This window comes from Candoia aspera, chromosome 5 (assembly GCF_035149785.1).
Source record: "Candoia aspera isolate rCanAsp1 chromosome 5, rCanAsp1.hap2, whole genome shotgun sequence".
Classification (NCBI taxonomy): Eukaryota; Metazoa; Chordata; class Lepidosauria; order Squamata; family Boidae; genus Candoia; species Candoia aspera.
Window position 1 is genome coordinate 111489925 of NC_086157.1, and position 123688 is coordinate 111613612.

The window sequence follows — 123688 nt, forward strand, 5'->3', positions numbered from 1 at the left end:
CAGAGGTTCTATTTAGCTTCTGTTCACTTAAGGATACACTGAAACTCATGGACTGTGCTTCTTCTAATGGTCTCTTTCGAGAGCAGACGAAGAGCAGAAGTGGTCTAGTTCTAGACCACAAAATAATTAAGAAGGACTCACAAGGGCCTAGCTCTGCAAAGTTCTAAGGTTCTTCCTCCGGCTGTTCCTTGATTGGTGACTGACTGCTGTCCCACACTTTTGCATGGTAGCCTTTGAGACACTTCTGTTCGTTTCTATACCAGCAGGTCAGCTTAATCCTTTAAGCAAGAAGTCCAGGGGGTCGGCCTTTTGGAGCAAGGGGAAGCTGCGTCTCTATTGGAAGGAAAACAGAGCAACTTCTCTCTTGTCTACAAGACTCTTGACTCACTGGGACCGTGAAGGCTTCCATGAAAGCAGCAATTTGTGGCTTATCTCTTTAAGCTTATAATGCCTCTTGAGTTTCTTTGGAAGGATTGGGGTGGGGGGAGAACTTTCAGGCTGTGGGACATTCACTTTCGATTGGTTAAGATGTAGAATTGCCCCAAATGGAGTAGTGGGGTTAATTAGCAGTTGCTCTTCTTGAAAGACAGCAGTTGCAGAACTAGAAGCAAAAGAAACAAAGGCCAGAAACACATTTTGATTGGATTTAAACCCCCAGCCACCCACCCAAAGAAATATCTTAATGGGATGATGTCATGGGGCAAAGCAGAAGAAGGAAGGTGGTGGTGGTTTTTCAAAATGTATTTTGACTTTCAAGTCAAAGAAAGCTGAAAACTATCCCAGAATAAGGCAGTTCTGTGCGGTTGCCAAGAAAACTACACCGACGTCTCCATGGAGACCAGGAGCTGAGCTCGACTCAAAGGAGACGTCATCTGTACCTGTACCTGGCTTTAACCTAATTGGCCGGTTAAATGGGAAATCTTCACCTGATTGGCTCGTGACCAAGAATATGGATGAGGCTGACATCCCAGATGTTCCTCTATAGGTATGCTCATCATACCCAGGTATATGCAGCAACATGGACAGATTTAATTGAAGTTCAGGCTCCTTCTTTCCCAGGAAGAACATTTTAATTTAGGAATAAGATGAACCACATGAGATTCCTTACGCAACAGACATCTGGATGCCTAGGATTCTGAAGGAACTAGATTGCTTGGTTTTTCTTATTTCTTTTCTTTATTTCTGTGTGTGTGTGTGTGTGCACGCACGCGCGCACGCACACACACAACTGGAGTGAGCCAACTCAGAGCAAGTGAGGGATTTTTGCTCTTCCTCGGGGTTTCTGAGTCAACAGAAGTGAAAACCACGAGTTGTTTTCCAGCTGATTCTGAGGGAATGGGAAGAGAAACCAGGCAGTACGCAGGCACCCTTAGTTGTGCATGCACATCAAAACAGACACTTTGCTCCTCTATGCATAGGTCTTTGCAGTCTTTCCAACGTAGTGTCCTCTAGATGTTTTGGAATTCAAGTCATGCTTCCTCTCTGTTCTGCTTTGGTTAGACCCCATCTAGAATATCGTGTCCAATTCTGGGCACTGCATTTTAAGAAGGACATTGACCAACTGGAGCAGGTCCAGAGCAGGGCAAACAAGATGATGCAGCCTGGAAGGAAAATCTTGAACTGTGGAAGACACTGGAGAATTGAAGACTATGGGAAGACACAAATGTTGTCTTCACGAATCTGACAGAGTAGGGCAGAACCGTCTGAACCAAGTTGTTCCAGAAGACAGGACAAGAAACATTGGGTTTAAAGTCCTTGGTTAACAATGGTGATTGGAACTGGAATTTCCATCTCTTAGCGATGCAGTTGTAAAGCCTAATGTCCCATGACCACATCGCTTAGTGACAGCAAGCCTGGCACTCCCCATTGCCGTCATTAAGTGAGGATCGCAGGTCATTAAGCGAGTCCCGGGCAGCTCACAAGCAGGCCAGCAGGGTTAGGATAAGGCATGCGGTAGGGCCAGAGTGACTGCTGCCAGTGGGGAGGGTGCAAGTGACTAACCAGAATGACTTGCGACCTTCCGTGCTGGCTTCCTCATTGATTTTTCTTGTGGGAAGCCAGCAGGGAAGGTTGCAAATGGTGATCGTGTGGCTGCAGGATGCTGCAACTGTTGTAAGTGTGAGACAGTTGCCAAGTGACCACAGGGGTGCTGAAACAGCTGGAACTTCAAGGAATGGTTGTGAATACCACTCGTTCAGAACTGTCGTAACTTCAAACAGTCACTGAAGGAATGGTCATTAAACAAGGACTATCTGTATATGGGAATAGATTTTGGTTGGACATCAAGAAAAAATTGCTAACAGAGCTGTTCGACCATGGAAGGTAGTGGACTCTCCTTTGCTGGTGTTATTTAAAAACAGGCTAGATGGCCATCTGTTTGGGATGCTATAGCAATGGAGACTTGCACTGGGTTGGGATGTTGGTTAGATGATCTCCAAGATCTTTCCAGCAATCCCATTTTGTGGTTCTGTGAACAACTCAAAACCTGAGTCGGCAAAGGCCAGGTATAGAGAGCCACAGAGATGACCTTGGAGAAACTATGCAACAGTGGTCACCAAAACATAGACAGAAACATGCTTTAAGCCTGGGAAACAGACAACATGAGGATGAAACTCAGACTAGCTCTACCTAGCTCCCTGGGGTATAAGGAGGAGGGAGGAAGAACACTCTCAGGCTTTCAAGATTTTGTTACCATAGCCTAGGTCAGTAAAGCAGCGTTCCAGTCAAATTTTTGGAGTCAGTTTGACCTATTTCACAGGGCTGACACTGGTTGACTAGGAATTGTGAAAATTGAAGTCCAACCCACCCACAGGACAACTGATTGCATTTTCAGATACATTAATTGGAAGGCAATCAATTATTGGAAGAACCGCTGGGAAAAAACCAACCTGCCACTGTCAGTTGTTACCCTCTAATTTGTTAAAAGGTAGAGAGTTTTTTCATGAAAAACATTTTATTTATGTTAATATCTAATGGGTTTTAAATTCTTTACATGATTCAGTAAAGAAATATTCTACAAATGTGTTGATTTTAATTTTCAATACAGTAAATATCAGTAAGTATAACCCATACAGACAAAAGCTCTTTTGGGGTCCTCCCTAATTTTTAAAAGTGAGAAGGGATCCTGAGAACAAAATGCTTAAGAAAGTTGCTATAGCATATCTAGAACATGTTCTCTGGCCAGACTCCTTCAGGCAGTGAGGACTAGAAGCCATAAAATATTTAGCCACTGTTGTTGACAAGAGAAAGGTGTGAAGAAGTGGAGGAGAAACACACACCCCAATCCTTGTTGTTTTTGAGTAAACTTACATTCTTGATGCTAACTCAAGGTGGCTAACGTAGTAACAGTCACCCAACAGGAAGACAGAGGAACATATTTTATTAAACAGGAAAACCACAGGTTGTCATGTTTTACCCCAGGCAGAGTTAAAAAAGGGCTAGAAGCCAAAAACAAATGCAAAATGAGAGACCAGATACAACTTAGCTTGCTCTCTGTCTGTGTCCTAATTCTCTCTGATGGGATAAATCTTAGAGTTGAAAGGTGCCCTTGAAGTCTTCAAGGCCACCCCCTTGCTCAGTGCTGGAATCCAAATTCAAGCATCCCAGACAGAGGGCTGTCCGGTCTCTGCTTGAACACATCCAGCTATTCCACTGTTGAACTGTTTGTCCTGCTGGGAAGATTTTTATGTTCTATCATAAAACTTGTAACTTCTGTCCATTATTCTATGTCCTGCACTGAACGGTGGTAGAGAACAGGACATTTCTATGTGATGGAACAGCTGGACAGGGCTACTTTAGAGCAGTGGTTCTTAAACTGTTTGACCCAATTACCCCTTTTCCTGGTCTTGAATAATGTCCTTATTCCCACAAAAACAAAAAAAGACTCGTTTTACACAAGCATCTTGGCGGCAGCAATCCCAAACTGGATCTTCAATTCAAAACAGGCAATTACAAATTGCTCCATTACCCCCAGGATATGCCCAAGCTACCCCCAGTTTAAGAACCACTGCTTTAGAGTGTTGATGCCAGCAATAGAAAGCTCCTCCATGCCAAAAGAATAAAAGAAAAGAAAAGAAAAATGCACATCGACAGGAAACGTACAAACTGAAAGATGTTCTCCCCAAAGGGCCAGTTGGTTTTGCCTTTGCTACAGAAACCTATTTAGTACTTCCAGAAGAACCTCACACTAAAAGAAAGGTTTTGGCTAAGAAAGGACAGATGTAGCATGTTCTCTCAGCTTTCAGCATCTTTTGAGGTGCAACTTTTAAAAATGATTTTTGTCTTAAGTGAAGTTAGGGTTCTTCATCATGATCCAGTGCTAGGTGAAAGGAAATCTTTGTTAATATATTGTTTTCTACTACAGATTAAGGTTACTACGGTAACTAATGATTTTGGCCGGGTGAAGAGGTTGAATTTAATTGTCCCCTTTTCAGTTGTTAATTGTTGCACTGGGGGGGGAAGAACCTGCCTGGACTTGTTTTAGTTTCAGTTTCCCTTCTGTGTAGGCTTGCAGAGAATATGCAGCTGAGAGAAAACTCTCCTCTCAGCAAATAGCCTTTAAATATGTTTGTTTTCTGTAAATAAATTTATTTTTATAGAAATACCTGGTGTGTGACTTTTCTGATCTCTCCTGGGCCAAATGCTTTCCTAGCACTCTGCCAACAGGTTATGGGCCCAGTAAGCAGCCCAGTAAACCCAGTAAGAAGCCCAGTAAAACCCCAGAGAGAATAGAGAGATCAGCTCCACACCTCATGCACAATTTAAAGGCAGGTAGCAAAGACCTGTGAAGATTTTCTTTGGAGCCACCTGGAGATTTTCCAGCAACTGCCGGTCTACAGGACAAAGAAGCCAGCTGAGGTGACTTGCAAAAGAAGGAAGAAGCCATGGCTACCTCCCAGCCCTCAGCAATGCCTCTGGAGCGCCTATCAGAGACCAACTATTTGAATTGGGCCCTGAAGATGGAGATGTATCTTCGCAGAGAGAATCTTTGGCTGCCAATTGGTGAGCAAACCTCCCAAAATCCCAGTGCTGAATGGCTTAGACAGGATGAGCGGGCTAGAGCCACCATTATCCTGGGAGTTGAGGACAATCAGCTAGTCCACGTGCGAGGCATGCAGTCTGCAAAGCAACTTTGGGACGCTTTGAGAGACTTGTATGTAAAGGCAACAGCAGGGAGTAAAGTTACCCTGACAAAAAAGCTGTACAAAGCCTACCTTGCAGAAGGAGATAGCCTTCCTGAGCACCTGCATTATATTCAGCAGCTGTTTGTTGACTTTCAGGAGAGAGGAATGGAATTTACACCTCTCACAAAATCCTATATCCTCCTGTCCTCACTGAATGAAACGTGGGACATGCTGATTTGTACCCTGGAGGCTATGCCTGAAGCAGACCTCACCCCATCGTATGTTACACAGCACTTACTCATTGAATGGGAGAAGAGAGAGGAAAGATCCCCCCCATCTCTTCTGGAAAGCTGCAGTTACCAGAAAACAAGGGAAAAGAAGGGAAAGGAAGCTGAGGCCACAGGACTAGCCAGCCAGCGATGCTTCACTTGTGGTTCAGCTGGACATTTGCAGAAAGACTGTGCCTTGAGACCCAAGAGTAGAAAGACAGAGAAGAAGAACACAAGGGCAACACAGAAGAAGGCTCTTCAGACAACACAAATTGCACAGGTTGCTGAGAAGGGTAATTCTGATGTATGGGTGTTAGATTCTGGGGCCAGTTGTCATTTATGTAATTGTAAAAGCTCTTTTGTGTCACTGTCTAAAACTGAAAGACGAAGTGTATCTTTGGCTGATGGGTCTGTGACCAAAATTATGGGACAAGGTGACTTGTATTTATCCTGCTTAGGAGAAACTGTAAAAGGTGTGTTGTATGTGCCAAATTTACAATCAAACCTTTTATCTGTGGCACAATTGGTTGCAACAGGGTATGTCATAACATTTAAGAAAAATGGTTGTGAGATACGTAAAAATGGAAAATTGTGTGCTACTGGTATATTAAAAGACTCCTTGTACATTGTGCAAAATGCAAGGAAGCCAAGCTGCAAGGCTGCAGTTGGCAACACGCCATATCATGACCAATGTGTACACCTGATGCACAGGAGATTTGGTCATGCTAATTTCAAATATATAGCACAAATGCCACAGCTGTGTGCTGACCTAAAGATAAAACCCTGTGACAAATACTTAGATTGTGTAGTTTGCAAAGAATGCAAAACACTAAAAGCTCCTGTGAGTAAGCACAGTGACAGAGTTACAACTAGACCTTTGGAAATTGTACACTCTGACATTATTGGTCCTTTTGCTCCAAGTCTTGGACAAGCAAGATATGCAATGACCATCATTGATGGTTTCTCAAGATACACATTTATCTACATCTTAAAACATAAAGATGAGGCATTTGAGAAATTTAAAGGTTTTGTGACATGGGCAAATGGAAAATTCCCTAGGCCTGTATCTGCACTCCAATGTGACAGAGGAGGAGAGTACCTTTCTCACAAATTCAAAAGGTTCCTAGTGGAAAAGGGGATAGAACAAATTCTTTCTAACCCTTACACCCCTCAGCAAAATGGTGTTGCTGAAAGAAAGGGCGGAACCTTGCAAAACACGGTGGAATGCATGCTTAAAGATTCACATTTATCTTTTAAGTATTGGGGAGAGGCAATATCTACTGCCTGTTATGTACAAAACAGATTGTATAACTCTGTGATTCAGGACACTCCATTCCATTTGTTTTATGGTGTGAAACCAAAGGTAAACCATCTTAGAGTGTTTGGTAGCACTGCTTGGGTTCACATTCCAAAACAGCAGAGAAGGAGAGGAGGCCCCACAACAAAGAAAGCCATCTTTGTTGGCTATGAACAAAGCCAGAGGAGCTACAGGTTCATAATGGGAGAGAAATTAATAATTAGCAAAAGCGCTTCTTTTGCTGAACAAAACTGGAGGAGATTAAACTCTAGCTCTCCATTTGATCTGACCACCACAAGAGAACAGCAAGGACTTGCTGATGGTGATCTTTTGCCTGATGAGGACATTAAACCAGAAAAGCAAACTGAAGATCTGTCTGATGAGACAGATGCTTCTCAGAAAAGTGATAGGAGTCAAAATTTAAGCCCTGTATTACCTCGCAGATCTCAGAGGAGTAATAAAGGCGTTCCTCCATCACGTTTTCAGGCTGAAACAGTAAAGGCTTTTCACATATTCACAGAACCTGAGTCTTTAGAACAAGTGAATGCTTTACCACCTGAGATTGCACAAAATTGGCATTCTGCCATGCAGCAGGAGTTAGCATCCTTGAAAGAAAATAAAACATGGAAACTGGTAAATCTACCTCCCAATGAACGCTGTCTAGGTTGTCGGTGGGTTTTCAAACTGAAAAGTGATGCTGATGGCAAAATCCAAAAATATAAAGCAAGGTTGGTTGCAAAAGGGTTCACTCAAAGGAAAGATTTAGACTTTGACAAGACTTTTGCACCAGTTACTAAAGGTGAATCAATTAGATTACTGTTAAAAATTGCTGCACTGAAAGGAATGTCAGTTCACCACTATGACATTCAAACTGCATTTCTCTATGGTGATTTAGACCACAAATTATACATGCAGCAACCCCCTGGCTATGAAAAAGGGGAGAATCTAGTCTGTGAACTGCAGAAGTCAATCTATGGGTTAAAACAAGCTGCTAGATCCTGGAACCAAAAAGTAGATGAAAAACTGCAGAATTTTGGTTTTGAAAAAGGAAAAGCAGATCCATGTGTATATATGAAGAAGGACAAACAAGGCTGTATGTATCTGTGCATTTATGTTGATGATTTGCTGCTGTTCACATCAACAGAAAAACAAAGGCTTGATTTTGAAGCCTGCATGAAAAGCCATTTCACGCTAAAAAGCCTTGGAACGGTAACAAATTACCTAGGTTTGGAAATACACAAGAAGAAGGATGGTAGCTTTCTGTTAAACCAAAAGGGAGATAATGTTAAAATATTGTGAATGGAAAGACATACAGAGTTGTCAAAGAAAATTGGTTTGTGTCTTATTCTGTAGTATAAAAAGGGGAGTGTTAATATATTGTTTTCTACTACAGATTAAGGTTACTATGGTAACTAATCATTTTGGCCTGGTGAAGAGGTTGAATTTAATTGTCCCCTTTTCAGTTGTTAATTGTTGCACTGGGGGGGAAGAACCTGCCTGGACTTGTTTTAGTTTCAGTTTCCCTTCTGTGTAGGCTTGCAGAGAATATGCAGCTGAGAGAAAACTCTCCTCTCAGCAAATAGCCTTTAAATATGTTTGTTTTCTGTAAATAAATTTATTCTTATAGAAATGCCTGGTGTGTGACTTTTCTGATCTCTCCTGGGCCAAATGCTTTCCTAGCACTCTGCCAACAATCTTCATTCATGAAGTAAGCATTCTTAGTAAAAACCTTCCCCAGTGATGTGGGAGAGACTTCATAGATTTCAAATTTAAGAGTCGCTTAGTCCTGTAGCATTGATTGATTGAGTGTTGTCAAGTCGGTGTCGACTCTAAGTGACCACGGAGGTAGTCTTTCTCCAAGATCTGGTGTAAAACTGTTTAAATCAGACCTGCTTTATGTTCTATAAGAACTCTCATGGAGAGAGCATTTTGTCTTGTCCAAATAATGAATTGACCTTGAGCAAAAATTCCACAGTGGCAACATGCATTATCTTTAAATCCCAGTAAAATCTCTCCTTTTCCTTCAGGGTTTCCCCCTGCAGCAGGTGACTGGTTTTCAAGGGCTGTCAGCAAGACCTCTTGGAAACTTAACATAGATTTATTATATTATATACTATCCTGTTTTCATCTATTCCATGGGACTGATGCTTCCATTCACAGAATTTTACAGGGATTAAGAGAGCTTTGTCATCTCCCTTGATACACTTCTCATCATTGCTTTTTTTTTTCATAACCATCACATAAAATCCATTAGGGAGGAAAAGGTAGAACAACAACAAACCATCCTTGATCAGTAGCAACAAGAACTCTAGAAACACTCAAGACATTATTGCTGAATAAAGGTTAATAAGGAATAATGGAAAAATAGTGAATGATCTCACCCACAGCATTTCTTCCTTCTGTTTTACAAGGTTCATTTGGAGTGGCCAACAGACTTAGCTGTCAACCCAATGGACAATTCCCTGTATGTTCTGGACAATAACGTTGTACTGCAGATCTCCGAAAACCACCAGGTGCGCATAGTGGCGGGTCGGCCAATGCACTGCCAAGTCCCAGGCATTGATCACTTCCTTCTGAGTAAGGTAGCTATTCATGCTACTTTGGAATCCGCCACAGCTGTGGCTGTCTCTCACAGTGGCGTCCTGTACATCGCTGAGACCGATGAGAAGAAGATCAATCGTATCCGACAAGTCACCACTAATGGAGAAATTTCACTGGTGGCAGGGGCACCAAGTGGCTGCGATTGTAAGAATGATGCCAACTGTGATTGCTTCTCCGGGGATGATGGATATGCAAAGGATGCCAAGCTCAATGCCCCTGCATCCCTTGCGGTATGTGCAGATGGTGAGTTGTACGTGGCTGATCTTGGGAACATCCGAATCCGCTTCATTCGGAGAAACAAGCCATTCCTTAACACGCAGAATCTGTATGAGTTATCGTCACCCATCGATCAGGAACTCTACTTGTTTGACACCAGTGGCAAACACGTTTTCACACAGAGCCTTCCTACTGGAGATTATCTGTACAATTTTACCTACACAGGAGATGGAGACATCACCCTCATTACTGACAACAATGGAAACTTAGTCAACATCCGAAGGGATTCCACTGGGATGCCACTGTGGCTGGTGGTGCCAGATGGCCAGGTCTACTGGCTCACGATTGGCACCAACAGCGCCCTCAAGAGTGTGACAGCACAGGGCCAAGAGGTAGCTATGATGACTTATCATGGCAATTCTGGCCTCCTTGCTACCAGGAGCAATGAAAATGGGTGGACAACATTTTATGAGTGAGTATTTGTTGGAATAATCCTTTCAAACTTAAATTACCCCTCCTTCCCATTCATGCATTGGCCAAAAGTCCATCTAGCGTGGTATCCTGTTTCTCACAGCAGTCAGCAAGAAGCCCATAGAGCGAGCTGAGACAAGAGGCCTCCTCCATTGTGGCCCTCTGCCCCATGAATTAAAAAATCAGTGGTGGGCTTTGTTGTCTGAACCTGAAGCTTCTATTTGACCTTAAGGGAAATGATAGAATACCATATCCCATTATAGCCTTGTCTTCCCTTTCTTCAAGGCATTTAGTTTTGTGGCTATCACCACTCTTATGGACCTGTATTTCATGAAAATATTCAGAAAAGCAGTTAACTACCTAGAATGGCCTTCCCAGGCAGTACTTGCTGAAACTGTAGAGTATATGAACCTCTTTAGTTCCTTAGCCCTGCAGGAGAGGCCCTTCTGAAGATGCCCCACTGCCAGAAGCTCAACTAAGTGGTATGTGGGAGGGGGCCTTCTCCCAGGCTATGGAATGCATTCCCAAACAGTACATTGGGTCCTAATTCTCCCAGTCTATAGGTAAAATATGAAAACCCATCTCCTTCTCCAAGTTTTTAACTCTTAATTGATGTTAATGATTTTGATGTTACTGTCATGTTTTATATTTTGTAATTTTTTAATTGTAAGCTTTCTTGAGTGCTTATATAAACAGAAAGGTCAGGACAGATGATGATGGTGGTGATGATGATGATACAGGATACAGGCACCCCACCTTAGGCCCAACACCATTACCTGACTTCGTCACCTGTTTGAGAAGGGATGGTCCACCCCATTATCAGAGGTGTTTAGGCCAAAGAAAAGGGCAGTAAACATTCAACATCAGCCCTGCTCAAACTCCATCTAGAAGTCTAAGCAAAATGCAACACAGTGGCAGGAAATCTGGACTGGTGGACCTCTGGATTTAGATGTGGTTCAGATTGTTTGGTCTCAGGAGACTTGGTTTTCATGTCAGATCCTTCTTCATGACGTGCAGCATTTCTAGTTATGGAAGCCAAATAGAAGGTTCAGCCTAGTCATTATTTCTCCCCTCCTTGTGATAGGATATGGCTGGATCATGGCCTAAACCCATCTGGTCCATCCTCTCCAGCACCTACCAGCTTGGTGCCTTTGGGAAGCTGACATTCCTGGACTGGAGGGTGATGGCCCTGTGACTTCCCAGCAGCTAGTTTTTCACTCCTGCCACCTTTGGTTTAGGAGATGAGTTGCTTGTGCAGCATCTCAGCCACTCATGGTAACAGTACAAGAAGTTGAATTGTTTGCAGTTGCCAAAGTTACTGAAAGTAGAGTGCTTGGAGAAATGGAAGGCGCCTCCATCTCAGTAGGCTTCACTGAGCCACTGACTTTCTCCCATGCCAAAAATGTGATCAGTTACGGTGTTGGATGTTCATGAGTTAACAATTTAGCCCTCCTAAGTATCAAATACTGTTTTAATTTGGAGCAGTGAAACTGGACTAAATACATTTCCATTTGGGGATGAATCATGTGGTTTTCTGTGTCACTCTGAACTGCTGCTGTGATTGTGAAGGTTTGAGTAGGTTTATCAGACGGCAGTAATGGTTTTATTTTTCACACACTGCAACAAGGCACAGTGCAAAATAGTAAAATGCAACTTCCAAAATTAATACATTAACTCAGCACCAATCCAGTTGTCAGTTAAAACCAGTAAAATCCAGTTGTCAGTTAAAATTAAAATCTGTATCTGAAGAACAATGCATTTCTGCCCCCCAAAAAAATACTTCAATGGTGTGCCCTGTTAGAGCAATATTTTGCTGACAAATTTGCTCATATAATCTTGACTCTCCATGGGCAGAATTTAATGCTCCAGGAACAGCGTGTTGCAATGTTATCTGAGACATTTTCAGTCTGTGGCCTGACTGGATTTTGTTAGAAATGGGTTAAATTAGCACTGATGACTTTTCTGCTTGCAGTGGCTACGGCGTGCTTCCTCTTTTAACTATATTTATCCTTAATTCAATTGCAAGTCATAGTATTAAAAGAACATACGATGAAGGTCAACCTGCTGCCAGATCTTTTGTCTATGAAGAGGAGGCCTAGCTGGATTAATTGTGAAAAGATGAGTTGGGAAGGATTTGTCTCTCTACAGATAGTAGGATACACCTGAAATGGCACGAGAGGCATTCTCCAGCTTACCTTTCCAAACTGAATTATGAAATACTTCAGTGCATTCATGGTGGCAGAGTTAAGTTTAGATGATGAGAGCTAAAGAAGTAATTATTACGGTGGGATCTGAATTCAAACTGGGCACTGGAGGGTTTGGTCTGAATTCTAGCAACCTGGTTAGGTTGGCAAACCACCCATTTTGGGTGCTATTTGTTGTTAGCTACCTAAAGTCACTGTAGCAAGATGGGTGGCCGTATAAATTGAATAAATACGTTCTTACGCCAAGTCAATTAGAGATTCAGAACTGGCTGGTTAATACAAAAACTCCCACTGGTTTCGAAGTAGGACAAGTTTGTGTGAATTGGATTCTTGGCTGTTCTTTTGCAAACAGAGAGAGCCCATTTGACGTAGTGGTGAAGGTGTTGGATTAGGAAGAGAAGGATCCAGGTTCTAATCCCGTCTCGCCCCTGGAAACTCCCTCTCTCTCTCTCTCTCTCTCTCTCTCTCTCCAGCCTACCTCACAGGGTTGTTAGGAATTAGACTAGGGAGATCCAGGTTCAAGTTCACCCTCAGCCATGGAGGTTCATGAGATGACTTCGGGCCTGTCACTGTCTCTTAATCCAGCCTACCTCCGTGTAGCATGGAGCACTGTGTACATGGCCTTGACCTCCTGCATGAAAGGCAAGATATAAATCAGATTTAATAAATAAGGTGAGATGCAGAAAGAGAACTACATAAGCATAATCAGGAAGGATGGGTCAAACAAAGTAGGTGTAGAAGAGGGAGGGGAGAGTCAGTTTGGCCCATGGATTAAAGGCACCAGGATAGAAATGGGGAGAGTTCTAGTCCTGCCTTGGGCATGAAGCCAGAGGGGTGACTTTGGGCCAATCACTCTCTCTGAGCCCAGAAAGAAGGCAAGGGCCAACCACTTCCAAAAACACTGCCCCAAAACTGCAGCGACTTGTCCACGTAGTTGCCAAGGGTCATGGCTGACTTGAAGGCACCCAATATATATGAGGACCAGTTAGGTCTAGTGGAGAAGGTGCTGGACTAGAAACTGGGCAACTGTGAGTTCTAGTCCTGCCTTGGGTATGAATCCAGCTGGGTGACTTTGGGCCAGTCCTTCTCTCTCAACCCAAGAAGAAGGCAAGGGCCAACCACTTCGGAAAATGCTGCCAAGAAAACTGCAGGGACTTGTTTAGGCATCACCAGGAGTCAAAACAGACTCAAAGGGAGGGAGGGGAAAGAGAGGGAGGAAGGGAGAGAGGGAGGAAGGGAGGAAGGGTGGGTTTCCTGTGTGCCCAAGAGGAATGTCTGGAGCCCACCCAACACTCAGGACTTCATTCTGAGCTGCCTTTTCAATGGCAGAGAAGTGTTTCTGTTTGAGCATACATATTTTACACTTTGTCTGCTTCTAATTAAAAATAACTGTTAAAAGGAATATTAATCACTCTCACTGTGCAACCTCCTCCACCAAGTGCAACCTTTTAGGAACAGGCACGCAAATATAGGTGAAATGTCACCCCTAAATTGCACAGAGGTCCCCTACAGACCCACACGCCAGGAAACTCAAATTGTTCTTAGCAACAGTGAACCCATCTTTAAATTGGTTAGCTGTCCCACTGCCTTGGTTGAAGATCTGATGCTTTGGCATAGATGTTTTCCTTTTGTTTTTCTCTCCCTTCTTACTTCTTGATTTGTATTCATACAGCTCTTTTCTTTTCCAGGTATGACAGCTTTGGACACCTCACCAACATCACTTTCCCAACTGGTCAGGTCACCACCTTCCGGAGCGATACAGACAGCTCTGTACATGTCCAGATTGAGACCTCCAGCAAGGATGATGTGACCATCACAACCAACCTCTCAGCATCAGGTGCCTACTATACGCTCCTGCAAGGTAAACCAAGCATGTTTTCTGGCTTCCTCTTCTATGACCTTTGAGTTTTTTCTTAAATTGAACTGGGGTAGGACAGCCCTAGAGAAAAGTTGGACAAAGTATCTCTTGCATAGAAGAGCCTAGCGTTGGACGTTATTTCCAGGTTTGTTAAATCTGATTGTTGTCTGAAGATTCTGAAATGTAAGGTTTTCAGTCATCTGAAAGAAAAGGTCAAAAGCTGCTGAAGTTGTAATCTGGAATTCACAGGATCGAGCCATCCGTTGGAGCAGCCATTTATAATTTGGTGCCCTTGTTGAAAGCTAATGTGATGGAATAGACCACCCAAAATTCTAAGCTAGATAAAAGGAGTTGCTGTTTATCACACTTGAGGACACAGGATTGGGAAAGGTGGCAGTAGAGCTTGTCTTGGACATAAACGATGTAGTGTGATAGACCGTTGGCTGGGCCAACATTTGATTGTCCCTGAATTAGGAGTTTGGCCATCTTCCTACCAGTGATTTACAGCATCTTCTGGTGTCATCCAGCCATCACTGAGATCCTCATTACTGCTGTATCAACCCAGTGATGATTGAAGGACTCAAGGAGACACCTTTGATTTGGCAGAAAACTATACAGGCAAGTTATCTGCTGGCCCCACTGCAATCTTAATTCTTCCCCTATTGCCTCTGTTTCAAGTCATACCCAGTCTTAGTTATGTAGCAAAACCTAACAGATTTTACAGTCATTGAGGCTGTTCTTGGATGCTGGAGCACAGGAGAGCAAGGAAGACAAGATGGGGTCATCTTAGAGAGCAAGAGAGGGGCTGGTGCTAATGTGCTTTCAAAGGCAGATTGCACTGTGAAGGACAGGAAAGAACGAAGAACCAGGAAACAAAGGAATGGAAGAGTAAGGAAGATGACCTTGATGGAAATATGCAGGAACTGGTATACGTAGATTAGTCTTTCCTAACTTAGTGTCTTCCAGGTGTATAAGACTTCAGAGTACCAGTTGGAAAAGACTGTGGTAGCTTCTGTACCCAAACAAAGACTATTTCTAACTGGTGTAACCACTTTAGAAAAATTAAGATGGCTGGGAAATGCTGGCAGTAAAATTCAGCTCCACCTCAGGAGTCTAATTAAGCAATAGAAAATGCTTTCAGGACTCTCTGGGGAATGAATTGACTATGCTGAGATTTAAATGTCCAGGGATAAAAGTCAGTAATTATGGTCTCCTGATCGAGCATCTCAGCATTCAGCTGCTCCACACTGCTGCTTGGAGCCATCGTTTTAGATCAGAGCCAGCTCCAGGACCAGACAGGAGATCACTCAGCCGCTGGATAATTCCATCTGAGTTGTACGTCTCTTTATCCTGGAAAAGGAAATTGTGTAAACTGAGCATCCTCCTTCATGGCCTTCCAGCCAATTCGTGCAAATGTAGAGTGGGTAGCGTTTGTCAAACAGAGGGTTCTTTTTTGCAGAAGCCCAGTGTCGACAGCTTTCTTTCTACTCTGCTTTCTTTCCAAACATTTGGCCCGTGCACAGTTTCCTCTTTTCCTTTGAATGAATGCTTAAACAGGACAGTTGTTAATGGTCACATTGGTCCAGCTAGAAGATTGGGTAATATCCTGTTTTTCTTCAGTAATGGAGCTCAGGGCGTTATGAATGAAGCTTTGCAATGTATTCATTCATGCAAACCTGGGACAGAGGAAGATAAGCTTAACTCAGCAAAGATTCCAAATGATGTGTGATTAGCCCAGGCGCTGGGACCTGGTGGAAGTTCAGTGGCGAGAAATGCAAGGTCCTACACTTAGGCAGGAAAAACCAGATGCACAAGTACTAGATAGGCAGTACCTGGATCAACAGTAGTGCCTATGAGAGGGATCTGGGTGCCCTGGTGGACCACTGCTTAAGAATGAGCCAGCAGTGTGCTGCAGCAGCCAAAAGAGCCAATGCAGTCCTGGGTTGCGTCAACAGAGGGATGGTATCAAGGTCACAGGAAGTGAAAGTACCGCTCTATACCGCACTGGTGAGGCCACACTTGGAATGCTGCGTCCAGTTCTGGTCACCACAATGCAGAAAAGATGCTGAGGCCCTAGAAAGAGTGCAGAGAAGAGCAGCAAAGATGATCAGGGGTCTGGAGGCTAAATCCTATGGAGAATGGCTAAAGGAACTGGGTAGGTTTAGCTTAATGGAGAGAAGACGGAGGGGAGGCATGATGGCATCTTCCCATACTCGAAGGGCTGCCACAGGGAAGAGGGCATCAACTCTATTATTTCCATAGCACCCAAGGGTAAGTCAAGGAGCAACGGGTGGAAGTGTAATGAATGCCTATTCTAAAACACCATCAGACTCATGAGCAGGATCACAAAGATATCTGATTTATTAAAGAATAGTATGCAGGATCACAAAGAAAGCTGAGAATGATAAGAGCAAACTAAAAACCCTCGGTGCAAACGAGATCCCTCCCACCGTAGAATCTTCTCAGGCTCACAATCCCAGGTGCTCCTAACGGCTTCTGATGGTCCGCGGGAAACGTCCTTGAGCAGAGCACATAACCCAAACACATTCCATTGAAATGAACACAGATACAGAGCTAGGCGCAAGGTTCCGCAGCAGTTCCCTCCCAAACAGAAACGCGCGTCAGCGCCATGGCATGTGAAACGTTACGATGTACAGTGCACATTGAAACAGTGAATGTGACAGGAAGCTCATCAGAGGGAGATCCAATGTAGAAACAAGGAGGAATTTCCTGACAGTGAGAACTATTAGGCAGTGAACAGCTGGCCACCCAGAGTGGTGGGTGCTCCATCGCTGAAGGTTTTCAAGAAAAGATTGGACACCCATTTTTCCAAGATGGTATGGGGATCCCTGCCTTGGACAGGGGTTGGACTAGAAGACCTCCAAGTGCCTTCTAACCCTATGATTCTGTGAAATCCTTCTGCAGTTCCCAAAAGAGCCCTACGTTCACACCCATTTTGATTGTACAAGTGGATTCTAAAAATGCCCAAGCAATTGCTCTCTTGGTGACAGGCAACATAAGGTCAACCTGCTTAGAATCTCATATTGTGCCAGTAGCCTCTTTTACTGGACAGTAGAACAAAGTTTAGTCCCAGGAGGCTTTTAATAGGAAAGAAGTCATTTTTTAAGAGTCGTGGAAGTAAACATCAGTGGAGGACCACTGGCATATGAATATCACATTTCTATAAACGTAAATGTAAAATTACAGTTAATTCCACAAAATTATTTCATGCCAATCAATGATTCTGGCTCTTTTTAGCAAGCAGTTGGTGTGTTTCATGAATTGGTGGCAGTAAGGTACTCAAAATGGAGTAATTCATAAGATGCGGTGTTTGGAAATGGCAGCTCCCTTTCATGTATTAATTTGGTTATTCAGAAGTAATAATTTGACATTTTTATGTCATGTCGTAATTTAATTTCAGAAGACAAGTTCGTTTTCTAGATAGGAATATTCTTTTTCATGATGTACCAAAATAACATGAATATCTGCAACAGAAATGGATGCTGTCTGCTTTTACAGTCATTAGAAGTGAATACCAGAAAGCTGGAAGATGCCAGTTCTCTCAGCTACACAAAAATTTGAAGAATCCACCTCTCCTTCACTATGCAGACAAGCATTTACTGCTGAGAGTCTTGATGAGAAGATTGTTTAGATCAGTGTTTCTCAAACCTGGCAACTTTAAGACATGTGGACTAGAACTCCCAGAATTCCCCAGCCAGCTCGGTGTTCATTGATCATTGACAGAATCAGCATTCCTGCACTGGGAAAGCAGCTTTAAATGTTACCCTCACACCATCCATTGTTCCAGGGATAATCTGGTAGTTTTCAAAAGCAGTCCTTTGATACAAGAGTGCTTCAGATGCATTCCAGCCCCATCCCATCTAGACCCCCACATCTGGAGTACCACGAACCACTTCCATTTTGTAGGATTAACTTCCAGAAAAACCAGCGGACCAAACCCAGATCTGCTTGGTCTGAAGGAAGAATGGAACAAATCAGAAGTCTCAGGATATTTCACTCCCAGAAAAGTTGGCCTTTGCCTGTATCTATTTTTGGTACACTTGATTTTCTTTTCTACTAAAAGATTTGTTAAAATTTAATCAAGCATCATGGAAGGCATGTGATAGTATCTTTTGTGGCCTCCAAAACATCAACACATTTTCAGTCCTAGAGTTATATGAAAAATAAGAGTTTTGCATACGGTTGCATTTTGCCCTGGGGGAAGGTCTTTTCTCATCGGATATCGATTGTGTCCAAGTGAAGGCTGCTGATTGAATAGTACCAACAAAATCATTAACACACCTTTCCTGATCCGTCCCTGGGGTGGAAGCAGGGCAAGGAGTTAAACTTGGGGAGTAGGGGGGAGATTGTTGTTGTTGTTGTTTATTCATTCAGTTGCTTCCACCTCTTCATGACTTCATGGACCAGCCCACGCCAGAGCTGCCTGTTGGTCATCAACACCCCCAGCTCCCCCAGGGACGAGTCTGTCACCTCTAGAATGTCATCCATCCACCTTGCCCTTGGTCGGCCCCTCTTCCTTTTGCCCTCCACTCTCCCCAGCATCAGCACCTTCTCCAGGGTGTCCTGTCTTCTCATTATGTGGCCAAAGTATTTCAGTTTTGCCTTTAATATCATTCCCTCAAGTGAACAGTCTGGCTTTATTTCCTGGAGGATGGACTGGTTTGATCTTCTTGCAGTCCAAGGCACTCTCAGAATTTTCCTCCAAGGGGGGGAGATGGGTGGTGATAAAATTCGATAAACAAACAAACAAACAAACTTAGTTGACTAAAAGAAGCTATCACAATTTGCCTGTGTAAATCCAGACTATTAAAGAGCACTCCTGATTTACAAAGTAGCGTAAGAGTCGCTTGAGGAATGACCTGTTCATTTATTCAACATTTATTAACGTGCTAGATATGCAGCTTTCAGAGGTGGATCTAAAGCCCCCATGGTTGGCCTTTGGAAAAAGTGTTGTATGGCTGTATTCCCACAACACACTAAACCCAGGTTAACAAAATGCAGTTGCTGTGTTAAACTATGGCTTAGCATGGTGGCTCACACACATTAAGACAATGGGTGGCTTTCATAAAACTTCGAAGCATAGACCACCCAATTCCATTTGAGCCTTCTTGAGCATAAACTCAGCCTTCATACCAAGAAACGCACAAGAAATACAGCAAGCTGCCCTACACCAAGTTGAGAGTAGCCCAGTGATTGGAGTAGCCCAAGGAGTTTTTGCTTTCCAATTCTACCTTGTTCTTCTGGAGACTGAATCTGAAACCATCTCTAACAAAGCATTTGCTCTGCTTTTGACCTATCCTCCAGGTGTCATGTTCTCGTTCCGATGTTTATGGTTCCTCGTAACGTTTCACATGTCATATCTGCAGTTGTGTGCCTGCCTGGCCACGCTGGTAAATTTCCTTTGTGCTGACTTGTGATCTTCTGGAATGTATGTTTGGGTTATCTCTGCTGTTCAAGGTTACTTTCCCAGGCCGATTCTAACGGTTGCTAGCGTCTGGGGTGGGTGGTTGCTATGCTAGCCTGAGGGGAGGGTTCGCAACGGGAGCAAGGCTTTTTAAGTTTGTATTTGGCGCGCTTTTGCTCATTCTCAGCTTTCTTCGTACTTTGCATGCTATTCATTCAATAAATCAGTTTTCTCTAGTAATTACTGATGAGACTCCTTTTATTGGAATAGGCAATCATTACACCAGGCTTCAGCTAGTTTCAACTCAAACATCTGATCCATTCCAGCTAAGGACATGTTTCCATGCCCTTTTACAATATAGACCAGTGTTTCTCAACCTTGGCAACTTGAAGAGGCGTGGACTTCAACTCCCAGAATTCCCCAGCCAGCCATGCTGGCTGGGGGATTCTGGGAGTTGAAGTCCACGCCTCTTCAAGTTGCCACGGCTGAGAAACACTTATATAGACATAAGAGGGGGTTTCTGCAGATAGGCTTTGCCACATGTCTGTATTACTTTGTGGTGAGAAACTGTTGTTTCTTTGTCCTTGGAAGCTGGTGGCCTTGGATCTACAGAAGGCCAAGTAGTGGACTAGACTTTGTGGATCAGGGTCTGCGGTTTTTACCAGCAACTTTCCAGACCAAATTGAACTGGTGAAATTTGGAGCCACTGAAATGGCCTCTCCCCATGAGGTCCTGAGGGCTGCGCAACTCATGAAAGGAAGCTGCATGAAAAAAAAAAACCCAGCACGACTTTTGTCATTAGAGAAGAAGTTTGGAAATTGCGGTACTGTTGAACTAGTTAGCTACTCTGAATCCTGATAATTAAGGCCCTCGAATTCTCTGACCTGCTCCACTTTATGTTTCATTTGCATAACTAATGTTAGCTGCAGAGTGTTGGCTCCTGTCAGTTGTCGGGGTTTTTTTTCTCCCTTCCACAGATCAAGTGCGCAACAGTTATTACATTGGGGCAGATGGTTCTCTCCGCCTGATGCTTGCTAATGGCATGGAGGTGGCTCTGCAGACTGAGCCTCATCTCCTGGCTGGCACCGTTAACCCAACAGTGGGGAAGAGGAACGTCACCCTCCCCATTGACAACGGTCTCAACCTGGTCGAGTGGAGGCAACGGAAAGAGCAGTCAAGGGGCCAGATCACCGTGTTTGGACGCAGGCTGAGGGTGAGTGGGCCATTCGAGGTGAAAACTGGTCTTCAAACGGAGGGAGGTGGTGGGTCACCAAAGTGGAAAAGGTAAAAGCACTCTGAGGGATTATTACGTCGTCGGAAAGGAGCGTGCAAGCTGGGGTGGGTTTTGCAGTGATCTTCCTTTGCAGCAGGGATGGGCAACTTTTAAACATTGTAATAAAGGCCATGGCAGATGGAGCGACCTGGGAATAGGCCCAGCCAAGGTTTATGACCCTCCGGGGTATGTCAACAGGAATTAAAGAATGAAATAGTTTGCTAAACCTGTCTAGTTGCATCCAGCCAAACATGCATTCACACAACCAATGGGGAGGTCAGTGATGCCAAGAAAGCAGCAAAGAGAAGCCACAAAAGTGGGATGGGGTATTTCTGCATGCGGGGGCATCCAGGGGAGGGAGTCAAAAAAAGTCAAGATGGGAGCTGCACATTAAAAGGGGGCGGGGCTGTGTGTGGTCACAGCCACCCTTTTGACAGCATTGATCGGGGTCCGACCTCTTCCCCTGATCAACCCCAAACTATTTGATGATTTTGCAAGATAGAACAGCCATGTCAAAAACTCTTTTCCCCAATCTTTATTGCTTCTGTGGTCTCCCGGAGCTTCAGTACTTTGATGATTGGATGCTAATACGCACCAGATAATACAGATAACCCAAAGAGGACATAGATGTCTTACCTGGACAGCCCCGGGAGTCTCCAGAAAAATAGACTGCAAAGAAGTTTGCTTTCTGTACTTAGCTAAACAATATATTTCATTCTCTGAAACGCTCATTCTCTCAGCCTCCTCAACCTTTTATTTTTGCTTGCATTTGCTTTCCATACCTTGCAGATTAAAACTTTTAAATCACCCTTCTGCTTTCATAACATTCAGAATGCCTAATTGGTTCCCCATCTGTAAGAGATTGAGTGCTTGCTCTCCAGCTAGGTTATGCATCCATAATGAGCAGTTACAGACTGGACCAGCTCGTAGTCACCTAAACACAATTCGGGATATTGATATCTCCTTCAGACAAAGGCAGAATCTAAGCTGGCTCTGAGTTAATAGCATGGGTGAATGGTCCATAGCTTTGGAACAACCCGTTTTTCATTTATTTTTGTGGGATTTGCTCTGGATGGGCAAGGGGAAGCTTGCTTTGAGATTTCATTACAGTTCCAGGGCACAGCCTGTCATACTCAGCTTTATGGTAGAGATTCATTGGCAGCCCTTGGTCACAAGTTGGTTATACATGACATATGAAAAAGTCAAGCAGGTGACTGCTTCCTATATGGTTTTTTTGACAGCATTATAAAAATGTTGGGTCCTTGGTGTTCTCTGAGCTTGATTGTTTATCTAATGCTCTTTCCTGCTTCAGTTAAACAGCTAGGGAAAAAGCAAGGAACCATCCAGGAACCCTAGATGGAACCATCCTAATCAAGGAACCATCCAGGAACCCTAGATAGAACCATCCTAATCAAGGAACCATCCAGTAACCCTAGATAGAACCATCCTAATCAAGGAACCATCCAGGAACCCTAGATAGAACCATCCTAATCAAGGAACCATCCAGGAACCCTAGATTTGTTGTTGTTTATTCGTTTAGTCGCTTCCGACTCTTCGTGACTTCATGGACCAGCCCACGCCAGAGCTTCCTGTCGGTCGTCAACACCCCCAGCTCCCTCAGGGACGATTCCATCACCTCTAGAATATCATCCATCCACCTTGCCCTTGGTCGGCCCCTCTTCCTTTTGCCTTCCACTCTCCCTAGCATCAGCATCTTCTCCAGGGTGTCCTGTCTTCTCATTATGTGGCCAAAGTATTTCAGTTTGGCCTTTAATATCATTCCCTCAAGTGAGCAGGAACCCTAGATGGAACCATCCTAATCAAGGAACCATCCAGGAAGAAGCCACTCCCCAGCCAAGACTGGCAGGGCAAGCTAACTACAGGTAGTCCTCAACTTACAGCCACAATTGGGACCGACATTTTCATTGTAAGTTGGGTCACCACATGACCAGACCCAATTTTACGGCCATTTTTACAGCCGTCATTAAGCAAATCACGGGTCATTAAGTGAATCCAGCTTCCCCAGTGGGCATTTTTTGCCATTTTCATATGACAACGGGACTCTGCAACCAGCTATAAATGCAGGAGGGTTGCCAAGTGCCCAAAATGTGATCATGTGACTGCAGGGGGTGGTGTGACGTTTTGCAACATTTGAAAGTGCTTTACAAGCCGTCAAGCACCCATTATGAAGCCGTCATAACTTCAGACCGTCGTTAAGCAAATGGTCATAAGTTGAGGACTACCTGTATATATAAACTACCAGCAAACTCCACTTCCCCATGTACTAATGAGGTTGTCTAGCCGGGTAACAAAACCTCTGCAGGAAAACAACCAAGCTCAAGAACCCAACAGATCAACTGTGCTTATATTCACTGCCTGATTTTTACATTCATATTAGAAGGGGGTGGGGCTCTGAGCACATGTCACAGCCACCATCTTGACTTTTTTGACCCTCCTTGTGGATGCCCCTGGTTATACATGAAGAACCAAGATGTTATTACTAACAGCTTAAAAAGCTTACTGAATCCCATTCAGGAATTAGTGTATGTATTTTCAAAGCTCTCCTTCCTTCTTTTTCTTACCTCTTACAAGAGTTTTTTACAAATACGCAAAACCCTATTTGTCATTTACCCAGGAAGGAAAAAAGAGATTGTTCCGAACAGCAGTGAATAATTCCTCTTACTAAGGCTTTCGGGATTATTGTCCTGATCCTTATTCTTGCTTGATTCCGTTGCAGGTTCATAACAGAAACTTGTTGTCCCTTGACTTTGACCGTGTGACGCGGACCGAGAAGATTTACGACGACCATCGCAAATTCACTCTGCGCATTCTCTATGACCAGGCGGGGCGGCCTACACTTTGGTCTCCCAGCAGTCGGCTGAACGGGGTGAACGTCACATATTCCTCAGGAGGGCATATCGCGGGGATCCAAAGGGGAACCATGTCCGAAAGAATGGAATATGACCAGTCAGGCAGAATTACATCCAGAATGTTTGCTGATGGCAAATCCTGGAGCTACACGTATTTAGAGAAGGTGAGTGCCATAGGGAAGAGGTATCTCTAAACCAGCCTTTCTCACCCTTTCGACCCTGGAGGAACCCTTGAAATATTTTTCAGCCCTCGGGCAACCCCTGCACATTCAGGCTCAAATATAGGCCAGAAGTTACAAAATTATTATATTCATTTCATAGGTAGGCCTGTCTATATGCATTAAAAGTATCCTTAAACTAAAAACAAAGAATGAAATTTACCTCTTTAATGTGAAGCTGCCCGAATTTGAAATAATTTTTAAATAAATTGTGATCCTCCAGGGAACCCCTAGTGACCTCTCATGGAACCCCAGGGTGCCACAGAACCCTGGTTGAGAAACCCTGGTCCAAACTTTTAGCCAAGTGAAGCTTTGTGGGTCACCCACTCTGTCCCCTTTGAATTATATTTTCTCCTATTTTCCTCCCTTTTTATCTTCCAGCTCTTAAAAATAATCCTCAGATTGCTTTTCAGTGTTACCGGGGTACATATCATGCTATTCCTTTTCAAGATAAGCAACTTTTTGCAGAACTTAGGTGGGAAAGGAAGAAATCAGGGGTAGGAGATCAGAAAAAGGAAACTCTAGTTTATACCAACACTATTCACTATAGACATCTCCATAACTTCCTGTCCTTGCTCATCAACCTCGCTTCCACCACATCCATGGATCACTTCATGCATTGTTTTAAACTTCTTGTTCTGTCTGAGATCTTTTCAACCTTGTTGTTGTTTATTCGTTTAGTCGCTTCCGACTCTTCGTGACTTCATGGACCAGCCCACGCCAGAGCTTCCTGTCGGTCATCAACACCCCCAGCTCCCCCAGGGACGAGTCCGTCACCTCTAGAATATCATCCATCCATCTTGCCCTTGGTCGACCCCTCTTCCTTTTGCCTTCCACTCTCCCTAGCATCAGCATCTTCTCCAGGGTGTCCTGTCTTCTCATTATGTGGCCAAAGTATTTCAGTTTTGCCTTTAATATCATTCCCTCAAGTGAGCAGTCTGGCTTTATTTCCTGGAGGATGGACTGGTTGGATCTTCTTGCAGTCCAAGGCACTCTCAGAATTTTCCTCCAACACCACAGTTCAAAAGCATCGATCTTCCTTCGCTCAGCCTTCCTTATGGTCCAGCTCTCACAGCCATATGTTACTACAGGGAACACCATTGCTTTAACTATGCGGGCCTTTGTTGTCAGTGTGATGTCTCTGCTCTTAACTATTTTATCGAGATTTGTCATTGCTCTTCTTCCAAGAATTAAGCGTCTTCTGATTTCCTGACTGCAGTCAGCATCTGCAGTAATCTTTGCACCTAGGAATACAAAGTCTTTCACTGCTTCTACATTTTCTCCCTCTATTTGCCAGTTATCAATCAAGCTGGTTGCCATAATCTTGGTTTTTTTGAGGTTTAGCTGCAAACCAGCTTTTGCACTTTCTTCTTTCACCTTCATCATAAGGCTCCTCAGTTCCTCTTCACTTTCAGCCATCAAGGTGGTATCATCTGCATATCTGAGATTGTTAATGTTTCTTCCAGAGATTTTAACTCCAGCCTTGGATTCCTCAAGGCCAGCTTGTCGCATGATGTGTTCTGCATACAAGTTGAATAGGTAGGGTGAGAGTATACAGCCCTGCCGTACTCTTTTCCCAATCTTAAACCAGTCCGTTGTTCCGTGGTCTGTTCTTACTGTTGCTACTTGGTCGTTATACAGATTCTTCAGGAGGCATACAAGATGACTTGGTATCCCCATACCACTAAGAACTTGCCACAATTTGTTATGGTCCACACAGTCAAAGGCTTTAGAATAGTCAATAAAACAGAAATAGATGTTTTTCTGAAACTCCCTGGCTTTTTCCATTATCCAGCGGATATTGGCAATTTGGTCTCTAGTTCCTCTGCCTTTTCTAAACCCAGCTTGTACATCTGGCAATTCTCGCTCCATGAACTGCTGAAGTCTACCTTGCAGGATCTTGAGCATTACCTTACTGGCATGTGAAATGAGTGCCACTGTTCAATAGTTTGAACATTCTTTAGTGTTTCCCTTTTTTGGTATGGGGATATAAGTTGATTTTTTCCAGTCTGATGGCCATTCTTGTGTTTTCCAAATTTGCTGGCATATAGCATGCATTACCTTGACAGCATCATCTTGCAAGATTTTGAACAGTTCAGCTGGGATGCCGTCGTCTCCTGTTGCCTTGTTATTAGCAATGCTTCTTAAGGCCCACTCAACCTCACTCTTCAGGATGTCTGGCTCTAGCTCACCGACCACACCGTCAAAGCTATCCCCGATATTGTTATCCTTCCTATACAGGTTTTCTGTATATTCTTGCCACCTTTTCTTGATCTCTTCTTCTTCTGTTAGGTCCTTGCCATCTTTGTTTTTGATCATACCCATTTTTGCCTGGAATTTACCTCCAATGTTTCTAATTTTCTGGAAGAGGTCTCTTGTCCTTCCTATTCTATTGTCTTCTTCCACTTCCGCGCATTGCTTGTTTAAAAATAATTCCTTATCTCTTCTGGCTAACCTCTGGAATTTTGCATTTAATTGGGCATATCTCCCCCTATCACTGTTGCCTTTTGCTTTCCTTCTTTCTTGGGCTACTTCTAGTGTCTCAGCAGACAGCCATTTTGCCAGAGTTCTTCTGGGACCCTATCTACTAAGTCCAGTCCCTTAAATCGATTCTTCACCTCCACTGCATATTCCTTAGGAATATTAGTGAGCTCATATCTAGCTGATCTGTGGGTCTTCCCTAATCTCTTTAGTCTGATCCTAAATTGTGCAAGAAGAAGTTCGTGATCTGAACTACAGTCAGCTCCAGGCCTTGTTTTTACCGACTGTACAGATGTCCGCCACCTTTGGCTGCAAAGGATGTAATCAATCTGATTTCGGTGTTGTCCATCTGGTGAAGTCCATGTATAAAGCCGTCTCTTAGGTTGTTGGAAGAGAGTGTTTGTTATGCAGAGTGAATTGTCTTGGCAAAATTCTATCAGCCTGTGTCCTGCTTCGTTTTGTTCTCCCAGGCCATACTTACCTGTAATTCGAGGTGTCATTTGACTGCCCACCTTAGCATTCCAGTCTCCTGTGATGAAAATAACATCTCTTTTAGGCGTGTTGTCCAGTAGGTGCTGCAGATCCTCATAGAACTGCTCTACTTCAGCTTCTTCAGCATTTGTGGTTGGGGCGTATATTTGGATCACTGTGATGTTAGATGGCTTGCCCTGAATTCGAATTGAGATCATTCTGTCGTTTTTTGGATTGTATCCAAGCACTGCTTTAGCCACTTTACTATTAATTATGAAGGCTACTCCATTTCTTCTGTGGTCCTCTTGTCCGCAGTAGTAGATCTGGTGGTCATTTGATGTGAAGTGGCCCATTCCAGTCCATTTCAGTTCACTGATGCCCAGAATGTCTATCTTTAATCTTGACATCTCACCAATAACCACATCCAATTTGCCCTGGCTCATAGATCTCTTTTCAACCTTAAGAGGTTTTAAATAGTTATTTGGATGAAGCTGGGCATAGCAGAAGCGATCCACTTTCTGTATCCCACTACGAAACCTAGCCATAATAACATTGTCATCAAAATGTTATCATTATAACTTGCTTTGTTCTTCTGATTACAGTCCATGGTCCTGCTTCTTCACAGTCAGCGGCAGTACATTTTTGAATTTGATAAAAACGATCGCTTGTCGTCGGTAACGATGCCCAACGTAGCGCGTCAGACCTTGGAAACGCTTCGCTCGATTGGATATTACAGGAATATCTACAGGGCTCCAGAGGGCAATGCCTCAGTGGTGGAAGACTTCAGTGAGAAATGGGAACTCCTTCACACATATTACTTGGGAACCGGGAGACGAGTCATCTATAAATATGGCAAACTGTCTAAACTGGCTGAGATGCTTTATGACACAACCAAAATCAGCTTCACCTACGACGAAACAGCAGGCATGTTGAAGACAATAAACCTACAAAACGAAGGGTTCACCTGTACTATTAGGTATCGCCAGATCGGACCGCTCATCGACCGCCAGATTTTTCGGTTTACAGAAGAAGGCATGGTGAACGCCCGTTTTGATTACAACTATGACAACAGTTTCCGGGTGACGAGCATGCAAGCAGTGATCAACGAAACACCATTGCCCATCGATCTGTACCGTTACGATGACGTGTCGGGCAAAACAGAGCAATTTGGTAAATTTGGAGTTATCTATTATGACATCAATCAGATCATCACCACGGCGGTCATGACTCACACTAAACATTTTGATGCCTACGGTAGGATGAAAGAAGTTCAGTATGAAATATTCAGGTCCCTCATGTATTGGATGACCGTACAGTATGACAACATGGGGAGAGTAGTGAAAAAGGAATTGAAGGTTGGCCCTTATGCAAATACCACAAGGTATTCATACGAGTACGATGCCGATGGCCAGCTGCAGACTGTATCAATCAATGAGAAACCACTCTGGAGATACAGTTATGACCTCAATGGGAATCTCCATTTGTTGAGTCCGGGCAACAGTGCCCGTCTTACACCACTGAGGTACGATCTCAGGGACAGGATTACAAGACTGGGAGATGTGCAGTATAAGATGGATGAAGATGGTTTCTTGAGGCAAAGGGGGAATGACATTTTTGAGTACAATTCCGCAGGACTTCTCATCAAGGCCTACAGCAAAGCCAGCAAGTGGAGCGTGAAGTATCGTTACGATGGGCTTGGAAGGAGAGTCTCCAGCAAAACCACACATGGTCATCATTTGCAGTTCTTTTATGCGGACCTCACCAACCCCACCAAAGTCACCCATCTGTACAATCACTCCAGCTCTGAGATAACATCTCTCTATTATGACCTTCAGGGACATCTCTTTGCCATGGAAGTGAGCAGTGGAGATGAATTCTACATTGCTTGCGATAACATTGGGACTCCTTTGGCTGTCTTCAGCGGAACAGGCCTAATGATCAAGCAGATCTTGTACACAGCTTACGGAGAGATCTACATGGATACCAACCCAAACTTTCAAATTATCATCGGTTACCACGGGGGTCTGTATGATCCCCTCACCAAACTCATACATATGGGGAAGAGAGACTATGATGTCCTAGCTGGCCGGTGGACCAGCCCAGATCATGGCATTTGGAAACGTCTAAGCCACAGCAACATCATGCCTTTCAATCTTTACATGTTCAAAAACAACAATCCTATTAGTAACTCCCAGGATATAAAATGCTACATGACAGGTAAAAATCATGTTCAGCTCACTAGTTAACTGCCAGAGATTAAACTTGGACTTCTGCAGGTAACACATGGGCTTTACCATGAAGCTTGCTCCTTGTCCACAGGACAGATGCCATTGCTCGCTGGCAAAGCGCACGCAAGTTTCCATGCATGGCATCTTCCATTTAAAAGCTTCAGAAAGTTCTTTGAGATCTTTTTGCCTCTGATACTGGAGAGCAGATGCCAGTGAGAACAGACCCTGCTGGTTGAGAAGACCAAATACTCTGATTTAAGGCAACTATACTAGCAGTGTCATGATTTTCCTCCTTAAACTCTAAAGGTTTTATATTCCCATTCCACTTTCCCCCATATCCTTGCATATCCTTTTTTGTGGATTAAAGGGTGATTAATGTCCTTTTAATTTCCTGCCAGTTGTACAGAGGTATCGTTGTGGGCATCAGCTGGCTTCCAGATTCTAAACTGTCTCTAAATAAACTGTATGAAAGATGCTTGTTCCAGGAGGGAAGCATCTGAATCCTGTCTCATCATGACCTTTCCATCAATCCTTTTAAAAAATAACAATGCAGTGAAGTGTTAATTCATCCATGAGAATTACTATTTAAGGGGCAGTGAAAAACAACTGTTGCATGTAAAGCAGATCAGGCAGAGTGAGGGACAGACCAAGGAAACCAAGCCCCACTGACGTTAGTGGAATTACTTGGGAGTAAATAATTTGAGAGTCGGAAGAGTTATATATTAAGGACAGAGCCCAAACAGACGTAGAGGGTGGAGTGATTCACACCCCACATATCGGCATCACAAGCACATCCAGGAGCACAATGTTGATATTTGCAACATTGCCTTTTTCTCATCCCCAGCCCATGGCAGTGGCACCTTAAAGTCATACTTAGCTGCTCCAACTTTAAATAGCATTTTCCCTCTTATTCAGACATGTTTTCATAGCCCCATCTACAGGTAGCACTTTTCACCAGTGACATGGTTGAAGGTGCACACAAGGGTTTTGCACAGCTTCTGTTGGCCATTTTTGGATGCTCCCTCCCCTCCCTCCAGTTTCTTGGCCTTGCCCTCCATGACTGTTGCGTTTAAGTCAAGATGGCAGTTGACTGTTCCTTGCAGGCACCCCAGAGCAGTGTTTCTCAGCTTGGCAACTTTAAGATTTGTGGACTTCAACTCCCAGAATTTTTTGAAAGAGTGCAGCACCTGTGTTTTAAAAATCAGGCCTAGCACTCTCCTGAGAGAATGCTAGTCCTGTGCTGCCTGGGGGGGGGGGGCATTTTTTTCTGCCTTCCTTCTGTCCAGATGTCATATTGATCACTGCCTTAATGCAGTGAAAAGAGAAGGATTCTGGCGGTAGCTGTGATTCATAGAACACTCACCTGCCTAGCCCAAGCGAGTTGCTTTCAATTGAAGCGAAAATTTGTAGCTCAGGGTTGAATTGTAGAGCACCAAGGACTTTGCTTTCAGTTAAAGCAAATGTTCATAAAATAGTAAAAGGCACCATTACAGGAAAAGCTTCACTTTGCTCAGCATTTGGTTATCAGTGACTTGCATGGAATTCTGCTCAAAAATACTCACTGCCCGCTGACAGATATTTTAAAAAAGCACCTGGCAGGTAATGCTGCTTCTTAAAGAATGCCACTGCCCTCACAATAGATTTGTGGCAGGCTGTATTGTGAGCTTATTTTTCCCAAATCCAATGTCATATCAGCTTCTAAGGCACCTGAGGTTCCTTTCATTTATTTATTTAATTGATTTATATGCCACCTTTTTACTCAGCGGATGTTAATTTTTATTTCTCTTTGACCAGAGCAAGCAATCCCAATACAGCCAAGACTGTGGGTTTGACCTCCCTCCCTTTTGCAAAGTGGCCACTTAATATAAAATGTGAGATCTGCACATTGTTCCATGTATGAACATGCCATGCCTGGAAGGATTTCCAATTTTCCACCTCTGAAATAACAATAAAACTTAATTTAATGGACCATTTGGTAGGAGGTGGTGTCCGTCAAATCCAGAAGTCCATTAAATCCGAAATTACATCATTTGCATCAGTTTATGTTAGTATGCACAATTGTGTAATTGAAATAGCATCATTTGCAATAAAACCCCTATTTAATGATCAACCGCTCTATTTAATGGGCATCCTGTCTAACAACAGATGTTCTGTTAAGGGATGCTCTAACAAATAAGCACTCCATTTAATAGACAAACTCTTCATTAAATGGCCATTAGTCCACAAAATCAGGGTGATGTGTCCTATCAAAAAATGTGTCCATTGTATGAAAAGTTTATTGATTGATTACTTCCTTTTCTGGATGACTTCATGCATCAAAACAATGTCCTCCAGATGTATTGGACCATATCTCACACATCTGTTATGGGAGTTAATCCCCAAGACTTCTGGAGGGCACCCAGATGGAATAACCTGCATTTAAAGGGTGGCTAGCATGTAACCTTTTGGTTTCTCTCTTCCCATTCCAGATGTCAACAGCTGGCTGCTTACCTTTGGTTTTCAATTGCACAATGTTATCCCTGGTTATCCTAAACCCGACATGAATGCTATGGAGCCATCTTATGAGCTCACCCACACCCAGCTGAAAACCCAGGAATGGGACAATAGCAAGGTAATTGGCCCGATTCTGATGCATCTTTAGCTTCTTCAGCTTCCAAAAAGGTCAACTTTTGGATCATTGCTACATTATCCCAGAGGACCCTTTCATTGGGAAGTGGGCAATGTATACTTTGAACTATTCACAGCCACAAAAAGCAACACTCCACTGAGCTGCCTAAAATGCATTGCTACGGCCTTCTTCACATGGGCTGTCTTTCCAGTTGGAGATACTGCAGGGTTTCCTCCCATATATTGTAATGATTGCCCATTAAAAATCACCATCAGGCTCACACAGGGCTTTCATGGATATCTGATTTAATAGTGAATAGTATGCAGGATCACAAGCAAAGCTGAGAATAGTAAAAGCGCGGGATGTCTCCCGATAAATCCCCAAGCAACTCCCAATCCTTCCCCGCACAGTCAGTACAATCCCATGCCCCGGGTGCCCCTAACAGTTCCTGCCGGTCTGCGGGAAACGTCCTTGACAAGGCGAGATAACCCAAACATGCATTCCTCATTCTTCACTCCTGGCATCGCAGCCTGGTACAAGGAACAGGAGCGGCCCCCTCCCGTACAGCGACTCGTGTCAGCCCCACGGCATGGGAACCCGTTACGATATTTTTCAGGAACATTGGAACAGTAACCATGACATATATCTAGAAAGGAGCATCATTGGTTTTGTTCTATACATTCCTTCCTAGTCCTTTAAAGCCAGAGATACGTAAGGCCGAATCTAGACAAGTTTTGTGTGGAATTTTCTGCAGTTTCCAGAAGAAGTCATGAAAGACATTGATTTTTTTAAAAAGTTCACTCATTTCTTGGACCATTGGATCAGAAAGCTCTTGGCCCTTTCCACCTAGCACTCTACAGCCACGTTACCAAAGGACGTTCAGTTTCCCTCACTTGCTCATCAAAATATTGGAGAGCTTTTCTCATAGAATATAAAACTCATCTTTCATGGTCAGATGGTGTAGACATCTTACCTCACAGAAGAAGATGATGTTTGACAGTCTCATTTAACAAGCCATGCACAGATTGCTAACTCACCAAGACTCATATTCAGCTCTCTCGGGTTTAAGTCCAGTACCAGATGAGTTTTTTTCATTACTATCTATAGTACTTCTGATGTTCTACTACTCCTCTGTAACAGTGTTTTTCAAACTTGGCAACTTGAAGACGGGTGGACTTCAACTCCCAGAATTCCCCAGCCAGCTGTGCTGGCTGGGGAATTCTGGGAGTTGAAGTCCACCCGTCTTCAAGTTGCCAAGTTTGAAAAACACTGCTTGATAGCATGACAATTCTCTGAAAGTTTTGGCCTTATCAGATAACCATGATATCCCCTCATACAATACTTTCTGTTTTTTGCCTTCCTTTGGGGAGCAGAAAGATGAAACAGAATGGAGAACAAATTTCAAATGCGAGATAGCTATCTCTCTGAACCCTACATAATCTGTTTGTATCCCTTTTAAAAACAAAAACATTTGCAGCGGCAGAGCCCACACATTCTTTTCCTTTCTGAGGAGAAATCCCTTTTCCCAAATGCATTACTTTATTATTAAAAGGGTGCATTCAAGGTCACTCATTCTTCAAATTAAGCAGCTTTTCAAAGGCGCAGGACTTCTTTCGAGATAACAGAGAGATTTTTTTTTTTTTTAATTACGATTACAGTGGTATTCATGATAACATTCATGGTGGCTTGCAGATATCCTGGGCTGTGGGGCTAAATTGCCTTAAGGACAGCACACTCAGTTTCGGAGAAACTCCCTTCATTTTGGGCGAAACTATTGCATGAAAAGGGAGATCTGCGAATACAATCCCAGGTCTGATCCGAATCTTGTCAAGGGGGAGAGCAGATTTATTTATATTTCAAAGCTAGTTGCTGCCCATATCACTCAGAGAGCGACTCTGGGCGGTTTACAATAAAACAGGGATAAATACTAATTTAAGATACAATAAGTGTTCTCAAAAATAATATATTCCAAGGCATAGATGTTAATTAAGAATTCTTAATCTACAGGAGCATCTTCAGGGTGCTTTCTTCATCATCATGCCCCACGTGAGTTGGCAGAGTCAGGTCTTTACCCCTTTCTGGAAGACTGGGAGAGTGGATTATTATTTTTTTACCTTCCGTGTTCTTTCCTTGATTAAAATTCCTTTCCCACTGCCACCAACCCAAAAGACCAACCCCGCACCTCAATATCTCTTCTGCCTAGCAAAATGTGCCATAACATGCTGCTACATCCTGTTCATAGACCTGTCAACATTATGTCTAATTTAATCTTTCAAAACACAATTACTGTGGTATTCGGTGTTTGGTGCAGGCACCGTTCTGTGTGTGCAAAGAATACAAATGTTGCTTCCCATTAAATGGAAACTCATGCAGCTCTTTATTATGATACATACCTGTCAGAACAAGTTAAAGAAAAATATACTTAATAATTACTGAGCACATTGCCAATCATTGCTATTTAACTGGAAGTTACTGCTTCCAGGTATTTCCCCAGCTTGCTGAAATTTTTCATTCATTATTTCCCAGACATGCAGTGGCTATATTGCGCTCTTGCATGAAAAATGAGAACCACCTTTGTGGCATCTTAAAAATGAACAGAATTAGTCCACAAAAGGCATATGCCCAGAAGGTATTCTTTAACTCACTCTTTTACTTCCATGCATTCAACTTGCATCTATTGGTAACACGAATTCTTCTCTTTTTTTAATCTCTCTTCCTGCCACCGTTCAGTCAATCTTGGGGGTGCAGTGTGAAGTGCAGAAGCAGCTGAAGGCTTTTGTCACGTTGGAGAGCTTTGAACAGATCTACAGTTCAAGCATCGCTGGGTGCCAAGAAGTCAAGGAGAACCGTCACTTCGCCTCGGGAGATTCCATCATTGGCAAAGGGGTCAAGTTTGCAATGAAAGACGGAAGGGTCGCCACCGATATCATCAGCACAGCGAATGAGGACGGGCGGAGAATAGCCGCCATACTGAACAACGCTTACTACCTGGAGAACTTGCATTTCACCATCGACGGCATGGACACCCACTACTTTGTCAAACAAGGGCCGTCGGACAGCGATTTGTCAGTCCTGGGCCTCAGTGGTGGAAGGAGAACCTTGGAGAATGGGATCAACGTCACCGTCTCCCAAATCAATACAGTGCTCAATGGGAGGACTAGACGTTACACTGACATCTGGCTCCAGTTCGGAGCACTGTGCCTGAACACCCGATACGGGACCACCTTGGACGAAGAGAAGACCCGCGTGCTGGAGCTGGCCCGGCAACGGGCTGTGGCCCACGCCTGGGCCCGGGAGCAACAGAGACTGCGGGACGGGGAGGAGGGTAGCCGGTCCTGGACAGAAGGGGAGAAGCAGCAACTGCTGAACGCAGGACTGGTTCAGGGGTACGATGGCTACTTCGTGATCTCAGTGGAACAGTACCCAGAACTGTCGGACAATGCGAACAACATCCACTTCATGAGACAGAGTGAGATGGGCAGAAGGTGACAGAGAGGGGTGATGCGTTGACTTCTTGCCAAAGACAGCTGCTCCTGGGTGGCCGCATACCAGACTGTGTTGTACTTGAGCCTTTTTTTTTTTCCTAAAAAAAAAAAAGGAAACACACAAAGAACTTTACGGAAAACAGGCAAGGTTGGGGTGGAGCAAGAACACAGTTGCACCGTAGCTCAGGCAACATCCTTTATTTTAGATTGTTTTTTTTTTAATGGCTTTCTCACCTTTTTGCTGTTTTCATTCCTCCCCTTCTCTGCTCCTACCACTCTGCCCCTTTGGGACCAGGAAGCTTAATTTCACCATTGGGTGAGCAATTCTGTCCCCTTTGGGGAGGGGGAGGCCTTCGTTGAAATCCATAGTTTCTGTTTGTTTGTTTGTTTGTTTTCTTTCATTTTTTTTTCTTTTTAATGGGGTGAGAAGAGAGTCTCTGTATTAGGTTTGTGTTAACCTTTCGTAGCTGGGTTGGAAAAAAAAATAAGAAGAGGGTTTGTGAGGAACAAAAACAGGAAGGACTGTTTCCAGGAAGAACAGTTCACCATCTCCTGCGGTGTCAATGGAGAACAAACCATGTGAAGAAACTGGAGGCTCCTCAGAGTCTTCTTAAATGGTCCTTCAAACGTTTGTGATGAGCCTCTAAACAAGACCTCGCAGGTCATTTTTATATTTCCCATTCTTTCCGGATAACCTTGGTGCTCTGGGTTATTTGCTGAAGGAGGCAAAACAGCTGCATCTTACAGACTTGTGAGATCCATCCTTCCCTTCCCAAGGTGGAATAATCTTTTTTTATTTTTTTAAATGAGTCTTTTTTACTACAGTAGGCTATTTTGTTCACCAGCTTGTTTTCTGCTTTTGCGTGACAGAGGACACGTTGCTGCAAATCTTTTTTCATTTTGAAACCCCATAGCAGCTATTGGAGCAGGGTGGGGGGAAAAAAATCACACTCTACTTAGAGTAACTTTTGTTGCACATACTGTTAGGTGGGAAGCACCAATGATGTATATTTGTCAACAGTAAACCCTCCTTAAATATATAGTATTTCTGTACACCAAGTGAAGTGTCTTTAACAGTCATCTTTTGAGGATTTAAGCTCTTCTCTTAAAAGCAGACATGGCAATTTATCAAGAGTAGGGTCATCCTTGATGATGAAATCTCAATTCCTCCTAATATTTCAGAGCCAGGTTAGATATTGATGTGAGAGATACATCAAGCATCTCTTGATCATTTTTCTTTTTACTTTAATGCAGCATCGGTAGGTAAAGAGATGCTTAATCTTTCCTCCACAGGCCACGTGTACCAAAATGGTCTTCTCCAGTGCTGGGATGATTTTTAGAGGGCAAGCTTTTGTGGCAGATGGTCCATAGAGAAACAGGCAAATAATAAAGGCAGAATAAAATAAAATAAAATATTGAGTGATCTCCAACCTTCCCGTTACCATACTGAGATCAAACCAAAGCATTGGGAGAACTGGATAGGTCTATCAAGTCTTATGTATGTTGACCTTTAAACTTCACAGACATGTGCCAGACTATGCTAGCTTTCAGGAGCGCACCTACAGTTTGGAGGAAGTCTTTTGTTGACTTAATATCATTTTGTAAAAAGCAAAACCAGGGCTAAACATAGGGCATTGGGAACCAAGAGCGTCTTAGCTAGAGAAGGACAGGATCATACACCATACGCTGCATTCTCTGTAGTTTCAAAACTGGAGTGGCTTTTACTGCTCTTTGCAAAGAAATTCACCGCTGATGCAAATCAGTTCTGTCACCAGAACTGCTGGAAAGAGTGTTACATAGATGTGCCTGCATCGGTTGGTTTTGTGTATAAATTATTCTCCGTCCAACATAGAGATTCCAAAGACTTTGATTTGGTTGAGATAGGTCTAGCAAAATAGAAATATCTGGAAATTAATGGCAGTAGGTGAGCTGAGAGGCAGGCATGGCAGAAATTGTAAGCAGACCCCAGCCAGTGGAAACTTTCTTTTCTTCATCTCAACTTCCTTCATTGCTTTTCACAGCCCTGCACACACACACGCAAACACACATGTATACTCAATGCTTTCTGTGCAGAACTGTGAGTCTTCGTGTCATGAGACAAAAATCTATCCAGAGTTTCTTCTTTAAAAAAAAAGCTGATTTCCTGGTATGAGTATCAAGATGAACTGAATATAAATGAAAATTCCTAAAACAGGAAGAACTATATTTTTCATACACTAAAGGAGGTTCATATCAATCCAGGTTTCAGGGCTGATTCAAAGAGTTTGTGTGTGGGTTGGAAAAGAACAAAATGCTACCCTGAGATGTCTTTTTGATTAGTTTTTCTTGAGGCAGAAGCCATACCCTCACTGTGTGACCCCTTGTTATCCCTTCTGAAAATGACTTTTTGTGAATGGTGGGTTCTTATTACCCAGATACAGGAAACCAGGGTGTTGTCTGATAGTTTCCAGATACACTTAACTTTTCAACCAACATGGCTATAGGTTGGGAATTTGGAGGATTAAAATCCAAAGCATCTGGAGGGCACCAAGGTTGACCCAGAGCAATGGTTGCAAGGGGGGAAGCTTTGTTTTATCAGAGGTAAATGCTGACTGTGGGGTGAATGTGCAACAAAAATAGGAGCATTATCCCTCACACAAAATCAAGCAAATAAGTGGGTGACATACACCTAATGATCCTAAAGGAGATATAGACCAGTATTTCTCAAACTTGGCCACTTGAAGACGTGTGGACTTCAACTCCCAGAATTCCCTAGTCAGCCATGCTGGCTGGAGAATTCTGGGAGTTGAAGTCCACACATCTTCAAGTGGCCAAGGTCGAGAAACGCTGGTATAGACTAAGCTAGAACTTTTCAAGAATCACTGAATTAGGACTCTTTGAGTTTTGAGAGGCCTACTGTTTCTTGGCGCTGTTCCTCATGGCCCCTCAGGACAATTCCTGGCACTTGGCCCATCTTTGCTTGCTTCTGGAAACAAGATGGTGGTGAATGATTCCATCCATGCAACCAGTTTTCCATCCTCTTCCTTCCGGGATGCATCTTATTCTCCTCTGCTACTTGTGCCTCCTTGGGAGAAAACAGCAAAGAAGAGAGGTGTCTGGGTGCTTGAGCAAGTAAGGAAGTCTTTTGATAAGAGGGAATGTGTCTCTGCTAAACTGCTGGTTTTCTGTCCATTGTTTGGAATTGCGAGAAAGTTACTGGAGGATTTCAGCCAGTTCGGCTGAGAGTCCCAGAAGCAATCATGGGCATTTGTAGAAGCCATGATATGATGCACATCTTGATGTCATGGTGCAAAGGATGTATGTTAATGATGGACATAATTAACATAATGACTCAAGTGGTGAAAATTACATCATTTGCATTATTTGTGCCTTGACGTGGAGTGCATGACATTGTGGCTACAACTCGGAGCCAGTGGCAACTTCCCTGGTGTCTTAGAGCCTAGGACATACCTCATAGAAGTTGAAGCCACCTACTGCCAGGTGACTCTTCAAAATGTAGCAACCATTCCAATTCCCATACATTCTTAGCCAGCATGATCCAAGGCTGTACTTGGTGGGGAATTCTGGGAATTGCAGTCCAAACATTTATAGAAGGTGCCAGGTTGAGGAAGGTTGATCTAGGGGGAACCCTGTGGACCAGATATCTGGCCTCTTTGATGGATAAGAGTGTTGTATTATAGGGGTTTTTTTTCTTTTAAGAAGATGTACATTGCCTAGTATTTGAGGACTGCATTATCTTGTGCCCCATGTCTTCACAAAGCTGGATGTAGATAGATCCATAAACTCAAGACAGTGCCCAGGGACATCTGCAGAGGAGATTTTAAAAAGTCAAGATGGTGGCCTCAACCCACCTAAAAAGGGGATAAGGCTTTGATTGCATGATTACAGCTACCATCCTGATGTTTTTTGACCACACCCCCATATGACACCTCTGACAGCAGCCAGGACAGAACATTTTGGCAGAGAATGCTAAATTAATTTTAAAAGAAGCAAGGTAGAAATGCAACAGCAGATTAAATTGAAATTTATAGCTTCATTTCCTTCTCAGATGTTGTTACCATGAATAAAGATCAGAAGTGTCCTATGATAGGTGCTTGAGAAAACTAATGTGGTTAGCGTGGTGCCTATTGCAACTCTTCTGTGGAATATTCATTGTTTTTCCTACATACCAGGAACTCTTTTTCACATGGACGTATATGTTAAGGAACCAAAATAATCCCAGTTGTTACCTGCTTTTGCATCCCAGAGCACACAACACTCTCCACTAGAATTGCCAAAACAGGTCACAGCAGGGACAATTATCCTTGAGTGCCACTTATATGTTGCTTCTCAGCACTTCCTGGCAAATAAATCATTGATTTGATTAAGCTAACACATTTGTTGGAGCGGCCTTCCCCAATCCTAACTCCCCTTGAATTTTGGGATTAACTCCCAGAATCCCCAGCTAGTGTTCAAGGGAATTCTGGGAGTTACAGTTCCATCAATCAGTTTGGGTAAAACTTACTGGTACTACAAGTTTCTCTGCATCAGCAAACCTTCTGATGGATATCATAAACTAAGTTAATACGAAGACTGGCATTTTTCTTCTTCATCAACTAGTCCTGTGCCACATGTTTGATTTGCCATTTTTGTAGTCACAGTTAATCCAGTTTGCTCCAGACTGTGACAAGAACCTTGCTTTTAGGATCAAATTATTTCTGCCATGAGTTGTCTTGATTTTGCTTCCAAGACAAGAACTAAGATATATTTCCCTGTTCACACATTTGCACGCATCCCATCCACACATATGGCCACTTTACAAATCAAGAGGTGTTCTGAACGTGGAGGAAAAGATGTGTAAAACATGAACAAAATTCAAAGAAACTTTTGAATCTCGTTTTCTGTGACTAAAGGCACCAATTTGATGGTACTGTATTGTTGAATATGTTCAGACTGAAGAGCTGTAATGACACGCTACACAATTATGAACACGTGCTGAGCAGTGTGGAATTAAATAGTGTTTTCTAAAGTAGTATCAGCACCTGACAACATTGATGCATAAGGGAGCCAGGGATAAAAACCACTAGGTGATTTTTGAAACACCCATCCAATTAGGCATATATAAATCTGTTATGATAAATTGGCATGCTTTGTGTTCTCTCCGAAAAGTCTCTGATCTAAAAAACAGTTTGAAACAAAATCTAGAGAAAAGGCAAGGATGAAAAGATGGGATTTGTTAAAAAAGGAAATTGGAAAAGAAATCTAGACACAATTAGACGAGCAGTGCATAATTTATAATGAATTTAAGAAGATTGAAATTACAGAAAATATTTCAGTGGAGGTTACCATAGCTGAAAAATGTTTCCCACAACCTTGATGCATCTCTGTAGACTCCACTGAGTTCAAGAAGGTTTTGATAACCTGGTCAGAATTGCAACTGGACTGTCTTTACTCCATAGTGTCCTTGGATGGGCCATCCATCTGCTCACTCTAATGCCCTCTTTGAATCTTTTATAAATGTGCCTCAAGAATAATAAATTAGCTGAGGGGGGTGTATTTTAAGTGTATAAGGATCAATCCAGAATTTATCTTGAAATTTAAGAACAGTGAAAATCCCACAGTGTCATCTGCCCCATTCCAGACCCTGAAAGGTTTGTACCAGTGATCTTCAAAAGCCTATGAATCAACAATTAAAATTGATGTGTGAGAATGTATTTACACACATACACACACACACCAAGGAATGGAGGAAAATTAAAGATACCTGTTAGGACAGTAATTGTTCTATTATATCTGTAATAAACAAAAATACAGTTTACATAAGGGGAAATATCTAAACACAGGCTGGTTTGAGAAGATGACTTTCTGTCAAAATCACACTTGCAATCCCAGCATTGGCAAATTAGTTCTTGTTACTGCGTGTAATTTCCTAGAGGTCTAGAACTGACTTGAGAATTTTTTTTTCCTCTTGACACTTTGTGTTTCTAACACTGTATTCTTGACTGTAAATAAAACAACCCTGTAAATACATGCAGATGTAGATACCTTCTAGAAAACAAAAATCAAAACGACAAAAAAATCTCAGAACAGAAGTGACCACGTGTAGCCTTCGGTGACAAATAAAAAGAATATTTTGTGTTTAAAAAGGAGTGGAAAAAGTTTTTGACTGCATGGAGTTGCTTTGGCCGTTTCTAGATCCAGATACAAGGTTCAAAACAGCAGATAAAAAGTAAAATCTCCTTTGAGTCCAGCTTGATTCCTGATGGTTTCATGAACAAGGCCACATAGTTTTCAGGGCAACAATATGGAAATCTTTTTTCCTTTTTTCTGGGATAGTTTTTCAACTTTTCACTCTAGCCTACACCCTTGGGATTCCAACTTCCCAAGAAAATATGGTCAGTTCTACCCCTTTTCAAAATTAGCCATGGTCAGTTAGATAATACTACCTAACTCAGCATACCATAGGACTAGTAACTGAACAGTTTTGTGTTAAAAAGGCTGGAAGGGGGCAGACAGGAACTACTAAATATAGTTCATAAAAAGGGCTAATAAACACTAGGCCCAAAGCAAGCATTTGTTCAGCATATACAGGATGCGAAGTATTGTACAGAGTTGAAAGAATTGGCTGGGCAGCTTCCAAGAAGACCTTGCTAAGCATTAACCTGTTTTAGAAGTTGAGCTTCATCCAGATGACTTCAGCCTCCACTGAAATTGATTGTTGCTCAGGTCTTAACTACAAGAGCCTTTGGCCTCTAGGCATCAGCTCAGAAAGACAGAAATGTGGTCAGGAATGTAGAAGAAGAAAATGAGCTAAGGCCTGCAAGGGAGGAAGCATTCAGCAAGAAGAGTTTCTTCAGATATTTCTTCAGATATGTAAGCAGCAAAGGAAGCAGTGGGCTCACTGCTTACTCCAAATGGAGAAGTCTTGACAGGTGATCAAGAGAATGCAAAGGAACTCAACTCTATTTTGCTTCTGTCTTTACATCCAAGAAAATGGTGACTTGAGTAGCACGACCTGGGAATGAACAGAGCACGGGAAGCTGTAGGTCGTAAGGCTGTAATAAAGGAACTTCTAGCCAATGGAAATGCTCAAGTCTCCAGACCTTGTTGAAATACACCCCAGAATACTTAGGAAACTGGCAGAAGAGCTGTTGGGAGCTCTGTCAATTATATTTGAGGCATTCTGGAGAACTGGGGAGGTTCTCCAGGAAAGCAAGAGTGGGCCCTCTCTTGAAGAAAGGAAAAAAGAAGGATCTCAGTTGTTAGAGCAAATAAAGCAGGCCATTTGTAAGCATCTTGATGACAAGGGCATGATTGCTAAAAGTCAGCATGGCTTTGTCAAAAACAGGCAACATGAGATAAATCTTGTCTCCTTTGAGAAGGTGGCTACTTTACTGGATGTGGGGAACACTGTGGATATAATCTATCTTGATTTCCAAAAAGCTTTTGTCAGGCTTCCATGTTCTGATTGACAAGCTGTTAATGTGGTTTGGATGTCATTAAGAGTCAGGTGGGTCTACAGTTGGCTGGCTAACCACATTTAGAGATTCGGCATTGATGGCTCTACATTCAGTTGGAGAGAGAGAAGTAGCCAGTGAGGTCCTGCAGGGAACTGTCTTGAGGCCAGTATTAACAGAGTTGATGGACTGCTTGTCAAATTTGCAGATGAAACAAAATTGGGAGGCCTGGCCAACAGCTAAGTTGACAGAATGACATTGCAATCTAATCTGGAAGGGAAGACTAGTCTGAGAAGAACACAACTTCCAACAGGGAGAAATCTGAACTGTTCCATTTAGGGAGGGGAAATGCAAACCTTCAAGATGGGAATTCAAGGCTTGGAGGCACTACTTCGGAGAAGGACTTGGGGTGGGCATTGACAACAAGCTGAATATGAGATGGCAGTGTGAGACAGTGCTAGAAAGACCAACAGGTTCTGGGTGCAGCGGGATCAGTCAAAGATGCATGAAGCCTTGTTCTCCACTACTATGCACCGGTGAGACCACACCTTAAGTGCCGGGTACAATTCTGGGCATCAGGTTTCCAGAAAAATATTGACAAGTTAGAAAGGGTTCAGAGGACAGTGACAAAGATGATACAAGGAATGGGGAACACCCCTGTGAGAACAGGCTGAAAGAACTTGGGTTGTTCAGTCTGAAGAAACAAAGACTGAAGGGAGACTTAATACCAGTGTTCAGGTGCACAAAGAGAAGATACAGGGAAGATGGGCAAGAGCTTTTTTCCATAACCACAAAAATTAGGACCAGAACTAATGGGTATGAGTTGCAGCTACCTAGATTTCATTTAGATAGAAGAAAAATCTTCCTACCCATAAGATCTGTCCAACAGTGGAACATTCTGCAGAAGTTGTGGTTCTCCATCAACGGAGGTTTCTACGAAAAGACTGGGCAGCCACTTCTCAAGGGTGGTTCAACTGATTTTCCTGCACATTGCAGAGGGCTGGACTAGATGATCCTTGTGACCCCTTCTAACTCCACAGTCCTATGATTCTATGTACTCATTCTAACCATTCTCAGTAAGCAGACATTCCCAGGCTTTAAAGGACTGAAACAAGTTTTTATCTATTCTTATTGTAAGCTGCCCAGAGTCACTTATGGGAAATGGGTGGTGATATAAATCAATTAAACAAATAAAAATAAATAAAAGGCACCATGCCATTTTAATTTTTTCACAGCAACACAGCAGCCTCTGTGGGAGAAAGGGGGGGTCAAAAAAGTAAAGATGACACCCATGTCTGTTTAATCAAACTGTACCCCTTTTTTATTGCAGCTGTGAGGCAACCCAGTCTTAACTGGGTCCACTTCAGATCTCTTGTTTGCAATGGAGTTTCAATGTATTTCCAGCCTGGGGTGGTTTCTGGTTACGGGACAACCATGGACATCTACCAGGGTGCAAAGGACAAGATGTTCATGGAAGCAGCATCTCACAAACACCCCAACTTACCTCCTGGCGTCACACGGACATCATGGCAGCAGTTGCTTGACAATGTCACCATGAACGTGGCATGGTTGTTTGTGGCAGATGTTATAGAGGGCAACTGTATTAGGGAAACTGCGGCCAATTGTCCCCTTGGTTGAACTAAATATAGTTGCTCAGCTCAGCATCTTTTTCTCTCCGTTTGGAATTTCCTACTGCCCCTTTAGAATTTAGAATTCCCTTTAGAATTCTTCTGGTTTAAATTCTGAGAAGAGTCTCTGCTATTAGTGGTTCTGCCCCCGTTTTTAGCATCTGTCCTAGTCTCTAATAATGTCTGTCACAGCAGTTCTGCCCGAGGACAGTTCTTGCCTTTTTTTAAACCCCAGAAGTGGGTTATGACACACAAGGAAAACTTGCTCACTCCATGTGCCTTATGGATGGATAACATTATTCTGTATTAAAAATATTCATGCCAAAGGGGGGGTGGGGGAAGGCTGCTAGGGACTGTATTGGAGTTGCGGTCTTTGGCTTGAAAGTCAGAGACACCAATTCTAATATTTTCTAGCCCTTTGGGCTTAAAACTGACTCAAACCCAGGATGCCCAGATTATTGCCCATTCCATACGCAGGTGCAATTCCACTCATGGATTATGTCGAGTCCTCTCTGGATCATAAGTCACCATCACCAGCTGTTTTGGCTTCCAAGCAGTCTGGGATGTTCCCAGCACCAGTCTCAGATTTTCTATTTGACAAGAAATCCTGTTTTCAGAACTGCAAGCTGAAACAACATCATGCCATTGGTTTGGAATACACCGGGTAATCTTTGTAGTCATGGAAAAGAAGATCAAGTATGGCTGTAGTTCCCAGTTTCCCTGAATGGCAGTTAGAGTGTGAGTGTGAGTGTGTGTGTGTGCATGTGTGTGCACCTTTGAGTCAGTTTTGACTTCTGGCAATTGCCTGAGCAAATCCACACAGTTTTCTTGCGAGCAGAGGTGGTTTCCCTTGCCTTCTTCTTGGCTGTGAAAGAGCGACTGGCCCAAAGTTATCCAGGTAGCTTCATGTCTAGGGCAGGGCTACGTCTCAGATTTCCTACTCTTAGACCAGCACCTTAAGCCAGGGTTTCTCAACCAGGGTTCCATGTCACCTTAGGGTTCCCTGGGAGATCACAATTTATTTAAAAAATTATTTCAAATTCGGGCAACTTGATATTAAAAAGGTAAGTTTCATTCTTTATTTTTAGTTTAAAAGCACTGTTAATGCATAAAGACAGGCCTGTACATGAAACAAATATAATTTTGTAATGTCTGGCCTCTATTTGAGGCTGAATGGGCAGGGGTTCCCTGAGGCCTGAAAAATACTTCAAGGGTTCCTCCAGAGTCAAAGGATTGAGAAAGGCTGCCTTAACCACTAGACCAAATTGCATCATCAGAACTTTTAAAAGGGTCAAAGTACAGCACAACATAAGAAGCCTGGGGACCAGCCAGCACAAACATTTGTTGTTGGTACTTGTTTATTTTCCTTTTGCAGATGACAGAAAAATAGTAGTGTGAAATTGAGATGACCTGACCAGGAACGTCTTGTTGGCCAGCAGACGAGCCCTGAATGCAGAGGTGTTCTGTGCTCATCTGTCAGCCAGCAGAGTCGAGTTCTCTTGGCTGTTGATTCTCTTCAAGGACTGCAGACTCACAATTAAATAAACAACTTTGTTCCCTTAGCACTGTGGCGTTCCTACAAATCCTGAAATTCTGAGCAAGCCCTCCTAAGCAGACTTGGCAACAGAAAAATTTAATTCTCCACTAGCTGTCTTTACCCAACACCTGGCAGGATTGTCTCCAAGATGGAAGAAGTTTTTGAGTTGGTTCTTGTTTAGACATAAAGGATCATAGAACCCACTGCCTAAGGTAGCAAAGTCCCAGGAAAAAAACCGTTTTTTTTCCAGAAGATTTTTGCTATAGCTAAACAATCTTCAGAGGTGTCTGGAGGGAATTTTTTTTTAAAAAGTCAAGGTGGAAAATGTGGCTACACAATCAAAGCTCTGCTCCTTTTTTACATGCATTGTATGTGCAACAGGGCGAGGCTTTAATCGTATGGGCGCAACCGCCATCTCAAAACTTTTTTGGCACCCCTCCCCTGTGACACCTCCCCCAACAATATTTGTCACTTTGCAAGGGTACCAAAAGTAAATGATCAGCTGAGTCTGGCAACTGTTTTACATTATAAGCAATAAGCATGTGATAACATGTTGGAACAATTTTGCATACTTCTGTCCCACCAATCAATCAGAAGTATTTTGGAAAAGGGAAAAGGCATCACCGTATTTCATGCATTCCTGTTAAGAGCAAGGCCCGTGTATGTGGCAATGCTGAAAAGATGCACTACTTTGGGGGAAAGGAGGGGGCTGCAAAGAGCTTGCCTGGTGAGAGTTCAAAAGTACACAACAGCTGGGATTCATTTGACGCAAGAGTCCGTTTGAAATAAAGGCAGATGGATAAGTATGCTGGACCTCTAAGGCCAAGGAATAGGAAGGATTTTGAATTTGGTTCTGCAGTATGGCAGGGAGGCCATGGATTTGGCAATTATAGGAATTAGAGAGACAAAAGATCAGGGAATGATCCACATCAAATTCTTCTACTCTGCTTCATTGTCCTTTATTTTCCTGAGGATGATCAGAATTAGGATTTGCTGCATGCTATCAAACAAATCTTTATTATGGTCAAAGACCAGCATAAGGAGGGTAGGATACTGTCAGCTGAAAGCATAGAAAATACATAAGAAAGAAAGAAGAAAGAAAGAAAGAAAGAAAGAAAGAAAGAAAGAAGAAAGAAAGAAAGAAAGAAAGAAAGAAAGAATAAAGAGGGAGGAAAGGAAGAAGGAAGGAAGGAAGGAAGGAAGGAAGGAAGGAAGAAGGAAGGAATGGGACAGGAAGAGGGAGAAAGAAAAGAAAGAAGGAGGAGAGGAGAGAAGGAAGGAAGGAAGGAAGGGAGGGCAGGAGGGAAGGAGGGAGGGAGAGGCGAGAGGAGGAAAGAAAAAGAAAGAAAGAAAAAGAAAGGGAGGGAGGAGAGGAGAGGGAGAGGGAGAGGAGAGGCGGGAGAAAGAAAAAGAAAGAAGAGAGGGAGAGGGCGAAAGGAAGGAAGGAAGGGAGGGAGGAAGGGAGGGAGGGAGGGAGAGGAGGGAGAGGGAGAGGGAGAGGGAGGAAAGAAAGAAAAAGAAGAGGGAGGGAGGGAGGGAGGGGGAGGGGGAAAGGAAGGGAGAGGGAGAGGGAGAAAGAAAAAGAAAGAAGGAGGGAGAGGGAGGAAAGGAAGGAAGGAAGGGAGGGAGGAAGGGAGGGAGGGAGGAAGAGGGAGGGAGAGGAGAGGGAGAGGGAGAGGGAGGGAAAGAAAGAAAGAAAGAAAGAAAGAAGAGACAATAAGAAAGAAAGAAAGAAAGAAAAGTAAGAATGAAGAAGAGGGAGGGAGGGAGGGAGAGGGGGAAAGGAAGGGAGAGGGAGGGAGGGAGGGAGGAAGAAAAAGAAAGAAAGAAATCACATGAGAATCACTGGTGTAGTGGTGGTGAAAGCAACAGGCTAGAAACTGGAAGATTGTGAGTTCTGGTCTGCCTTAGCATGAAAGCCCACTGGGTGACCTTGGGCCAGTCCCTCTCTCTCAGCCCTAGGAAGGAGGCAATGGCAAACCACTTCTGAATAACCTTGCCAAGAAAACTGCATGTACTTGTCCAGGCAGTCTCCGAGAATTGGACACGAGTGAATGGAATATCTATCTATCTATCTATCTATCTATATCTATCTATCTATCTATCTATCTATCTATCAATCAATCACATGCTGCATGCTATGTTCTCAGCCATGGCATGGCTCCACAGAAATAAAAACTCCACCAAGGATACTCAGTTGTCTTTCTTACCAAAATAAAAGATTGCAGGGAGCAAAATTGAAAAATAAAAGGCAATTGTGCCAAAGCTAGATGCCAGGGTGGAAAAACAGCATCTCTTGGCAGCACCCACCTTCACCTCACCAACTTGTAATACCACAAGCAGCTTCCCCCTGGATGATCTCCTATATGCAGGGGTGTCCACAGAGATGGGGTCAAAAAAGTCAAGATGGTGCTCACAACCGCATGATTGAAGTGCTATCCCCTTTTTTACATCCATTGTGACCTTGAACATGGTTAGTATTTGGGCTGAAGATCGCTAGGAAATCACAGATATAGGTTAGACTAGTAAGTAAAAAAAAAATTCCTACAGGAAGCCAATGTCCTTCTGTATTTCTGCTGTAAAAACTACATGGATGTGACCATGAGGTCCCCAGGAATCCAGATGAACAGGAAGGAGACTTTACTTTTCAGGGTCGTGTTGGGAAAACATAGCCACAGTCTCCCTGACCTGGAGCATAAGGCTCACCTCCAAAAAGTCCATGCCATACCAGCAGTTAGAGGTGGCTGATTTCTGATTCCTGAGATTTTTGAACTTCCTTTCGCTGGAGCAACCACAGATCCATCATCTTGTAGAAGCAAAGAGAGCTACGCTACGGTTGAGTAAGATACATCCAATACCTGAAGGGATGTCTTAAGGCAGAGGGTGTGGATTTATCCACCGTAGCACCTGAGCGTAGGACAAGAACCCGTGGGTGGAAGCTTCACAGTGGGAGATCCAAACCTGAAATAAGGAGGAATTTCTGGTGGTGAGAGCTATGAAGCAATGCCTCCTGAAGTCATGGATGCTCCATGACTGGAGGTCATCAAAGGTTGGACAGCCATTTGCCTAGGATGGTCTGATGTTACCTGCCCCGGGCAGAGGGTTGGACTACAAGACCTCCAAGGTCTCTTCCAACCTCATGATTCTATAGCCTATGACTGATCCCTTCCAATCATTAATTCCTTGTCCTCTGGCCACACTGTGATGGCAGACCCTCAACCATTCCTTTTCCACTCTTGAGGAAATGAAGAGGGCTGCCCTTCTTAAGAGGCAATTTAGAGCACAGATAAAATTTGGGCTCCACGTTTCTTTTCGGAGGCCTTTTGATTGTTCTCCTCCTGTTCAAAGTAATTCAAACCAGCCGAGTGTAAGGATTGCCTACCCTAATAGACTCAGACTCACAAGCAGGAACTTAATGATATCTGATTTATTAAAGAATAGTATGCAAATACAGAGAAAGCTGAGAATGAGCAAAAGCGCACCAAATACAAACTAAAAACCCTCGGCACAAACGTAATCCCTCCCCTCGTCCAGCCGTTGCAAACTCCCCCCCCCCCCAGGTGCTGGTAACCGTTTCTGCTGATGTCCTGGGAAAGGAACCTTGAACACACGAGATAACCCAAACACATTCCAATCCAGCTGCTAACATATAACAATCCCACGAGACGGAATCCTCCTCCCCTCCCAGACGAAACACGCATCAGCCAAATGACATGCGAAACGTTACGATGTAACGGTAACATTGGAACGGTGAACATGACATACCGCCCACCCCCAAAAAAGCGAAACACTAAGGAGCAGGTTTCAGAGGATAAGCCAGATGAAAGCGTCTAACTAAAACAGGAGATTGAACATCACGGGCAGACACCCACTCAGGGTGGGGGAAGTGCTTCCAACGAATCAGGTATTGCAGGGAGCCATGATTCCTGCGAGAATCAAGGACCTCCTTCACCTCAAAATGTTGCTGTCCGTCAATCATGATCGGAGCAGGAGGTGGAGGCTGTGGGTGCCAATGATCGGAGTGGCTGACAGGCTTGAGCAAGCTGCAATGAAAAACAGGATGCAAACATTTCAGATTGTGAGGTAAATCCAGTTTAAACGTGACAGGGTTCATGATTCCCACAATGGGGAAAGGACCCACAAACTTAGAAGCCAACTTTTTAGAGGGCTGCGGGGACTTTATGAACTTGGTGGAAAGGTAGACCTGATCCCCAACTTTAAAATCAGGTTGAAGGGCTCGCCGCTTATTGGCGTGCAGCTTATAAGCAGCCTGGGCATCAGCCAAAGCCTGCTGAATTACTGGCCAGGAATCAGCTAGCTGAGCAGCCCAATCAGAAGGAGAGCTGGGCTGCGTGGGGGGTTGGGGCAACTCAGGGATGGGGACAAAATCCCGTCCAAAAATAACATGAAAAGGGGTGTGCCCTGTGCTCTGATGAATGGCATTGTTATAAGCCACCTCAGCAAAAGGCAGCAGATCAACCCAATTATCCTGTTGATAATTGACAAATGCCCTCAAAAACTGCTCCAGGGTCGAATTGAGAACCTCCGTAGATCCGTCAGTCCCCGGATGCGATGCAGTGGACAACGCCTGCTTGGTGCCCACCAGTTTCAAAAATGCCCTCCAAAATTGGGAAGTGAACCGTGTCCCATGGTCCGTGACCAAGCGGGAGGGGCTACCGTGGATCCGGTAGATGTGGATTAGAAAAAGGCAGGCCAATTGCGGAGCAGACGGAATAGAAGCCATGGAATGAAATGGGCTTGCTTGGAAAAGTAGTCCTTTACCACCCAAATCACAGTCTTTCTCTGACTAGGAGGCAAATCCACAATGAAATCCATAGAAATCTCCTCCCAAGGACAGGAGGGGCTGGCCACCGGCTGCAGCAGCCCGTGCGGTTTCCCCCCTTTCCGTTTTGACATGGCACAGACAGGACAAGAAGCAACATAACTTTTTACATCACGTCTTAAGGTGGGCCACCAAAACTGGTGCCATACCAGGTGCAAGGTTTTGACAAACCCAAAATGACCAGCCACCTTATCATCATGAGATCTATTTAAAGTTTCCCTTCGCAAACTGTCAGGGACATAGAGGCGGTTTTGCTTCCAAGCTAAGCCTCTGTCAAATGTAACATTGTCTCTATTCGCCTGCAACCAAATATCAGATTTCACCTCTAGCAGAAACTGTTGTTGCAATTGAGAGGGAACTGGAGTCCTTCCCCCAGCCGGTGAAACTGAAGCTGGGGGCAGCTGCGCACGAGTTTGACTGCATGTGACAGCCTGCAAACCCAATTGGGGTTCTGTCCACACTGCACCCACAACGTCAGGTGCCTGGACCGAATCCTGGGGTAGGCGGGAAAGCGCATCAACCAGGAAGTTTTTCTTGCCTGGAATGAATTTCAATTTAGTCAAAGCAACTAAAAAATTGAGCCCAGCGGATCTGTTTAGGACTAAGCTTCCGGGGTGCGCTGAGCGCTTCCAAATTTTTATGGTCAGTCCAAACCTCAAAAGGACATTTAGCCCCCTCTAAAAGGTGGCGCCATGCCTCCAAAGCCGCCTTGACAGTAAAAGCTTCTTTCTCCCAAACATGCCACCACCTTTCCGTCTCAGAAAATTTCCAGGACAGATATGCACAGGGCTTCAGGCGGTTGTCAGCATCCGCTTGCAGCAAGAGCGCTCCAATTGAGAAATCGGAAGCATCCACTTGAACCACAAAGGGTTTAGTGGGATCAGGGTGTTGAAGAATGGGTTCAGCAGTGAACAGGCTTTTGAGTTTGTTGAAAGCCACCTGGCAGTCAGTTGTCCAATTGAGCAATGTCCCTGGGTTCTTTACCTTGCGCGTGTCCCCCAACCCCTTGGTACGTAACAAGTCAGTAAGAGGCAACACAATTTCTGCAAACCCCTGGATGAATTGGCGGTAACAGTTGGAAAATCCAAGGAAACTTTGGAGCTGCTTACGGGTACGTGGGCATTCCCACCCCAAAATAGCTTGAATCTTCGCAGGATCCATTTCAATGCCCTTGTCAGAGATCCTGTACCCCAGGTAGTCAAGCTGAGTCTTATGAAATTCACACTTAGAAAGCTTGGCATAGAGCTCAGCCTTTCTCAGTTTGCTAAGCACCTGTTTCACCAAGCGCTCATGTTCCTCCTCTGTTTCAGTATAAATCAAAACATCATCCAAATAGACCAGTACACCCTTGAACAAATGTTCATGTAACACTTCATTGATCAATTGCATGAACACCCCTGGTGCCCCCGCCAACCCAAAAGGCAAAACTTTGTACTGAAATGAACCCAGAGGACAATTGAAAGCAGTCTTCCATTCATCCCCCTCCCGTATGCAGATACGGAAATAGGCTTCCCGCAAATCCAGCTTAGAGAAGATTCTCCCCTTAGCCAGATGTGCTAACATGTCTTTTATTAATGGCAGGGGATATTTGTTTAATATCGAGACCGCATTCAATCCGCGATAATCTGTACAAAGTCTCAATGTCCCATCCTTCTTTCCCCGAAACAAGACGGGGGCGCCTACTGGCGAATTCGCTGGTTCAATAAAACCTCTGGCCAAGTTCTTGTCCACAAACTCCCTCAATGCTGCCAGCTCCTTCTGAGTCATGGCATAAATTTTCGGCTTGGGCAGTTGAGCGTCGGGGACCAACTCTATCGCACAGTCAGTTTTTTGATGGGGTGGGAGTTGGTCCGCTTCTTTCTCACCAAACACATCCATGAAGCTTTGGTATTGCTCCTGCAAGCCCTCCAGTGGGGTAACAGCGAAATGCAGGGCTGCTGCCGCCGCCGTCCCCACTGCAGCCTCGGGAGCGTCTTCCTCCCCAGGGGCTTGATAGAAACCATCCCCAAAAGTCAAAGTCCTGTGCACCCAATTTATATATGGGTTTTGTTGGACCAACCAAGGAATCCCCAGAATGACTAGGGGATGACCCACAGGCGCCACCACAAACGGCAGCCCCTCACAGTGGCTGCCCATTTGCAACGCCACCATGCCCGTGTAATGGGTGACCGGTTTCCCTCCAGCCGTAGAACCATCCAGCTGGGTGAAAATCATGGGACGTTGCAGTGGAAAGCTGGGTAACTCCAGAGCAGCCACATCAGGGTGCATCAAGCAACACGAACACCCCGAATCGATCAATGCCCAAACTTCAACGGTCTTTGTGCGGGAGCCTAACTTCACTTTCACATTCAGCGTGGGACAGTTGGCACTCACCGAAACATCTTTGTGCCCGTCCTCCACCACCTGCCCACAGGCGCTCTTTAGAGCAGGTGGCTGGTGTTTCCCGCCGGCTGGTGTAGATCGGGCTCCCCCTTGCACCTGAAGTAAGGAACCTCCTCCACTTCAGTTTCTGCCTTGGCTGCCTTCATTTTCCTGGGTAGGGAGGGAGATTTCCCCGCCGGCTTCCCCGAACGATCATCGGTCTTGCCCTTCGGGCACGCCGCCGCTCGGTGACCCTCCTTTCCACATCGGAGGCACTGCCCTTTCGCATAACGTCGTTCCCTCTCCTCCTCTCAGGCACGTTGACTGGACTTTCCAGTGAGCGCAGCAAGGCGGGAACCCTTGCTGAGCCTGGAATGTCTCATCACCTTCCTGTGAGTGAAGGTCTCATGGGCATGTTCAGCCTTCCCTGCCAACTGTATCCATTCGTACAGGGTATCTGGGTCGTCCCTACCCAGCGACCACCTTAGGACCTCCGTGTTCAGACCGTCGTTAAATAGCTCTATTAAGGTAGATTGGGACCAATCCTCAACCTTCCCAGCCAGAGCCTTAAATTCCAAAGCATAGTCCGCTACAGATCTTGGCCCCTGGCTAAGCTCCCTCAGCGCCCGTTTTGCCCTTTCTTTAGCTAACGGGTCTTCAAAGTGTAGCTTTAATGCCCACAGGAATTCGTCGAACTCCTCCAGCTCAGGAGCATCTGATTGACATAACTGCACAAAGCAATCGGCAGCCCACCCCTTTAGCTTAGTGGCAATGGCATTAATCTTAGCTCTTTCTGAACGAAAATACGGTCCCCATTCATCCATATAACTCCTTGCATTAGTAAGGAAGAACGACAACTTAGTTGGATCTCCGTCAAATTTAACTGCAAAGTCCTTAACCCCCACTCCGGGCAGTCCCTTCACCACATCTGGGCGGTCAGACTTTCTTTTAGCTCCCAGGGATTTCCGCTCTCGAGGAGGGGACTTTGAAATTCGCACCCTAGGCGCCCTTGCCTCCTCTCTGTGCCAGGTCCTACTCCTTTCCTCCGAAGAAGGGGACGAATGCCTATTACTAGACTCCCCTCTCCTCCTCTCCCGAGGACCCCAGTCCATTGATATTTTCTGGAGCATGAATTCTATTGACTCCAATTTGGCCTCCACCAGTCTTATACGGTCAGGGGTTTGGGAATCCTCCTTTCCCTCCTGCCTCACCACGATTGGGGACATCGGGTATCGCTGCTTCCAAGACATTTTGGACGTCCCTGGTAGGGGTCCCCGTGTTTCATCCCAGGTGATCAGCTCGCCTGGCGACTCGCCGGTCAGTTCAGGGGCTCTTTTACCTCCAACCTCTTCTTCTCCCAGGCTGGAGCTCGATATCTCCCGAATCTCCGAGAGCTCCCGAGTAGGGACCCTCTCTGTTCTTATCACCGTGGAGTCGGGTTCCCCCTCGCTCGATTCCTCGCTTTCCGCGGTTTGGGGATTTGGTTCGCTCATCGCTAGCACTTCTCCCTCACAAGATAAATCTGGAAAGGGGCTAACGGAAAATTTTTGGGATTCTCAGCTTTATGTAAGGATTGCCTACCCTAATAGACTCAGACTCACAAGCAGAAACTTAATGATATCTGATTTATTAAAGAATAGTATGCAAATACAGAGAAAGCTGAGAATGAGCAAAAGCGCGCCAAATACAAACTAAAAACCCTCGGCACAAACGTAATCCCTCCCCTCACCCTGCCGTTGCAAACTCCCCCCCCCCCCAGGTGCTGGTAACCGTTTCTGCTGATGTCCTGGGAAAGGAACCTTGAACACACAAGATAACCCAAACACATTCCAAACCAGCAGCCAACAGATACAACCCCACGAGATGGAATCCTCCTCCCCTCCCAGATGAAACACGCATCAGCCAAATGACATGCGAAACGTTACAATGCAGCGGTAACATTGGAATGGTGAACATGACACTGAGTGAACAGGGGCTATATGAGACTTTGGGCAGGAGAGGCAACCGTGAAGTCTCACCTCAGGGCTGAAAGAACCCAGCTTGAGAAACTGTCCCATTACTATTCAAGAATAAGGCCGGATGAATGGTAGTCACCATCACAAATTCCAGGCTATATCAGCATTAAACAGAGTAATGGAAACACAGAGGGCTTTCATTGCCACCATTGCCCTGGGCTCGTGATATAATTGCTGCTTCTGGAAATTATGAAGGCCCCTGAAATTACTTCTCACCACCTTTGCACAGGAGACACTAATGTGAATGTTCGGGGGCACTCCACTTTGAACAGCTGCAAACAGATGGCATGAGTTACATGGGAAATCTAAACCATGGGTGCATTTCTGCCTCTTTCCCTCTGGGTGTAGAGCAGTGTTTCTCAACCTTGGCAACTTGAAGATATGTGGACTTGAAGTCCACACATCTTCAAGTTGCCAAGGTTGAGAAACACTGGTCTAGAAGCTGGCTGGGGAATTCTGGGAGTTGAAGTCCACACATCTTCAAGTTGCCAAGGCTGAGAAACACTGGTCTAGAAGCTGGCTGGGGAATTCTGGGAGTTGAAGTCCACACATCTTCAAGTTGCCAAGGTTGAGAAACACTGGTCTAGAAGCTGGCTGGGGAATTCTGGGAGTTGAAGTCCACACATCTTCAAGTTGCCAAGGCTGAGAAACACTGGTCTAGAAGCTGGCTGGGGAATTCTGGGAGTTGAAGTCCACACATCTTCAAGTTGCCACGGTTGAGAAACACTGGTCTAGAAGCTGGCTGGGGAATTCTGGGAGTTGAAGTCCACACATCTTCAAGTTGCCAAGGCTGAGAAACACTGGTCTAGAAGCTGGCTGGGGAATTCTGGGAATTGAAGTCCACACATCTTCAAGTTGCCAAGGTTGAGAAACACTGGTCTAGAAGCTGGCTGGGGAATTCTGGGAGTTGAAGTCCACACATCTTCAAGTTGCTAAGGCTGAGAAACACTGGTCTAGAAGCTGGCTGGGGAATTCTGGGAGTTGAAGTCCACACATCTTCAAGTTGCCACGGTTGAGAAACACTGGTCTAGAAGCTGGCTGGGGAATTCTGGGAGTTGAAGTCCACACATCTTCAAGTTGCCAAGGCTGAGAAACACTGGTCTAGAAGCTGGCTGGGGAATTCTGGGAGTTGAAGTCCACACATCTTCAAGTTGCCAAGGCTGAGAAACACTGGTCTAGAAGCTGGCTGGGGAATTCTGGGAGTTGAAGTCCACACATCTTCAAGTTGCCAAGGCTGAGAAACACTGGTCTAGAAGCTGGCTGGGGAATTCTGGGAGTTGAAGTCCACACATCTTCAAGTTGCCACGGTTGAGAAACACTGGTCTAGAAGCTGGCTGGGGAATTCTGGGAGTTGAAGTCCACACATCTTCAAGTTGCCAAGGCTGAGAAACACTGGTCTAGAAGCTGGCTGGGGAATTCTGGGAATTGAAGTCCACACATCTTCAAGTTGCCAAGGTTGAGAAACACTGGTCTAGAAGCTGGCTGGGGAATTCTGGGAGTTGAAGTCCACACATCTTCAAGTTGCTAAGGCTGAGAAACACTGGTCTAGAAGCTGGCTGGGGAATTCTGGGAGTTGAAGTCCACACATCTTCAAGTTGCCACGGTTGAGAAACACTGGTCTAGAAGCTGGCTGGGGAATTCTGGGAGTTGAAGTCCACACATCTTCAAGTTGCCAAGGCTGAGAAACACTGGTCTAGAAGCTGGCTGGGGAATTCTGGGAGTTGAAGTCCACACATCTTCAAGTTGCCAAGGCTGAGAAACACTGGTCTAGAAGCTGGCTGGGGAATTCTGGGAGTTGAAGTCCACACATCTTCAAGTTGCCAAGGTTGAGAAACACTGGTGTAGAGATATGAAGCATGAAAGGGTTTGAGAAAGATCAGGTGAGGTTGAACACCAAAGGCCAAGGTGTTCGGACACCCCATTACCCTTTCTCTCACACCGGGGAAGCACTGCAAGGTCTCCCATACGTGCGTTCTCCTGCTCTCTGTCACCTTCCAAAACTGTTTCTGAGCTGCTCTGCCAACACTGATTTTCAGCCTGCTCCCCACAAGTCCAAGTAACTAAAGTAAAAGCAAAACATTAGAAAAAGCACAGCTACAGAAAAGGCTGTTTCTTGCTACCCAAAAGCCAAGGAAAAATGACGGTGTTCAGGGTTTCCACAGGGTGTTGTTGGAAAAGTCAAGATGGTGGCCCCAACAGTGCAATCAAAGCTCTGCCTGGTTTAAAAACTGGTTTGAAAACAGGCAGAACTTCAATGAACTGTTGTGGCCCCCAACGTGACTCTTTTGGCCACACTCTGCAGACACCCCTTGTGAGGTTGGAGGCCTAGATGGCTGTCACTGAAAGCAATCTCTTTCATGCAGTCAAACAAGTAACTATCTTTGAGAGTAGAAGACCCCTCTGTGCTTTTGTTTTGTTTTGTTTTAATCATATGGCATAGCAGTTCGATGTTCATGCTGCTTTTTTTTGCTGGGAAATCCTTGTGAGGTCCAGCAGCCAGATGTGTAGACTATTTAGCTGTGACAAGTCACGTTGCCCTGGGTGCACCACAAGGAGGCTAGTCTACAATGCACCGAGTTGGGCTGAGAGAGAGGGACTGGCCCAAGGGCACCCAGACAGCTTTCATGCCTAAGGCGGGACTAGAACTCTCATACCACGCCTGATTGGCTTTGGGGCTAAGAGAGGGGGACTGGCCTGAGGTCACCCAGCTGGCTTTCAGGTCTGAGACAGGACTAGAACTCACAGACTCCTGGTTTCAAGCCCAAAACCTTAACCGCTAGACCAAACTAGCTCTCTTTTCTAAGGTGGTGGGCTACAACTCTCATCTTCCCCACCCTGCATGAACACTGGGCTGGCTGGTTGGATGTGAGGGGGTTGTAGTTGAACATATTGGCTGAATCCCAGGTTGTGGCAGGCCGTCTGTACATGTAGTCCTCACTTAACAATGATATGAGACAAGCAACATGGTCATAAAGCGAGACATCACATGATCACACCGCTTAGCAGTGTTAGATCTGGCAGTCCCTGGTTACTGTCACTAAGTGAATCACTGCAAGTCATTAAGTAAGGATGTCACCTAGTTGCCATTTGCAACCTCCTGCCGGCTTCCTCATTGACTTTGCTTGCAAGAAGCTGGCAAAGAAGGTCGCAAATGGCGATTACGTGACCACAGGGATGTTGTGACCAATGTAAGTATGAGGACTGGTCATAACTACCATTCATTCAGCACCATTTTAAGTTTGAACAGTCACTGAATTAGTAGTCATTAAGTGAAGACCTCCTGTAATGTCATATACAATGTAGAAGGATTGCCATAAAGCTGTAACAAGAACTGGGTTGACATACTGCACCAAGCCATGATATGCTTAATTAGGGTTTACTGAGGAAAACATAATGGACCAGGTTTGCATAACGCAGTAAACTGTAACATTGGGTTTATAAATCACAGGGGGGAGTGGGGGCATCCACAGAGGGGCAAACGGGGACAAAACGTGGATGACATCATCACACAGATGCCACGGCTTCTATGCTTATGACAAACATCAAGAGTCAAATCCAAAATGGTGGCATCTGCATGATGATGACACTGCCGTGTTTTGGCATCGTCACAGTTTGCTTCAGATGCTGCTGATGAGAGGATTCACCAAATACACCAGTCTTGAATGTAACAAACCATATTATGGCTTAGCATGACCTGTGAATTCAACCAAAGACTCTAGTGATAGCTTAAAAACCAATACAGTGTTTTAAAACAATTCTCTTAGCCTGGTTCAGACATTTTCTGGGCTCATACTAAACCTGAATCATAAACTAATTTAATGAGCTAAGTTCCCACAACACACCAAGCGAGAAATAAACTCATCAAGATTAATACTATCCAAGCTTACGGCACAGTGTGCAACCTTATCACAGGTTTGTTACTGCAAAAACGTTTGTGCCCGAAGTTTCCCTCAAGAGATTCCCTTAACTTGTAAGTGCCTTAATTGGGAATGAGAAACAATTACAAACGTGGCCTCATGAGGTGTAGAAGGACGATCTCTGACCATTTTTTCTAAACCTTAGTCAAGTAAATACAATAAGTCAGTGCTTTCTCCAACCACTCCAGTCTCCATTGCTTTGTGTATTAGTTAATTCCTGTCATGGGCCAAGAGTCTGCAGTCCTCAAAAATAAATTACAATTTTCTGCTCCATTCTGATTCAACAATTTAACCTTGGAGGCCTTGAGGCTCATTTACATTGTGATCTATATGTATTTTAACATTTAATTGGAACTTGTAAATTCAAATTTAAAATGATTTTAAATCAGATGGTTCATATTTTAAAGCTAATGTGTATATCTTTACAAAATTGTATCTTGTACTGGTCAGTGACCGTAATAATAAAATTGAACTGAACTGAACCTTGGAGACCAACGACAAGATTCTGTATCAACCGCAGAGCATCCAAAGGGATAGAAAAACTCACCCAAGAATTTCTGAGCATTGCTTGCTTGATGTTAGAATTATGACCATCTATTATTTTATGTGTGAGTATCTTAAGGCTCAACTGGATATCTTCCTTTCTCCAGCCTCAGGATAGGCTGGTTGCTGTTTGTTGAGGACATGTCTTCACAACATAGCCTCCATTTTGATGCTAACCTGCTGCTGAGGCAAAATGAAGCCAGATCAAGGTGATCCGGCAGGAATGTGGTGTCTTCCATGGGAAGACACACAACAACCATGTGCACAAACTTTCCAGTTCGTGCAGAGAAGGACCAGAGGAAAGTCAGCAACCTGAAAGGCTCCATTAAGCCCATGCAGGACCATCCCTCCCATCTGAACTTGAAGTTCTGTTCTGTGTCTCCATGGACACTTGTGGTTTGGCTGCTGGGCAGAACACAGCCTCATCTAGCAACCAATACATTCCTTGATAGGGAGAATATCAGACTGGCAGAAGACCTTTCACAACACTGATACTATTTGTGCTCCAGATAAATTGTAAGGGACTATCTACCACTGCAACATCACACATGCAGATCCCCCAGTGAGCATGGCACTGATGGCGGCTCTCACTGTGCCTGTCTCCCAAGCATGCCATCCAACCCTGTTAGACCCAACTCATCAGGGATCTTCTCAGCTAGATCTGACCCCTCTCAGTTCTGGGTGTTCAGCAAGCCGAGGTGCCTAGGATTGGGACACCCTCGGGCCATTGGATTTTGGGTGTGTCCTTCTCTGTGCAAAACCAGGTAGGATCCAGGCCTTTGTCCTGGCTCTTGGGAATCTTGAGGAAGGGGAGGCAGGTGTATTCTGATCATGTGTACTCAAGAGTCCAAGAAGCAGATGTTTCCTCCACAGCTCATAGGATTGTCCAACTAGCTTAACCTTGGTTGTTCTGTCACTCAAAGTCGCGCGCACATACATATACCCCCTCCCAAAAAGTCTAGCCCACAGCCCTAAGATGGTCTCCCCTCCAAGTAACAACCTGATCTGAGCCTGCTTGATTTCTGAGCACAAGCATAGTCAAGACCAGCCATTTGTAGCCATCTAAGGCTATCTACTGCTAGGTTTTACAGTCTGGTGCCAAAAGAGAGGTGTTAGGCTCCATCTGAGACAAGGAACAAGGCTCATGTTGCTTGGAGGTGACTGCTGTCTCCCTCAACCTTGTCCAACTGCTGTTCTCCGTGTTGACTGAAGAAGATGGGAACTGTGTTGAATATTTTTTAATCATAGAATTACAGAGGCTTGAGTTTTTAAAAAGAACACCTCACAGGAAAGAAGGCGGGGCTGCTTTTCTGAGTGGACTTTTGTGCCTGGCTGTCCGGGTCTTACTCTCAGGAACCAAAGGTTATATCTTTATAAGGTTAAGAAGCTCCTGACTGGTTGATGTACATAGGACAGAATATATTAATGATGTACACCAGCTTCTTGCTGGCCAGTCTCTGTTGTTAGTTAGCTAGCTGGTTAACCTGTTTATTGTTTTACTTCCAAGTAACGTTTTTTATTTAATACGATCTTTTATAAAGAAATGCCTGGTCTCTCATTCTTATTTACTTCTGCTGCATTAGAGCAATCTGCTAACAAACTGAAATCAAACACCCACTAAGAGAAGTCTGACTTGCAAGCTTGCTTTGTGTCTACCTGCACAAGCTACATATTTGTAAATAAATATTATATTAAGTCTTGTCAGTCTTAATAGTGAAACTGATTCTTAGATCAGTTCTGGAAAGTGAAATAGTGTCTTTCTTTTACTTGTTTAAAACATCTAGGCAGCTTTTCTTAACCTCCATCTTCGATCTCCACTACAAAAGCTTGAGTTATAACAGACCACCTTTTAACCGTCATCCCTCAGACTTAACGCATGTTAGCTTATCCTGCATGACCTATACTACCAACCACAATTACTCCAAGGAGCACAATGGGTTTTAGGGGGCAGGGAGGGACCATCTAAATCAATTGCTTTCTTATAGTTTGGGGATATCTGCTATGGTCATGTCAAAACTCCCATTAATTATTCAGAGAAGGAATGCATCGTTCCCAAGGCTTGGAAAGTACCACTAAAATAGGCTCCTTGTTATATTGGTTAAAAGGTTTCAACATCTCATCAATCCCCCAGTTCTGATTCATAGACTCAGTGGGTTTTACAGTTCTAAAGAGAGGTAAACTAAATCAGTGAGTTCAGGCACTTTCCCAAAAAATATTTCATCAATACTTAAGTTACCTTTCAGCAACTTTGTAGAGGAGACGCCTCTGAAGACAGGAAGATATATAAATCTTTCAGCCAAAGGACTGGTCTTATTTAGCAAGTTTCAAACTCTAGATACATGCTGGCTTCCCTGTGAATAAATATACACACAAAAACCAAGGAATGACACGCAAGGGTAATTATAATCAACTTTACAAGAAATACAGTCCAAAGCACAATACAAAGAATAAAGCCAATAATTTAAGAAAGCTAAAATATTTAAAATATTGTCTGCCTGATGCCTGATGAATAATATTAATGTCTCATATCCACTCCAGGAGGTAAAATCAAGGCCATCCTGAGTACCATTCAGAGCCTCACAAGAAACCTGCTGAGGACCCCTGTCTGCCTGCCATCACGCAAGGTTTGCATATTTCCTTGGCTATTTTGCTGAGGGCAAGATGCAACTTTGCTTGGCTATTTCGTGTTTAGGTCAATCTCACTTAAATAAACCTGTTATAAATCTCAGATTGCCTTCATCAGTGGCATGTGTGACTCTTAATAGCACTGCAAAGAATACCAAAGACTGTATAATTTACAGTGACAAGCAGAATAGAATAGAGAAAAATAATAAGATTTTTTTTGTTGCCGGTGAGCCTCCGGACATGTTATGCTTATTAAATCCTTGCCCTGTCTATCTAGATTAAAGATAGAATCTGTATACCTATCATCTATCTATCATTATCTATCTCTATCTCTATCTAGATTAAAGATAGAAGAAAGGCTGATATAATGAATAAATGAAAAATGGACATAGACATGCTATGAGCCTTTGCTACTCAGCAGTTCACCATGTTCAAAAGTAGTGTATGCAAAACTTTGAAATGTTCTGAGGTCAAAATAGCTTGTTCCAACCTCTCTGGAAGTTTCCCAACACTGTTCCAAACATTCTGGAAGAATTCCAAGCACGAATGCCCCATCTTGAGCTTGAAACACCCCAAAAGACATCTGGAGTGGTAAGAGCAATGCTGAAAGACTTCCCGTAAGATTGGAACAATCCATGTTAAACTTGAAACAAGTGTTCTGAGCTTCAAAGTGGACAATATTTTGAATTGGAAATTGTTTGCCCACCTCTAATTTAAAAGACAACAGCTCCATGGGTTGAATTCATCATGAACCATCCTAATTTGTTTGGAAACCTAATTTGTACAGGACTGAGCTCAATTCCCTCTGCAGCATCATAAGCAAAATGTGAAGGGACACCCATCTTTGTACTCTTCTAAATCCCATTAAGAGGAAAACCTGCTTCATTCTACCATCTGTCCTTACTCTGACAGGAGCAGATGATGGGAAGGCACCAGAGAAAGGTAACATTTTCATAGTTAAGAATCCTACCTTTTCCCCTTCCTTCCTATTACAAAATATTCTCCACTGGGGTTCCAGTTTATCAGCCACAATGTTTAAAAAAAAAACAGACAACTTCAAAATACCTAAAAGTTGCTTGTTCAAGAAAGGAAGGAAAGAAATGCCTGTATTGGTTGAGATGAGCTTACTGGAAGAGCTGTTCCAGAAGCATGGCCATAATCAGAGGACTCTTGACTATTAATCATTCTTTCATGAGAATATATTGAATTTCCAGGCACACATTAATACTGGATGCATGATTTAACTTTTCGGAACCAACTCACAAAGATCGTTATAGACCAGTGTTTCTCAACCTTGGCAACTTTAAGATGGGTGGACTTCAACTTCCAGAATTCTGGGAGTTGAAGTCCAGCCATCTTAAAGTTGCCAAGGTTGACAAACACTGTTATAGACTAACTAAACTAGATGTCATCTCTTGAGTGTGCCAGAGGGTGCACAAGAAATTGAACTGAGGATTGTAGGTGACTCACAATGTCAACCATTTTAGGAATGTTTTCTCCACAAATCCCAACCTGAGCAACATTCAAAAGGGTGGACCTGAACTTTTGGAATTCGACAATGGCTCTGCTGGTTGGAGAATTCTGGGAGTTGAAGTCACACATCTGGATGCTGTCCAGGTTGGAAAACTGTGGCACCAATGAACCAAATGGCCTTTTATTACCCCAGTGTTATCACTGAGGAAAGAACAGAGTGAGGACTTCCTTTAACGTTTTAGCAATGCTTGAACTTTATCCTCGATCCATGCAGGCGTTAGTCTGGTGTGTCTATTCCAGACCTCCCCAACCAGGGACTGCGTAAGCTAGAAATTGTAGTCCAAATTTGGGAAAGAATGAAGTTGGGGAAGGATGTCCTGCTCATTTATAATCCAAGAAGTCAAGGCAATAGCCTGGGTGCAGAATTAGGTATTACCAAAGACTCAGCCTCAAATCCCCATTCACGCCTATCTTACCTGCAGATTCGTTAAAAAGTAAAAATATCAGTTTGGGGAGAACCCAATGTATTTAATTCTTACTTTAATGTTATTAACTCTACACTTTCCAGCTCTTGTGGCCATACTTTTTGGGAATTGTAGGGCTTGAAGTCCAACCCACAGAGAAAGCAAGGTTGGGCCCGGCTGCATTAGAAATCCAGCCTCACCTCTACTTCAGTTCTTTTGGGGGTCTGTAGTTTGTTCCCACAAATTCTTCTTCCAGTTTGAAGGCTGATGAATTGCCTCGGCTGGAGCATGAAATGATCTCCAGGGGAAATTTTAATTCCGTTAGAGTTTTGTTCCTCATGAAAATCAAAATCTGATGCTTCTCTCTTCCTCACTCAGAGAAACCAGAAAATATATCTGGAGGGGCAGCAAGTGGCAAAGCACAGATTTTCCAAAATGTCCATAAAATGTAGTAAGTGCCAGCTTTACTTTAGAAAAATACAAGGGAAGTTAATGAAGTTGTCATGTTGCTGAAGCAATTCTCGAAATAGAAGAGATGGCTGGGAAAATATCATCTTACAAATATGAGGGGAAAGGTTTAGCAAAACACACAAACCGTCTCAGAGATAAAGTTTCTTTTTGGAATAGCTGGGCACAAATATTTGTTCTTTTATTGGGTTATGCTGCCATCTTTTGGAGATTGGTACATTGCCTTTCAAACGTGAAGGGCATTCCTGGAAATCAGAATTTAGTAGACCCCAGTGGTGGGATCTTCCAAGAGGATAAGCTAAACTAGACTGCTGGTGAGTTTTGTAAATAAAAGTACATTTTAGACATCTGGTTCATGCAGCCTGAACTGTATCAAGTTCTTCTAGCGGAAATCCAAAGCTGGTAAAGATTGCTTCGTACATCATCTTAACAGGCTCCTTCATTTGGCTAATATGCTCCGTGAAACCAGTCCTTGTAGTTTATAAGCCATGAATTATGGCTCAGCATGTGGTCCAAGTATAGCCAGTTGCAGTCAATTAAGGAAACCATGCATGCTTAGATAAATCATGATTTAAAGTCTGAACATGAACATTAGCAGGTAAAGCTTACCTGGTACAGACATAAAATTATAGCAGAAAGCTTCCTCTATGGAGAGAATTTGGGTTTGCAAAACAAATCTTGTTGTTGTTATTTGTTTAGTCGCTTACGACTCTTTGTGACTTCATGGACCAGCCCACGCCAGAGCTTCCTGTCGGTCGTCAACACCCCCAGCTCCCCCAGGGACGAGTCCGTCACCTCTAGAATGTCATCCATCCACCTTGCCCTTGGTCGGCCCCTCTTCCTTCTGCCCTCCACTCTCCCTAGCATCAGCATCTTCTCCAGGGTGTCCTGTCTTCTCATTATGTGGCCAAAGTATTTCAGTTTTGCCTTTAATATCATTCCCTCAAGCGAGCAGTCTGGCTTTATTTCCTGGAGGATGGACTGGTTTGATCTTCTTGCAGTCCAAGGCACTCTCAGAATTTTCCTCCAACACCACAGTTCAAAAGCATCGATCTTCCTTCGCTCAGCCTTCCTTATGGTCCAGCTCTTGCAGCCATATGTTACTACAGGGAACACCATTGCTTTAACTATGCGGACCTTTGTTGTCAGTGTGATGTCTCTGCTCTTAACTATTTTATCGAGATTTGTCATTGCTCTTCTCCCAAGGATTAAGCATCTTCTGATTTCCTGACTGCAGTCAGCATCTGCAGTAATCTTCGCACCTAGAAATACAAAGTCTTTCACTGCTTCTACATTTTCTCCCTCTAAAACAAATCTAGGGCTGTTCAAACTGGGCAAGTTGGTTCAGAAGCTGTTTGTAACAAGAACAGAATGTAACTAAAACTTACCAAAATTATCTAGGAGAAATATTGAAGGAATCCTAAGTTTGGATCTAGACGTAGCTACTTAGAATGCCAGATCTCAGTCAGAAGAACATCCACATAACTTTTAAAGTTCTGATACAGCTGGAGGAATCCAGAGGAATGTCTCCAACTATGGCTGCTAAATAATTTTAGACTCTGGACTTTGCTGTGGGTTCACTCCTTGAAAATTTCTTTCTGGAGAAGGATCTAGGGTTCTCTGAGTTTAAATTTATGCATAATTAATTACTTCTTGGAGACCCCAAGATGAAAGGATCGAACTCTCTTGGAATGCAACAAATCCCTCTTCTGATGCAGAATTTCCAGCAAGAAGCATCAGAAGGAACGCCAGCCTTGATAAAAATAGTTGTTTGTGAGGAAGATGCTACTCAGGAGTAGGGTGCTGATCGTGGGTTGATACTCTCCAAACCAGTTTCTGATATCCTACAGATGAACTTCAGACAACTTCGTGTTGAAAGCCCTCCATTTCCAGAAAACAATTGCTGGATGGAAAGAAGCATGAGTTCATTTTGCTAAAGTATGGCTTGCTTGATTGTGGTTTACTGAATAAATCCCAATTGATTGGTTTCATGCTAAATGCTAGACCAAAAACAAACAAACCACATTATAAATTCACACATTATAATTCAGCACATGTGAACAAGGCTAATGGCTGTTGACCAGCCCTCTGATCTTAATTTAGCCTCATCATTTGACTACCTTTATCATATTTGATCTTGGATTTCCTTGGATGGCTTTGTACGTTATACATAAAATAAGAATTTTGCTCAGAAATAACATTTTCTCCCCTTCTGCCACAGTGGCTTCTACATTTTAATTCATTTTAGGGAGGGAGGGAGAAATCCTGTTAGCCAGTCTTAATTTAATTAAAAAAATATTCTGGACGTGTGAAGTTTTGCATTTTAAACTCAGTGAAATCACACAGCAACTACAGAATCAGCTGGAATGTAATGAAGTTTCTTTGTTCAGCTCCGATGCTAAACACAAAAATTTGGGAATAGGCAAATGCTATTCAGTTCTTGCTGTAGGAAAGAATTGTACATACAGTATTTAAGGTAAAAATAAAAAAGGAGAGCACTTACAGTCATGTGCATTCCTGATTGGCCACCTCCCAGCTATAATACATTTAAGAAAACCTTGCAAAGCAGCAGTTCCATTCACACAGCATTCTAACCCATAATGTAATTTGTTGGGTTTCAACTTGGTGCATTGCCTGAATGCAGCCACTCTGGTTTATCACTAAGATTTGTGGGTTAGTATTATGTGATAACCTCAGCCACTGTGGCTTATTCAGAAAATCATAGTTAAAACCAACCATAACATAGTACGTTGTATGAATCCAGTCCATGACAAGACCATAAAAACTGTGTTCTAGTAAATAGGCCTCGGATTCTTTCTTCTTCTTCCTTTTTGGTACACCAACATGGGCAATGGACAATCTGTCCATCAAGGGTTGAGTCTGTTAATTTCAGTTGTGTTGCCTTATCCTTTGCTTTCCAATGCCTATCATATGAATGCTCCCAGTGCTTGAGAATTTACAATCTAATATTGAAGGGAGGGGAAACGACAGATGAAGGAAATTGTAAGCAGGAATAAATGGGGAATCAATACAACTTTTTTCTCTAACTGTACCTTCTTATCCTAATTGACTGCAAGAACAGGAATTTACATCTGCCTTTTTCCTGGGAGAATCCACAGGCTTATCTAACATAGTCAAAGGTAACCACAGATTACAAAATGATGCCAGTCTTAAATTGAACCACCAGATTTGCCTCTTTGGATGGGAATGAGATGAAGATTTGTCCAATTAAGTTGAAGAAGTCCCCTTCATCATCTTCCAGAAAGAGGGGTAGATGAATGGATCTACTCATAATTCTGGATGATCTATCTATAGATAGAAGACACCTCTTGTCCCCAGTTCAGTTGGGTTTATTCAGTTCCAGCCCCACTGTCCTTTCTCCCCTAACCCCTACTTTTTCACCCTCCTCGGTCAACAGTGTGCTGTGTTCTTCATTTTCAGAAAAATTAAAGCACCCTACGGATATTCTGTAAGTAACAGATTAATTTGGGAGATAGCAGAAGAGGCCTTGAAATAGCTGGCAAAAAGGGTGTGACATGTTTCGGATGCATTCAGTGGTGCTGCAGACATTCCAGCTTAAATAACACCCTTGGTGGTGGTTGGTGTCATTTCCACAACAGAGGTGAAGCTGGAGAATGGGGGCCTTTCCAAAAGTGTCTTTGTGTGTTGGCAGTCTAATGCACTCCATCTGGTTTGGCATCAATCAACAGCTTATTTTTGGTATTCACTTTTATCTGTTTCTCATCCCTGCTAGAATAAGTCATTCAAAGTAGCCTTAATACACACACACACACACACTTTGGTGTGTTGAGGTCTTCAAGACCTCTAAAAGTCAAAAAATGTGCTCCTCTATTGGTGGCTGAGTTTGCATTACACTCAGGATAACACATGGTGACCAGTTTGTGGCCTTGAGCAAACCCAACCCATGTGGTTTATGGTTCAGTGTGCTGTGTGTGAACCCAGTTCAACAGCCTGCTAGAACCAATGAAATGGAGCAGAGCTTAACACAGCTTAGAAGCTGGGACAGAAAAAGAAAATTATCTTAGATAGCTTCAATGAGCATGCCAGAGAAACACAGGTTATTGCTCTTTCGCATTCAGCCCTCCCAAGCATAAAGAATCACACGCTTAGACACATTAGGTTAAGAAGTAAAAAGAAGCTTACTGACTTTATTCTTTGTTGCTTCTGCTACATCCATCTTGGTGGAAAAGATGAAGTTCCTTTGCTCCTCTTTTCTTTCTAATTACATAGTTTGCCCTAAACTCTCAGCCCTACAGCTGCCAAGAGGTGTGTGAAAGAAAGGGGCAGAATCCCACATCAAGGCCCAAGCACACGGCCCTGATGAAGAGAGGAGCATCCGTGCCGCCTCTCCCAGGGTGCAGAAGAAGGAAAAGAGAGAAACAGGAAGTGGGAGTGGCAACAAACAGCTTCCTCCGAGTTGCATTTTGGGCAACTTAATTTACATGTTAACGAGGCATGCTGGATTTGCCAAAACTTCCAACAGTGTGAACCCAACAAATTGGATTAATTCAGTAAACAGTAAACCAGACCTAAGTGAATAATGGGTTGTACAAGCACGGCCACTGCAGTTTTGCACCCTTCCCTGCCTCATGTTTTCTGTTTTGCCAGTTGGAGATGCCTTTAACATCTAGAAACTGGGAAAGTCACCAGCAGAAGACTCCTACGCCACTCCTCCTGAGCCAATGCCTGGTTTGCATCTCCAGCAGCAGATCAGTTCCTCAGCACAGCAGTAGACCAAAATGGAGTGAGAAAATACATGGTTTCCATCTTCAGAGGGCAGATACCTGGAGAACAATATAGGTTTGGAGAAAGCTCAAAATATATGCAATCCTTAAAAACAAATGAAGCTAATCTCTGTTTTGGTAGGGTTGAAAAATCTTTTATCCAAAGCTGTATTGTCAGTTGACCAGCATTAAGGAAGCCCTAGAGAGGAGGGGATTAGTAGCCAATTGCAAACAAGTCCTAACTAAGGAGCTTAAGCTTCTAAATGCCTATTTTTCACATCCAATATATACAAACTGTTGGGTCTGATTAGCATGCTAATTCCTGTCTCTTTGCATTTTAACCATCTGTTTCATTTGCAAAAATGCCACTCTAGCTTTCTTCTTTTGACATTCAAAAATTCCACGATTGTTCATCGGGTTATGGGTTATAGGTTAATACTCATGTATATCCAATCCTCCAAGGGCTAAAACTCCACGGTTGCATTACTAAAGGTTTCAAGTTCTGCACATTGAGAGGTAGTGACTGAGTGGGTTTCTGCTGTGATCTATGGCTTCGTTATTTCAGAGATGACCAGTCCATCAAATGGAGGTCATTGGAATAATCCAGTTGTTTTCATTTATTTATTGTTTGGCAACTGCCAGAGCCTCTAACTTCCTCAAGACCGCATGCCACTAAATTTGGTAGCAAGCACAATTTTGTAGCGGCAAAGCTTTGCCCTCATTGGTTTAACACCCCTGTTTTTATTCACGCCACTCCAAACTGGATAAAATGGAGCTGAAAATTCCACCCCAACTCTCTTAGGGTGACATCACTGCTTTGCCCCCAAACCCACCTCCCCTTTGGAGATACAATGAAAAAAACCTCAGGTTTAAGCTACACAATTTTTGCCCATCCTTAATTTTACATTACCCCTCGGCATTATGCACACACACGCAGCTTAGGTAAGGAGCCATGATATCGACTTCTCAACAGATTTCTGCTCCAAAGTCACCCAGGAAGCACCATGACTGAGCCTTCCCAACCATGAACTGGAATGGCTGCAGGTCTCCCTACTCCAAATCCAACATTTTAACCGCTATAATAAATTGGCTCTTCTCTATTAGCTGTCATGAAAAGCCATTGCTTGTAATAATCTACCAGAGATGGCTTTCACCACATTCTTCCCACCCTGTTCTTGCCTTTCCTAGAAAATGCCTTTTTTCTACACCCATTTTGAATTACCTCATTGCCATGACAACTCCAGTGGTATGGAGAAATTGCTGTAGGAAAAGGGAAGGCTCTGGATCCCCAGATAATCCCCCAGTAGTACATCAGTTTCGCATTAGGAAGACTGATAGTTATTTTGATCAAAACAAGGAATAAACTCTCCTTTAGAAATTTGGCTGGGAACTACAAAATCGAGGCTTACGAGGACAGAAAAGCCTTGGCAGGATTTCTCGGAGGAGAAATCCAGAGAACAGTTAGAACAATGTGGGAATATTCAGAAATCCCGTCTTTTCCTAACTGTAAAGGATCAGATATCAGCACAGAAGAAAACATAAGGGAAAGCCCAGTCCCGCATCAGAAATCAATGAGATCTAGAACAAAGCATTAATCAGATTCAGTCAAAGATCACTGGATTCCAAGAACCTTTCAGGACCTGGAATATAGTCAGATGAGCAGAAATTATTTCAGCATTAAATTGTATTCAGGAAGAGGTTTTAACACTGAAAGCTCCAGGCTGTCACTGATTACAGGTAGTCCTCACTTAACAACCATTCGTTTAGTGACAGTTTAGACTTATGACAGTGCTGAAAAAACTGACTTACAACTGGTTCTCACACTTACGACCGTTGCAGCGTCCCCACAGTCACGTGATCCTGATTTGGGCGCTTGGCAACCGGTTCACATTTATGACCGTCGAAGCGTCCCATGGTCACGTGATCGCCATTTTCAACCTTCCCAGCCGGCTTCTGGCAAGCAAAATTAATGGGGAAACTACATGATTTGCTTACTGACCACATGGTTTGCTTAGCGCCTATGATGATTTGCTTAACAACCACTGCAAAAAAGGTCATACAATTGGGTTGGATTTGCTTAGTGACCACTTCGCTTAGCAACCAAAATTCCAGTCTCAATTGTGGTTGTTAAGCGAGGACTGCCTGTAGTGCCAACTGTAGAACTGCTCCCCCTGGGAGTGTCAACTTACTTTCAAGTAGTCCATCTGGGTAACTACTTTCAGATAGTCTGCCCATGCTCAGCATTCTGTCCTTTGGCTCTCGACATGAAGGTGTCAACCTTCAATGTGTTGGCAGATATGGTAGCCGAGACTTGGGTTGGGTTAGATGCTAGGAGTGAAAAATCAGAACAGGGGATGATGGTTCCACTGTAGACTTGTGCTAGGCCCTTGAACCACTTCGTGAGACTCAGTATAACCCAGCCCCTGCTTCTCTCCCGTTTTTTCAAGCAGTCACGACAAAGGCTTGAGAAAAGGGGAATGTAGGGGATGGCTATGACTTTACATCCATTGCCAAAAGCAGTGTTTCTCAACCTCAGCAACTTTAAGATGTGTGGACTTCAACTCCCAGAATTCCCCCACTGCATCCTGGCAGGGGAATTCTGTGAGTTGAAGTCCACACATCTTAAAGTTGCTGAGGTTGAGAAACACTGGTGTCAGCTTTCCCAGGTAGATTAGCCAGGAAACACGACCAGATGAGCTAATTCTATTTTACTGTAAGGCTACATTAGCAGAATCTTGCAAGTCTGAAAGTACAAATCTCCCACCGTCTCTTTTACAGACTGAGAAGTTAGGGAGGATCCTTTTTGAGTCTCTTTCTCTTCCGGTTATGCAGCTGCGGGCTCCTCCCTCTCTTATCTGATCCTTCCCTAGGCATCATCTCTTCCCCGTCTCCCAAGGTCATTCCCACATACCATTACAACTGGTCAAAAGAAGCCTCATAGCACCTTTTTAGATTAACACATTTTATTAAGAGGCACATGCTTTTGATTAGTTTATTGTTTAACATATTACGTGAATCCAGAAAATCCACCAAGTTACTGTTTTGGACTAGGTCACTTATGTTGCCATATTCCAGGAAATCTTTCAAAATACCAGCATCTTTTTTCTGTCCAACCTGGGATATTCTTTGCATTCTTAATCATGAGTACCTTTAAATAGATTAAAAATGTGCAATGTAATCTTTTAGATACTTAAATCATAATACCTGATAAAATAAAAAAGTAATCGAAGCATAACCAATGGCCAAAACATGCAAATTGCCAAATACCAAGTCTTCCTAGCATCTGGTAATAATAGTAATGTATCTGATTTATAGGGCTGCCTCTTTTTCCAGCGTGAGCTTTAGGACAGTGCATACTTGGAAATTTGGATGATGGGCTTCAGATCTCACACTGGCACAGCCTGTTAACTATTCATTAAAGCACATCCTCTTTTTCCAGGTTTCTGTGTAAACCTGAAAAATAATCCAACTGTTAAAATTAAAGCCGTGGCGCTTCAGCTACACAGATTGCTAGCCTGATCCGATGCAATTGAGTTGAAATGCAGGATTATAAATAAAAATAACAGCAGTAATAACAGACTAGCATGCACCGCTTCCTTTTAAAATATTGCCAATAAAACCAAGAATTCTAGAAGGCTAGCCAGTGACTTTTCTGCTGCAGACTGCTAGGATTTCTTTCTATTATTAATATTATTACTGTTATTATTATATTTATTGTTATATCATTTTATTATATTTATTGTAGTTATATTATTTTATTAATAATAAACTATACTGTATATTTTATTATTGATAATATTTATTATTTTATTATATTTACTGTGGTTATATTATTTATTAAGGGTAAAGGTAAAGGTTTCCCTTGATGTAAAGTCCAGTCGTGTCCGACTCTAGGGGGCGGTGCTCATCTCCGTTTCAAAGCCTTGGAGCCGGCGTTGTCCATAGGACACTTCCGGGTCATGTGGCCGGCATGACTCACGGAACGCCGTTACCTTCCCGCCGAAGCGGTACCAATTAATCTACTCACATTTGCATGTTTTCAAACTGCTTGGTGTGCAGGAGCTGGGACGAGCAACAGGAGCTCACTCCGCCGCGCGGTTTCGAACCGCCGACCTTCCGATCGACAGCTCAGCGGTTTAACCCGCAGCGCCACCGTGTCCCATATATTATTTATTATATTTTTGTATATTATTTTATTTTATTATATTATTATTTTTATTATATTATTATTTTTATTAATTATAAACATATTATTAATTTGTTATATTATTATATTTATTGTTATTATATACTTATTCATTTGTTGTGTGTGTGTGTATATATATAGAAAAGCGTATATATCATATATACACATATATATGATTAAGTATATAAATAGTATTAATAACATTTGGTCGTGTCTTTGTTCGTTGCTTGTTGCTTCTCAAAGTGCCTGTTTTTCTAATCAACAGCAAGCGAAGTTTGGCAACTTTTTACTGTGAACCGCCCAAGGTCCCTCCTTGCGGGGGAGATGGGCAGTGATAAAAATATGATAAATAAAATAAAGAAAGTAGCGTTTCTGTTGACTGATTGATTGATTCATTCATTCATTCATTCATTCATTCGTCTCACCCCGACTCTGCGTTGGGGTGGGAAGAGCCACGAACTCCAACTCCCGTGAGGCAGCGCGCCTGCGAGAGACGCCACTTCCGCAAAGAGCTCCTTCTCGCGATTGGCTGAGCTTCACCCGACCCCGCCACTCTCATTGGCTGTGAGGCGACCCGCCCTGGGCTGGAAGGGGAGTAGAGAAGGCTGTGCAGTTCCTGGCTTGCACGCCGTTTTTGCCGCGGAGGAGGCGAATTGCAGCCCGTCGCGGGGCAGAAAGTCAGGTCTGCGGAGGGGCAACGCGGGGCAGGAGCAGGAGCACTTCGTGCGCGGGGGATCGGGCGAGCTGGGACTGATGCTTGGGCTGCCGCCACCCAGGCGGGCGCCAGATGGCAGCAGAGAGTCGGAGTGCCTTGCATCGCGGGGCTGCCCTCTCGTGATCCCCGGGGATTTTGCAGCATTGTGTAGCCCTGGCGATGGGGCGCCAGCTTGGAGAAGGGGGTTGCAGAGGAAAGCGACCCCGGGGTAGAAAAAGGACGTTGGGGTGGACTCTGCTTAAAAATGGGGAGGTTGCACAAGGAAAGGAGTTACTGCTACCTGTTGCAACAGCTAAAGCGGGGAGGAGAGGGTTAGCAAACTACGTTCGCCCTGTGCAAGTTGGTTATTCCTGGGAGTGTTTGCCCGTGCTTTGGACTCCGATGGTCATGTTCCTAAGGCTGACCATTGGCCTGTTGTCTGAGCTCAGTGTTTCTCAACCTTGGGAACTTCAAGATGGGTGGACTTCAACTCCCAGAATTCCCCAGCCAGCTGGGAGTTGAAGTCCACCCATCTTTAAAGTTCCCAAGGTTGAGAAACACTGGTTGGGCTAATGAGAATGGTTATCCAAAACATCTGGAAGGCACTTAACTGGGGAGAAATACCCACTTTTCTCCAGCATTATTTGAAAGGGAAAGCCTGTGGAACGCACTGCTCTGAGGTGCTGTAATCCTGTCTGTTAATTTAGCTTTTAAAGAGGATAAGGCTAATTTGCTGCAGGGATGCCAGACTAAATGGACTTTATTTCATAAGAAAGACTTCTCCAGACTGACATCCTGCAGGTGGTCTGGATCTGAAACTCCGGACTCCCTGCCAGCATCTCCTCTAGAAGAAAACTAAGACTTTTTTTTAAAAAACTCTTAGCTGTGTTTGTTTTGCTGTTTGAAAGAGTTTATTTTATTCCTCTGGGTGGATTTTAGGGTTAGGGTACAAATCTTAGGTATGCAGGTAGTCCTTGCTTAGCAACCATTTATTTAGTGACGATTTGGGCTTACGATGGTGCTGAAAAACAGCTTGTGATCTGTCCTCACACTTATGACCATCACAACATCCCCGTGGTTGCGTGATCCTGATTTGGGCGCTTGGAAGCCAGTTTGCTTTATGACCATCACAGCATCCTGTGGTCACGTGATCGCCATTTTCAACCTTCCCAGCCGGCTTCTGACAAGTGAAATCAGTGGGGACCCACGTGATTCACTTAACAACCATGTAGTTCACTTAATGCCCACAGTGATTCACTTAACGACTGCCGCAAAAAGGTTGTAAAATCGGGTTGGATTTGCTTAATGACCTCTTTGTTTAGCAACTGAAATTCCACCCCCAACTGTAGTCATTAAGCAAGGACTACCTGTGTTTGCATTTATTACTTGATTTGGGCACCCTCTGACTCCAAAATGACTCTGGGCACTTGTCCTTTGTGTACAAAAGATTAAGCTTGCATTTTATTTCATGCTTGTCTCTTAAATTGCTAGATGTTTGGGGCCCGATGTGTGCGATGGGTTCTTCGGAGCTGTTCCTCTGCCCCATCCCCAAAGAATATTGTGGCCCCCAGGCTGCTCCAAATCCAAGAGGCTTTGGCTGTCCAGGATCCAACTGGGCATGACATTAAAATTCAGGTAGGTGGAATGGGTGGGAAGAGCAACATTTGCTACACTTTTATGGGGAGAAATAAATTGATAGTCAATCAGTCAATCACTTGTTTATTTTGACTGCAGGTCATAACAAACAGTACAGGAGTTAAGTAAGACAGTAGCCAACCATAATTAAAATACATTCGAATAGGTAAAGATGGAGTAAAGCATAATTGCTATAGCAATTATCAAAATAAACAGTTAAGAACATTGAATAAAATCATGTCTTTGTTTAGCAGCTGATTGAGCTAAACTTCCCAGCCTCCATTATAAAATCTCCTTGCCTAAATTCACTGAATATTCCATTTACTATGAATCAGGCCAAAATAATTTCCCCTTCAAGAAGGGATCCAAAAATTGTCCACAGGCAGAAGTAGAAATAAGGCAACGCAATAAATAATGTGAAGGTCTTCTGTAGTTTTGTTAGAAATGGGCAGAAATGCATATTATATGGTATTTTAAAGGATTGGTCCTCCCTGGTAACTGAAGACATTTGTTGAAACCAGAGTCTGCTGTGGGCCAGTCTAAGGGGTGGCTCTGTTATGTATCTTTCATATATATACAGTATGTGTGTGTGTGTGTGTATAATTAAAAGTTTTAGGAGCAGTTTTAAGTTTTAAGAGAAGTAATAAGAACTAATACAAATTAAATTAGAGAAAATGAAAAAAAGAAATAACAGAAGAAACTGAAAGTGCAATAAGAAAAGAAAATTAAAAAAAAGAGAAAGATATAAAGAAAAATATAAAGGTGTAAAGAAGTGGCTTTGATAATCTTCACAGCAGTTATAAGTACACTTATATTTTAATTAATTATTTCATTATATTTTAACCTCTGTCTAATGTTACATCATGACTCTGTTTCTATAATCTAGCCTGTCTAATCATCAAAACCATAAATTACAAGTTTTTTTTCATTTTTACACAAAAAGTTCAAAGGAGTAGCTTTCTATGTATCTTAAGGTAAAAGGTAAAGGTTTCCCTTGACGTAAAGTCCAGTCGTGTCCGACTCTAGGGGGCGGTGCTCATCTCCGTTTCTAAGCCTTGGAGCCGGCGTTGTCCGTAGACACTTCCGGGTCATGTGGCCAGCATGACGACTCGGAACGCCGTTACCTTCCCGCCGAAGCGGTACCTATTGATCTACTCACATTTGCATGTTTTCGAACTGCTAGGTGAGCAGGAGCTGGGACTAGCAACGGGAGCTCACCCCGCTGCGCGGTTTCGAACCGCCGACCTTCCGATCGACAGCTCAGCGGTTTAACCCGCAGTGCCACATTCAATTTTAATTTAATTAAGCCCATATCAAGGGGCAATGATATTTAGGAAGCTTCCTTTGAGCAGGAACCTCCCAAGACCCTGTTTTCAAACCCTTTGCATTTGAATTCAGTAAGAATTTTGGGGCAAAGCCAAAAGTTTGCCTGGGATTGGTTAAATAAGTGCATGGTGAAGTGGAAATTTTCATTTGCTCCAAAAGGCATAACTTGGCAAGTTAGGAATCAGGGAGATACAGACTACCTCTTTAAGACAGATGGACTTTAACTCTTTTTGAAGATTGTGATAAACCTGTAGAGGCTTTAGTTTTTTGTGTCTGTACAAAAGGGATGGCGCTTTGATTGGATACTCTACCTGCCAGCTTAAAGATTTGACCCCTGCAACTTCTGGGTCACCATCCTAGACATTGGGTGTGGCACTCAAAAAAGCTACAAGAACATATGTTGATATAGTATATAGAAATTATGTTTACTATAGTTAAATTAGAGTAATGTTAATATATCATATATTTTTATCTGTGCTGGAGAAGGTCAGAAGTCACTCTTTTTTGTATTTCTTTCTATTTCTTTCAACACTTTTTTAGTTTATCTTTAGGGGGTTTTTTTCAGTCTTTTTCATTTCTTTGTGTTTTGTCTTTATCTTGAAACTTCAGTAAAGTTTGTTTAAAAAATCTGCAAGAACATCTAATCTTTCAAAAAATCCTAAATTTAGGAGGACAGAGAAAATTGGTGGGGGGGAGACCTCTCTTAGCTATAGGCATAGTTTGTGATGAGGTTATGGTGGTGCTAGCCTAGCCTCAAAATTGTCTTTTTTTACTACAGAGCTCTGTCTTGATCTATCTCTGGTTGGAGCTCAGTATAATTCCAGATTTTTTTTCCTGTCCAGGGTTGGGTCCGGTCGGTCCGGTCTCAGAAAGAGATTTTGTTTCTCCATGTAAGCGATGGCTCCTCGTTGCAGTATCTCCAGGTGGTGGCTGACCCACGTTTGGAATCCAGGTTGATTCATCTTCTCTGGGTGGCTGAATGGGGCAGAGGGGTGGGCTATACCACTTTAGGCTGCAGCAAACTTTCAAAGGTTTTTCCCAGTGTGTAAAGCAGGTGATGTGGGATTTCCTCTGTCATCTTTCTTTCAGGCTGAACATCTCAAGTCCCTTCAGCCTGTCCTCCCAAGATGTCCTTCAGCCCCTGTGATATTTTTGTCCCCTTTCTCTGGACCGTCTCTAACCCATCACTATCCTTCTGGAAATACCACCCAGAATTGTAGGCAGAATTTCAGATGTGGCCTCACTAGTGCAGAGCAGAGGGGAATAAGGCCTTAATGTGTGTTTGATGCAACCCTTCTTCTGATTATGTTGGCTCTTTCAGCAGCTGTGTCACCCTGCTGTCTCATATTCAGCTTGTTGTCAAGGTCCACCCCAAGGCCTTGTCCAACATAATGCTTCCAATATGAATCCTTCATTTTGTAGTTGTGCGCTATGTTTTTCCTCCCTAGATGCAACCCCATACTTCCCTCCACTTGTGAAGAAGTATGTAAAGGGGAGGGGTGGGGAACAGATGGGGAAGCCACCCATAAGGAAAAAAGTAAAATGATTGGAGAGCCTTCAGACCAGCCTTCCTCAACTATTTGACCCTGGAGGAACCCTTGAAATATTTTTCAGGCCTTGGGGAACCCCTGCACATTCAGGCTCAAATAGAGGCCAGAAGTTACCAAGTTGTTATATTCGTTTCATGGGTGGGCCTGTCTAGATGCATTAACAGTGTTCTTAAACTGAAAATAAAGAATGGAATTTACTTCTTTATGTGAAGTTGCCCGAAGTTGAATTAATTTTTTCAATATATTGTGACCTCCCAGGAACCCCTAGTGACGTCTCGCGGAACCCAAGGGTGCCAGGGAACCCTGGTTGGGAAACCCTTCTTCAGACAATCTGGCTGGCCATTTCTCTCCCTTCATTTCTGCCAATGTGTAAAGCCCAGATCAGGGAAGAGGCGTGTGGCGCATTTCCACTACTGGCCTGTGTGTATCTGTGGAAGCAGAGCGTGAGGGCAAAGAGAGATGGCTTGATTTTGCTTTGTTTCAAGATTCTGGTCCCTCGCAAAAGATTGTGCAGTTGCAGGAGCGTTTAAGGGTGGGAGCTAAGCTTGGAGCCCTCAAATCTAGCCCAACGGAAATTAAAATGGCTTTAATTGCTTGGAATTAAAATAAGATTAAATAGCTGGAAATTACTGAGTTGCTGGAAATTAAAATAAGATTAAAATTGCTGCTTGGATGAGCGAGTGTGTACTTCTAGACTCCCTAGACCAGTGTTTCTCAACCTTGGCAACTTTAAGATAGATGGGCTTCAACTCCCAGAATTCCCCAACCAGTTATGCTGGTTGGGAAATTCTGGGAGTTGAAGTCCATCTATCTTAAAGTTGCCAGGGTTGAGAAACACTGCCCTACACCTACAAACATGTACACACCCACCTCTTTCTGCAGGTGTTTTATATTTCTGGGGCAGCAACAGTGATAGGATAAACTGGCTTTGCCTGAATTTGAACATCATTCCTCTGTCTTCTCTGCAGCTTCCCAAATCTAGGGCCCAAATCATAAAGAGAAGGAGAAATGGTATTTTAAGCCTTTCCTTGCAGTGAATGTAGGAGTGCAACTCCCACTTTGCAGAAAAGAGAAAGGACTTGGGCATGCCACAGAGGTTTGCATGTTCAGCTGAGATTTTCTTGGTGACATCCAACACCTGCTGATTCGAAGTCCGTCCAATCGGGGTTTTGCCGTAAAACTGTTCCTTGTTTCATCCCAGGACACTGACTTTTGGAAGCGCAGTGGAAGTGCAGGGGAAGCTGGTGAAAAGCCCACACAAAGGACAAAGGGTGGAGCTGGCGGCAGAAAATATTCGCGTGGTGGGACCTTGTGACATTTTGGTAAGTGAATTCTCTCCCTCTGGGGCAGTGCTGGGGCTGCTCTTGAGCTGCAGGTTTTTCTGCAAAGAAATTCAGTTGCAAGCTCATCATACACAGCAGGGTTTGCTCTTGAGTAAAGATGTCCTCTCTTTCTTCCTCTTTAGGCCTTCCCTCTGAAATACAAAGTCCATCACTCTCTGGAATATCTCCGGGAGCTGCCTCATTTCCGATGCAGGAGCAATTTGCTCGGCGCCCTGTTGAGGGTACGCAGTGAAGCCACTGCAGCAATCCACTCCTTTTTCAAGGTAATCCCGGTCTTGGGAACTTCCTGCTCCAAGATGTAGTTCTGGCCCTCAATTTGAAAAGCAGCCAGTTCATTGACAGAAGTGGCTGCTAACTGGGAGAGTCATATATTGGAGCAGCAGATTTTTTAGGCATTAGATCAGGGTTTCTCAACCAGGGTTCTGTGGCACCCTCGGGTTCCACGAGAGGTCACTAGGGGTTCCCCAGGAGCTCACAATTTATTTAAAAAATTATTTCAGATTCCAGCAAATTCACATTAAAGAGGTAAGTTTCATTCTTTATTTTTAGTTTAAGAACATGGTTAATGCACATAGACAGGCCTACCCATGAAACGAATAGAATAATTTTGTAACTTCTGGCCTCTATTTGAGCCTGAATACGCAGGGGTTCCCCGAGGCCTGAGAAGTATTTCAAGGGTTCCTCCAGGGTTAAAAAATTGAGAAAGGCTGCATTAGATGATGGATGGATGGATGGATGGATAGATGCATGTTTTCACTCACATATTACTTTATTATATGTACATATTATATATTATATATGAAGACCTGAAGAACCAGATTAGGGACAGATTGTCATGGAGAAGTTCTATTTATGGGGTCGCTAAGAGAAGACAATGATTTGATGATGCATAATCAATCAGTCAAATATTATAAATGTGTAATTTTATCAGTTCATCAGCTAGCTCAAAAATCAGCTGTCTGGTCGCACCTTTCCAGACTAACAAATTTGCTTCTGCATTTTAATCAAATTGGTTAGTCTGAAAAGGTGCAACCAGATGGCTGATTTGGGGCTATGATAGATTAACCTAGCTTTCCTCCTACATTAGCGGCTTCAGTTACTGAAGCAACTCTAGGTACATATATGGTAATAAACAATTAAAACAAGATAAAAATATTCACAGCAGCAATTGTAAATACAGTACCTGACTTTGTTGTTTATTCATCCACTCGCTTCCGACTCTTCGTGACTTCATGGACCAGCCCACGCCAGGGCTTCCTGTCAGTCGTCAACACCCCCAGCTCCCCCAGGGACGAGTCTGTCACTGCTAGAATATCCATCCACCTTGCCCTTGGTTGGCCCCTCTTCCTTTTGCCCTCCACTCTCCCCAGCATCAGCATCTTCTCCAGGGTGTCCTGTCTTCTCATGATGTGGCCAAAGTATTTCAGTTTTGCCTTTCATATCATTCCCCCAAGTGAGCAGTCTGGCTTTATTTCCTGGAGCAGGGACTGGTTTGATCTTCTTGCAGTCCAAGGCACTCTCAGGATTTTCCTCCAACACCACAGTTCAAAAGCATCGATCTTCCTTCTCTCAGCCTTCCTTATGGTCCAGCTCTCGCAGCCATACGTTACTACGGGGAACACCATTGCTTTAACTATGCGGACCTTTGTTGTCAGTGTGATGTCTCTGCTCTTAACTATTTTATCGAGATTTGTCATTGCTCTTCTCCGAAGGATTAAGCATCTTCTGATTTTATTTTTTTTTGAGGCCTAACTGCAACCCAACTTTTGCACTTTCTTCTTTCACCTTCGTCATGAGGCTCCTCAGTTCCTCCTCGCTTTCAGCCATCTTGGCCATATACAAAAATATTTCAGCGACTCAGACCTTGTGAGAGTTCTAAATCTTACGAGATTTTGGCCATCTGAAGCTGTTCCTGGTCCTGCAAGAATTAAGCCATTAAAAATAATGATTTTTTTTTTTTTTGTCCCTTTGAATCACTCTTGACTCCTGGTGACTGCTTGGACAAGTCCCTGCCATTATCTTGGCAAGATTTTCAGAAGTGGTTGCCATTGCCTCCTTCCTGGGGCTAAAAGAGAGTGACTGGCCAAAGGTCACCCAGCTGGCTTCGTGCCCAAGGCTGGACTAGAACTCACGGTCTCCCAGTTTCTAGCCTGGTGCCTTAATCACGACACCAACCTGGCTCTCAAAAATAATGATGCATTATCTTTATTTGGGGCTCCTGCAGACACTACCTGGGGTTCTTGGGTATGTGGACATGCCACGTGGCTGATCCCTGCCGTGTTTCCAAGAGAAACACACTATGGTGCAAATACACACTTCTGGCTATGTTTGTTGACTGCAGGCTGCAGGATGAGTTGGCCTTCTGGATCGGATCAAAGGGATCAGGAGAGCAGAAAACCAAAGTCATGCAGGCCAATACTACTCTTACTTTAAGGCTATAGTAACAGAATCTTGCAAGTCTGAATGTGCTTCCCCTTCCCTCCCTTTATCTTCATGAGAACCAGGGAAGGTCTTGTCTGAGTCGCTTTCTCAGGTTACAGTTCTGCTCTGGACTCAGGTTTCTTTTATCTGACCGTTGTCTTGGTAGGGCTCTTCCTCTTGTTCCTCAGGGTTATTCCTTCTGCCCATTACATCAGTGGTGAATGGCACTGAGCTCAGAAGACGCTCATGAGAATGTGGCACCCCTAATGATCGTGAAGGGTCTGGAAACCAAGCTTTGCGTGGAACGGTTAAAGGATCTGTCCATGCATGGTCTCCAAAAAAGATGACTGAAGGGAGGTAGGAGAGAGACATAAACAAATTCTCTGTTGCCCCAGAGGGCTGGACTGGAACCAGTGAGTTCAAAATACAAGTATGAGCTGGTAGCCAGTGGAACGGGCTGCCACATGAAGTGATGAATTCTCTGTTGCTGGAGGTCTTCAAAGAGAGGCTGAATCGTCATCTGTCAGAAATGCTGGAGTGGATCCTGGACAGGGTGTTGGGCTAGATGACCTCTAAGAACCTTCCAGGTTTTTGATTCCCTTGCTCTTATTTCTGTGCCTGGTGTTGTATCGAAGGCCCCCAAGACACCGGGATGTTGCAACTACTTAAAATTGCCATGAGTGCTCTAAACCCCAGTGTGTCTTTCAGCTTCAGCATGCTGCATTTCCTCCTGTTTTCAAAACAAAGTGTTCATGGACTGGTCTTTTTAGGATGCACAAATATGGCTGTATTCAGAAGAAATGGATACTTGCCTCTTAGGCCAGGCTGACCAACTAGTTTAATTCAGCCCACATCAGGTTTCTTAAAAAGGTTTTCTGTAATGCATTGCACATTCTTAGCAGGAGGCAGCCCCTCTCCCAGCTTACCTGGGCTCAGAAACTAAGCTGGATCTGGCCTGGTGTCTACTTGGATGGGAGACCACCAGGAAATCTTGGGGAAGTAGGGTTGATTAAGAAGTTGGGGAAACTTTCTGGAAAAGAAGGCTGTAAGCAGTGGCAAGTGGCTTCTGTACTCTTGCCCCTCAGATTGCAAGGAAATGTCCACAGTCCCTAGGAGTCAAGCTTGGGGTGGTAGTTAAAGTGCCCCCACCCCAGGAGTGGAGAGGTTTTTGGAGCATGGTTTCTAGCAGTCAGACCCACCCAAATGCACCCCCAAGTCTGACATATTTCCCAGGGAAGGGAAAACCTCAAACTCTTTTTAGCTAAACTTCACTATAGGTGAACTTCACCTGACAGGATCAGGTCTGTGCTATTATATAGACCAGTGTTTCTCGGCCTTGGCCACCAGAAGATGTGTGGACTTCAACTCCCAGAATTCCCCAGCCAGCAGCCATGCTGGCTGGGGAATTCTGGGAGTTGAAGTCCACACATCTTCTGGTGGCCAAGGCCGAGAAACACTGATAGAGACTGTTTCTTCTTCCTTTTTAGTGGGACTGTCTTAATATAAACCCAATTGTGAATTTAAGAATATTCAGACGTTGGACCGCCAGGTGGCAGCATTCGTACACCTTCACGTCCTCCTTGCTTGAGAAATACTTTTATTGGCTTCATGTTAGGGCCTTTAAATTCTGCCCGTCCTCAGAGGAGCTCAAAGCTGCCTACAGGCTTCAAACAGGCCTTGTTTTATCTGTGGACAGCCCTGCGAGGTAGCCCAGGATTGCTAAACCCCATGGATTTAAACCCATCGCTTCTGACTTTAATCAGATTCCACTGCCCAGGGCCGGTTCTGCCATGAGGTTAAAGGGAACGTCAAACTGAAAGGTTTAAATCTATATTTCTGTTTCCACAGAGTCTTGCCTAGGCTGTTCTTCTGCCTAATGGTCCTTTGCACAGTTATTTTATTTTATTTTATTTTATATATATAATTTTATTAGATTGATATCCCCACAGTTATTTCATTTCATTTCATTTCATTTCATTTCATTTCATTTCATTTTTTTTATATATATATATATATATATATATATATATATATATATATAATTTTATTAGATTGATATCCCCACAGTTATTTCATTTCATTTCATTTCATTTCATTTTTTTTATATATATATATATATATATATATATATATATATATATATATATAATTTTATTAGATTGATATCCCCACCGTTTTTTCAAGAACCCAGCATAGCATATGTAGCGATTCCTCCTCCTATTTTCCCCCCAAAACAACAACCCTGTGAGGTAGGCTGGGTGGGGTGAGGGGAACAGGCCCTGAGCTACTGAAGGGGCTTCTGTAGCCGAGGGACAACTGGACCCTGAGTGTCTCCAGAGGAAATCCCACAACAGTCTTGTGAGGTAGGCAAGGCTGAGAGAGAATGACTGGCACCAAATCACCCTCTGAGCATCCATAGCTAAGTATGGTCCAAAACCTTGGTCTTGCCAGTTCTCATCCAACTGCTTAACCACTACACCACACTGCCTCATTTGAGACCACTATCCTTCCACCCCTTTTACTATACAGTCAGCTTTTTAATCTCTTCTTTCTTTAGTAACCATCCCATCTGGTGGCCTTCAAAACTCTGAGTGGGTGTGGTTTTCACAAAGCTTTGCCAAAGATGGTTAAGTCAAGTCAGTTGGAAAGGCTCAGCAGCTGCCTTTGTCTGACTTGTGAAACAGAGTTAGTTCTAAACTTGGTTAGTTTCCTGTTTTCACGGGCAGCATGTTGCTTAGCCCATCCTGTCTGGGTTGTTTAATTTGGAGAATCGGGTAAACTCCCTGAGTGGGCTAACTGAGTAACCATGCTGGGAGAACGTAGGCAGGATGAGCCCAAATTATTGATTGATTATGTGCCATCAAGTCATTGTTGACTCTTAGCAATCACATTGCTAGACTTTCTCCAGGATGATCTGTCCCCAACCTGGCTTGCATGATTCTGATCTTTGTAGGTATGGACACACATCCCGGCATCTGAATCTCTTTTCCAAGGCCTTCAGATCTTCCAACAAAGCATCCATCACCACTGTAACTCAGTCCCTCCACCTTGCTGCTGGTCATCCCCTTCTTGTCTTTCCTTCCACCTTGCCCAGTGTCAGAGCCTTCTCTAGAGAGCTGGGTCTTCACATCATGCATCACAACTAAGATAATTTGAGCCTGGTCATTTGTGCCTCGAGTAAGAACTCTGGGTTGCTTTGTTCGATGATCCATCAATTTGTTTTCTTGGCTGTCCACGATATTCTCAGGAGTCTTCTCCAACCCCAAAGTTCAAAAGTGTCAATACTCTTCGTCTCCTGCTTCTTTAAAGTCCAATTTTTGCTTCCATGGAATGTCACAGAGAATACCACGACTTTCACGATTCTGATCTTTATAGGTTTAGACACATCCTGGCAACTGAATCTCTTTTCCAAGGCTTTCATGGCTGCTCTACCAAGTGCAAGACTGAGGTGTATTTCTTCACTGCTGCCTCCTTCACTGTTGATGGTGGATCCTAAAAGGCAGAAGCTCTCCACCGCTTTGATATCTTCATTGTCGATTCTAAACCCAAAGTATACCCTAAGATTATATCAGCAGAGGAGTTCTAAATAGGAGGTGTAAACTTGGATTTCAAGGGAGGAAGGCTGGAGTGTCATCAGTCCTCAGAATTTGCACTCTGCTGAACTGTGAATGGTTGTCAAGAGATGTTTTCGTTACGATCTCTAGAGATGTTGTGGGAGGCAACTTCAGGAGCTCTGAGACAAGGATGGTGAACCTGTGGCCTGGAGGTGCTGGGGGTGGGCAGGGTGCGCTGGGAGTCATCGTACAGCCGTAGACTTCAGCAGGGAAGTATACGGTTCCTCTGAATTAGGGTTGTGTACTACTTTGGGTCACTTTTCTTTGGAGTGCAGATGTAGCTCCCCTTTAAAGCAGTTTCATCTTTTGCAGGGATGACACAGCTGCTTTAAGGGATAACATCCATGTTCCCAGGCACCCCAAAGCATTGTTTCGAGATTGAACCCAGAGCATTGCCTAGTTCTCCTCTGCATTATTCAGGATTTATATTGCTCTCTTTATTAGGGAACTTTAATGTAGCTCAATGTTTTTCAAGGTTGGCAACTTTAAGATGGGTGGACTTCAACTCCCAGAATTCCCCAGCCAGCATGCTGGCTGGGGAATTCTGGGAGTTGAAGTCCACCCATCTTAAAGTTGCCAACCTTGAAAAACACTGGTGTAGCTGAGCCCTTTGTGTGAGTTTTTGAAGACTGGCTAACAAATAAGGGGTAGAGTGTTCTCACATGCCGGAAAGCTTCCTTTTATTTATTCAGTCATTCTTTCATTCAGATTTGTTATAGCCACCCAACTCCAATGGACTCTAGGCAGTTCTTAGCTCTCAGATCAGCTATGAGCAAAGTAACTCTGTCTCTTTCCCTCCCTTTTCCTGTTTTAGGAAAATGGATACACCCATATACACACCCCTATAATTACTTCAAATGACTGTGAAGGCGCTGGTGAAGTCTTCAAAGTTGAGGTAAGCATCTGGATAATCAAGCAACTACAGTGTCTGGTTTTTATCCAAATCAGTGTCGTTCTCCAAAGTAGCATTCTCTGGATACATTGGGCTACAACCACCCTCGTTTCCCATGTCTGTAGGTCCCTCAGAGGTCATCTAATCTGACCCCCATGTTCAGTGCAGAAATCCTTTAAACTATTCCCAGTGGGTGACAATACCCAAACACATCTAATTTGAAGAGAGATGAGAATGAAAGTGGCCCAGTTGGATTTGGGGGGGGGGAGTATATTTCTTTGCCCTGCATGCCGCATTTAGAGTCACTGCTCTGAGATGGGCAGCCATATAAATTATTTAAGTAAATAAAATAAATTAAATGTAGGCTTTGGGGGCTAAAATGGGCATGGCTGGTGAAAGATGTTAATGGAATGGGCAGGTTTTATTTTTTAGAAGAAGAAATGAGTGTCTTAAGCCTTTCAGACCATCTGTGAAACACAGACAAACAGACCATCCCTCTCAATCAGTGTTTCTCAACCTTGGCAACTTGAGGATGTGTGAACTTCAACTCCCAGAATTCCCCAGCCAGCACAGCTGGCTGGGGAATTCTGGGATTTGAAGTCCACACATCTTCAACTTGCCAAGGTTGAGAAACACTGTTCTAAATGTTCAGTCCAGAGAGGCACCCAATGAAACACATTTGGTGTGTTGGTCTATATCAGGTCTGCATCCTCTTTTCTTCTTCATAAACAGCCAAGATCAAACCACTTCTAGCAGTTTGCACTCTGTAAACGATACAGCATCAATACAAAGGCAAACAAACCACATCATTATATCATCTATAGAAGAGTAACACAGGATGATAGCACCAACCCGTCCTGGGAGCGGTTGCAAGAACATGAGCATTTCTCAGCAGTTGCACCGAGTTGCCAAAAATCCCCCTCCTGTTCAGATCCATCTCAGCATTTCCTGCTACAGTACAAACGTCTTGCTTAGATCAGCTTGTTTGGCTGTAGCATCTCCCCAGCTTGTTTGATCTTGAAAGGCTCAGTTAAAAGGTTAGTGACTTGGGTAAGATCTGCGCATTTACCTTTGCCAATTAGCTTAGCTGATATTTTTCTTCTGGCTTTTTACAGACTTGACTTCATTTCTGATAGATTAGATTTTGAGTTGTATGGTTTATGTTAGTGACCTGCTGTTAATCTTGCAGAAAGGCAAACTCGAAAGGTTAATTTGCGCATCAGCAATCTCATTTAAAGTTATTCCTCTTGTTAAACCAATCTAAAATGACAGTCGTTGCTACATGATACGCTGCAGACTTTTAAATGGTAGCCTCCCCAGTCTGGTGCCCTCTGGATTTATTGGGACTGCAGCTTCCAGAATACACAATTTGGTCTGTGTTTGGGGGATTATAAATGAAATCTGTGTGTGTGTGTAAGTGAGAGAGAGAAAGAGAGAATTAGGCCGGCCTCCAAAGAACCATCTCACCAGTTCAGTCTGCTCTGGGGCGGGGGGAACCGTCCCTGGATGGCTGCCAGTCCCATCTGTATTTTCCACCCATATTTTAACAGCAGCATTCTGTTCCCAGTAATAAAAGTTGGCAAAACTGTTTTGAAACCTGGGGAGAGCTTCACCTTAGCTCGTACAACAGAGCCATGTAACGTTGCCCGTTGAAAACTGCCTCCTGAACCCTGCTAAGATGCAAGACAAATCTTTCATATGCCGCCGTTGTCATATGCAAAAACAAAGTCCCAAATTTTGTTTCAAGTTGTTTAAAGGGTGACTCCTCCTACTTCGATCTGTTGCCAACCCTTCTGCGCACTTTCTGCCGGCTGAACCGGAGTCCTCGACGCACGAAATACAAACGTTTAGGGGTAAATGATATTCTGCTTTGCCCTAGGGCCAGCTGACTTTAAAGTTTGGAGACATCAAAGGGAAGCCTTTTTGCGCACTTGAAAAGGAACAAACTCTTCAAAGAGGTGGAATTTCAACTTCAAGACGTGGGCTGGGGGGGACAAGTGTCCTCAAAAGTCGGATGATGTCGTCATAAGTGTGTTGTTTTGACATCATCCTGGATTCAGAGTTATCTTTGGTTTGTTGGTTAAACTACCACTGGACTCTCCGGTGATGCTAAGCCATCTTTTTTGTCATGGGGGATGCACTCTTTACAGGTAGTCCTCGCTTAACAATCATTTGTTTAGTGACAGTTCGGACTTACGACAGTGCTGGAAAAAACAACTTACAACCAGTCCTCATGCTTAGGACCATTGCAGCATCCCCGCAGTCACATGACCATGATTTGGGCGCTTGGCAACCGGTTCACATGTGCTTGACCGTCACAGCAACCCGTGGTGATATGATCACCATTTTCAACTTTCCTGGTCGGCTTCTGGCAATCAAAATTAATGGGGAACCAGGTGATTCACTTAATGACCATGTGGTTTGCTTTGCACCTGCAGTGATTCGCTTAACCACACTGCAAAAAAGGTCGTAAAATCAGGTCAGATTTGCTTAATAACTGATTCGCTTAGCAACTGAAATTCCGGGCCCAATTGTGGTCATTAAGCGAGGACGACCTGTATGTGCTCTACTGGGAATGGAGCAGCAGTAGGCAGAACAGAGACTTGATGCCCATTTTTGCCCCTTAAAACCCTTCAAAATTGGGAAAAATCAGTCTGAATGTTGAAACTCTGGTGAGTTTTAAGATTTCATAAAACTTAAGGCATTCATGTTGCCCTTTAATGTTTTCCTCTGAGGACTGCAAGCAGAACACCAGGGTGAGGGACCCCAGCAGTTGCCCACCCCTGTACCACGCTGCAAACAAAGCATTGGTGGAGTTGTTCATTGGCTGAGTAAACCTCACTCTGGTTTGAGGCATGTGTGAACAGGCCCCTGAAGCATTGGCAGAGCTGATCGTCCACCTGGCCCTGTTGAAATTGCAGCCGAGGAGCCATAAAGGGCCAATGGGGGAACTTCTATCCATTTTGTCCCAGGAGATAATCCGAAGCGGTGAGGTAACCGCTCTGCTGAAATCTGGACTGGTTTGGTGGCTGCGTGAGAAAAAGTTCCCCTGCTCCTAGATACACCTGTTTGGAAAAGAGCTAGGAGGTGCAATACAGTTCAGTAAAAATGTTGTGACAGGAGGTAAGTTATGGGCAAGGAAGTTGGGCGCCAGTGGCAGAATTAAATTAGGCACAGCGTGGCTGCCAAGGTGGATCCTGATCGTTCCGTCTCTCTGGATGACTGTTTAAAAGACCACTGTTGGATTCATGTGCTGCGTACAGTCCTCGTTATTCACAGTAGTTGCGTTCTGTAAAGTGGCCACAAATCCTGGATTAGCAAATGCTGAAACCTCAGCTGGGAAAGTGTGTGTCGGGCCACTCAATGAATAAGGGCAAAAGTGCCACGAGTATTGGTTTTGCAGTTACAGATAAATTTTAGTAAGTAAGCAAATTCGCAAATACAGAGTCTGTGAATAACAAGAATTGCATGTATAGGTAGTCCTCGCTTAACAACCATTCATTTTGTGACGTTTTGGACTTAGAACAGTGCTGAAAAAACCAACTTACAACCAGTCCTCACGCTTACGAATGTCACAGCATCCCCATAGACACGTGATCACAATTTGGGCACTTGGCAACTGGTTCGCATTTATGACTGTCACAGCATCCCATGGTCTCATGATCGCCATTTTCAATCTTCCCGGCCAGCTTCTGGCAAGTAAAATCAATGGGGAACTGCGTGATTCACTTAACAACCACATGGTTCGCTTAACAGTTGTGATTCACTTAACAGCTGCCGCAAAAAAGTCATACAATTGGGTTGGATTCACTTAGTGACTGAAATTCTGGTCCCAATTTTGGTTGTTAAGTGAGGACTACCTGTAGTTTGCTTCCGTATAGGAATTACTATAACCATTTTCTTCATCATCATGTTTATTAAATCCATATGTCACTGAACCTTTGCAGGTTCACAGTGGCTTACAATAGCAGCCTAAGATTGGTTCTGTTTGATACAGTTTCTTTTCTAGGCACACATTTCTTTGTTCTTTTAACGCATTCTTCTGGCTTTTAATGGTGTGAAACGCCCAGAGTTGCATAGAGTCAAGCGTTTTTTAAATGTGTGTGAATAAAATGTGTAACAGTGAGAAATCTGTGTAAAAAAAGTAATACAAGTTAATGAACAAAACAGCAATTGCAATACAGTAAATCCATATCCATCCAAATACCTCTGGTGATCGGTTATTTCTTGAAGGCCCTCTGGAAAAGTTGGGTCTTTGGTGACTTCCAGAAAATTCACCATGCTGGCTGTGGAATTCTGGGAGTTGAAGTCCACGTGTCTTAAAGTTCCCAAGGTTGCAAAACACTGTTCTAAACCACAGTTTAAAACTATAGTTGGTTGTTGGCTATGGATTGCAACAGCAGCTTAGGGAAATGCAAACGTAGCCCTGGTTTGTTCAAGAAATCGTAGTTAAAATGTACCTTAGCTTAGGGTACTGTGACCACACAGTTCTGTTGCCCGGGGGCTGCCACGCTTACGTCAGTGTTTGGGTAGCTTTTGTGAGCAAAACTTAGCTTTGTTGTGGTTTATTTTGTGCCTTTCTGTAGCTTCTCAAACTGCCTGGCCTCAGCTGAGGGCAAAAAGACGGGATGGACGTAGAAATGGGAATGTTTCAGAAGATCAAGGGATGAGGGGAAGGCTTTGAATCTGCAGAATAGAAAGAAAGCAAACATTTTTATCTTTCTACAGCTGTGTTTCCAGGTGGACTGTTAAAAGAAGTGAAGAATCTCTCTTGTCTTTGTTCCCTTGCTGTGTTTGAAGATGGCAGTTGGGCCTTGAAGTTGAACCAATGACTTTTGCAACAAAAAGAAAGGGTTTTGTTTTTTGTTTTTTTTTTGCAGTTGGAGTTAGAAAAGGTACTTTAACAAGGGGGGTGGAGGGGGTTAGAAGGGATGGGCTTACAGCTGCAGCTTTTTATCACCTCCCAGATGTTTTCCTCCAGCTGTGAAACTTTTAGTCTCTTGCCAAACTGTCTATTAGCTTGAACTGCAACTCTATCCCATGTCTGGTGTCTGTGAACCCGTCGGCTTTCAGATGGTTGTTGTCCGTGTTGTTAGTCGCGTCTAATTTTATGTATGTATGTATGTATGTATGTATGTATTTATTTGATTTACTGTATATAGCAACCCATCTCAATATAGCACTCTGGGCTGCTCACTAGGAGAGTAGTACAGATAGTCCTCGTTTAGTGATGGCCTTGTTCAGCGACCATTCGCAGTTATGATGGCGATGAAAAAGGGACTTCAGTTCTCGCGTTTACGACCTTCACAGGTCTGTAAAGCAAAGGAAAGCTGAAGTAAGATCACAAGCACAGTCACGGTTTCACTTAGTGACAGCTTCACTTAACCAAGTTGCCAGTCCCAATTGTGGTCACTCAGCGAGGATTACCTACAGAGCTGTGAAGGTGTATTAGCAGTGGGAAGGCTTGGGTTCAAGGCCTCACTCATCTTGGGGTGATTCGAAATCAGTAGTTATCCCTCAGCTCTTCCCACCTCACAGAGTTATTGTTGAGAGGTGGAAATTGGGTGAAGGAATGAGATGCATGATACCTTGTGCTTCAGGAAGAAAGGCAGGGTATATATCTAACCAGAATAAATAAGTAAACCGTGTTCTCCAACCTGATACTCTAGGAATGTGTTGAGACTTCAGCTTCCAGAAAGTCCCAGCCAATCCACACCTCCAGAATTCCTGGGATTTGAACTTTTAGGATTGATTGATTGATTGATTATGTGCCATCAAGTCGTTTTCAACTCCTAGTGACCACATAGATAGATTTTCTCCATGATGATCTATCCCTAAGGTGCCCCCATCACCACTATAACTGAGTCTATCTACCTTGCTGCTGGTCATCCTCTTCTTCTCTTTCCTTCCACCTTTCCCAGCATCAGATCTTTCTCCAGAGAGCTAAGTCTTCACATCATGTGTCCGAAGTAGGATAATTTGAGCCTGGTCATTTGTGCCTCAAGTGAGAATTCTGGGTTGATTTGTTCAATGATCCATCAGTTTGTTTTCTTGGTTGTCCACAGAACTCTTCTCCAACACCAGAGTCCAGAAGTGTAAGTTCTTTTCCTATCCTGCTTCTTCAAAGCACCTCCAACTTCAGCTTCCATAGTGTGTCACAGGGAATACCATGGCTTGCACAATTCTGATCTTGGTAGGGTATGTAGCCGGGCCAGCTGTGAAGTTTTGGACTTATAATCTCAATGCTTCTATCAGGTGCCAGGCTGGGTTAAGTCTATCATTAATGAAACCTCCCTTGTCTGTAAAGGAAGTGTTTTCTTTTGGTCTTGTTTGAATTCTCATCTGGTCCATAGATGGGACCAGATTTTACACCAGCTTTTACCTGAGCACTTTCCATCTTCATTCGATGGATATCTGGCTCACTTCCTGAGGTTACAACAAGCCACAGTTTGTGCAAATCACAGATTGAAACAAACTGCACTTGGGACTTGCTCTCTGGAAGGAAATTATGTTTTTGAAAAAAAAATGCCTGGTCTTTTTATGAATCATTTGGAACTACCCAACCTATAATGGTGATTTGGGATTAACAAATACTACTACTACTAATAATAATAATCACAAACTTTCATTAAATACTACTGAAACTTGGCGGCGGGGGGGGTGTCCTTTGAGTCAGAATTGATTCTTGGTGAGTGCCTGGACTAGTTCCTGCAGGTTTGAGGGCAAAGTTTTTGGAAGGAGCTGAGAGAGAAAAAGAGGCTGGTCCAAGATCACCCAGCTGGCTTCATGCCTAAGGTGGGACCAGTCTCCTGGTTTCTAGCCTGGCCCTTTAACCCCTACATCAAACTGGCTCTCACTGAAACTTTTAATAGTACCTTATTTCCTTTATCCTGACATGGGAAACCTGTGTCCTCCAGTGGTTGCTGAATTGCATTTTATGCTATTGGCCAGGTTGCAGTTGATGAACAGTATTTGGATGCCACAAATTCTCCATCTCAATGCTGCATCCACACTGCAGATCTGGGCAGGTCAATTAATAGGTTAATGCCTTGATAAGGCCCATAACAAAGTTTAAACTGGTGGTTAGCTGGCTTCGAGTTTGCATGCTGCCCATTCCATTGGCACTCAGATCTTCTTCACTGGGATGCAAAATTCGGATTCTTGTTTACAGTTTCATGTCTCTGCATGTATCCCGGAATAGTCTTCTTGTTATTTGTTCATCTGTTCTGTAGGTGCTGGTTTGGTTTAGGGGGGCAGTAGAAGAGCAAGGGCAATAAAATACTTGCAGTGCAAAACTTGGTCTGTTTTCCAGTCTTGCATTTTTAACAGATGAAATTGATTTATAAAGACATTAACAGGCTCAGCAGGCTTAATTGCCCTGGGAGCAAAAGCGAACCAATTTTCTCTGCCGTGCCAAAAGTCTTGTGGGTTGGACAGAAGCTTTTTAAAAAGGGCATCTTATCCCTGAAAAGCCCTTTTTCGGGGGCAACTCCACTTTGCAGTCTCTTTTTTCTGACGTGTCATTTCCAACCCTTCCTTGGAAGGGTCATTATCTTTGCATAAGAGATACCGTGTTTGTTTTAGCTTTGGCACTGTTTGCTGGACAAACAAGTTCAGCTGCTTGGAAAAGAGGGAAAAGGGCCTGGCTGAGGTGCTCCAGATTTTTCAGCCTATTCCAGTGTTTCTCAAGCTTGGGAACTTTAAGATGTGTGGACTACAACTCCCAGAATTCCCCAGCCAGGTAGGTCACGTTCAGGGCTCAGATTACCATGGCATATGCAGACCAGTTGAATTTTCTTGCCTGTGGAGGCCCCTTGCAGCTTTCCACTTTTGGGGCAGTCAAGGAGTAAAAACATGTTTGAGGCAAATAGTATTAGGAAGGATGGACTGGAGCGAATGTTGTGTGTTTCCTGAGCTAGGTTAGGGAAAGTGGACCTAAGACATGGAGGAACCCCAAGTATGATTGCATTTTCCTTCCCTCTCTCTCAGTCCCCAAGCTAAAGTTTGTGCCAACTCTCTGGATGATTTCAGGAATGACAGCTGAAACAATTCAGCACGTACAGTTTCTAGTGTGATTGAATAGAAAGTTAGTTAAATCCATGGGAATGATGATACAGTACTTTAAATCAGTGTTTCTCAACCTTGGCCACTTTAAGATGGGTGGACTTCAACTTCTGGGAGTTGAAGTCCACCCATTTTAAAGTCACTAAGATGTGAAACAACGCTTTAAATGAAGTTCATTTTGAATATAAATTCAGTCGAACTTCGCTTTTTCATGCTGCTCCATCCACTCTTGCATGGGCCAGTTCCATTTTGGGGGAGTGTGTCCCCTCTCCGACACCACTCAAAGCCCCCCACCCCCAAAAGTGAACATCCCAATTTATCAAAAGAATACTGTTTGGAAGTCACCCATGAGGTTCCCCTATGAAACCGCCTTCTCCTGGCCAAATACTTTCTCTGGTTATAGGTAACAGGTCAGTAAAGTAAATTCACAAGAAAACCAAGAACTTCAGATGAGAGGAAGGAAGGGAGGGAAGGGAAGGGTCCCAAAGGATTTCAGGCCTCACTGTCACTCAGGAACAAGCCCTGTCTATACCAATAATATTCACCCTCCACTTGAATTCAGTTTTTTCTCTCACCCATCATAACAGACTCCTTGACTCTCTCTTTTAAGTGGGCTGTCCAGTCTTCCTATGTTTTTGTAGTAGATTTGCTGTTGTATTGTTTTTCAATGACTGTAAGTTAAAAATGCCTTTCAGATGGAATTTTCCATCTCAGGACCTGTTTTCTGAAATCTTTTGCTTGGCAGACATAGAAAATTGAATTTAGGACATTCTGTGCACGGACCACATTCTCTCATGCTGTGGTCACAGAAATCTCCTTGGGTTTTACACCTCCCTGAAGGTCCATGGTGCAAATGGGGGAGATTTTGAAGCAATCCCCCTTTCCCTTGAGATTCTGGCCCTCTGCTCTGCAGCATGAAATCTGGCTACCTGGGAAGTGTCATGAGGACCAGAATTGATCTCAAATAGGAGAGAATCCATAGTTTATGTTTCTGGCCTATATGTCCTAGGATGGTTGATTCAGAATAATGGCCATGATTCTTGTCTTGATAATGATGGAAGACTTAAGAAAGGTTCCGATGTAGAGGAATGATGAGAGTTGGGCAGCCTTATAAATCCAGTAATAAATAAATAAATAAATAAATAAATAAATAAATAAAACAAGTGATTGGTGAGATAGGCACAGATGATGGTAGCAACTGGTTATGAGTAAGCTAGCCAGCCCTTTAAAAGTGGTTAACGTCATCCCCTCTTGCTTTATGTCCATTTTTATAGTTATTTTTAATTGTGACTGTTTAATGTATTTACTGTTTTTAATTAAGTGTTGTATGCCACCCAGAATCATTTTTATATGAGATGGGTGGCTATATAAGATAGGCAGACAGACAGACCGGCCTTAACAAAGTGTAGTTAGACTTCAGTTGAGGAAGAAATAAGTTGGACGTATGCGCGCAATAAACTGCTTTCCAGGGCCTTCATATTATGAAATAATTCAATGCGCTTTGCAACTTCTTATCAACATGTCACCAAGGGTCAACGGTACAATATTAGCAATTCTATGTTCGTACATATATTAGAGATCATATTTAACATTGATGCAAAATTTCTATTTTGAAAAGTTTAACTTACTTTCATCATCATAGGGCTAACAGCTTCCAGTTTCCATTGTATAGACACCACTGTACTTAATTTTTATTTGTATTCTATGATGTATTATTTGTATTCTAAAATAATTTGAAAAATCATGCTTGAGTTTTCAGATTGATTGATTGATTGATGAAATTTGTACACTCTCACTTTTCATTCAGCTCACAGTGTCAGAGAACAATGCTATTTCTTCGTGTAAGGCTTACAGATCTTTCTGTAGAGCTGACTTTTTTAAGACAGGAGAAAATGTGACATTTTCACAGCAGTTGCTAGGAGATACTGCTAAATTTATTTATTATTATTTCAATAAATTCCTTTGCAAGCCACATGCTTAGACAGTAAAAATACTCAGAGGGCTGATGTTTGGATGCCTTTGGGGAGAGATTGATCCAATTCCAGAATTTATGGAATGGATAATTCTATTCTTTAATTCTTGCAGCCTGCAAATGAGCAGAAAAAACCAGGAGGAGAACCCCATTTCTTCAGTGTTCCAGCGTTTCTCACCGTCTCAGGACAACTGCATTTGGAAGTGATGAGTGGGTATGGCTCTTGGGAATTTAAGGATGATTCTAGTCTGTTATATATCCCTAAATGAACTGACGAAATATCCTGAGAAAGCTGCCCGCAGGTGTTGCTGGAAGGCAAACAGAATTGTAGCAAATCTCTTAGTTAGCAGGATGCAGAATTAATTGGCAAGGGTTAGCATCAGACAGGAAGATTTCAGGTAGCCACGTAAAGGATTTGACTTATAAAGGAGATGGGGCGCTTCATTGACCCTATTTGTATGACATGTTTAACCAGGTTTTAGGAAGAGGGATTAGCATGCGTGAGTAGGAGAATTAGGTCAGCTGACCCAGATCATTAACCCTGAATGAGTTAGGTTTAGTCAGCGTGGGACTTTCCCAAATGCTTGAACTCAAACCTCCACAGCGGAGGTGATGTCCTAGAGAGGCCTTACAAAAAGCAGCCTCTCTAGGCCCTTCATCTCGATGGCTATTTTGATTTTCTCCCCCTTCCCCCATGGCAGAACTGAAAGGGGTGGGAATGCCCCACTCTGACGCTACCTGTGGTGGGCCCAAGACATATTGCACCACTTCATTTTGGAATTATTATTGTTGGGGTTTTTTTTTTGCAAAAGCAGGAAGAGGGGAAGTTATGACAGATTTGGCTGTTGTTCTCCTACCAAGTTCTAGAAGAAGAGGCCTGGAGGAGAATGAAAGCAGAGTGGCATGAGGCGCACTATCCTGATCTCTTTTCCATGGGGTAGCTGTGGCAGTGCCATCCTTAGGAATGGCTTGAACGGGGCACACGTTGAAATCACACACTAGGGGGAGGTGAGATTCTTTTATTTTTGAATTCAGGAGCTCCAGGTTGCATACATAGTCCTCCCATTCTTCCCCATAACAACACCCCTGTGAGATAGGCTAGCTGAAATCACGCTGTGACTCCTAGCCTCCCAACCTCACTGTTACACCCTGCTGGCTTGCTTATTTCTTATATTTATATCCCACTTTTTCTCCAGGGGCTCAGGCCAGCATGCATAGCATGCCGCCCAGCTAATTCTTGGTAATAATCAGCAAAATAATCCAGCTAAAATGCTGGTCCTCTTCAAAATCCCTATTCTGATGCTGTCTCCCCGTTTACATCATCACCCTGTCAAATAAACAAACAGGCTGTTCAGTGTACAGTACAGGATGTCATGTTAGTGCTTCCCACTTTGTTCTTCAACAGTGTGTTCCTTTTTTATTTAAAAGAAAAACATTAAACACAGGCATTCTAAGTAGATCAAATGCAGACTAAATTTAGAGGAGCTATATATATCTGGAGAGAATTCCTCCTTCTTTGGAGCCAAAATGCCACTCCAGGATCTTCAAAGGAGCTGGACAACCCAATCTTTAATGGTTTATAATGAAGGGACCAGTTGTTGTTGTGGGGGAAATGGGAGGAGGAAGGAGTATGAGGTATGCTCGCTGCCTTGAGTTATTTATAAAAATAATAAAGGCAGGATAGGAAATAAATAAATGAATAAATTAAGCCTATTTACTGACGCTTTCATCTGAAACAATAAATATGTCATGAGTACTGATGGCGAGCAGGAGGGGGCCTCTATCCAGGGGGGAAAATGCATGCGTAGTACTGAGACATTAAGCAGCCATTCAAAGAGACACAGATCAGACCCGCCTTAACTTTTGGGGTTTATCTGTCTGGGTTTTTCCCACGCTTCTTCAGTTTGTTAGGATTTTCTGTCTTATGTAGCAGTAATAAACACTACAGACCTATTCCTCGTCTCAGTGTGATTCCTGACTATTAGGACAAAATATACATTAAACTTTCTCATATTCATAATTTTATTCATTTATTTATTTGTCTATCTAATTTATCTCCACCCATCTCCTCCCGTCGGGGGACTCTGGGCGGTTTACAACAATCGATTAAAACCATGACCATAAATACAGAGAGTAAAATACAGTAATAAATAATATAAATAGAGGTAAAAATAAAGATTTATTTATTTAAAAATTTATACAGGTAGTCCTCGCTTATGACCACAATTGGGACTAGAATTTAAGTTGCTAAGCAATGCGGTCGTTAAGTGAATCCAGACCTGATTTTATAATCATTTTGTAACGGTCGTTAAGCAAATTATGCGGTTCCCTATTGATTTTACCTATTGGAAGGGAAGGTCGAAAATGGTGATCAAATGATTGTGGGGACACTGCAACGGTAAGTCGTTTTTTTCAGTACCGTCGTAATTCTGGATGGTTGCTAAACAATTGTTAAGCAAGGACTACATGTAGTGAACTGTTGAAGGGCAAAATCTGGTCTTCCTACACCCTGCCCAGCAGAAAGCTGCTCTGCCATTCTCAGATTTTATTCACTGGGACTTTTTGTGCACTTTCAGTTAGAATTCTTAAGAAACAAATCTCCTCTCGCTTTGGCATTTTCTGTTGCCACCTTTCCCTTCATATATGGGAACAATAATGGCATTTTTCCATTCATTAGACACAGAAGGAATCTTAACGCACACTTTTTTAAAAGTTGCAGGTCTTTAAGCAAATTATACCCATGTCTCCAGTTACACCATCTGTGTCTGCAGTCTTATCATTTTCAACATTCTCCTAGCATTTATGATTTCCTTTTCATCAGTTTTACCTTATTTATGCAATGTTTATTTATTTATCTCATTTAAAACCCACCGAGAGTCTGTCTGGTTGTGGCAGTGTATAAATGTGACACATATAATACATTTATAGCATTTGCTTCAATTCCATTCTTGGATGTATCACTGTCGTTCCCATACAAATGGGAAATACTTTCAAAACATCTTTTCCAGCCTACTCTCACTTCAGTTTCCCCCCAAATCATTTCAGCATGTTTATTTTTAATTATCATTTTAATTCCATTCACTCTGCTGGAGGCTGTTAAACCATTTCCTAAAATCTGTCCCTCGCTTCCAAAATAATGTTTTATTTCTACCAAAATCGCTCTCATTTTCTTCTTCTCTTTTAATCATAATTATTCCTTTAATTACATTCTTTGCAACCCTTCTTCTTTTTTCCTATACAGTATACGGCATCTTGTTCTCATCATTTTTTGCAGTAATCGTTCCTGTATATTCATTTTTTTCTGATCAGCAGCCTCTTCTACTATATCATTCCACCAGGTGTTCCTTTTCATACCTTCTATTAGCATAAATTCACCCACTTCACATTTTCACTTCTTCCTCCTTTTCTTCCATATCCATTTTTTGCCAGGATCAAGTCTTGGTATTACCAACTAATGCTTTGTCCTACATTCAGAACCTCTCATCACATTGATATCCTTTAGTCCATTTTCTCAACCTTGGCCACTTGAAGATGCATGGACTTCAACTCCCAGAATTGCTGGCTGGGGAATTCTGGGAGATGAAGTCCACACATCTTCAGGTGGCCAAGGTTGAGAAACTCTGCTTTAGTCATTTTCTCATTCTTGTACATAAACAATCAAATCAATGATGCTTTTAGATTCATTCCTTTTTCCAAGTCTGCATTTGAGCAGACTGAAGCTTAATTCACATATTCAGAACAGACCTTGCCATCTCCAGATGGCAAATCGCTTTTTTAAAATTCTCTTGTTTTCATGTCACCTAATTGCAATCATTTTTCCCCCCTTGGATCATATTCATTCAGCATATACCTAGTCCACCTCTTTCTGAAAACAGCTACCTTGGTGTTGGACTTACTGATGTTCAGGTAGTTGAGTGCACAGTGTATACTAAACCTGCACTGCAGTCTTCTCATCCCTACCTGGGCGAATGACATCAATGCCGTGTTGTCTGCGTAAAGCAGAACATTTATATGTTTATTTTTAACTTTAGGCATATGCGTATCGGTTGAATGATGGACTTTGGGATGTCATTGATGTACAGATTAAACAAAATGGGAGCCAGTATACATCCTTATCACTAGTAAGCCTGCACTCTATATCACAGGCCATTTCAAAGACTGTTGGGGTTAGCTGTAGGGGTGACGATTTATCATGAATTTGTCCTACTGTTTTCCTTGTAGGTAAAGGTAAAGGTTTCCCTTGACGTAAAGTCCAGTCGAATCCGACTCTAGGGGGCGGTGCTCATCTCCGTTTCTATACTTGAATCAGTTTTATACTTTCGATAGGGTCAAATGATGAAATCAATAAAGTTTCTATTCTATTCATTCAGAATATTGCACATTTTCGCCTGGAACTCAACCCTGGTTTTTCCTTCATCACCATTCACAGATACATAACATGCAGCTAATAGCAACCTATGGGTTTCACGTCCACAGCAATGAGAAGACACCAGTTTTAACTTCCTGCCATACCTTTTGTCCTTTACATTCATAATTAAACTTGCAGCTATGTTTCCCTGCATGTATTCATCAAGCCCACTCCCCAAGTCAAGCCACCTTCATTCACATCTTTCTCCTTTTTCTTTGTTTCACAGTCCTATAACACATTTCTTTTTTCCCTTTCTCGTACAGGTAGTCCTTGACTTAAAACCATTCATTTAACAACAACTACTGTAAACCGCCCAGAGTTGCTCCTTGAGTGAGATGGGTGGTGAATAGATTTGAAGAATAAATACATAAATAAATAAAACAATGGTTCAAAGTTATGACAGCCTCGGGAAGAGTGCTTTATGACCTGTACTCACACTTACAACTGTCATACCACCCCCTCCATGGTCACGTGATCACGATTTGCAACCTTTTTTGCTGGTTTCCAGCAAAAGTCCATTGGGGAAGCTGGATTTGCTTAACAACCACGGTGATTCGCTTAACAACTCCTGATTCCAAATGATATGGAGCTGTTTTGGCTGTAGTATAAATTCATGGAAATGTCCCCAGTGAATTTAGCATGCATTTTGGCTTTGGAGGGGCAGATTGATTTGAGCAGACTTGAATGGTAATCAGTTGATGCATGCATTGATTGATTAAATTGATTGAAAATTGCATGCTAATATTTTCAGACCTCTTCTTTTTGGATTTGTTTTAATTTCATAACCTCACCTCTCCCTCTCCAAAAATTACTTTTTGGCCAGCCACTTTGAATTATAAAATGCTGAGCTAATTGTGGCTTGGATAAATGAGTAAAAAGTCCTTTGAGTCATCTTCAAATGCAGGTGACTTCATGGACCTGACCATGTAGAATTTTGTTAGCCACAGAAAAGCAATAGCTTGCTGTTGTTTTCTTCTGGGATTGTTTTTTTAACTTCCCAGTTTAAAAACAAACAAACAAACTGGGATCTCCTGGTGGTATCCTATCCTAGTATGAGCTCATTAGCTCTGGGATCCCCTGGTGGTGTCCTATCCAAGTATGAGCCCAAGTATGACCCTAAAGAGTTATTTTGGGATCAGCCAAGATCAGCTTGAGGATGCTCCCTGTTGCTTTAGGGTCAGATAGTTCTCACCTTTATTATTATCCTTGTCTTGGATGCTTCAGACATCACAGGGGCAAGGGGCAGGGAAGCAGAAATGTACCACTTTTTGCAGGACATCCCTTAAAAAAAAAAGAATAGATGGGGAATGGAGGGCATTTTCCTTGGAAATAATCTATTAGTACCTTTGTTGGTCTTCTTTCTTGGTCTGGACACTTTTAAAGATGGAAATGCATTCCTTTTGCTTCCACGGACATTTTATGTGCTCATCCTCACCCTTATTTGAGCACTTTGGGGCAGAAAATTGTACTGACTGAGATTCCAGACTTGGTGTGGTTTGTCTGTCTGTTTTGGGGGGGATGAAAACAGTAGCAAACCCAGCTGTTTCCTCACCATCTTATTGCCGATGGGCTTAATCTCTGTTGGGTCCCTTGCAGTTGTCAGATTGCTCCAAGGGCAGAGAAGCAGGTGATATTTAATTCTCCCTTCCAAGCCGTGCAAAGGCTTTTGAATTTGGTATTGGGGGAGGTTTTCAAGCTTGGATCTGCTCTATTTGGGGTTCAGAATCCTGTGTTTTAAGCTCAAGAGTGCACTAAAGTGATTGAAGCAACTGGTCTGTACTTCAAACAATAATTGAGGCAGGACATGTCAGACTCAAGCCAATTCATGCATAGAACATTTTGTATGGCTTTATAAAGATAGTCCTCACTTAACAACCATTCGTTTATTGATGGTTCAGACTTATGATGGTTCTGCAAAAAAAAACAACTTATTACCGGTCCTCACACTTACAACAGTAGCAGCATCCCTGCAGTCATGTGATCACAGTTAGGGCACTTGGCAACCAGTTTGCATTTATCACTGTTGTAGCATCCTGGGGTCACGTGACTGCCATTTTTGACCTTCATGGCTGGCTTCTGAGAAGCAAAATCAATGGGGAACTGCATGATTTGCTTAACAACCACTTGGTTCGCGGTGATTTGCTTAACGATCACACCAAAAGGTAGTAGAACTGGGTTGGATTCACTTAATGACCGCTTCACTTAGCAACTGAAATTCTGGTCCCAATTGTGGTCGTTAAGCAAGGACTACCTGTATATTTTACCATTAAAATGTGGGGCTGGCTACCTGCTTGACTGGCTTCAAATAAGGGTTGGACAATTCATGGAAGTCCTGGAGATCCGTGGCTCTTGATGGCAGTGGGGCTGCCTCTGAAGGCCATCTACTGGGAGACGGGTGGGCTTCCTTGGGCAGTTGGTGGCCCGCTGGGAGAAGAGGCTGCTGGACAAGAAGGTCCAGGGGTCTCATCCAGCAGGGCACAGCTTATGTTCTTACATTCTTATAAAATGCACCATTACCTAGAACTGTTTTTCAGGACAAACTGAAATTGAGTTTTCACTCACCACATCTAGCAGTGACCCCTGGATCTTGGAAGTGCCCTGTGGGGATCTTGGGATCCAGTGGGATGCTGGCATTTGGGGGATCCTGCTCCGTTTGTTTGGAGCCTTAGGATAGTTTCAAAAGCAATGCAGTCAAAAATTTGGGACTAGAAGGGAAGACAGAAGAGCGGAGCAGATGGGTTCCTATGTGATCATTTCCATGGCCAGGGGTCTCAGCATGAGTGCACACAAGCCAGTGGGCAGCAGCTCAACCTCTGTGTCGTTTTGCACATTGCAGGGCATTTACTAAAGTGTTCACTTTTGGCCCAACGTTCCGCGCAGACAATTCTCAAACCCGCAGACACCTGGCGGAGTTTTATATGGTGGAGGCTGAAATATTTTTTGTTGACAGTCTTCAGGATATAATGCAGGTAAGAGTCCCAGGGAGAACCATAGACAGGGCTGTTTCTATGAGTGTTTTTGAGTGTTACAGGTTTTATGCCTTTAATTCAAAGTTTTTCCTAGTTTTATAGGAAGAGTAAAGGAAGCTTTCTGGAAGCTTAAGACTTTTGAAAGGTTCTGAGGGCCACCTTAAATCACAATCTCAGATCAGAGCTAAGTTTTTCAGATTTTCTTGAGTTTTTGCATAGAATCTTGGGGTGTCTCTTTGTATTTTTTACGCTGCTATCCCTGTTGTGGGGCTTACCCTACAGCACTCAAGTATTTCCCATTTGAGAATTACAGGAAACCGTATCATCGGTTTTACAGTTATACCTAGAGTGGATGCTGGAACCGCAAAAAAAGAGGTTTAGAAGCCAGACATGATCCTACAACTACAGGTTGCCTACCCTGTCTTACACAGTTGACTAGTTATTTGAATGAAAAATCAGATTAAACCATTTTTTATGAACTTGTAAAAGACAATCATATAGGTTGTCACCAAGGGTTTTTTTTTAATGTTGGTAAGTTTCTGTTAAAATGTGAAATAACAAGTTCCCAGCTGTCACACTGGCCTTACATCAGATTTCAGCACTTTGCCCATCAGAAGGGTAGTTACTTTAACTATTATTTATTTATTTGCAAATGTATATTATATTATATTAATATATAACTATATGACTATAACGATAAATAAATAACTAATTATTTATTAATTAACTAGTTATTTTAATAACTGACTTGATTTCTTGGAAGTGAGCAGCAGCCGGACGTTTGCGTAAGTGTGTGTGTCTGAGTGTGTATTTTTACATCACTGCTAATTTGATTTAAGAGATGAGTGCAGCTGTGGGGCTGTGAAACATTGGGAGGAGGGTGAGAAAAAATGGGGGGATCTTTGGGCATCAACAATCCACTAATGGGAGAGGAGTATGTTGGTTTTATCTCATAAATTATTATTATTATTATTCGCACAGCCAGTCAGATGTTTAGACTGGATGTAGCTTTTTTGTCCGCCTATCAACTCCTTCCCGGGGACCTGGGATATTTGATCTCATAAATGGCAGCTCAGTCCAGGTTGCAAAAAGGCCAGGAGGAAGAGCTTCAAGAGAAACTCTACCTTAACTGATAAATAAAGCGCTGCTGGTTCCAAGCACAGTTTCCAAGATTCTGCACTTTACCCCTAAATCCTTGTGTTGAGGCACCTTACTGAAGCCTATCTGGTTTTTTTGCTTCCTTGATTGTGTTTGGGGATGTTGGGCTCAGGCGGTTACTGATATCCAGGTTGCTCGATTATTTGGAGAAAAGAATTGCTGGGCCTGTTCAGGCTGAGATGCTCAGAAGGAGAAAAGTAAACAACAACAAGCTGAAGGGATGAATGGGTTCTGAGTCCTTGTCCCTAAGAGGAGGGAGCACTGTGCTCCTGGAGGAAAGGTGGGCGATAAATGCAGTGACCCTCCGTCCTTTATTATAAAGGACAGTCCTTTATTTCAGAAAGCTGTCCTTTAGATTTATTTAATTTAACTATTTATTTTCTTGGATTGGCTCTTGAATTTTCCTTCATCAAGCAGAGTTAAAAACATAAACAATTTGGTGTTTTTTTAATCATTATGAACCACTTTTAGATTTGCCCCTTTTTCAGGTTAGTCCTTTTTTTTCTCTCCCAAGAAAATATGGTCCCTGTAGCTATAAATCTAAATAAGAGAACCGGTGTAATAAGCCTGTGCATTTGCTACTTTGAAGACTAAAGGCTCAGTTGGGTCCCTCTGCCTGTCCCTAGCAGGGGAAGAAAAATGCAGGATGCAGAAGTGACCTTTGGGCCTTTGACCAAGGCCATCCTTCCCAGCAATTGGGGACCTATCTTGAGCACAGGCACAAAATGGCTGTGGTGGGTGTGATTGGCCTGTTCATCAAAGGGTTGCCCCGACACCAAGGCCCATCCCAAAATACCCTTTTTATGACACAAACGGGCAACTCCTCTTGACCTGAGTGGTGTTCCAGAAGCCGGCCTAGGCGGCAATTGGGCCTCTTAAAGCTGTTCCCATCCCAAATCTTCGGAAGGCCAATGCAATATTTATGGGGTCCAGAAATGTTTTTGCAAAGAAAGAGGATGCTAAAGGGTGGTGCTCTGGTTTGCAATGCAATGCTGTTTCTCATTTCACTATTTTTTAATGGAGGGGGAATATATATTTCTTTTTTATAAATAGCCAAATGGGTTTATCTCCCTTTTTCTCATTCTCTTCTTCAGTGTTTTCATTCTAGCGAGTTTTTGCTACCTCCAGCGCAGTACACCTCTCCTTGCTGAAGTTAAATTAAAAAAAAAGAACCTTGTGCTTTGCTAGGGCTTTACACTTAAAAAAAAAAATTGGTTTGCTAGCAATAGTTCCAGCAAAGAGGAATGGAAATATTTGCCGGCTCTGGTTGACCATGCAGTTTTGCTCTTGGGGAAGTTTGTGAGATGGAAACCTTCCTCTCTTGAGGAAACGGAAGCGTGTTTTTGCCACAAGCTCACCATCACATTCTCACACTGTGCAACAGAAACCACTCCATCTTGCATTTGGGGAAAGAGAAAGAAAAATTAAAAGTGGGGCATGTTTACACCTCCCAGCTCTGTGCTGCAGTAGAAGAAGACTGTATAGCAAACTGAGGGGCATTCCCCCTGTTTTTTTTCTCCTCGTGCCTGAGGTAAAGTGTGTTCTGGGGCCAGAACAAGCTTCAACAGCCTTCCTCCAAATGGGGTTGGTGGGGATTGAGGGAAGAACAGGTAAAGTGACCTCCCTGGAGAAGATGAGCAGACCACCATGGTTTAATGGTGAAAATGCTAGGTGAACACTAGGGAGATCAGTCCCTGCTCAGCCTCAGAAGCTCCGAGGTGCCTTTGGGCTGAGAGGGAGAAAGAAACTGGTCCAGCCTACCTCACAGGGTTGTTGTAGGGCAAGGAGGGAGTGCTGAGTAGGCCTCCCTGTGCTACTGAAGGATAGGTAGGATATAAGAAATAAGACAGGATGGAGTTGTAAAGAAGGGGTTAGACTAGGAGTGGGAACACTGGGCTGTAGTCTTCAGCCATGCAAGCTCTCTGGAAGACTTTTAACTAGTCCGTCTCTCTGTCTATCTAGCCTACTTCACAGGGTTGTTGGCTTTGGCTTAGGGAAACCTAGGTTCAAGTCCCCCTCAGCCATGGACACTCATGGGGTGACTTTGAGCCAGTAACTCTTCAACCAGCCTATTTCACGGGATTATTGCTAAGAGTCTGGACAAGAGAGACCCAGGTTCTAGACCACCTCCACCAAAGAAGCTCATGGGTTGACTTTGGGCCAGCTAGTTTAATCCAGTGTTTCTCAGCCTTGGCAGCTTGAAGATGTGTAGACTTCAATTCCCAGAATTCCCCAGCCAGCCAGCCACATCTTCAAGTTGCCATAGTTGAGAAACACTGGTCTAACCTATCTGATTTTGGGGAAAAATAGGAGGAGGGAGGTATGCTGGCGTAAGCTCATAATAAAATAGAGGAAGAGAGAGGGGGGGATTATAGGTTTTAGGTACCTTTAAGTTCCTTCTTTCCTGCAGAGATCTGCGGAGAACAACAGTAGGAATCTCGTCCCTCTTTCATGAATGAGTTCATTAAGGCAGAATTGCTTTGAACATTTTGGTGTTTTTTTTAAATAATTCTTATTGAAGGCATTTTTCAACAGAATTAAAAACAGTGCAAATTTTGAATTAAAGAATAAAGAAAAGCAGTAAGAAAGTTTTTCAGCAGCATTAAAAACAGTACAAATTTTGAATGAAAGAATAAAGAAAAGCAATAAAGTTTTTCAGCAGCATTAAAAACAGTACAAATTTTGAATGAAAGAATAAAGAAAAGTAATAAGAAAGTGAAAAGGAAATATAGAAAAAGAGAGAGAGAGATTCTAAAGAAGCAGCTTCCGATCTTGACAGTGGTTATAGATACATTTATATTTTACCCTTTCTCTCTAAGGTTACATCATAATTTCCTTCTTTCCATAAGCTATCCTTTCTAATCTTTAAACCGGTAAATCACAAGTTCATTTTTCTTTTTTCAGCAAAAAGTCCATAAGGTGTTTCCAGTCACTGATAAATGTGGTTGTTGATCTTTCTCTACTCAAACAAGTCAGTTTTGCCATCTCTGCTAATTCTGTCATCTTCAACCAATCCTCAGTTGTGGGTATTTCAGAGTCTTTCCATTTTTGCGCATATAGTAGCCTCGCAACAGTAATCATATATAAAAATAATCTTCCATGGCTCTTTTCTAATTGGCTGTCCATTAATCCCAGCAAGAAAGGTTCTGATTTCAGTTGAATGTCGATCTTTAAAATTCTTTCTATGTGTATTTGAACCCAAAAATGTCTTTTTTACAAGCCCACCAGGCATGATAAAATGACCCTTAATGTTGTCCACATTTCCAACTTAAATTTGAAGTACCTTTATACATTCTAGACATTTTTTGTGGAGTCATATACCAACGGTACATCATTTTATAAAAAAACTCTTTTAGGTTATCATGTAAATTTCAATCCTTTTAACCACATATTTTCCCACTGTTCCATCAGTATGGTATGTCCGAAGTTCTTAGTCCATTTTATCATACAGCCTTTCCCTTGTTCTTCTGTTTCAAATTTCACTAAAAGCTTATTAATTTTAGCAATTACACATTCATCATTTGTACATAGTTCAGCTTCAATTTTTGTCTTCTGCTGCTCAATTCCAAATGTCCTATTATCTACCTTAAATCTTTCTCTTAACAGTGCATACGAAAACCACTGAAAACTAAGTCCCTCTGCAGCCAGTTGCCCCCCTGGTTTCATCTTATATTCTCCATGTTCCTGTTCTAACAGCTCTTAATAAGTCAACCATTTTTCTTCACCTACTGTTTGGAATCTCTTTGAGCATCTTGAATCTCCTTCCTGGGTGTCCTGCAACCTGGATGGAGCTGCCATTTATGAGATAAGCCACTAAAAGACGCCTCTCCATTAGGTGGATTGTTTGTGTCCAGAGATCCTTCCGTTCCTTCTCAGCCTCGTCATGGTCTCAAAATGCCTTGGGTCCTCATTATCTTCACCCTCATCTGATCCAGGTAGAATTTCCCCTTCCAACATGGGTTGGCTGAAGGACATACTGGAGATTTCCCTTGAGATGTTAAATGGGTGGGGGCTGCAGGAAAAAATGCAGTGAAACCAACAGCTGAAATTAAAGCTCTTCTCCACAAGGTATTCTCTTTGGAGAGAACACCTTGTAATGGAAGCCTTGTTTGGGGTGATGGGTTAGGTGGTTAGCCAGATGTGGATGACAGTTACATACAATATATGATGCAGTTTTATGTAGGGCTTACTGGGCTGCACTCCTATAATTTTTGTCCATCACAGGCTACAGCTTGGGAATTATTGATGTTGTGGTCTAGCATATCTACAGGGTACCAATTTGGGGAAAATTGCTGGAGAAGAGGATTGATAAACATGCTGCAATTTATTACTTATTTATTTATAAAAGGGAGAACACTTAATTGGAGTTATGGTCTTGTCTGTAACAGGGAACATTCTTACCCTTTCTCTTTTACATGATTTTTTTTTCCTTTCCTTAGGTTATAGAAGATCTTTTCAAGACCGTGACAGACAGAGTGCTGTCAAAATGCCCTCAAGATGTTGCACTTTTTCATAAACATATAGCTCCTGGCCAAGAGGTTATTTTTTTTTCTAAAGTATATATACTTTCCTTCTACCTTTTCCATAGCTTAACTACAGCCAAGCCTAAATCAATTTCTTAATATTGACTCAGACTCCAGCAGATTCTCCCCTAACTTTAGATCATCCACAGCTCTTTCAACTTCAGCTTCTGTACTTTTAGCCAATGAAAGAAATTTATTAGCTGGCTAAGAATTACGAGAGTTGAAGGTTGACGCCTCCAGAGGGCACAAAGTTGGGGGAGTGAACAAGGGACCAAGCAATAGAACCCAGGCTGAGCCCGGCCAGTGAAGGGATGGGGCTGTGCAAATAATATCAGTTGCTGGAATTGCTTGGACCAAGAAGCAGGTTGACCTCAGCATGGTTCCTCAATGCCTCTTTTTAATAAATCTCTTATCAGGCACAAAGAGTTGGAAGCAACTGAGCATCAACACAACGATGGTTGCTTGCTTTTCATCTTTCCCATCCTGCAACCTAAGATCAGAGATCTGGCAAGGAGGAGCATTGTGCTACTCCATGAAATATTTTGCACAGCACGTAACTGTTGCATCCCACTGGCTGTCAAGTGTGTGGAGATTAATGGCGGTATGGATGACTTTGAAAGATGGGTGGTTGTCACATGCGTGGAGAATAATCGGGGAACTAATGGCTATTCTAAGGACCCAAGTTGACACTAAGTTCCATGTCCTGGCAACCAACATGGGACACGGTTATTTTGTTTAGCCCCTGTGGGTGGATTTATTCCCAGGGGCATCTGATTGGTTGCCATGGACGCTGAATTAGACAAGCTTTTCGTGTAAAGCGGTATGGTTTCTGCAAAACTGCAAGAATGTTTTCCCTTGTTTGAGAAAGCATAGGCAGGGTCCAACATGCTTTATTAGTTCGTGCTTGAAATGGTTCAGCTGGGTTTATCCTGATGCAAAATTTGCTTTCCTTCGACTCCTAGAATTTCTCTGTCCTGGAACTGAAATAGTTTGTCTTCAATTTGATCCCTTTGTGCAAAGTTCATTGTTTTCTCAGCTATGGCTGCAAAACGTTTTTGTTTCAGAAACTTAGCAGTTTCTGATAATAATTGTGAATCGGTTTTTCCTTTCCCTTCTGTCCCCCATCCTCATTAGGCGAAATTAGAAAAGATGCTGAAGAACCAATTTATAATGTAAGTATTTTGGAAAAGGTTGTTGCTGCTGCTGCTGCTGCTGCGGTTTAATTTATAACTGTAATTTATGAGTTTGACTTAGGTTTCTTAGCATATAGCAATTTTGACTCATCTTGGAAAAAGTTAATTGGAATTGGTCCTGATTAGGATTTGGATGGGAGACCATCAGGAAAACCTTAGTCTGCAGACTATACTACGAAGTCAAAGAACACCCCAGAAGATTGGAGCAGGAACCACTTATTTGGAAAATTATAAAGATATGTTCACGTAGTTACCAGATACCAAGCTCAATTCAAAGGAGGATTTATTTACAACAAAGTGGCAATGGAAATTAGCATTTAAGTGAAGCTTCTTCCATGCTATGACATTTATGGTTCTGGAGTCCTCGGTGCTCTCTGAGCTTGGCTGTTTGCATGCAGACATTTCATGACCCGACTAGGTAACATCATCAGTGCTGGTGAGGGTGGGGTTTTGCTCCCTGTTTATATACAGCAGCTTGCCCTGCCAGTGTTGGTGCGGGTGTGGTCTTCTCCTTGATAGAGGAGAAGGAACTATCAAGAAGATCAAGGAACTAATCAAGGAATTACCCAGGAGAATTACCTTAGGCACAAAGCCAGCTGGGTGACCTTGGGCCAGCCACTCTCTCTCAGCCCCAGGAAGGAGGCAATGGCAAACCACTTCTGAAAAAGCTTGCCAAGAAAACTGCAGGGACTTGTCCAGGCAGTCTCTGAGAATTGGACACGATTGAATAGATTAAAAAAAAAGTGCATTTTATCCAGAAATAACAAAAGACATTGCTGCACTGGGCATCACAGGAAAGGGGGGGAAACAAGGGCCTTGCTAACCATTTAGATGTGCATTTCTAACAACATGTCTAGAGTGGCCTTTATTTTGAGAGAAGCAACAGACGGGGCCTTCTGTTGTTCACTTCCAGTCTTCTGCCGTCTTGTATCTTCTTAATCTGCAGGATCTGCAACTCCCATCATCCCACATCCTAGAAAAGTATCAGTTTTGAGAAAGGCCATTTGTACCATTTGTATGTCAGCATCAAAAATTGTGGGAGGGGGGTCTGCACATTCAATAGTGTGCCAATAACTTTGTTGGGATTCAGAATACAAATCCTTAAAATGTACACATGTCTTTTCAAGCAAATGATGCCCAATACTTTTTCTTTTAAGAATGTCCTATACTGAAGCGATTGAAGTTTTAGAGAGAGCTCATCAAGAATTCACATACAAACCAGCAGTGAGTATTTGGGAGATTCGGGGGGGGGTTGGGTAAAATGCAGGTATTTAGAAGGTTGATAGAAAATTGTGAAATTTGATTCTCAGACTGATAAGCCATATCTAAAACCGTCAATTCTGCCCCTTCTTCAGAAAAGGGACAAGCCCCCCCACCCTTTTACATGGTGAGAAAAAGAACCAGATTTCTGTACATTGCCTACATATAGGTTTCTCATTTGAAAATAGAAGACTTGCTGGATTCTTTTAACTTCCTTCTTAATGAAACTTGCTAACCAGAGCTTCAGGGGATTTGTTCTTGGGATCGTCTGCTTCCAATCCAGGCTGCTACCAGAAGCCTGACAAAAGGAGATTCCTGTTAGCCCTGCGAGGTAGTCCAGACAAGAAGCACAACCAGGAGGGCTAGCACGATCTTTCTTGTAAGGTTACATTGACAGAATCTTGCAAGACTGAAAGTATTTCTCCCCTCCGCTCCTTTTACTCTCTGGAAGACTAGGGAGGGCCCCTTCTGAGATGCTTCCCACGCCCTCCTCCTGTGGTCTGAGATACCTTTTACATGCTGGTTTCCAGTCCGTGACTCTCCCTCCTCTCTCCCGTTCCCGCATGCCATTACAATTCCCAAGAGTGTTTTTACAAGATCTGTCAGTCTAGTCCACTGCAACATCGACCAAGATGGCTTGGTCTATAATACATCAAGGTATCTGCAAGTGGTGCCTCTAGTCAATCTCATTTGGGCTCAAAAAACTAAGAAGGGCCACGTGTGATTATTACTTGGGAAGGAGACTATCAGGAGATCCCAGGACTTAAAATTAAATAGCCCAGAAGAAAGGAATGGCAAACACTTTGTATCATAACCAAGAGAACTACATGGTTGTGTCCACATAGCTATCAGGACATAAGCTCAGCTCAAGGATGGATGGATGGAGAGATAGATTTTGATTGGTTGGTTGGTTGGTTGGTTGAATGCAATCAAATTGTTTCCAACTCCTAGCAACCACATAGGTGGCTTCTCTCCATGAAGATCTGTCTCCAACACGGTCCTTCAGGTCTTCCAATGGTGCCCCCATCACCACTGTAACTGAGTCCATCCCCCTTGCTGCTGGTTGTCCTCCTCCTCTTTTTTCTCCCACCTTTCCCAGCATTAGAGCCTTCTCCAGGGAGCTAGGTCATAGATAAAATCAATCCATCAATCAAAAAGAGCAAGAAACATGGTGAACAGGATGCTCTTTAGATGTTTTAAACTTTTCCAGCTAACATCCTCCCCAGGATGGCTGATAGCATAGGAAGATAGGGACTGTATCTGGGGACATCAGTTTGCCTGCCTGTTTATGCAGATCACACCCCATAAAAATAATCAGTGCAGATCCAACTTCCACTGTTCTGCTTTAGAGTCCATATGCACGTTCTCTGCCACCTCAAGAGGATACACATCTTACTAGACTTCACATTCCCGTGGTGATGCTCTCTTTGTGAACAGGACCTCTCTGTATTTTTCTGTAGCTTACCTTTTTTCTATCATTACAATTATATAACCAACTTTATTTTTTTAAAGCAGTGTTTCTTGACCTTGGCAACTTGGAGATGCATGGACCAACTCCCAGAATTCTCCAGCTAGCCATGCTGGCTAGGGAATTCTGGGAGTTGAAGTCCACACACCTTCAAGTTGCCAAGGTTGAGAAACACTGCTTTAAACATTTCTACCCTGCTGGAATTTTTTTAAAAAAAATTCAGCAGCTTACACAGAATATGGCAGAACAATTCAAAACATGCATGATGATATATAAAATCAAGTCAGGACTTTAGAAATAGCCACCATTAAAGCAGCAACCAATCCAAAACCCCAAGGTCAAAACAATAAAAATGAGAATTAAAGATAGACGCATAAAATTGGGGGAAGATTCCCCAAAACAACTGCCTCTTCAACAATTTCCAAAATGTCAACAGGAAGGGGACCAGCCTAATCTCTGAGAAGCTGTTCCGTACTTGATTAGACTGTCTACTTGGAGATTTGAATCAAGTCCTAACTAACCATCACAGCAGACTGAGAACATAACCATCCAAGTTCAGAATGATACTTTTGGGCTAATTTGCAAACCAAAGAGACCTGAAGATTATTAGGGTTTGTTTATTTTACAGTCTGCTTTTTTTCCCCCCTTCCTTAGTGGGGACAGGATCTCCAGAGCGAACACGAGAAGTACCTGGTGCGACACTGTGGCGAGATTCCTGTTTTTGTGTATAACTATCCCTACGACCTTAAGCCGTTCTACATGCGAGACAATGAAGATGGAGCTCATCGGACTGTAAGAGCTTATTGATTAAAATACTTTGGTTGAGCCACCCGTTTCCTCTTGGTTTCTTGCTCTTTTCTTTCAACGTTTTTTGGAATGAAATAAACTCTTTTCTAGGATGGGGTTGGTTTGTGTTGGCAAGGATATACGTTGCATTTTGGGGCAGCTTAATTCTGGTTAAGGTGAAAGGAAGGAGAAGAGGATGACTGGCAGTAAGGGTGTCAGCCTTACCAGGTAGACCAGACAGGAAACACGACCGGATGAGCTAATTCTACTTTACTGTAGAGCTCCATTAACAGAACCTTGCAAGTCTGAAAGTCCAGTTCTCCCCACCCTTCTCCTTTGCAGCCTGAGAAACTAGGGAGGTTCCCTTCTGAGCCTCTTTCTCCCCCCATTATGCAGCTGTGGGCTAAGCCCACTCTTATCTGACCATTCCCTTAGCAGCATTCCCTTCCCAGCTGGCTTTGTGCCTAAGGTGAGACTAACACTTACAGTCTCCTGGTTTCTAGCCTGATGCCTTAACCCCTACACCAGACTGGCTCTCAACGTGCAGACTGAGCTTTGACAAATACCCGAAGGAAGAGATTTCCAGTTTGGTGAATATGACCGAGGACATACAGCTCTGCATCCTAAATATGATGGAATGTCTAAAGTTTCTGGATAGTGGATGGGGCAAGAGGCTCAGAAGGGACCCTTCCTAGTTTCTCTGGCTGCAAAGAAGATGGGGGGAGATCTGTACCTTCAGACTTGCAAGATTCTGTCAATGTTGCTTTACAATAAAGTGGAATTAACTCATCTGGTCGTGATTCCTGTCTGGTTTACCTAGCGAAACCAACACCATCCCTACTTCCTGTATATTTTATTTATGTATTGATTTGATATAATCTTTCCTCCAGGAGCTCAAGGCAAGATATAAGAGAGCCAGTTTGGTCTAGTGGTTAAGGTGCTGGGCTAGAAACCAGGAGACTGAGAGTTCTAGTCCCACCTGAGGCACAAAAGCTGGCTGGGTGACCTTGGGCCAGTCCCTCCCTCTTAGCCCAAGAGCCAATCAGGCATGGAATGAGAGTTCTAGTCCTGCCTAAGGCATGAAAGCTGGCTGGGTGACCTTGGGCCCGTCACTCCCTCTCAGCCCAGCCCACCTCACAGGGTGGTTGTTGTGGGTAAAATAGGGGGAGGAAAGAGTAGTAGGTATGTTCCCTGCCTTGAGTTATTTATTAAAAAAAATAATAATAAAGGTGGGATAAAAATTAAATAAATAAATGACATTCCCCTCTATTTTTCCTACAACAACTACCCTGGGAGTGGCCCAAAGTCTTGAATTGCCAGGACTGAGAGTGGACTTGAACCCAGGTCTGCCTAGACCAGTCCAGCTGCATAACCACTAAACCCCAGGAGCACTGTTAGTGCTGTGGTCCTGAGGGCCATTTGTAGCTTCCAGGAGCAAGCTGGGGAACACCCTGCAGAGAGCAGAGGCATAGGCAAGAAAAAAAATTGCATTTTGAGTTGGTTTCATTGTATGTAAATGTCATTAAAATGTAGTCTTTTGGCTGGTTCTCCACTCACATTCACCTTCTGTTGGAAGAGAAATTAGATTTTGATAACAGTTTTGGAATGGCTCTGGGAACTAGCCTCAGGCCTTGTGGTTGTGTACCTTGATGGAGAGGGAGATTTCGGAGAAACCCCTCACCTCCTTTTTCCTAAAAGGTAGCAGCGGTTGATCTCCTGGTCCCAGAAGTCGGAGAACTTTGCGGTGGGAGTTTGAGAGAAGATCGCGTGGAGTTCCTGCAGTCTCGCCTGCAAAGGTAGTGGGGATTTCTCTGCCTGGCTGTTGGGGAAGCCCCTATTTTATCCTGGCCAGAGCTTACCCAAGCTACAATCAGTTGGACATCTTTAAGGTGCTACAAAACTACAAAATTGGTATTAATTTTATTATAATATAATTTATATGCCACCTCCTCTGGCCGCTCTCCTCTGCTATTCTTGCAAACTTTCTAGGGTTCATTCCTCTTGCTGCTGTGCTGAGAAAAAAATTCTTTTGTTGTTTCTACAGGTTGAAGCTTGAAGACACCTATCAATGGTAAGATGTATTCCCAAGATACTACCCATCGATTGCATTGCCCTTTTGAAATCCTCCGAGGGAAAGCAGATAAATTCTCAGTTCAACCAAAAGCCACCATTTACGTTAGGGATGATCCTTTATAGTAAATGTGACAAACTGACCACTTGTGCATCAGTTGGGACACAGTAAAGTCCTTTTTTTAAATTAACCAAGTGACCAACATTGTATTTCTTAGAGGCCTCTTAGAGAACTTTATCTTACCAGACTATCAGAGCAAGTGTCACAATTAAAATAAACACCAGCCTCTGGTTGAATTGAGAACTTATCATATGGAAGAAATTGCATAGAAAGCAAGGCTTTCAGGCCATCAAAGGTGAGCTTTTAAACAACTGTGTCCATCATTGTCCTGGGGAGTTTTAATAATATTTCCTATCAAGATCATTTACATTTATGCTTAGATTTTGAAACTGAATCAAAATCTTGAGTGTATAGGCCTGAATTGCCCCACATTTCATTTTTGGAGATCAAAGATAATCTCCCCTCTAACCATAAGCCACATGGGATTATGGTTAGTCCCAATAAGCAACTGTGCATTTCCTACTAAGTGATCACTTTCCCAGAAAATTGATCAGTTTTTTTACTACAGCATAGCAATTGCTCCTAGAAGTCGCTGGATCTGAACAAAACTAGCTGTGATGAGTTTCTGTTACAAACAGGGTTTTTATATACAGGTAGTCCTCGCTTAATGACTACAATTGGGACTGGAATTTTGGTTGCTACACAATATGGTCATTAAGTGAATCCAACCCCAATTTTACAACCTTTTTTGCAGTGGCTGTTAAGCAAATCGCCATGGTTATAAGGGAATTATGTGGTTGTTAAGCGACCCACATGGTCATTAAGTGAATCACATGGTTCCCCATTGATTTTACTTGCTGGAAGCTGGCTGAGAAGGTTGAAAACGGTGATCACGTGACTGCAGGAATGCTGCAACGGTCATAAGTGCAAGGACGGGTTGTAAGTTGTTTTTTTCAGAGCTGTCTTAAGTCCGAACCATCGCTAAATGAATGGTCCTTAAGCGAGGACTACCTGTAGGATGCTTTGTATTTTAACTATGGGAGTATTTTTTGGTCTGTGACATACATAAAGAAATAGTAATAGGAACTGCACTTACCTTTTTGGTATTACACACTGAGTTGACTGAATGATTGCAGTGAGTGAGGGACTTGGAGGCTAATCCTATGAAGAACAGTTAAAAGAACCAGGTATGTTTAGCCTAAAGAAGAGAAGGCTGAGGGGAGACGTGACCCCAGCCTTCCAATACACGAAGGGATGTCACAGAGAACAGGATGTGGGTTTATTTTCCATCACTCCCAAAGACAATGGAAAGCTTTACAGGGAGCATAATGAGGAATTTCTTGACAGAGAGAGCTATGAAGCAGCGGGACAACCTTTCTCCTGGAGTCATGGGTGCTCCATCACTGGAGGTTTTCCAACCACACTTGGACAACCATTTTTTGGGGTATTAGGAAGACTTCTGCTGTCCTGGGCAGCAGATTGAACTAGAAGACCTCTGAGATCCCTTCCAATCCTATGATTCATTGGTTTTGTGATTCCAGATATGGTGAGATAGTTTATTTTTTATTGGGTGGAAGGGAACTTTTGTTAGCATTGGACCTGCTGCTTCAGGGATTCATCATGCATCTCTGCACAACTTACAGATAGTCCTCACTTAACAGCCACAATCGGGACCGGAATTTCAGTCGCTAAGCGATGCGGTCATTAAGCAAGGCATCACATGACTGGACCCGATTTTATGGCCATTTTTGCAGCAGTCATAAAGCGAGTCACCATGGACATAAAGCAAGTCACATGGTTGTAAAGTGAATTGCAATGGTCGTAAAGTGAATCAATTGTTTCCAATTGATTTTTCAGGTCAGAAGCTGGCTGGGAAGGTCACATGACCATGGGACACTGCAAACAGTTGTAAATGCAGTTGCCAAGCAGCCAAATCGCAATCACCACCACGTGGTGGTGGTGTGACAGTCGTAACTTTGAGGACAGGTTGTAAGTAACTTTTTTAGCCCTGTCGTATCGTTAAACGATTGGTTGTTAAGCGAGGACTACCTGTACTATCATGGTTACAAAGGCATGTGAATCCAGTGGAAGATACTTGAAGCAAGAATAGAGAAATAACTAGAGCCTATTTGTCAGAAAGTTGCTCTGACCAATTGGGAATGAATTTCAGTAAATATTCTGATTAAATTAGCGACTAGGGCTATTCCTAATGCTAAATTCATTGATACCTTTTAAAAAAGAAATCAACCCCTTTTTAACATTTTCAACTTAAAGCAATTGAGTGTCTGATATGTTACTCATAAAAGATCGAAATTAGTGTTTCATTTTTTCAAAAAAATCACAAATTTGTACCTTGGCATTACTTAGTAACCCTTGGGAGCTAAAAGTTTCAAGTCCTTTTGAAGGCAGAGTTGAAAATATGAACGAAGTTTCCACTGGAGGCTTAAAAACAAGTCTGAGAACGTAAGAAAGCCTTTCAGACACCAAAGAAAGATATGTTTACATTGTCACAGTTCCCCTTTTTTGTCTCTATCCTTTACTTTTCTCTTCCCCTGCCCCAGCCCTGCTCCATGACATCATTTCCTCCTCGCTTTCCAATTTTACAAAATCTGCAAAGGCAAAACCACATAGAACTCCTCTGAGATATATCTCTGCCAGTGATTCTTAAATTTTGGAGAAACAGGATATCTCAAAGAGCAAGACTCTAGAAAAACAGTTTCAGGGTTAGAGAAAAACGTAACCCCAGAGACCACTGTAAAATTGGCAATAATTCAATAATTCACATTTATATATATATATATATATATATATATATATTTATATATATATATATATATAATTCATTATTATTATTCGTTATATATATAATTCATTTTTATGTTTTTATGCTCTGTAATAATAAGAATATATAGCCTCGTGTGGTGCAGAGTGATAGGTGGCAGTATTGCAGCCGAAACTCTCCCCACAACCTGAGTTTGATCCCAGTGGAAGCTGGATTCTCTCTCAGGTAGCCGGCTCAGGTCGACTCAGCCTTCCATCCTTCCAAGGTCAGTGAAATGAGGACCCAGCTTGCTGGGGGAAAGGTAATTATGACTGGGGAAGGCAATGGCAAAGCACCCTGCTCTATAGTCTGCCAAGAAAACGTGAAAGCGGCGTCAGCCCAAAGGGTCAGGCATGACTCGGTGCTTGCACAGGGGACCTTTCACCACTTCACAGTAACAAGAATATTGATGGAGTGGAAGCATCCTGTGATATGCGGAACATAGCAATACAACCAAATAGATTTTTTTTTCACTTAAAGAATTGGAAAACCTATTTCCTTAGTGCAAGCTACTGAGAAGTTTTGTTTTGCTTGGACAAAATGTTGGTAGGACGGGGGGGCAAAGTCATTGGTGCCAACCCAGTAGGGACTGAGTTAGTGGTGCCAGGGTGCCCGCAGGGTATGGCCAAAAAAGTCAAGATGTGGCCACGCAATGCACATAAAAAACAGGCCCAGCTTCAGTAGCACTCACAGCTGCCATCTTGACTTTTTTGACCACATCCTGCGGACCGTCTTGCAGAAGTGGTTTTGTATGAGTTATCTGGCTGTTAGCACCTGCTTTCTGGATGGAGATGTGGGGGAGTTGGAATTCGTTTCAGAATTGGCAGAAAACAAACTCAGTGTGTTTCAGGAATCTCAGGCTCTGCATCTGGAATCTGAAGGTTTATCAGGAACATGGATGTATTGCGCATGGGGTGGCTCAAAGAACTATACTGAGAGATTGGAAATGTGGTATTCCAGATGTCAAGGAATGGTTGTTGGAAATGTGCAGTCTATCTGATTTGGAAAAGGTAATATTTCTTACAAATCAAAGGCTGTGGCAACATGGGTTTCTGTGGCAGAGATTTTGTGATGTATTACGATATTTTGTACTGATCATATTGTAGGATTTACTAATTTATCAGTATGATTAAGTATAAAATACATGTTACTGTAGATTTGGTTTTTTCCTTTTCTTTCTTAGTTTGCATTTTTAGTTTGTGTGGGGTCGACCCTCTCCAGTTTTTTTAGTTTTCTGAAGTTTAATAAAGCTTTGTTAATTCTATATGTAATATTTTTTTTTTTAGAAAAACGGTTTTTAAAGAATGTCAGGCACTGCAGCATTGTAGTCAACAGGAAGCCCTGATTGCAGATAATAAGCAATGAAGCTCAGTGGAAAATAGGCACAAGCATAAACTATCCCGTGTTTCTTTGCTCTGCAGGTACGTAGAACTGCGCCAGTTTGGATCAACCCCCCATGGAGGGTTTGGAATGGGGTTCGAGCGGTACCTGCGGTGTATCTTGGGCGTTGAGAATATCAAGGATGTCATTCCATTCCCCCGATTTCCTCACTCGTGCGTTTTATAGCACTTCGTCCCAACTTCTGTCTTCTTTCTGTTGTGACTCTGTGCAACATTTGGGGAGAGAAAATAAGACTTCCTTTTTTTTTTCTTTCTCTTGGTCTATCTTTCCTTTTTCCCTCTCCCCTTTCCATTAAATCAGTGTTTCTCATCCTTGGCCACTTGAATATGTGTGGACTTCAACTCCCAGAATTCCCCAGCCAGCATGAGTTGAAGTCCACGCATCTTCAAGCAGCCACGGATGAGAAACACTGTGCTGAAGAGATGATAAACTTCACTCAGGTTTGAAGGCAGCCATGCATTCAGAAGTATTTATTCGTATATATATTCTATTTTTTAAAATCAGCTTTTAAAGGGCACCTTTAACCTTATGAAACCTGCCTGGCTGAAGCCCAGCAATAGCTGGAATGAATAACTTTCCTAGGTATTCATCTATCAGCTGAGATAATCTGAGCACAGCTCAGAGCTCTGAACCAGGAAGAGCAAGATGCTTGATTAGGTTGTGACAGGATAGAGTGAAGATTAAAGCAGCTACACAGTTGTTAAGGGGCATTGCTTTGAAATTGTAAAATTCAAATGCATCTATGCTTTAGACTCACTTTCATCAAGATAAAAAGATAAAATCTCTTAGTAACTTCACAAACAAGGCTCTGTAGCTTTCTTGGCCACAAGGCTGACGTAGTTTCCCATTGCCTTGTTCCAGAATTATATTTGGGGTTTTTTTTCCATTTAGCCTAAAGCTTTGGGATTTCCCTAATTACCTTTGCAAATGATGTCTTGATTTGGTAAGTTTGAAAAAAACTGCAGGTAACATTTCTCTAAATTTTGGGGATCAGAGACTTGCTTCCCTCTACATTAAATAATGTATAAATAAGAGAGGCAGTTTGGTCTAGTAGTTAAGGCTCCAGGCTAGAAACCAGGAGACTGTGAGTTCTAGTCCCACCTTAGGCATGAAAGCTGGTTGGGTGACCTTGGACCAGTCCCTCTCTCTCTCAGCCCAACCCACTTCACAGGGTGGTTGTTGTGGGGGAAATAGGAGGAAGGATTATTAGTTATGTTCCCACCCCGTGTTATTTATAAAAATAATAAGGACGGTATAAAAAAAATAAATTAGGTGGGGGTAGAGCTGGATTGGGACCCTAACACCATGGTGGGAAGCTGTGAGGTTGTGTCTCAGGCCAGGGTTCCCATCTGGATTGGCTCCTCCCCATTCCACTGTGCTGGGTTTCACTCCATTTGCAGTTCATCTTAAAAGCCATTCACGTAATTATTACTTGGGTCAAGAGAATGCAAGAGTGAGAATTATCTGTCCTTGAAGGAGCTTATTCACTCTTCTTTAGAACTCATTTGTCTTGTTCGTGAAGACCACTTTGAACCCACTTTTTGTTCAGAGTTGTTCTATGGTAGGGTGCAATAAAACAAACCATTATGCCTCAACAACATTACCATAAGTTAAAAGCATAAAGACAGGGCTATAATAATAACATAGAAGCGAAAGTTGGACTTTGAAGAAACAAGATAGGAAGGGTATTGAGGCTTTTGAACATTGGTGTTGGAGAAGACTCCTGAGAATACAGTGGACAGCCAAGAAAACAAATGAATCATTAAAGAAATAAACCCAGAGTTCTCCCTGGAGGCACAAATGACCAGGCTCATGTTATCCTACCTTGCACATTATGCAAAGACCCAGCTGCCTGGAGAAGGTTCTGACGCTGGGAAGGTGGAAGGATTGAGAAAAAGAGGATGACCAACAGCAAGGTGGATGGACTCAGTTGCAGGGGTGATGGGTGCACCACTGGAAGACTTGAAGGACCAGGTTAGGGACAGATCATCATGGAGAATACTTTTGTGGTCACCAAGAGTTGACTCAACTTGATGGCACATAATCAAAGGCAGCAACAATAGAAGGACCCTAAGTTGCCTTCCTACAGGACACTTAAATGGGCCAGGGACAGGAGATTCATGCAAATTCCAGAGCTGAATCAGCAACAGGGTTAGGGAGGGTTAGTTTTAACTCAAACCAATTTCAGATTAACTTTGGGCTAAACTATCTTCCCCTTGTCTGCTGGGTCTTGCAAAAACATAAACACAGTCAACGGTTGGGCCATTCCAAACTCTGCGTAGTTGGTCCTTCATGAAAAAGAGTTGGAGGTATAGAGTGGTTGAAATAAAACCCAAGCCTCTCTGGGAACCCACCTTCCAAATACTGGTTGGGTGCAGTGCTCAAGCCACACCTCTTGCTGCATGCCTCAGCCAATGGGGAAAGGGATCATTAACATAATGAAAGGTTACCTGTACTCTTGGCAGAAGGGCTCACAGGTGGCACAGCAACCTGCAGCAGGCAGGTGGGGGACCCTGCATTGTGCAGAATGGCAGCTTTTGACCCAGTGCCTGTGACTGTGTGTTAGTGGCTGTCTGGGTTAGGTTGGTTGTGTACATGGGGACTAAATGACATAGCAGTGTAAGTTCAGCTGAAAGGTAGGTGAATAGGCAGGTTTTTAGCTGAAGCTAACATGCTAAGTAGACATTATGTCAACTATAAGAGAAGAGTGAATTCAGTAA

The 123688-nt window shown here is 43.1% G+C and overlaps 2 protein-coding genes across 2 annotated transcripts in view; both read left to right on the plus strand.

The window, feature by feature from the left end:
* The window catches only part of TENM4 (teneurin transmembrane protein 4), a 445069-nt gene extending 409897 nt beyond the window's left edge, over nt 1–35172 (plus strand). The window contains exons 26-32 of the mRNA XM_063305935.1: nt 9101–9978; nt 13870–14042; nt 20442–20677; nt 23475–23771; nt 27380–28994; nt 31474–31616; nt 34344–35172. Coding sequence (XP_063162005.1) covers nt 9101–9978; nt 13870–14042; nt 20442–20677; nt 23475–23771; nt 27380–28994; nt 31474–31616; nt 34344–35102 — 4101 coding nt within the window. The 3' untranslated portion in view covers nt 35103–35172. The remainder of the gene's footprint in view (nt 1–9100; nt 9979–13869; nt 14043–20441; nt 20678–23474; nt 23772–27379; nt 28995–31473; nt 31617–34343) is intronic.
* A 40318-nt stretch (nt 35173–75490) lies between these two features.
* NARS2 (asparaginyl-tRNA synthetase 2, mitochondrial) lies at nt 75491–121418 on the plus strand. Its single transcript, XM_063305936.1, has 14 exons — nt 75491–75668; nt 77837–77946; nt 79746–79866; nt 80010–80150; nt 86737–86817; nt 96964–97064; nt 104095–104227; nt 109825–109923; nt 111043–111080; nt 112259–112325; nt 114484–114621; nt 116314–116411; nt 116660–116686; nt 120989–121418. Exons 1-14 carry the CDS (start codon nt 75525–75527, stop codon nt 121131–121133), a joined length of 1443 nt encoding a protein of 480 aa, XP_063162006.1. The 5' UTR covers nt 75491–75524; the 3' UTR covers nt 121134–121418.
* The last annotated feature ends 2270 nt before the right edge of the window (nt 121419–123688 follow it).

Coding starts and splice junctions, on each gene's coding strand:
- NARS2 (XM_063305936.1), top strand. CDS start 75,525: ATGTTTGGGGCCCGATGTGTGCGATGGGTTCTTCGGAGCTGTTCCTCT. Junction 109,924..111,042: donor ATATAGCTCCTGGCCAAGAG/GTTATTTTTTTT, acceptor CATCCTCATTAG/GCGAAATTAGAAAAGATGCT. Junction 114,622..116,313: donor AAGATGGAGCTCATCGGACT/GTAAGAGCTTAT, acceptor TTTTCCTAAAAG/GTAGCAGCGGTTGATCTCCT.